Source organism: Beta vulgaris, chromosome 8 (genome assembly GCF_026745355.1).
Source record: "Beta vulgaris subsp. vulgaris cultivar EL10 chromosome 8, EL10.2, whole genome shotgun sequence".
NCBI classification, from domain to species: domain Eukaryota; kingdom Viridiplantae; phylum Streptophyta; class Magnoliopsida; order Caryophyllales; family Amaranthaceae; genus Beta; species Beta vulgaris.
Genome location: NC_079209.1, coordinates 9806676 through 9950854, shown reverse-complemented (window position 1 = coordinate 9950854; position 144179 = coordinate 9806676). Strand labels below are relative to the sequence as shown.

The 144179-nt window shown below is 35.8% G+C and overlaps 7 protein-coding genes across 8 annotated transcripts; 4 read left to right on the top strand and 3 right to left on the bottom strand.

Annotated features, from left to right (window-relative positions):
- Positions 1–32602: 32602 nt before the first annotated feature.
- LOC109135732 (uncharacterized) lies at positions 32603–32977 on the top strand. The gene has a single exon (XM_019251275.1). It carries the CDS (start codon positions 32603–32605, stop codon positions 32975–32977), a length of 375 nt encoding a protein of 124 aa, XP_019106820.1.
- Positions 32978–52230: 19253 nt separating this feature from the next.
- LOC104900981 (arogenate dehydratase/prephenate dehydratase 1, chloroplastic) lies at positions 52231–60530 on the top strand. The gene is made up of 11 exons (XM_010688522.4): positions 52231–53042; positions 54796–54863; positions 54942–55034; positions 55120–55320; positions 55475–55555; positions 55637–55732; positions 56391–56468; positions 56772–56861; positions 56947–57014; positions 58693–58774; positions 60062–60530. Exons 1-11 carry the CDS (start codon positions 52769–52771, stop codon positions 60113–60115), a joined length of 1185 nt encoding a protein of 394 aa, XP_010686824.1. The 5' UTR covers positions 52231–52768; the 3' UTR covers positions 60116–60530.
- A 989-nt stretch (positions 60531–61519) lies between these two features.
- Positions 61520–66937, bottom strand: LOC104900980 (putative lactoylglutathione lyase). Its single transcript, XM_010688521.4, has 9 exons — positions 66779–66937; positions 64744–64880; positions 64524–64648; positions 64219–64283; positions 63933–64145; positions 63456–63503; positions 63238–63345; positions 63005–63157; positions 61520–61766 (listed from the first exon to the last, which is right to left on the bottom strand). Exons 2-9 carry the CDS (start codon positions 64857–64859, stop codon positions 61725–61727), a joined length of 870 nt encoding a protein of 289 aa, XP_010686823.1. The 5' UTR covers positions 64860–64880; positions 66779–66937; the 3' UTR covers positions 61520–61724.
- A 12129-nt stretch (positions 66938–79066) lies between these two features.
- On the bottom strand, positions 79067–80827 carry LOC104901039 (uncharacterized). Its single transcript, XM_010688582.2, has one exon. The coding sequence runs from the start codon at positions 80825–80827 to the stop codon at positions 79067–79069; it is 1761 nt and encodes a 586-aa protein (XP_010686884.2).
- A 2781-nt stretch (positions 80828–83608) lies between these two features.
- LOC104900979 (vesicle transport protein GOT1) lies at positions 83609–90049 on the bottom strand. Of its 2 annotated transcripts, XM_010688519.4 has the most exons (9): positions 89876–90048; positions 89718–89744; positions 89551–89584; positions 89370–89464; positions 87928–88019; positions 87745–87825; positions 87554–87651; positions 87399–87480; positions 83609–84065 (listed from the first exon to the last, which is right to left on the bottom strand). In XM_010688519.4, exons 4-9 carry the CDS (start codon positions 89398–89400, stop codon positions 84027–84029), a joined length of 423 nt encoding a protein of 140 aa, XP_010686821.1. In that variant the 5' UTR covers positions 89401–89464; positions 89551–89584; positions 89718–89744; positions 89876–90048; the 3' UTR covers positions 83609–84026. The 2 variants fall into 2 exon arrangements, with proteins under 2 accessions (XP_010686821.1, XP_010686822.1); XM_010688520.4 differs by lacking the exon at positions 89718–89744 and having other exon boundaries at positions 89876–90049.
- Positions 90050–113866: 23817 nt separating this feature from the next.
- Positions 113867–117453, top strand: LOC104900978 (5'-adenylylsulfate reductase 1, chloroplastic). The gene is made up of 5 exons (XM_010688518.4): positions 113867–114038; positions 114197–114382; positions 114473–114620; positions 115933–116725; positions 116970–117453. Exons 1-5 carry the CDS (start codon positions 113993–113995, stop codon positions 117198–117200), a joined length of 1404 nt encoding a protein of 467 aa, XP_010686820.1. The 5' UTR covers positions 113867–113992; the 3' UTR covers positions 117201–117453.
- A 2402-nt stretch (positions 117454–119855) lies between these two features.
- On the top strand, positions 119856–122124 carry LOC104901037 (F-box/LRR-repeat protein At4g14103-like). The gene is made up of 2 exons (XM_010688580.1): positions 119856–119915; positions 121597–122124. Exons 1-2 carry the CDS (start codon positions 119856–119858, stop codon positions 122122–122124), a joined length of 588 nt encoding a protein of 195 aa, XP_010686882.1.
- Positions 122125–144179: the final 22055 nt, after the last annotated feature.

Here is a 144179-nt window from a genome sequence, read left to right as displayed (position 1 = left end):
CTATATGACCTGGCCTCTTACAGTGATCACAATAAGGTCTCTTGTGAAAACCACCACCAACAACAACTAGTTTCTTGCCAGAATTTTGGAATACAAACTTATGAAATTATTTGTATTTGTAATTAGTGTACTCTCTGTTAGTATTTGATGAGTTAGCATAGACTTGACCAACATTGGATAAAGAGACCTCTCTCTACTTTTCATCTTGAATGAGTAGTCTATAAGCCACATAAATTTTAGGAAGTGGCTGCATCATTAAGATGTTAGTCCTAGCATTTCAAAATTTTTGATCTAGTTTCATCAACAATTGAACTAGTCTGTCTTCATCCTGTTGTGCTAAGAACTTTTGTGTAAGATTACATGTACATTTATTACATGAACATGCGGGAACATACCTAATTGCACTTAACTCATCCCAAATAGCCTTGATTTGTGTAATGAAATATGTAATTGAAGCTGATCATTGTTAGATTTTAGATAAATTTTGTTGTAAAGTGTAAAATTGCGGACCTAAGGTTTGTGAAAACTTTTCCTCTATCTCACTTCAAATTTCAGCAGCCGTATTCAAGTAAATCAGACTTTTAGCAATTCTAGGCTCTAGAGATCTAAGAATGTAAGAGATAACAATGTCATTGCATCTCTCCCAAGCTTTGTGATCTGGATCAATATTACTAGGCCTAGGCAGACTTCCATCAATAAAACTCAACTTATTTTTAGCAGAAAAGGCAATTTTCATACTTTTCTTCCATTCTCCATAACATTCTCAATTGAATTTTTCAGCTATCAATGAAAGAGAGGTATTCTTACTAGGATGAATATATAAAGACTCAAAGGATCTGATGCATAAGTGGTTTGAGTATTTTGAGGCATGATGAATCAAGAAAATGACAATTTCAAATAAGATGATAGAAAATTTTGAGTTGAATTGTGAAGAAATTTCATAGAATTTTCAAAAATCTTGTATCAGCGAACTGAAACAAGATTATTTTCTAAAGAAATTTTGAGCAAAGAAGAATTAGATTGAGAAATTGAACGCAAAACCTGAACAAATTGTGCAATTCTTGAATCCTATATACCTTAGAAATGATTTGCAGTTGAAATCGCAGAAGATATTTTGCTTCAATTTGAAATTGCGGAAGATTGAGAAAGCAAGAAATTCACCAGGATCGATTGAAATTCTGCTCTGATACCATAAAGAAGTTTTAGAACCTCATAGAGAGATTATACAGAGAGAAAGTTTGAGAGAATAATAGAGAGAGAAGAATAAATATAATTACATCATTAATTCTCTAATTACAACAGCATAAGAATATGTATAGTACACAATGTAACAAAATAATGTTGATGTGTACAATTATCTAACAAGCTTAACAGCTTTGTAACTAACTATTAAGCTAAGAAATAAACTGAGCTCCTGATGCGGATGTGTGAGCTGATGTGTGAACTTCATTACGCCTCATTTTCTAACACCATCACCGTATTAGAATATATAATTAATTTTCATTTTTGAAATGAAAATAACGAGGAATTAGACCTGTTGGAATCCAACCAAATAATACAATTTGATCAAATATCAATCATGTTCAAAGGTAGATAAAACCTACAATTAATTCGAAAGCATCATGATGAACAACAAAGAAAAAAAACCAGGTTGAGAAAAGGTCCTCCAAACCAACCCAATGAGTAGGCCACTCAATCTACATTCCATCTTCTTCTTTTTCTGTAAAATAGAACATTTTAAATAGATAATTCCAACTTCTTTGTTAGACTTGGAAAGTTATTCTTCATGTTATTATGGTAGCGGGTTTTTAGGGGAAATTGTTGGGGTCATGGGACCCAAGTGTAAGAAGGAAATGGAGATGTTAGATGGGTGGATGTTAATGGAATTCCTTATTGAACATCAACTAATACTACCTCTCAATTTCTCTATCCTCTAAACTCAAATTTAATTTTTTCATTCCCCCCGAAATTGGAAATTATTATCATAGTACATGTTGCTTTAGGAAAGAGAAAGAGAATCGCCCTCTCTTTTATCCTGCCAACTACAAGAACCTACGAACTTACATGTGTGTTTTTTGGTGGTGGTGGTTTGTTTCGTGTTGCACTGGGTGGACTATAGTCTACGGGTGGTGGAGTTTTGGTGAAGGGTTCGTCTGGTCCAGGTTGGAACTTGGGGTGGAGCAGTGTGGTGTGGGTCAGTTGGGTGGTGGTAGTAGTAGAGTCAAGTGGAAGGGAGAGAAAAAGGTTGTTGACGAGGGTTGAGCGTAAGAGAACAGAGAAGAGAGGGGAAAGAGAAGAAATTTATTAAGAAAAAAGTGGTTTTAACTTGTTCAACAAGTTTTAGGTAAAAAAAAGCCCAATAAAAAAATAAGGTGCAAAGGTTGGATTATTTTGAGATTAATGGAAGGTGGGACTGTTTAAAGAAGACTTGTAAAAGGTGGAAACTATTTTCCTATACTAATATCATATTGTATTTTTAAAAAAGGGTTATAAGTGTTAAATGTGAATTATGTTTCAGTATTATTATCGCTATTTGATAGCTTTTTTATGCTACCCCTTACTAAGAATTCTGGCTCCACCCTTGCATGTACTCAAAGTTTTGCATTGACATGCATAAAAAGTGAAAGTATAACATGTAAAAAAAACGAATAAATTATATAAAAAATTGGTGAGAGGTTTCAGGACTAGTGATTGTTGTTCTGATCAACTATATGTTCTTTTACACTCTGAATCCAAACTCAATTAGCATCTTCCCACATTTATTCACCAATAAATAATCAATGCCAAATCAATTATGAAATTATACATATTTTCTAGAAAAAAAAGAAGACAAGAAAAAAATGAAGCATGATGAAAGTTTACCTCTTTTCTTCTCCGCATATCATATCATTTGAAAAAAAAAATTGATAATTGATGAGGCATCTATAAATGCCTCACCACAGGCTCAGGCGTCCATCGACGTCTATTATAGACGTCTCACCCAAAAAAATTGGCCTTTAATTTACTTATAGATCTTGAATTTCATCTTTTAATTTGTCAGTTTTTTGCCTTTGATTTGGCTTGGTGGTGTATCTTTGTCGATTTAGCTAAAGAGAAATCTCAATTTTTCGGACTATAATTTGATTAGAGATCTTGAATTTCATCTTTTTATTTTGTTTGATTTTAGCCTTCGATTTGGCTTGGTGGTGTATCCTTGTCCATTTTGCTTCTCAAACGAGGTATTTTCGATGATATGGTGTGGCACCAACGAATTGAGTTGGCCAAATCTGAGTAGATACGACAGTATTGGATGTAAATTTGTCGATTTGACTTATAAAGAGAAATTCCAATTTTCTTGGCCTATAATTTAATTAGAGATCTTGAACTTCGTCTTTATTTTGTCTGATTTTAGCCTTCGATTTGGTTTGGTGGTATATCCTTGTCCATTTGGCTTCTCCAACGAGGTATTTTCGATGATATAGTGTGGCGCCAGTGAATTGAGTTGGCCAGATCTGAGTAGAGGCAACAATAGTGGATGGTGTCCTTCGGTGATGGGAAGATGAATATAAGAGGGAAAGAGAGTGGGAAAAGGAATAAGAGAGATAGAGTCGGTAAGAATAAAAGGGAAAAGGAATGGGAATGAAGGGGTTTACACTTTACACTCATAATGGTATGACTACTTATTACTACCTTCATTTCAGATTAATCTACACACTTCACTTTGGGGGAGAACCAAGAAAAAGTGCAAAAGTATAAGAGAAAATCTTAAAAGGTGGGGAGATAAATTGAAAAGTGAGAGAGAGAAACTAGAAAGTGGATTAAAATATTAAAAAGTGGATGACATGGGTGGAAAAAGATGAGAAAGTAGATGTGACATGTTACCAAAAATAGAATAAGCAACAGTGTGTAGATTAAAAAAAACAGACCAAAAAGGAAAATGTGTAGATTAAAAAGAAACAGAGGTAATACATATTAAGGCGATAGTAAGTAAAATACAGGGCAATATTTAGTCATTCAATAAATGATAACATAAATTATCTCCTCAAGTAAAGGAAAACAAAAATAGAGAGCTAACGAGTAAGAGGTGGTAAATCAATGTGGTACCACCTCAAATTTGAAGGCTTTTCCCAAGATTTGATCTTCATCCTAACAAAAAGTTTGGGGATTCTGCTCTTGTAGTGGACAGTGGCCTTTAGATATGTTCGCTTCTAGACTGTTATATTATGTACCCAGCCTCTGAGCTAATGTACTGGTCATTGAGCCAAATATCTCTTCCTATAAAAAAAAGCTAAATAAAATTGCAAAATAATTACAAAGTAAACCCCATATATCGTTGAAGTTAATTTTATAAATTATTGCTATTGTGTTTGTGATTTCAAAGGTTTATAACTAATAAGCTATAATTATAAAAGTTGGGGTATTGAAGGAGAGGTGGTAACTCGTGGAGTACCGCCCTGAGTGTTTTGCTTAGGGTTCGATTCCTTGTTTCAACAATATGTTAGGGAATTCTGTTGTGGTGGCAGTAGGCTTTTGGTATGTTATTATATAGGTTGTTTAACCTTGTATCATCCCTCTGAGTTGTTATCCCCTACAAGCTAGTAGCCTAGCAAGAATTGATATTCGTGTCAATTATCTTTCCTAATAAAAAAAGAGTTGGGGTACTTAACTCGATTCATAAAGATCGTGCACTAATTTCTCTGTGTAATGTTCATGGAGCAATTATAATAAATAAAGAAAATTTGAAATTTAAAAAACTAAAATATTGAGATGACTAATCTAACATCATACATAACTATTTGTTTGCACTTTTTTGCCTACATAATAGTGAAAAATTGTGATCAAAGTTTATTATGACCTTTATATACTAAGTATTACATGAATCACTATTACATAAGTAAAAGGGGAGACATGGTGTTCTCCTATAAAATGATTATTAATGTAAAGTTTATTCGATTGTTTGCGTTTGTTCTTAATAAATTTTATCTAAATATAATTTTAAAAATGTGATTTATAATTATTTTTGTACAAACTAATGTAAAGTGATTAGAAATTACTCCCTCCGTTTCCTGAAGATCTTCCCACTTACTGTTCCTACAGAGACCAAGGAAAATCAAGTTGTGTGGGGCATGGTGTGAGTAAAGTAGGAGAGAGAAAGGGGTTAAGATAAATAAACAAATAAAAGGGGTTAAGAGAGAAAGGGAGTAAAATTGAATTAATAATGTAATGATGGACCATATGATAGTGACATGAGAGGGTAGATAGAGAAATTTGTTTTGCCAAATAAGGAATAAAGCAAAAGAGGGAAGATCTTTTGGAAACACCCTTAAACGGAAAGAGGGAAGATCTTTAGGAAACGGAGGGAGTATAATGAACATTTAGATATAAGGTCTTATAGTCAATTTAAATTTGTAATTTTTTTTTACTTAAATAACCATTTTTCTAATTATGTCAAGTTACTTTGTTAATGCTTATTTAGTTTAATTTATCATTAGAATTTTGGCCCCATCTTTAAATTCGAAAAGGATATATTATAGAAAATTTAAATATCCAATTATATATTTAGCTAAGGGCAAAAATGACTTTTTAAAAGGGGACACCATAGCTCCCTCCTTGGCTAATAGAATAGAGATACTATCCTTAATTTTTATTTACATCAATTTTGTTTAAATTTTAAAGATAATAATGGATAATCAATTAATCAAAAGATTTGCCATTTTTAAAAGCTAGAATTAGAATAACTTGAATTTTAGGTTTTAAAAAAGGAAAGACTGAAAAAGTTTAAAAAAACAAAGATAACAAATTCATTTAAGAATATCAAAATCTTCCATTAAAAGAAAAAATTGTCAAAATAAAAAATCAGTAGTATATATTTCCACAACACTATAGTCATATAAAGAAATGATAATTTTAATGGGTTTATATAATTTTAATTTGTGTAAGTCAATTACATAGATGATAATAAGTTCAGATCAAGAAAACGTACTACATTTGAAGTTTTAAGTATACTATTGATGATAGATAATAAGAGGTAGAACTGAAAATCGTTCACAAGTAAATTAAAATTAAAAAGAAGACAAAAGAAAAGCACAAAGATTTGAAGGTAATCTTTGCAATTATGGTGAACATAAATTTGAATAAAATTTGGGATTAAAAAAAAATAGAAAAGAAAATTTATTTTTTATATTTGATTCCATGGATAAATAAAGATAAATATATTTGCAAATATGAACTAAGTTGCTAATCAAATTAGATAAACTTAGCTTGATAAAAGAGGTGATTATGCAATATTCTATAGATGTTTTTTTTAGTACTATGTTTTAATTAGAAGCACGTGCTTTTTTTAACTACTTTGGTTTCATTCTATTCAACTTATTTTTTCTTATCTGAATTTATTTTTGCTGAAAATAACTTTTAATAAGTTAAACAAAACATAGCCTTTATAAAAAAACAAAACTATCAATTTAAACTAATATAATGAATCGTTGTTGTATGTAAAACTACCTACTCGACATTGCGAAATATCATAATGAAAAAATTATCGTCGCATGCATCGCGTACTTAGAAACCTAGTTATGAAATAGAGGAAGTCTATAGTAGCAACTAGCAAATATTACAAGACTGGTAAGAAAGATCGATCATTGTAAACAAGAAATATGTGCACAAGAATTTCATGCTTATACGGTAAACAATCATCACTTACCATTTACATTCTATATACCCTTTCACATTCTCCATTCATGTAGTATGAACAGAGCATAAAGGAGTACCATGTTTGAAGTAAACCCGAATGTATATGGGGAGGATCTTTCATAATTTAGGTTTTGAGGTAATACCTTTGAGCTTGGGCTTTATGTGTATTTGGAATTGGGCTTAAATATGTGCTTTGTGGAGTGGATGATGATTGGGCTTTGAGGCGAGTGGAAGAGGGTAACCATAATTTGTTGTGGCCTATAGTCTATAGAGGTAGAAGTAGAACTGTAGAAGTGAGATGGTTTGGTCAGCGGAGTAACTCCCGAGTCATATATGTTTTGAGTTTGATCAAATAAAAATGAGATATCTTGAACAAACTTATCAACTGTGACGGGTTGACGACCCCAGAAAAAAGGAGTGGAAAGGTGTTGGTGGTAGACTGGTAGACTAGTAGTTGAGACTTGAGGAGAGAGCAGAGAAGCGAGAGTTAACTAGTTAAGTATTCCCTCCATTTTATTTTAATCTACCTACTTACACTTTTCACGTATGTCAATGTAAAATTTTGAGGACATATATCTTTAGTTTTGTATTTGTAAAAATTATAAAAAGTACATATTGATAAAATACATGTTATGATGAATCTAACAAGATCTCACATGAGTCGGACTTGGACCGGATTATGCATAATCCGACTCCGACCCTACAGAAAGTCGGATTTTAAATCCGAGTCCGACTCCGACTCCGAGATCCGACTTTGAAAATCCGAATCCGACCCGACCTAAAATCCGAACATCCGACTCCGAGATCCGACCCGACATAAAATCCGGACATCCGACTTAAAATCCGAACATCCGACTCCGAACCTGATCCGACTTATTTTTCTTCCAATTTTTTGATTATTTTTTGTGGGAAAAGCCTATATAATACAACTGGCTGAAAGTCGAAGTCAGATTATACATAAATAATACATTACATAAATAAGAAAAAATGATTGATTGACTCAAAGTCGGAGTCGGATTCGGATGTCGGATTATTTTATGAGATCCGACTCCGACCCTCCTCCGACTCGGAGTCGGATTTTTTAAAGGGAGTCGGAGTCGGATTACTTTTTTGTCGGAGTCAACTCGGATTTTTTCCTTTGGAGCGAACTAGGGTCGGATTCGGATTGGGTTGCCATCCCTACACATGACTATATTTTCAACTGCGTATAAATCACAAATGATGGTCAAAGTGAAATTTTTGAATAGTGCAAAATATCAAAGTGTAACAATTAAAATGAAACGAAGGGAGTAATTGTTATGATGTCGAGGGAGTAGCATTTATTTATATAAAAAAAGGACAATTACGAGTAAAAACATGCATAATTTAGCATCACACTAAAAAAAGTTTTACTAGATATAGTGAAACAGTGTATCGCTACAACTGTTTTTCCCGAGTCTTTGGCATCCTAAGTAGTGCGAAAGTTCAGTATACGGTTTGACTTAGGGTCTAATCTAATCCGATTCAAATAAAATTTAAATTTCAATTCCAATCCAAATCCAAAGCAATTAGAATTTGAATCCGATTCAATCTAATCCGAATTTTCATACTCTAGATTGTATCCGACCTAGAAATCTGATTTTCTAAACCTCTAGTTTTTCGATGAATTAAATTAAGCACAACAATAACCTAGTAGATATGGAAAATGAGAAATTAATTGTTGTTAGGGTTTTAGGGAAAGGGTTGAAGTGCTACGCCTACTGGGCTATGGGCTAGGCTTTTAAAAAAAAACAGTTAAGCACTTAACCCCAATCCAGATACATAATACAAGACATATTACTATTCAGTTATATTAAATTTTTGTATCCAATTACCCTCAACCAAATCCGATTCGAAAATCCAACCTTTAGCACAATCTCAATCCGAATACAGTTTGAATACGATCCGAATTACTAATTTGGATTGAATTTCGGATTTTATCCGAATTACTTGCACCCCTAATCATAACCCCTAACCTTGGTGTAAGTAAGCTACTAAACTTCTTATCTAGGTGGGGAAAAGAATTGCTACTCAAACTTCGAAGTTCCATTAACAACTTACAAGAGAGTGTAAAGATACAGGTTTAACCAATTATTGTCTGCGTTTTATGTTGTTAATTCTTATTACTCGTGATATTTGTGATGCACGTATATGAATGATAGAATATAATATATTTAGGATATATTTTGTTATTAGAGTTCTAATTTAGAGTGGATAGGTTTCCTAATTTGTATAAGGCTATTTTTAGGATGTAAAAATATAAATATTGATCAATGATTCATCACTCCAATCACGGAGTTTCTGTGTTTGTTGAGAAGTTGTTGTCAACTTATCACTTGTCAATTAGCCATTCTTTAAAAATTCTTGCTCTATTTTTTTATTTCTAAAGTTGGTGCTAATTATGAATAATTTGGCTTGATTTGCGTATACATAATATTACACTCCGTTTCTTATATGCAAATCTGAAGAAGGGGAAATCAAGTGGCTCATTTTTTGGCTAAAGATAGTTCTTCATATGATAATCTTCATGGTTGGATAGAAGACTATCCTGTTACTCTTGAACATCATGTAACTGACATTGCAAATTTGGAGCCTTAATAAATTAGCTGGCTTTTCCTATCAAAAAAAAATATAAAGAGATATTACATTATATCAGTTAATTATTAACTACACTCCCTCCATCTTATAATACAGTGCTTGTTTCTCTTTATTGAGGTCAAACTTTAAAAATTTTGTTCAAATATCCTCATTTGTATTTATATAAAAAAAACATATTCATGTGAGATCTTGTTACATTCGCCTAAATATATAGTTTCATAATATCAACTTTTTATATTTTTTTATCAATAAGAGATTGGAGATATTGAAAGTCAAATGTTTATCTTGGAGACCGTATAAAAAAGAAACAAGCACTATATTATGAAATTAAACATCTATTTTTCTGAGAAGGAGTGAGAAGAAAAAATCAAGGTGAAGTAACCCAACACCTGATTGGGCAAGGTGGTGGCCTAGGCAGGCAACTGGGTGCCCTGGGTGCCAGGACTCTGTAGAGCAGTTTGGAGGCAGTAAGTTCTAGGATTTCTCTTCCGAGCAGTTTGGCTGTGTAGGCAGTTTGATGCCCGCCCAGGTGGTCTGCTCCGTTTGTTCATGTTTGTGCAATATTTGTAATTCTCATCCGATTCTAATCTATTTTGTTTGAGTTTCTTCGTAAATTTTAAATTTTAGAGAATTATATATAAGGCTTCCTATAGTAATTTTATAACCCCTAAAACTTATTCTAGCTACAAAAAATTAGAAATCTCTCTTTCTCTCTCTCCTCTTTCATCTTCTGCATTACCATTTCTCCATAAGAGAAGATATAGAGAAAACTCCAAGGTTCAAGTTTGATGGATGTAGCTCAAGATTGACCAAACCATGTTAAAGCTTGTGTCATCTCATTTATTACTTTACTTCTCATTTAAAAATTTGAACTTTGTATTTATTGTTGGGTGAAATTAATTAACAAACTCTAGGTCTAGGTCCTCTTAAAGACATTAAATTGCTAACAAATCTGATTTAGAAGATTGCAAACTAATCATTGTAAGAGTAAGCTCATTGGATGATCTACAAGCTAGATCACGAGGAGAGAAAGGGGAAAATATAATAAAGAATTACTCCCTCCGTCCCATAATATAGTGCCTATTTCATTTTTGGTGGTCAAATTTTAAAATCTTTGACCGAATATTCTCATTTGTATATATAAAAAAACATATTCATGTAGGATCTTGTTAGATTCGTCTCAATTGTGGTTTCATAATATCAACTTTTTATATTTTTTATTAATAAAGAATTGAAGATATTAAAGGTCAAAGTTACGTTTTGGAGACCGTGAAAAAAGAAACAAGCACTATATTATGGGACGGAGGGAGTAAAAGAGAGAAAAAAAGAGCAGAGAGAAGGATGGTCAGATCATTAGAGCATGGCCAATGGATGATCTTAAATTTGGGATCATCAAATTACTTTATTAATTTCTCACTCTTCCACATCATTCATGATCTACAATTGATTTTTATGATCTCTTCACCCCCAATAGTTGATCTATAATTTTAGATCTTCACATTCTCTTTCCTACTTTTTTACTATACCTCACCATATATTCTCTCTCCTCAATCTCCTTCCCATCCCATCTTTTTTATTTATCATGAATGATTTAAGAATTAATTAACGATTATTGAATGTAAATAATTTTTATGTTAGTGATTAAAAATAATTAATCTTTATTAGGAGAGAATTTATTTTTGTGGGGTGGATAAATGATGAAAGGAAATAAATATGACTTTCAATAACAAAATGAGTTCAAAAATAAGTTGTGTAGAAATAACTCAATATTGGTCTCTATTTATAGATAATAAAAAAATACAGCCGTTGGTGTTTTTTTTTTTAAATATTTTTTTAACTGCCAATATGTCCAATGTAAAAATTTGCAACGTTAATAATTATGTGCAATCCTAGCCATTAGATTGGAGAAATAAGGAGGATTGGATGTTTGCCATGCATCAGAGGTGGGGCCCACTTCATTTTCATCTTCCTCTCACCTTGTGCCATGTGGTGATGAACTCACCTTTGCCAAGGGAGCTTGAGATCGTTATAACGATCTGAGCATCCACCTTCTCTCCTCTCTTTTTTCTCTCTCCTATTTCTTTAATGACTTTTTATTGCCTCTCTCCTCATGATCCATAAATTGGATCAACCATTGGCCACACTCTTACAATGATCTGATCACTGTTGTATCATAATCAAAGCTCGTGAAAGAGAATAAATAGTAGGCCCCATATGATGAGTTGGCATCAATCTAATGGCATTAAGAAAATAAATGCAATGGTTAAAAAACCCAAACTTGTAGATCATCCATTGTGGATGAAAAAAAACATAAAAATTAATGATAGATCATAAGTGAGGTGGAAGTGAGAGAAAATATTAAAATATATAATTAATGATTCAAATTTTTAAATCAACCATTGTCTATCCTCTAAAGGGATTAAGGGACTATTCCCTTTGTCGCTTAATATAGTGCTTGTATTCTCTCTTGGTGGACCAAAAAAATGTTCTCTTTTTAATTATTTCTAATTTTAAGGTTGTAATTCTATTAATTATTAGAAATATTTAATGTAATCTTATTGGTTAATTTTTGTTATTGTTTTGTTTCATTGAAACATTATTTATTCTCTTTTGATGTTCAATGTTAGTAACTATTTACTCCTTGTTAGTTTTAATGTAGTTTTGATTATTTTTAGCCATAAATTTTTTTAATTAAAATTAAAAAGATAGTTAGCTTTCAATACATGTACATCATTAAATCCTCTAAAAAAAAGTAGATCATTAAATACTGCAAATATTATATTTTTGATTTTTCAGTTTAATTTAATTCTCGTGAAAAATGAAATAAAAGCACTAGATTATGAGACTAAGGGGGTAGAATTTTAGGTATTTAGCAAACGCTCAAATTGCTAACTTTATAAGAAATAATATGATTGATTTCCTTTTTTTTGCAAAGTAGTACTAGTGATTCAGACTGCTAAATTTCGGTTGGTAATAACTTGTTGCCAGATTATACTCCCTTCGATTTTTATTAGTATACCCGCTTCTTTGAGCACATGATTTGAGGAAAAACTAGTTATTAGGCCCGGACTATGTCCCGGGTAAGAAAAAAATTCATTTATTAATATAATGCTTTATGATAATAACAATAAATACAACTTAGCCGAGTGGTTAAGACTTTAGTATATGTACTTGAGGTCTCAAGATCAAAACCTATACTATGCAAGTTCATAGAAGTAAAGATAAAATATTACGGTTATTTCACCAAATACCCCCGACAAATCAAGAAATACATAATATACCCTCAATGTTTCAGCAATTCACCATATACCCCTGACTTTTCATTTTTGTGCACCAAATACCCTTTTTTTAACCGTCGTTAACTCCCTGTTAACTTTATTTACTATTTTGCCACAATTAACTCCTAACCCTAAAATCTAAACCTAATCCCTAACTCTAATCTAATTACTAACCCTAACCCTTAATCCTAAGCCCAACCCAGCCCCCTCCCCCTCCACCATCCCTCCACCATCCCCTCACCCACCTTACTCTGCCGCAACCTCCACCCCTCCCCCCCGCAGCCCCCAACCCCTCCCCTCCCTCCGTCGCAACTCCCACCCCTCCCCCTCCTCCCGTCGCAATCCCACCCCTTCCCCCTCCCTCTGCCGCAACCACCCACCCTCTCCCTCTCCCGCAGCCCACGAAGTGTTTTCGAACACCAAACCGCCGGCCTCCCCTCCCTCTCCCACTCCCTCTGTCCTCTATTTTCGAACACCAAACGCGACGAATTTCCAACAAAGTTTTCTCTCTCCTCTGCTTGCCGAAGCTGGCATCGCAGTCGCGTTTTTCTCTCCCTCCTTCGTCGCATTTTTCTCTCTGTCTCTCCGGTGTTCGAAGGGGAGGGTGGGGTTTGGTGTTCGAAAGGGAGGGTGAGGGGTGGTCGATGTTCGAAGAGGAAGGGTGGGGTTTGGTGTTCGAAAGGGAAGGTGAGGGGTGGTCGGCAAACGGACGAGCAGGGGGTGGGGAGGCCGGCGGTGACGGAGGCGCAGGGAGTGGGGAAGGCCGGCGGTGGGGGGGGTTGAAGGGTAGGGGTTGGGGAAGGCCGGCGGTGGGGAGGCCGGCGGTGGGGGAGGGGGAAGGGTAGGGGGTGGGGCTGCCAAAGAGTTAGGGTTAGGGTAAGAGTATGGGTTTAGGCGAAGTATTAGAGTAAGGATTAGGGTTGGGTTAGGTTAGATTAGGGTTAGGGTTTAATGATGGCAAAATCGTAAATAAAGCTAACCGTGACTTAACGGACGTTAGGAAAAGGGTATCTAGTGCACGTTTTCGAAAACTAGTGATAAGGTAAAATTAATAATAAACAATTTGTGAACCTATTCCAAAAACGAGAAAAAAAAAGAATTGGGTAAACTAATAAGGAATAACCCAAAAGGAAAGTGTGTTATCTATTGTTATCTTTAAAAAGCATGAGAAAAATATATTATTTCCCGTCATGCTCCCTCCTCATTTATTTAAAGACTCTTCTACCCTTAAAGTATAAAAAATATTTGTAAGAGATCTCGATTTCTTGACTCCTCGTTTTGCATTTCATTATCCTTTTATTAGAGATATACTAAGATAATATTTGTTAGATATAAAGATCGAGATAATGAAGTATCTAAAGTGATAGGGACATATTTTGTATGAGTGTTTTCGAAGAGAAGGTATCACATTAGTGTTAATGTGAGACCAGTTGATGTCATGCTGACATCACGCATGTGCATCAAACCAACAATAGAATTAGTTAAGCGGTTGGACCTATTAGTTATGCTGACCTTAAATTGCTTCTGGATGACTTAGTTAAGCAGTGATGTATATTAGTTAGATATTAAGCGTTGAATTATATTATTTAAAACATTGAAGTATATTAGTTGTATCATAGAAACCAGATTATAATGCATTTTACTGATTACTAAAAACCATAACTATTAAGTATTAAGCTTACAAATATAAACATTAATCCAAAACCATAACTATAACTATTAATATGAAAACTATAACTAATAACGTGTAAACAATTATGAATAACTAAAAATCATAACTATTAACCTTGCAAATCTAACAATTTATCCAGAGCCATAACTATAACTAATTACATGGAAGGTATAACTAGTAACCTATAAATAATTACTAATAACTAAAAAACATAACTATTAACATTACAAATATAACTATTTACCCAGTTGCATAACTATGTACCTAGAAATGATGACTAATCACAAGAAAACCATAAATACTGACCTGAAAAAAATGTAACTTTCTACCTAAAAGCTGTAACTCATAATAAGAGATTCATTAGACTTTAGACCCATTGATAGAGGGAAACAAAGTGCTTTGAGAAATTCTAATCATCATGATTGAAGAAGTCGCGAAAAAGGACATAATATAGTTGAAAATTCCATATATTCAAAAAAGAAAAGAAAGAGACATGGGCTTCAGGTAGAAATGTAAGTTGGGTGGAGGAGAGGGAAATGGAAGTGCAGATGAAAGAGAAACACGAGTTGGTAAAAGAGAGAGACATAAGAGATAGAAATTAGAGTTGCCATAGGAGAGAGAAAATATAAATTAAGGGGGAAATTAGATGGTTTCACTAGCATAACTAATAGATCCAAACGCTTAACTAACATAATCCAATGCTTAAATAATATACTTCAGCGCTAACTAATTCATCCACAAGTAATTTAATGTTAGTATAACTAATAAATTCAAGCGTTTAACTAATTAATACCACTGCTGGTATGATGCACGTGTGTGATGTTAGCATGACATCAGTTGGTCTCACGTTAGCACTAATGTGATACCGTCTTTTATAAGAATTTATGATTTTGTATGGTGGAGTATTGAGAACTTGTCTTGGTTTAGAGTTCTTAGGTTAGGCAATTTCTTGTGATTCGCATGGAGTGATATAGACCATCTAATTTTAATGATCTAAGTTAGTTCTTAGTTTTCATTTTAGAGTGTGGTTCTTACCGGGAATTGAATATATATATATCTGTGTGTGTGTGTGTGTGTGTGTGTGTGTGTGTGTGTGTGTGTGTGTGTGTGTGTGTGTGTGTGTGTGTGTGTGTGTGTTGTGTGTGTGGTGTGTTGTGTGTGTGTTCTTCTGTTTTGTGTAAAGAAAAATCCCAAGGACCTTAAACATGAGAGTCCTTGTGAAGGATGACAACCATAAAGATAAAACTTTTATAGTATGTCTTGTGTAAGACCACCTTACTATAAAATTCGTGTAAGTTTAACTCACTTTGTTACTTAAAAGGTTCAGGTTCACTTTGTAAGTTAGAAGGGTCACTCTATGAATTAAATGAGTCACTTTTAGATAATGGGTCACCTCATGTCTTAAAAAGATCATGTACAATAAGTGATCCCTTTAGAAGAGTAAGTTATCCACGTCTTACCATAAATCATGGTAATTAAGAAGGTCTTATATGAAACATATGAAAAATTAGCTTCTATAAGAATTTATGATAGATAGTGTAACAGCCCGCACTTCCGAGCTGCTAACTAATCACAATTAAGATACACAAAACACAATCAACACTTAACAAACCTCGAATTTACATTTATTCACACCTGTAACAGCCCGCACTTCCGAGCTGCTAACTAATCACACTTAAGATACACAAAACACAATCAACACTTAACAAACCTCGAATTTGCATTTATTTACAGCGGAAACTAAACCTATAAAAACGATCCTGGATCTGTGGGTCAGGGGCCCACAATATAACAACTTGAAAATCAAATAACAGATTACGAATACTTTGAAACAAAACATCCAACTTTAACCTCAGCCCACCATTTCATAACATAAAACTCTTCTTCTTGATCAATAATCATATTCCACGACCTCGACATCAACCCTGCAAAATCACTAACAATGAACCCTGCCCCCACCAGGACAGGTTCGAAGAACAAAATCAGAAAAACTGAGTACACACACTGTCCAACCAGAAATTCATTTTAGTGGCTTAAAATATAGTTGTGCGGTTTATTACTCAACAAGTGGAACAATCCCAGACTTCAAAAATACTTAAAATCAAATAGTTATAAATGTTTCTATCACGATTTCTAAGAATTCATGAACTAATCTCAAGATAAAGTGCAATATACCTTAAACAAGGAAAATAAAAATAAAAAAAATACCATCATCTATAGAAATAATTTTTTGCTAAGCTTCATAGAGTACATAATTGTTTCTTGTTAAACTATGTATATATAACCAAAAGTGAAAGTAATTGAATAGTGTCACTTGTTTTACATATAACTATAAACGTGCAATGCACGAGACTAAAAGTTAGTTTAATCATATATTAGATCAAATTATATTTTATATATAATAATATTTTATTAATTATAATACTCTAAATTTTTTCCTTTAATATAATATTCATACGTTTCGTCTAGTGGTGCTTATTGAATCAGTCGGTCACAAGTTATGCTCGGCTCGACTTGTCCTATTAAGGTGTCGAGTCGAGTTATTCCTTATTAAACTTGAAATTATCTATATTGATTACACTCATTAAGGTTTGAGTCGAGTTTAATTTGCTTGCAAGAAGATATATGCCTGGGTTCCTAAATTATTTAGAATAAAGTTTCTTCTTTTTTGAATTAATATGTTACCTTTATGTATTTAATGTGCAATTCTTAATTTTAATAATCATTTAAAGTAACTTATACTTTATCAGTTTAGTATACATCTTATCCTAAAAATAATTGACATTTAATATGTTGTAATATAGATATAGATAAAAATTTATCGAGCAGCTCACGAGCTTATCAAGTCGAATTTAGGTTGCAGCTTAACTAGACTCCTTAACAGGGCCGGTGAATGGGCTGTGCAAACAGACCCATTGCACGGGGCCCCCAAGTCAATAGGGCCCCGAAATCAGTTTATAATTATGTTGTTGTGGTAGAATAGCAAAGGTTTATGTTGTAGCACATTGGTACCACCTTATAATGATTCCTTGTCTTTATATTTAGTCAAGGGTTCAAATCCTACAAGGTAGCTTTTGAGCCCCTTTTTTTCCTCTTTTATTTATATACAATCAAACTAATAAAAGCAAGTATGCTTTTCTCAAAAAAAAAATTCAAGTATCATTTTCGTGGAAAATTACCAACTCTAGAAATTTATCTTTTTTTTTTTACCAAATTAACTCTTAATATTTTTCATTTTTTACATTCAAGTTTTAAATAATGATAAAGATTTCTCGTTCTTAGGTAGTATTAGTTTATTCTCAACTATGAATTTTGTCGTTTGAAATAACAAATATGACATTATATGCCTCGTATGTATTTTTACATATGTCGTAGTTATATATTCAAAAAAAATTTTGGGGCCTAAATTTAAAATTAACACAGGGCCCCTGAATTGTTTAAGACGGCCCTACTCCTTAATGTCGTATAAGTTGGATTTGAGCTTGAGTCGGACCAACTCGAGTCAAACGTTGAACCAATTTTAACCGAGTTGCTCATGAATGGTTCAACTTAACTCCCCTAATTTTGCCATTATAATAATTAAGAAGGGGGGGAATACCTTATATAAAGATGTAAAAACTAACCAAGGATATCTTGGCCTAGTGGTTCAGATTGAGGTGCTGTGAACGATAGGTCACAGGTTCGAATCTCCCCCTCCCCTCTTTTATACTTTGTACCGCCTTCGTGGCTCAAATGAATCAAAAAAAAAAAAAAAAAAAGATGTAAAAACAAGCTTGAATCAACGATACCCCATTTGTCAATGTTTATCTTTAGATTTTAAACTTTTCGTCTTTAGAACTCTAATCTTCCATCTTTATTTTCTACAAATTTAGGGGTAAAATTTTCATGTTAGAACCGGGGTTCCAAAATCTTCAAGACGGCCCTAACGATAACTTACTACACGATGATTAATGATTATGAATTTATAATGCAGTTGTATCAACGCAGACGCATCCTCAATCATCTCATTGTCTACATTCCTTTCGCCTATCGTACTCGATCATCATTCATCAAGTACTAACAATACAATAATTCAAGCATGCAAATATTCATCGTGGAGATTCTATTGGACCGACAACAAGTATCATTTACTCAGTAGATTAACATTAACAGAAACTATCTCTTTACGTCATAAAAAATCTTTGGCACCAAAAATATATAAGAAAAATTGTTTTAAATAAGCTAACTTTTAAGCCTGTTCTCTTCGGCAAAAAACAGCTGAACTGAACTGAACTGAACTGAATTGAACTGAACTGATCTGAATTGAACTGAACTGAATTGAACTGAACTGAACTGATCTGAACTGAACTGATCTGAACTGAACTGAACTGAATTGAACTGAACTGAACTGAAATGAATAGTGATATGTGAGAGTAAAAGTATTGTCAAGAGCTGAACTGAACTGAACTGAACTGAACTGGTCTGAACTGAACTGAACTGATCTGAACTGAACTGAATTGAACTGAACTGAACTGAATTGAACTGAACTGAACTGAATTGAACTGAACTGAACTGAACTGAACTGAACTGAAAATAAGCTGGGGAGAACTAAGCCCTCTTTTCAAAATAAGTAATTTTTTTGATTATTTTAGAGCAAGTTAAACTTGTAGGGGTATTTTTTTCAAATTAAATGTTATACCTAATGAGTGATGACAACCTGTTTTATAGGTTAAATACGATATATGTAGTCATTTGATTGGTCTAACTAATTTAAAACAAAGTTGATTGAATTTTAGATTTTTAATTCACTAAATTTATCAAATTTACCACACGAAGGATTAATTGGACCACCCACCACCTATCTTTCACTCCCCTCTGTTCAAACTTGTTTGTTGTTTCCAATGTTCTCCTCCAGATAAATGTTGCACCGGAGCAACCATCCCCAACAATAAGAAACGACCATACTACCACCCGAAATCTACATTACCGGACCTCCGATCACCCGAAAAAGAAAGAAACAAAATGAACACGGACATTACAACATCAACCAAACCCGAATACACAATTGTCGATCGAAACCCACCTTTTACCAAAGTCGTCGATAACTTTAACTCTCTTGATTACCTCTATTCGTCACAATTATCAGTATTTTCGTCACCGTAAATGGCTATTTATTCACTAACTCGATTTCTCCTCATTTTATCAAATAGCCATTTCTCAATTTTCTCTCTTTTAAATTTAATTTTTTGTGGGTCTATTTTTAACGGATTAAGGCCCTGTTCTTTTTGAATTTTTCAGCTCATTTCAGTTCAGTTATTATTATTATTATTATATTATTATTATTATTATTATTATTATTATTATTATTATTATTATTATTATTATTATTATTATTATTATTATTATTATTATTATTATTATTATTATTATTATTATTATTATTATCATCATCATCCGTTAAGTTCAGTTAAGTTCAGTTAAGTTAATTTTAGTTTATGTCGGTTCAGTAAATTTCAATTCAGTTAATTTCAATTCAGCTCAATTAATTTCAGTTCAGTCAAAATAAGTTCAAAAGAACAGGCTTGCCGGCCTAATCTAGGAATTAAGCACCCATCAATGGTGACACAAATAAACCCAAAGTGAATTTCGATTCTTGGTAACATACCCCATGTACTTTATTCTCTTTTTCCACCCATGTCCTCCTTTTAACCCAAAGTGAAGTGAGTATATTAACCCACTTTTTAGTTTCTCTCTCCACCTTTCCAGTTTCTCTTTCATACTTTTGTAATTCCACCTTAGTTCTCTCCCCCAAAGTAAAGTGAGTAAATTAAAAATAAATGGATGGAGTAGTACATTATTCTTATAGTGTTATTTCCCTAGGAACACTATAGGAGGGGGGTGAATTGTATGTGTAGAAATAAACGTAACTTTTTGCGGAAATTTAAACTTAAACAAATAAACAAGCTAGAGGAACACAAGAGATTTTTACGAGGAAAAACTTCTTGGGCCCAACAAGAAGAAACAACCTCGATCACTAGGGATTTTAAACTCAACTATTTCACTAATTAGGCCAAACAACTTTGTTACAACCTAATTCTATTCTCAAGCCACACCTTGAGTTCCTAAACTCAAGTTCCTGAGCCACTGTTCCCTTAACAGCAGTTCCTCTATTACTCGAAGTTTTCTCACTCTTACTAGCTTTACTCAAAGCTTCTCTCTTCAGAACTTCACTCAATGCCCTTACCCCAAAAACCAAAATACAATTGATCGAAATAAGCTTAGTGGAATTAGAGTAAGTAAGCAAAGAACAAATGGCTATTATGAGAGAATGAAGGCACTGACACTTAATTAGTTAAACTCACTTAATTACTTAGTCAGACACACTTTGGAACTTATTTAGACTTCAATATTTATAGTGACAATAATGTAGAACATGGGAATTAAAATTGTGTTCATGTCGAAAACCATTATCCCATGATGTTCCTTCCCTTAAGGAACACGTTCCTTAACACATCCCATGATCCCATGATCACTGCTTTGGACGTGGACATGTTATTGTTACTGCTCCTAGATTATAGGAGTTACTTGAGCTTTATCCGAAAATCAGTTTAATTTAAAACAGATTTAATATTAAAACTGAAATTAAATCTTTTAAGAAAATATTATCTTTTAAATAAAATCTTTAAAAACCGAATAATACTCTTCTTTTCTTTTTCGAAAAACAAAATCTTTTTCTCAAAAAGATTTTCCATAAAAACTGATTTTCTCTTAGATAAAAAACGGTTACCTATTATTTAGGCATGACTTACTCAACTTCCATGATTGAACCGTTATACTGCTTCAAGCCTAAGTCTAGTTCCTTTTACTTGTTAAGTTCCTTTAACAGATTTGATTAGTGCCAATTCGTTTGTTCCTTACAGAGGAACAAACTCTCATTCTCAAATAAGACTGCTAATGTTCCTTACCAACATTACTTGTTCCTTTACAATGGAACTAGAAAATAAAACGTCTTGCTTTATTCTTCTTGATCCAATGCTGCTCCAGTATCAACTTGGGAAACATCTTCACTTTAGTCTTCGAAATCCTAACTTGACTTCTTCCTTGACTTAGTATTCTCTTTGTTCCTTTCGATGATACCTTAAAAATCATACACTTAAAATACCTTATTAGTTCACTACTTAGTTTGCATCTTTGTTCTTTTGTCATCATCAAAACTAGGGTTCAACATATAGCTTTTATTATATGTATCTAAAATACAGATTAAACAATATACTCAATCCTAGCATAATATAGCGCTTCTTTCTTTTTTATGCGATCTCCAAGATAAACATTTGGCCTTTGATATTTTCAATTCCATATTAATAAAAAATTTAAAAAGTTGATATTTTGAAACTACACATTGAATATATATTTTTTTGTATATAGAAATGAGAATAGTTGGTCAAATATTTTAATGTTTGACCTCAAGAGAGAGAAACAAGCACTATATTATGGGACATAGGGAGTATGTTACTATTCATTTAAATATATATTTTTTCATAAGTTGTAAAACTATATTGTAATGGATCTTATTATGAAACATATTTTGAGCACTCTCTGACGGTATATAAATTATAATATTGCAGACTAAATAAAACCTAACTTCGGTAGAATTAGGAAAACATGTCCTAGACTAAATATATACCGGGAAATATTATCTCTAAATAAACACTTAAGATATACCTAGATAAACACTTCTAGATAGATAGAATTAGAAAATACTCCTAAAAATATGATCCTTAACACCCTTCTGCAATCGTAAAAGCGGTAATACGTCGTTGTGATTGGAGATAAAAAAAAAAATCTAGTATCAATATTATTAGTTGCAGATCAATCGGATGAACTAGAACTTGCCTTCATTGAAGTCAATCCACAAACTAGCTAGTGATGTCGGCTTTGGAAACTTTTAGGGTTTTTCTATAACAAAAACTAGGCTCGATAACGGTTTTTCATAGAGCAAGACTAAGCTCACAGTAGGCAATAATTTTTCTTGAGCAAAACCACAATCATATCATATTAAACCCTTATCATAGTGTAAGGAGAACCTATACATTCAGATTTAGAGGGGTAGATGAGGATGTGCAAGGAGCCCAACAGCACAGGGCCCCCGAAATTATAAAGGCCCCAAAATATATTATTTTGAAAACTATACTTCATATTTGAAAAAATCACCCTTGTTTCCCACCTTTAATAAATTTGTCAATGATTTATCTTTAGATTTTCAACTTTCCATCTTTAGAACTCTAATCTTCTATCTTTATATCTATAAATTCAGGGGCCCAATTTGTATGTTAGAACCGGGGCCCCAAAATCTTCAAGATGGCCCTGTTCAGATTAGATTAGATTTTTCATTGCTTGTATTTTATCTATATAGTTTAATTACCTAACAAATAATAGGTTTCTTCACTATGTATAACAGAGCACGAGATAGAAAAATTGAAAAGCAAAACAAAGAAAATGAGCTAAATAAGTTGTGGGACATTTGAGATGGCAACGACATGTTTTGAGATCATTGCAATAGTTAAATTTGTGTGGAATATTTTTTTTTATAATAATCAGAATTACTCGTATCTTTTTTTTTAGAATACTCGTATCTATATATTTATACTAATATATATTATATCATAAGGAATTCTTATGAAAGTCTTTATGCCATATGGCACCTACTCTAAGGTAGTGACGGACTCAGAAATTTCAGTTTGGGGATACGGACGTGCAACAACAGACGAAAAAGTATGGGAAAAAATTTGCGACCCATAAACTTCTATTTGGATTTAGACAACGATTTAGTGGAGGGTCAAGGGTGATCTTAACACATATATTCAAAAATTAAACAAAGTCAGTTCTAAGGAAGGACTGGTGGCTTAAGCCCTTAATTGTGCACAACATCCTAACAAAGCATTACAAATTCCAAACTCCAAAGTTTTGATAATTTTTCAAATAAAATTTGTGATGAGCAGACACCAAAGATCAAAGCAATGACTAACTACTCAAAATAACTCAACTACTCAAGTTTGATGCCATACAAACTCGCCTTGTTTTTTTGCTGATGATAGCCTGCTTGAAAAAGGAACCCCTCTTTCCACCCTTTTGTTTTTTTCAGGCTTTGTTCTTGAATATATTTGAAAACTCTCTTTTTTGAACCACTAACAAAAGTAGGTAGTCCAAGATAATTCTCATGGTTTTCTACAGCCTTAAATGATAACTTCATCCGAAGCAACTGTTTCTTTTCTTGATCAAAGTTTTGGCTAAAAGGTACCTCTGATTTCTCTAAATTCAGTTTTTGTCCTAAAGCAGCTTCATAGGTTGATGGGATTTCCATCACTCTTTCAACTTCCCCATCATTGGCTCTGGTGAACAGCAGGCTATCATCAGCAAAAAAAACAAGTGAAAGATAGCATCCACTTTTTTGCCAATTTTTAGACCATGAATCTCCTTTTTCGCCTCTGCATCTCTTAATAGAGATGGCAAACCTTCCGCATAAATTATAAACAAAATATGGGAGAGGGGGTCTCCCTGGCGAAGTCCCCTTGATGGAATGAAATTCTGCGAAGGCTGACCATTCACTAGTATTGAGAAAGACGTGGTAGACACACACCCCATAATAAGACTCACATATCTCGTCGGGAAACCTGTCTTTAACATCATCTGCTCCAGAAACTGCCACTCAACTCTATCATAGGCCTTACTCATATCCAGCTTGAGACCCAGATACCCGTCCTTTCCCTTCTTCTTCTTTCTTAGGAAATGAAAGCATTCTTCAGGCTTTTGATGTGGTTCCTCTTCATCTTCGAACACATCACCAGTTTCATTCTTCAGGCTTTTGATGTGGTTCCTAGCAACCCGATGTTTTGCTTTTGCATGAAAAAACTTCGTGTTTTGGTCACCGTGCTTCAACCACTCTTGTCTACTTCTTCGTTTCCAGTAAATCTCTTCTCTTTTCTCCAACTCATCCATCTGCACATCTATTGCACGCATTCTATCAATGGTCTCCTTTGTTTGCTCTTCCTCCATTAATTTCCCCATTTGAATCTTGCAAGCACGTATCTCTTTGGCAAACTCTCCACACCTTTTGTGACTCCATTCCTTTAGACCACTAGAAATTAGAAATACATATATAAAAAATCACAAACTCAATTAATTAAAATTGGGATTAAAATATTTACCCTAAAAATAATTCAACATGAACTAACACTAGGGGAAAAAAAAGGAAGGGCTGCGCTTTTTCTATAAGCGCAACCCTACTAGTGAAGGGTTGCGCTTTTTTCCAAAAGCGCAGCCCTACATAACAGAAGGGGTGCGCTTTTGAAGAAAAGCACAGCCCTTCACTTAGTATGGTTGCGCTTTTGGAAAAAGCGCAACCCTTCTTACATTCAGAACGGCTGCACTTTTTCTAAAAGCGCAGCCCTTCTTAAAAAAAATTGAAATAATAAATTCGCGGGCTTCAAATATATTAACCCTCTCTCTCCTCTCTCCTCTCTCCCGTCCCTCCTCCCTTTCCTCCTTCTCTCTCCTGTCCCTCCTCCCTTTTCCTCCTTCTTTCTCCTGTCCCTCCTCCCTTTCCTCCTTCTCTCTCATCCTCTCTTCTCTCTCAAAAACTCCCAAAAATGAGACAAAAAGCCTGAAATGATTTGCACTAATCATGCCGACGGAGTTCGATTGCCTATTGTGATACCTTTTCGGAAGCGGAACGGGCCAACGAGTCAAACTCACCGCTATGCTATGATGTATAGGCTTTTTAAGCCATCCGAGTTCGTTTAAGGCTCCAAATAGGCATTTTAAGTATTTTCGAATTTCATTATTTCCTTAATTATGTATTAGGGTTTTGTTTTATGTATTTAAACATTATTAGGTCAATGTTTGGAGGCAGTTTTTGACTTTTCAGATCTATAATTTCTAAATCTTTGTTTTGATTAATGTTCTTGTATTTTCAGATCTATAATTTCTTCTCTTCTGTATATCAGTTTTTGTTCCTTTTTTTTCATTTTCGTTTCGTTCTTTTTTTTTTTTTTGGGGTTTAGTTGCATTGTAGATCTATAATTTCTTCTCTTCTGTATATTTGGGTTTAGTTGCATTGTAGATCTATAATTTCTTCTTTTCTGTAATTTCTTCTCTTCTGAATTTGGATGGTTTAATTTAAAGTTTAATGCAAATGTTAAAATTCATAAAATGTGAGATTCATATATGAGTAAAAAAAAATGTCAAAAAAAATTTATTTTTTTTGGTAGGAAGGGCTGCGCTTTTACCTAAAAAGTGCAGCCCTTCCTTGTGAAGGGTTGCGCTTGTGTAGCGCAGCCCTACTTAAAAAGTGAAGGGCTGCTATTGAAAAGGGCTGCTGTCAAAAAACGCAGCCCTACAGGCCTTTTTCAGCGCAGCCCTTCTTCATTTTTCCACTAGTGTATGTAAAATACCAGGACAAATGTGACAAAGTTGGAGAGCATTTACATGCATAAAGGAGATTTCATCAACAAATTTTGACACAAAACTCAAAATTAAGAAAAAACTGATCTTCCTTTCAAGAGGAGGAGAAAAATAAATGAAAAAAGTGTAATATCCTAAAATTTTTAAACATATTTAAGTGAATAATTAACATAATAATGTAGTTAGAATATATTTTATTTTATTCGTTCCACTAATTAAGCAACGTATAATAAAATGATTATAGAATTTTAACATAAAAATTTACCAACTTAAATTATGACGATAATTTATAATAGACGATTTCATGAGTTAAACAAGAAGGCTAATATAGTGGATAATTCACTTAAAGTACAAAATGTCAACATTTCACCCAAGATTTCATTAAGTCACGTTTAAGAGTGTTAGTATGGAGAATTTTCTGATTTTTGGTTGGCAAACAAAAAGGGAAAAAGAAAAAGAGGAAGCCATGGTCAATTCCCCCATTAATTTGCCTTCTTCCTCACCCTTTCATGGCCATTTGGCACTCATGCAATCACAACTCTCTTCTTCTTCCTCAGTCAAGATCTATCACCAACCCATCACCATTGCTTCTTCAAGTTAACAAAATCAGATTATTTACTCTACCATCTTCCTCCCAACCACTGATTTTAACTCCAAATTTCCCTATAAATAGTCATGGATTCAATACCAAGAACACACCAACAACAACCTTCATCATCTCTTCTCCCTCTAATTAGAAATTCAGTCAATAATCGCCGGAAAAATTGTAACTAAAAGAAACCCAATAAAAAAACCCCCAAATTTCTTCTCTCTCTCGTCTGTTTCGCCCCCACAACCGACCACCGTCGGCCACCGCGCGCGCCACCTGCGCCGCGCACAGTCCCGCCCCCACCTCGTCACTCGCCGGTCATCAGCCTGCCGCCGGAGATCCGCGCCAGCACCCTCACGTTCGCTCTCTCTCCTCCTCGCGCACTCTCTCTCCTCCTCGCGTTCTCTCTGGTCGCTCTCCTTCGTCGCGCCAGCAGCACGCGCACAGCGCCACCGCCTCGTCGTCGCACTGCCGCCGTTTGCCGGAGACGCTGCACGCCGGAGCTCGCAACTCCCTCGCCCCACTCGTGGTCTCCCTGCTCCTAGTAGCAGAGGTGATGCTCCTCTCCTTTTAATTTCTGATTTCTTAAACCAAGCCCAGCTCTAAATTCCTTTTGTTAGTTATATTAGTTTTGGGCCAAGAATAGTTCAATTAGAACCTAAACTAAGTAACTTAAAACTGAATCCTTGTTGTTGGGATTAGATGTAGTTTGAACTTGTTCATGGACTTACTAAGTTATATTTATGGACTGATTTATATTAGTTAAACCAACTCAATTCAAGTGTTGTATGTACATAAATTGGGCTCAAATCTGACTTGTTATAGTATTAGCTAAGCTACTTAGTATTAAATGGGCTAATTGAGTTAAACTAAAGCTGACTTAGTATTTTATTAAGTTATGTTAGTTTAATTATTAAGTTAAGTATAATGTTGGGCTTATAATCTGAATTTACTTAGTTAAATCATTTAAGTTAATCTTGTTATTACTTTAGTATATTGAGCTTTAGTGGACTGATTTAGTTAGTTTTACTAAACCACCTAACTTATTTACTAAAATCTATTATTGGGTTATAATTCATGATCAAAAATTATTAAAAAAGACGGTCTAATTTTAATATAAAAGTAAACCTAGTCACTAAATGAATTAAACTAGTCATCAAAAGAAATTAACCTAGTCATTATTGGGCTAATTATCTTTTTAATATTGGGCTTATCATTGCCTAATCTTAATTTAAAAGTAGGCGGACTTTTACAAAACAAACTCATTCATGATTTCTAAACTAGTTGAGTTGTTTAAAACTAATTAAAAATAATTCATTAAGCTTGTTGTTATAATTGAGTTTAAGTTATGAGTGCTTCACTAATCCTTAAGTTCACTTATAATAATTAGTTACTTGACTTGTTAGTTTTAAATGACTAAATAATATTAAAATAATGTTAATGGATCTATTATAACTTTAAACTTAATTAATTTATTAATGGACGACTAATTTGTTATTAACTATGAACTAGAATAATGAAATGTTTTTGAAAGGTTATATAATATGTAGTAATATAACTTTAATGTTTCGATAATTTCTAAAAATATAGCCAAATGAGTTATTTCATCAATTAGTTGTTAAAGAGTCGTCTTAATTAAAACGTTATTAACGATTAAGAAATAATGACCTTTAAAGAAACCTTTACGACGTTATAATAACCGCTATGACCTTAATAAACGCTAAACTAATATTTACACTTAAAATCTAAATAACGAAACATTCATTAATAAAACTATTCTTGATTAGATTAAAGGAGATAAAGGATATTACAAGTCTCCCCCGGCTATCAATGTTATTAAGCAGGAATTCAGGCAACGTCTACTGCTAACACCCGCATTCCCCTTCAAAGTATGTTTTATGATCATGATTAATATTATGTTTTATGTATGGATTGCGGGATCGAAATGGAATGTTTTATGATGGTTATGATGATATGATGCTATGAAATGATGATGATGATGTTATGATATGAAATGAAAGAATATAATTATTCACGATGATGATATGCTTAAAAGAAATGAAACATGATAAATTCAAGTGAAAGATGGTTCTTGGAAAGTATTCTGTTATCCCGGGTCGTACACGTACCTTCCGGCCGGTTAACCACCTTCCGTTTAGTGAGGGCTATTGTCCTTGGGTGGCACCGCGCATTCTGGGCAAATAACGCCACCTTCCGTTTAGTGAGGTCTTTTGTCCTCGGGTGGTTGCCTTCCGTTTATGATGTTATGTTCTGGGGAGACGTCCCTTCCGTTGTACTAGCCAAGTTACCAAAGTAAAATATATATGATGATGAACATGATAAAGAAGATAATGTAACATGATATGATATGTTTGTGAAATGTTTTACTTATTCTATTCTCCCTGCTTTTAACTAAAATGATGTGAAATGAATTTACGATGTTAGAGTAGCTAGTATGTTACTGAGCCTCGGCTCACGACGTTTTGTTTTATGTTTTAGATACCGATGGTGATAACGGGATGGTGTAGCAGTGAGGATTTAAATAATATCTAGATTATCTAGACTCTCATGGTTTTAATTTAAGTTTATGTCAAAACTCTGATTAGTAACTAAGTTTCTAGTAATCAAGACTAATGTTGGATCTATATTATGCTTTATGTTATAAAATGTTTAAGTTTATGATTTTATGTTGCCTTGTATTTTCCTTATGAAAGTACGGCGGTAACGCGCCGACTATCTAGGTTCCGCTGCTAATAATCGATTGATTAACTTAACAACGAGGATTAGAGGTCGGGGCGTTACAGGTTGGTATCAGAGCAACGGTTCTCGATGCCTCAAGTAAAATCTCAAGATTTTACTTAAATTAGTGAATAAATGGTAAAGTAATCTAGTAAAAGGGGAGTCATCACCATAAGTATAGGGTTTACAAATGAAAATGAGTGTGAGTGTTAGGATCGAGGAAGGGAATGTTTTTATATTATTTTTACGATGACGTCTATGCCTCGTTTAACATGTTATGTACATGGGATATGTAATGTTTTAGAACATGGCAACAAGTGAAGTGGACCTACTAATGGAGGAAGTGGAACCATGGGCCTGAAGTCACACTTGAAGAAATGAGGCAAAGGCTAGATACCTTGCGAAGTGACCCTGTTTTCGAAGAAACGACTGAAAATGCTAACGGAAATCAGGTGGATATAATGAAGCTGATGATGGAATTCTTGCAAGGAAACCGACCAAGGGCCAAGACGGAGAGGAAGAATGCTCCAATATGTTCAAAAGGTTTTCTCTCACAAGCCGCCTACTTATGATGGAAAACCTGACCCCACCGAGTTGAGGAATGGTTGAATGGCATGGAGAAACTCTTTGATGCCACCCAGTGTCCAGACAAGTGGAAAGTTAACTTTGCTGTATTCTACTTAAAAGGGCAAGCTGATCTGTGGTGGAAGACTGCTAGAGAGATGCAGAATCAACCTGGATTTGGATGGGAAGGTTTAAAGGAGGCTATGAGAAACCAGTTTTACCCTCAGTCTCTGCAACTCCAGATGGAATATGAGTTTATCCATCTGAGGCAAAGGGGTATGTCAGTTCTGGAATATGCTGTGAAGTTCAATGAGTTAGCTCGATTTGCTCCTGATCTGGTGTCTACGGATCGTCAAAGGATGAATCGATTTGAAGGAGGTTTGAACCTGGATCTTCAAGAAAGGCTTGCTGCAAATATGAGTAAGTCTTATCAAGAGCTATATGACCGGGTATCAATGTTGAAAGGAAAATGAAGCTGCGGAAGGAAGTGTATGAGGGTGGAAAAAGAAAAGCTAAATCTCATGATAGCCACTCCAACAACAACTTCAACAAAAAGCCGAACACGGGATATTCGGGAAACGATCAGAAGCAAATTCCTCGATGCAACAAATGCGGAAGACAAGGCCACATGACGAATGAATGTCGTAGGGGAAGTGATCAGTGTTATCGATGTGGTAAACCAGGTCATGATTAAAAAGTCCAATTCCAGATTGGCGAAGTGGAAATGTTCTTAATCGTGGTCAAAGAAACGGCCAAAACTCTGGCTATGGTGGAAATGCAGGTAACGCAAATAAGAACCCTCCACGTGGACCCACGCAGGCTGGAAGAGTCTTTATGATGCAGCGTGAGAAGCGAGGCAGATGATACTGTCATTACTGGTACTTTTCCTGTCAACTCTGTACCTGCTTATGTCCTTTTCGATTCTGGAGCTTCCCATTCGTTTATATCTACTGCATTTTCTAGAAGCTTGAATGCAAAACCATGCTCTGAATTCTCTGCCATGTCTGTCACCATCCCTAATGGTGAATCCATCTTATGTGATGTCATGTATAGAAATTGTCCTATTCTTATAGGAGGATGTGAATTTCAAGTAGACCTCATTCAATTTGAATTAACCGACTTTGATGTGATATTGGGAATGAATTGGTTGTCGAAGTACAAAGCGGACATAAATTGCCTTAACCATGAAATAACCCTCAGGAAGCCAGATGGGTGTAAGGTTTCTTATCGAAGAAGAAAAGTCCAACCAAACCTGAAATCATCTCATCCTTGAAAGCCTTCAAGTTACTTTCAAAGGGTCATTACGGATACCTATGTAGTGTGGTAGACCTAACCAAACCTGAACCCTCGTTATCCGATATTCCATAGTTTGTGAGTACCCTGATGTATTTCCGGAAGAGATACCTGGCATGCCACCAGAAAGAGAAATAGATTTCAGCATTGACCTCGTTCCTGGATCTGCTCCTATCTCCAAGGCACCTTATCGAATGGCACCTGCTGAGTTACAAGAACTGAAAAAGCAACTAGATGAATTACTCGAGAAGGGGTATATTCGACCTAGTGTGTCGCCATGGGGTGCACCAGTTCTATTTGTCAAGAAGAAAGATGGAAGCATGAGGTTTGCATTGATTATCGAGAGTTGAACAAGATCACCATCAAGAATAAATATCCATTGCCTCGTATTGATGATCTTTTTGACCAACTTCGAGGTGCAACTATCTTCTCCAAGATTGATTTAAGATCCGGATATCATCAACTCCGCATAAAGCCAGAAGATATTTCAAAAACTGCTTTCAGGACCCGATATGGTCATTATGAATTCACAGTAATGCCATTTGGGTTAACCAATGCCCCTGCTGTCTTCATGGATCTGATGAACCGAGTATTTAAATCATACCTCGATAAGTTTGTGGTTGTATTCATCGATGATATCTTGGTGTTTTCAAGAAACGTTATCGAGCATGAAGAACATTTGAGGAAGGTGTTAGAAGTGTTGAGAGAAAGGAAGTTGTATGCAAAGTTGAAGAAATGTGAGTTCTGGTTGAAAGAAGTTGCCTTTCTAGGGCACATCATTTCAGATACTGGAGTCTCGGTTGATCCACAAAAGATAAGAGCTATCATGGAATGGCCTAGACCCACTAATGTTCCTGAAGTTCGGAGTTTTATGGGTTTAGCTGGATATTATAGAAGATTTGTCCAAGATTTCTCCAAGATAGCCATGCCTATAACTCGATTGGTAAAGAAGACGGTTAAGTTTGTATGGAGTGATGAATGTGAAGCAGCTTTTCAAGAGTTGAAGAAGCGTCTCACCACTGCTCCTGTTCTTACTCTCCCTTCTGGAACTGATGGATTTGTTGTGTATAGCGATGCCTCTAAGCATGGATTAGGGTGTGTGTTGATGCAAAATGATAGCATATGCTTCCCGTCAACTCAAGCCTCATGAACAAAACTACCCAACCCATGACCTTGAACTAGCCGCAGTTGTGTTTGCTCTCAAAATATGGAGACACTATCTCTATGGTGTTCCGTGTAAGATCTTCACCGACCACAAAAGCCTTAAATACATTTTTACCCAAAAGGAATTGAACTTGAGGCAGCGTAGATGGCTTGAACTCCTAAAGGATTATGATGTCGAGATCCTATATCACCCAGGCAAAGCTAATGTCGTAGCTGATGCTCTAAGCCGCAAATCCTACCTAAACACAACCTTAACCTTGCCGAAAGAAATCAATGATGATTTGATGAAGATGAAAGTGGAGATCATGCAACCGAAAATAGAAGCACAGTTGTACGCATTGGAGTTGAGGCCGACTTTGTTGGAAGAAATAAAAGAGGCGCAAGATGGAGACTTGGAGTTGCAAAAGATAAAGAGTGATGTGAAGAAGGGAAAATCACCGGGGTTTGTGATCCAAGATGATGGCATGTTGAGATTTCAGGGTAGAACATGTGTTCCAGATAAGGAGGCATTGAAAAAGAGCACATGTGTTCGAAGTAGGTGATCATGTTTTCTTGAAAATTTCGCCTACTAAGGGTATTATGAGATTTGGTCAAACTGGTAAGCTAAGTCCGAGGTACATTGGTCCATATGAGATTTTGGATCGAGTCAACGAAGTAGCTTATCGCTTGGTGTTGCCGACAGATTTGGATAAAGTTCATAATGTATTCCACGTGTCGATGTTGCGAAAGTATATACCAGACCCTAGCCATGTGATCAGACACGAGCCGTTGCAGCTAAGGAAGGATTTGACTTATGAAGAGAAACCGATTGAAATTCTTGATCGTAGGGAAAAGCGACTTAGAAGCAAAGTAATTCCTATGATTAAGATTCTATGGGCTAATCACACGTCATCCGAAGCCACTTGGGAAGTAGAGGATCAGATGAAAACAAAATACCCTCACTTGTTTGAATAGATGACTTTGATGTGTTTAATTATATGCTTCTGAAATCTTATGTTTGAATGTTCAAGTTTATGAATGCATGATTTTATCCTTTTGACAATGCTATGTAAGTTTCGAGGACGAAACTTTTTCTAAGGGGGTAAGGATGTAATATCCTAAAAATTTTAAACATATTTAAGTGAATAATTAACATAATAATGTAGTTAGAATATATTTTATTTTATTCGTTCCACTAATTAAGCAACGTATAATAAAATGATTATAGAATTTTAACATAAAAATTTACCAACTTAAATTATGACGATAATTTATAATATACGATTTCATGAGTTAAACAAGAAGGCTAATATAGTGGATAATTCACTTAAAGTACAAAATGTCAACATTTCACCCAAGATTTCATTAAGTCACGTTTAAGAGTGTTAGTATGGAAAATTTTCTGATTTTTGGTTGGGAAACAAAAAGGGAAAAAGAAAAAGAGGAAGCCATGGTCAATTTCCCCATTAATTTGCCTTCTTCCTCACCCTTTCATGGCCATTTGGCACCCATGCAATCACAACTCTCTTCTTCTTCTTCAGTCAAGATCTATCACCAACCCATCACCATTGCTTCTTCAAGTTAACAAAATCAGATTATTTACTTCACCATCTTCCTCCCAACCACTGATTTTAACTCCAAATTTCCCTATAAATAGTCATGGATTCAATACCAAGAACACACCAACAACAACCTTCATCATCTCTTCTCCCTCTAATCAGAAATTCAGTCAATAATCGCCAGAAAAATTGTAACTAAAAGAAACCCAATAAAAAAAACCCCAAATTTCTTTTCTCTCTCTCTTCTGTTTCGCCCCCACAACCGACCACCGTCAGCCACCGCGCGCGCCACCTGCGTCGCGCACAGTCCCGCCCCCACCTCGTCACTCGCCGGTCATCAGTCCGCCGCCGGAGATCCGCGCCAGCACCCTCACGTTCGCTCTCTCTCCTCCTCGCGCACTCTCTCTCCTCCTCGCGTTCTCTCTCGTCGCTCTCCTTCGTCGCGCCAGCAGCACGCGCACAGCGCCACCGCCTCGTCGTCGCACTGCCGCCGTTTGCCGGAGCTCGCAACTCCCTCGCCCCACTCGTGGTCTCCCTGCTCCTAGTAGCAGAGGTGATGCTCCTCTCCTTTTAATTTCTGATTTCTTAAAACCAAGCCCAAGTCTAAATTCCTTTTGTTAGTTATATTAGTTTTGGGCCAAGAATAGTTCAATTAGAACCTAAACTAAGTAACTTAAAACTGAATCCTCGTTGTTGGGATTACATGTAGTTTGAACTTGTTCATGGACTTACTAAGTTATATTTATGGACTGATTTATCTCTATTATATAAGGGAAGGGGGGAGCAATGGTGTCCTCTTTTGAAATGCCTATTTTGCCCCCCCTTCCCATTCTAAATTATAATTTCACTTACAAATCAAAGGAGACTTCAAACAAAAATACAAAAAATATAATTATAACAATCACTCACAAGTCAACTAAAATCATAAAATTGCATAATTTACGTTATGCAAATCACTAAAATGAGAAAACTTTATAAAAACTTAAAAAGACACTTACAAACTACAACCTATGAAAAATTGACTTGAAATCAAAGTGTCCACTTTCTTTACAATTTATGAAGTATTGTACTTAATTCAAAAATCAACTAAAAAATTATAATATTAGAAATCATAAATAAATTCAATAAAATTTCTATTTTGTTCATAGAATTTAACTTTGAAAAGTAAAAAAAAAAAAAAAAAACAAAAAATGGTGAGAGACTTAAGTGACAGAAACTAAACCAATCAAATTTTGCAACTAATAAAAACAATTATACTTTGTATGTCTAATGTTCAAATTTTGACTCTTATGCCGAAGAAAATCGAGTTTTTGTTTCGAAAAAAATTCAAGCACGCATTGCGTGCAAAAAAATTCTAGTATTAGTTAAACCAACTCAATTCAAGTGTTGTATGTACATAAATTGGGCTCAAATCTGACTTGTTATAGTATTAGCTAAGCTACTTAGTATTAAATGGGCTAATTGAGTTAAACTAAAGCTGACTTAGTATTTTATTAAGTTATGTTAGTTTAATTATTAAGTTAAGTATAATGTTGGGCTTATAATATGAATTTACTTAGTTAAATCATTTAAGTTAATCTTGTTATTACTTTAGTATATTGAGCTTTAGTGGACTGATTTAGTTAGTTTTACTAAACCACCTAACTTATTTACTAAAATCTATTATTGGGTTATAATTCATGATCAAAAATTATTAAAAAAGACGGTCTAATTTTAATATAAAAGTAAACCTAGTCACTAAATGAATTAAACTAGTCATCAAAAGAAATTAACCTAGTCATTATTGGGCTAATTATCTTTTTAATATTGGGCTTATCATTGCCTAATCTTAATTTAAAAGTAGGCGGACTTTTACAAAACAAACTCATTCATGATTTCTAAACTAGTTGAGTTGTTTAAAACTAATTAAAAATAATTCATTAAGCTTGTTGTTATAATTGAGTTATTATAGTTATGAGTGCTTCACTAATCCTTAAGTTCACTTATAATAATTAGTTACTTGACTTGTTAGTTTTAAATGACTAAATAATATTAAAATAATGTTAATGGATCTATTATAACTTTAAACTTAATTAATTTATTAATGGACGACTAATTTGTTATTAACTATGAACTAGAATAATGAAATGTTTTTGAAAGGTTATATAATATGTAGTAATATAACTTTAATGTTTCGATAATTTCTAAAAATATAGCCAAATGAGTTATTTCATCAATTAGTTGTTAAAGAGTCGTCTTAATTAAAACGTTATTAACGATTAAGAAATAATGACCTTTAAAGAAACCTTTACGACGTTATAATAACCGCTATGACCTTAATAAACGCTAAACTAATATTTACACTTAAAATCTAAATAACGAAACATTCATTAATAAAACTATTCTTGATTAGATTAAAGGAGATAAAGGATATTACAAGTCTCCCCCGGCTATCAAGGTTATTAAGCAGGAATTCAGGTAACGTCTACTGCTAACACCCGCATTCCCCTTCAAAGTATGTTTTATGATCATGATTAATATTATGTTTTATGTATGGATTGCGGGATCGAAATGGAATATTTTATGATGGTTATGATGATATGATGCTATGAAATGATGATGATGATGTTATGATATGAAATGAAAGAATATAATTATTCACGATGATGATATGCTTAAAAGAAATGAAACATGATAAATTCAAGTGAAAGACGGTTCTTGGAAAGTATTCTGTTATCCCGGGTCGTACACGTACCTTCCGGCCGGTTAACCACCTTCCGTTTAGTGAGGGCTATTGTCCTCGGGTGGCACCGCGCATTCTGGGCAAATAACGCCACCTTCCGTCTAGTGAGGGTTTTTGTCCTCGAGTGGTTGCCTTCCGTTTATGATGTTATGTTCTGGGGAGACGTCCCTTCCGTTGTACTAGCCAAGTTACCAAAGTAAAATATATATGATGATGAACATGATAAAGAAGATAATGTAACATGATATGATATGTTTGTGAAATGTTTTACTTATTCTATTCTCCCTGTTTTTAACTAAAGTGATGTGAAATGAATTTACGATGTTAGAGTAGCTAGTATGATACTGAGCCTCGGCTCACGACGTTTTGTTTTATGTTTTAGGTACCGATGGTGATAACGGGATGGTGTAGCAGTGAGGATTTAAATAATATCTAGATTATCTAGACTCTCATGGTTTTAATTTAAGTTTATGTCAAAACTCTGATTAGTAACTAAGTTTCTAGTAATCAAGACTAATGTTGGATCTATATTATGCTTTATGTTATAAAATGTTTAAGTTTATGATTTTATGTTGCCTTGTATTTTCCTTATGTAAAGTACGGCGGTAACGCGCCGACTATCTAGGTTCCGCTGCTAATAATCGATTAATTAACTTAACAACGAGGATTAGAGGTCGGGGAGTTACAAAAAGACCCAGTGCTTTATCTATGTTGTGCATGCTTCACTCTCCTTTGATGTTGAGTTTCCTTTTTCTATTAAAGCTGTTTTTTTAATTGAAAAGGGGGATACAACTGTACCCTTTTTCCTAGATGCGTCCGCCACTGTTCTAAGGTGCTAATTCAAATGCTCTATTTCAATGTCAAACCTCTCAACTTAAAAAGTAACATTGTGTAGTTACAAGGACTCGAACTCATGACCTTTAATATGAAAAGTGAGAGTTTAACCATGAATCCAACATTACATCATTGTTTACTTATTTCAAAATAAAATATAATAATATCTTATGATTATATCTTATTAAAATACTTATACAAGTAGTTAAATTCCTAACACTTTAATGGGAATAACAAGAGACTATTATAGACATAAATTCTTAGTTCGGCCAATTTTTGTAGAAATTTAAGCTTTGGCTTTCATGTGCAAACTTTTAAGAGTTATTTTTCGACATACTATGCAATTATTTATCATGTTATAACGTCAATTTTTCCTCACTAGACAAAATAATACAAAAATTAATAACTCGAGGCATTACCCGAGATACTCACTAGTTAGTTACAAAAGCTTGACTTTTGCGAAGGTAAATCTCAGCCCCTCCCTCTCCCTCTCTAAAAAAACCTAAAAACTCTAACTTCTTTTCCAGTCACAAGCGATTTCCATCATCATCTATTTGATGGTGGTAAGCCCCGAATCTTTCTTTTATTCATTAGTTTTTAATAATCATCCTTCTTCTTTCTTTATGAGACTATTCTTTCCAATTTTTAGGTTTGTTCTCTTCTTTAGTGAGAGTTTGGAATATGACTTCCTTAACTTCCCTTATGGAACATTGGAATTTAATAATTGCGGTTTGCTTGAAAGATTAATCTCCTTGGTTGTTCGTTTGGCGAGGAATGAAGATCTTAGGTTTCATAATCATTGTAACTATCTAGAGGACTACATATGTATTTTCACCCAATCGATCGACTACACATCAGTGGATCTTAAGCCGAATTAGTGCTAATTCATATATTGTATTGCTTCATATGAAGTTTTTTATTAAGGCTATTGTTGATGAAATCTACGATGTAATTAGTTCTAATTGTTATGTATTTGGGTTGGAATTTTAGATTTCTTAAAAATTATTTTAAGTACCGTTTGGCTTTTTATTATCAATAAAACCCTATTTCTGTCGAAAAGAAAGCTTGACTTTTGCACTATTAACATAGATTAGTAAAGTATTCTCTATGTATTCTTTTATCTCTCTCACTTAAAATCTTGACACAATTCACAATAAGATATGATCTTTTAAATTTTTGTCAGTATATAAGGAAAAATATAGTCACATATGGTCTTGTTTGATTTGTCTCAACGACTACTGTATTAATATTTAATCATTATATGAAAGATATTTAAGGTCCAATAAGTGTATTGACAAACACACACAGTTAAAATGGAAAAGATAAAAAAAATACTAAGGGAGTACATATAAGATCTTGGATTCATCTTCTATACCTAAATCTAGAATTTTAACTCTTTTATAGCTTTTATTAATACATAATTAATACTTCATCCATTATAAAATAAGTGAAACACTTATTTCGTTTATGTGAAAACTTTTTGAAAGAAGTGTTTCACTTATTTTAGAATAGAGGAATCATATTAATAATAAAAAACTTAAATGGACTTTGTGCACAGTAACTTAGTGTGCACTGGGTTGATAATTGATATTAACTTCATATAGTGAGTTTTATAAAAATACATAGTGAACCTATATACAATATAGTGGATCATATTAACGGAAAACATATAATGAAATCATATGCAATATAACATAGCATTTGATATTATGCTTTAACATACAGGAAGATGTAGGTTGTGTAGTATATATCATGACACGTGCTTTAACATATATAGTATAAAGTTGTAGTTTCTGCATGATATTCTGAGTATCTGAATGATATAGCGAGTTTCTGCATGATATAGTGAGTATCTGAACTCTGAATGATATAGTGGATTGTTCACAAGTAATGTAGTTTCTACGTGATATAATATGTTTCTGAATGATATAGTGAGTTTCTTCATGCATGATATAGTGGGTTTTATATAGTTGATTGTTTAGAAATGATGTATTTTCTGCTTGATATAGTATGTTTCTAAATGATATAGTGTGTGAGTTATAGCGAATATCTGCATGATGAAATGAGTTTCTAAATAATATAGTTGATTGTTCTAAATAATACGTGTTTTTAACCTGATGCATACTAATGTTAAACGTAAATTGGGTCCACCGTCCACACAAGTCTGATTAGTGGATTAATAATCAAAATAGTAAGTTAACAAATGTAACTTCTCTTGTAGTCCTCGATCTTTTGGTAAGTTCATCTAGAAGGAAAGACAAAGTCGTCGTACTCTCCTACCAATTGTTTGTTATTAAAAAATTTCTTTATTGTTTTATGATTATGTTTCTTTCAAGTCTTTATGATGTCAAACCGACAAAACCTTTTGTAATACTTGTGTTGTTATTGTTGTTTAAACCAATCTCAATCCTCGCCGACGTACCCAAGGCGGGTAAAAGCGCCTTAAGCAAGGACTAAAGGAGTATTAATTTATGAAAAACTCTAGAAACCTATAGTCAAAGTAAACGCCATGTTTTATTATCCATCTCTACAAAATACTACTTTTTTAAATGCTAACAATTTGTTTGATACTTCTTCTGTTTCATTTTAAATGTAACAAAGGGATATTATTTGCAAGGGCGGTTCTAAGGGCGTGCGGGGTGGGTGACCGGTGACCGCACGGGGCCTCCAAATAAAAAGGCGTCAAATAGTTTTTTTTTATTATATTGTTGATTTATTATACAAAGTAGATTAAAATGGATTAGTGGTAATGAAAGGTCATCATAGCATTAAATCATAGGTTCTAATCTCATTAACCTATTTTTTAAGGGAGCAATTTATTATTTTCATTCTTTTGATTCACACAACAGCCGAGGTATTTTTCCTCCTTACTTCGATATGTACGAAGCTTCTTCCCCATTCAGTCATTCACGATGTTCATCCAGTTCCCAAAATTTTCTCATCCAAAAACCCAATTCAAATTACACAATTATCCAAAGCAGTTCAAAGTTTCATTAAATTCTCATCTCAACAATATTACACAATTTATTGCTAAATTACGATTTTTATTTTTACAAAATTAGATAGCCTCTTTTCAAGAGAAGTTGAAGGGATAAACTTCAATTCTCAATTCAATGGATTAATCTTCAATTATTTCACTGAATTGATGATTAAACCGTTAGAAATTGTCCAACTTGAAATTGTTGAGAAGAAGATGATATATAAGATATGTTTGAGGCTTGAATTTTTTAGTAAATGTACCAGCGGCAAGGTAAGCTTTATACTTTGCAATTTTGGGTTAATAAAATAATTGTTTTTTATATATCTAAGAAAAATTATGATCGACGGCCCAATTTTCAAATATTGCACGGGGTCTCATTAAGTCTAGCTTCGCCCCTAATTATTTGTGAGTTATAAAATATTCATTTGCTGCATTTAAAACGAAACAGAGGAAGTAGTATTATATTTTGGGCTTTTCCATTTAGTAACAAATTGTTTTCCGGATTGTATATGGTACCACTATAGGTTGGACTTATTCTTTAGCATAACATTATGTTAAATAAAACATTAGTTTTGGGTTAAATAGGTTAGTAGTTTGCCTCGTTTTACATGCCTTGTGCATCGAGAAATGTTCAGCTAAAATTTGGGAGTCATTTTGGCTCTTATGGGTAAAAATTAAAGTCGAAATTGGAGAAAAATGACTAGAACTTTGTTTTACTTGTCAAGAAATGCCTACTTTTTTTAACCAAATTGGACCTTAAGTTTGGTCATTAAAGATTAAAATGTCTCCCAAAACCTTAATTACGCGAAATTAGACAAACTCCTAACTTTGTTTAACCCCCGAACTAAACTTTTGTTTAACATAATGTTACGTTAAAGAATAAGTTCAAACTATTGTGGTACCATATAAAATCCAAAAAAAAAGGGGTACCAAATGAAAACGCTCAAATTACAGTAGTACCAAATAGAATATCCTTTTTTTAAAAAAAAATTACTCATCAAAAAAATAAGTATTATCTTTATAGTTCCTAAAAAAAATGTTACCTTTTATAAATATATATATAAAAAAAGATAAAAGTATTCTTCGGCTAGTTATTTCCTTTACATCATTATTACGATTCATCATCTATTATACGTAAAGGTAATACTCCTGGTTAGGGGTGCTTATCAAGCGAGCCGAGCCCAAACAACATTGGGCTCGGCTCGAGCTCGTTTAACTGTTCATAGGATCGTCTTGGCTCGAGCTCGTGATTAGAATTTGCGGCTCGAGCTCGGTTCGTGAGCTCGTTTAGAATTTGTTTTCTTTTTCTTTTTAATTGACTTTACCTTTTCTTTTTATCTTTTTTCTATTATATACCTTAGTTAATATCTTAAAATAAATACTTAATATAATTCTTAATATATATAAATAATTTTTTAATATATAAACAATTTTTTAATATAAAATATTTTTTAATATAATTTTATTATTAATATAAAATATTTTTTTAGTATAAAATAATAATCGAGTTGTTCACGAGCTTTACGAGCTGAACTTTGCCTAGCTCGGCTCGGCTCATTTAAGTCTCGAGCCGATCCCGAGGTCGAGTCGAGCTTCAACCAGTCGAGCTTTGACCGAGCCGAGCCCGAGCTGCTCGCGAGCTTGTCAGGCCCATTATCACCCCTACTCCTGGTAAATGAGTTTTTAGGCAGGGATTAAGCTCCGAGTAAGGAATTTACTTTGAAATAATAACATTAAATATTACTTGATTTAGTGGTTAAGACTTTACTCCCTCCGTTTCCTAAAGATCTTCCTTGTTACTATTCCTACAAATACCAAGGAAGATCCATTTGTGTGGGGGTGTGGGGTGGGTAAAGTAGGAAAGAGAAAGGGGTTAAAATAAATAAACAAATAAAAAAGGATTAAAATAGGTTAGAGAAAGGGAGTAAAATTGAATTAATAATGTAATGGTGGACCATATGATAGGGACATGAGAGGGTAAAAAGGGAAAAAAAATCCAAATAAGGAATAAAGTAAAAGATGGAAGATCTTTTGGAAACGCACTTAAATGAAAAGAGGGAATTTCATTAGGAAACGGAGGGAGTATTATATAAATTTGAAATTACGATAAAGATAATACTCATGTTTCTTATTCAATGCATTTCTTATATTTTTATTGTAGGTAAATTACATGGAGTAAAACATCCTAAGAGAGAGCACCGTGTAGCATCGTTCTTTGTTTAGATACGTCTTTTAATATCTCTATTATATAAGCAAATAGGGAGTTATAGTGTCCTCCTATAAAATTGCTTTTCTAACTTTCACTTATCCAAAAATGCTTATTTTTTAAAATATTCAATTCGTTCTTGATCTACAATTCTGTGCAGTAAGGAGAATTAATATTGTCTAACTTATAGTAAGACGTAATTTATTTATATATAAAACCTTTAAAAAAAATCCTTAGAATGAGAAATATTCGATTGAAAAATAAACTGATATAACTAAAGCAATTCCAAACAATTACAAAGTAATAACTTACAAATTTTCTTTATACCTAAACTTTCAATTTCAATTACAATCTCAAAGAACATACATTAACCATTCATAAACATACCAAGAAAAATAAGAGATAATCTCATCTTTTTATTTTTTGGCTTTTATAATTGTCGTATGTGTTGATTAGGATAATTTCTCATCTTATTTATTAAAAGGTTCGTATTAGTCGTTTTTGTCAGTTGGGATGATACATCTTACTCCCTCTGTTTTTTTATCTCTCACTTTCTTGGGCGCATCTCCGAATGCACATCTTTGAACTTAAATATCTTTCATTATATATTAGTAAAAATTATAACGATTGAATATCAATAATGTGCTAATTGAAACGAGTCAAACAAGACCACACATGACTATATCTTTTCTTATAAATTGAAAAAAATTGAGAAGATTATTTCTAAGTATGAATAGTGTCAAGATTCCAAGTGAGAACGATACAAAAACAGAGGGAGTATCATTTTATTTTTATGTAGAAATATGGAATGATTATTAGATATATTATTTAAAAATATATTCATAATTTAAATATATTAAAGACATAGGCTTATACCATCCAATTTCTCAATTTGTTGTTATGCAATAAAATTACACATATATAAAGAGATTAGTATATATTATCTAATAATATCACCTATAGTACGTACATTATGATATATGTTCGTTCATTAAATTGAAAAAAAGTTATGAATGATCAAATTAAACTACAATAAAATAATATTAATAAGTGTCTCTAACGATTTTAATGTCATTATTGATGTTAATATGTTGTCGTACGCATCGCGTGCATATGATGCTAGTATTCATATAAGTTAGCACCCAGTAAAAACATAACAAAGGAGTAATATTCTATTTTCATAAATTTACTTGTTCACTGTAGATCTAATAACCAAGAAATATAAAAAAAATGGATCATCCCATATGTCTTGTAGTTACTTTTAAGAAATTTAAAACCTTGCGAGAAAGATAAAAGAGGAAAGAAGTTTGGCAAATAAGAGATAAACCAAAAGTGAATAGATTTTAGAAAACGAATGTAAACTGAAAGTGAGAAAAATTTACAAAGCTTTCACAGTGCTTTGGGAAGCACATAGAACTAATAATATAAATGAGACAAGACAACTTAAAATAAGTAAATTAGTTGATATATCTAATTATTGGATTTGAATAATCTTACAATTTAAGGTTGTAATAAGTACAATTTCGGTCCTAATTTCATTAATGAGGGCCGAAATTATTTGTCTTATTTCAATTCCTAAGTCATATCTTATTTAGGGTGTGTTCTCTTACCTCAAAAAACCAAGTGGAAGATCCAATCAGTTCAGATCAGTTCAAATAAGTTTCAATAAGGTCTAATCAGGTCCAATAAGTTTTAATCAGACCCAATAAGTTTCAATCATGTCCAATAAGTTTCAAATAATCAATAACCAATAAATTAAAATTAAATTTTTACTTAAAGTGCCACTATGATTATTATAATCATATTATTGTGTATTATTTTATTATTAATATGTTGATTATGTTATTACTAAAAATATTATTATCGTGGTTAGGGGTGCGAATGAGCCAAGCCTGCTCGTGAACTATTCCGGTTCGCCTCGGTCAAAGCTCGGCTCGAATGGGCTCGACTCGAGTTCGAGTTCGGCTCGATATATAAACGAACCAAGCCCAAGTCGTCTATGGCTCGGCTCAAAAGCTCGTGAGTATGCTCGAAAACTTCTTACTTAGGTAATATTTATGCAAATTATTAAGTGTCCCACATCGATTTTAAAGACAAACAACACCCTTATTTTCCCTTACTTATTGTTTGTCATGTCTAACTTTTCTTGATGAAGGCTATTTATACTTTGACAACATTTGACAATTTATAGGTTGCACAAATTTTATAAGCTTCTAACAAAACACTATCTAATTATGATGCAATATAAAACTATTACGATCCACTAAGGTAGTTGGAAAGTTTGTTTTGGAATGGGTGGTGGGGATATTTTCAAACTGAAGTAGTTTACAAATCCTCCAGGCCAAGGCTTGTAGCTGGATGATTTTGCTTTTTTACTTTCAGATGTCCCACATCGAAGGAATAACAAGTGTTGGGAATTCAACATTATAAATATGGGTCTATCTATAAATATTTAGATAGTTTTAGATGTTGGGCCTAGCTTAGTTGTTGGGACTGACTCTTTAGCATCTAAATCTTTAATAAATAAACGATTTGAGCTGACAAGATTAAGTTGGGTCGTAAATTTTAAAGCCTGGTTTTCTAAGTTCAACCAAGTCAGTTTTGAGCCGAGCCTTAAACGAGCTCGAGCTGAGCCTCACATTCAAAGATACAAGCCCGAGTCGAGCTCTATTTTTGAGGCTCGACGAGCCTCGAGCTCGAAGCGAGCCTTATTTTCGAAACTCGGGCTCGAGCCGAGCCTAACACTATTCAGGATCGGCTCGGCTCATTCCCACCCCTAATAGTGGTTAAATAAGGTTAACAATAATATCATAAGAGTTTTATTATAAAATGTTATTCATAAGAGATCAATAATTACTATATTTTTAAAGGGTAAAGTTTGATAATTATATATGTTATCACTCATTATTTTTGTTGTGGAATAAGTTTTAGTCAAGTCCAATAAGGTCTAATAAGTTTTGATCGGGTCCAAACAGGTCTAATAAGCTCCATTCATGTTAACAAATTCGAATCATGTCCAATAAGTTCCAATCAGGGTGAATCAGTTCCAATAAATTTAGTTCAGTTCAGATAAGTTCAAGGTTTTTGATCCAAGGAGCTTGTTTCCTTCTTTATATCTTACTTCATTTCCTTACTTTATTAGGAGTAGTTTAAGAAGGTTTAAATTTTGATTTTGTTAGAATTTAATTTTCGGAAAGTTTTCTTATGCTTCATCTCTATTATATAAGGGAAGGGGGAAGCAATGGTGTCCTCTTTTGAAACGCCTATTTTGCCCCCCTTCTCTTTCTAAATTACAAAAGGAATGTCAAAATCAAAATATACCGAAAATAAATTTACAACACTCACTCACAAATCACTTAAAAGAAGAAACTTTACAAATCACCCATACAATTGAGAAAATCACATTATAAAAATCACGCAAATCACTCAAATAATCAGGAAACTTTATTAAAACTTAAAATTAATATACAAACTAAAACTAATAACCTAGAACGTCAATACATACAAAAATTTACTTACAAATCACTATTCTCAAGAACCATTCACAATTAATGGTGGGTCATGATAAAAAATAAAGGTGTATTTGTAGTGAAATCAGAATTTAGAAATTAGACAAGAAAAAAATTATGTACTTTTTTATAATGTTTCCTATATATAATGAAACGTTTACATATATTTGGACGTATTTTTTTCTATTATATAATAGCGATAATTATCAAGGTAAAAAGGTTTATATTAAATATCATCCAAGAATTAATAACATATCTCTATTATATAAAGGAAGGGGGGAGCTATGGTGTCCCCGAATGAAGAGACTATCTTACCCCCTTCTCATTCTAAATTACAAATTCACTTACAAATCAAAGGGGGCTTCAAACAAAAATATCAAAAATATAATTATAATAATCACTCACAAGTCAACTAAAATCATAAAATTGCATAATTTACGTTATGCAAATCACTAAAATGAGGAAACTTTACAAAAACTTAAAAACTCACTTACAAACTACAGCCTATGAGAAAATTGACTTGAAATCAAAGTGTCTACTTTCTTTACAATTTATGAAGTACTGTACTTAATTCAAAAATCAACTAAAAAATTATAATATCAGAAATCATAAATAAATTCAAAAAAATTTCTATTTTATTCATAGAATTTAACTTTGAAAAGTAAAAAAAAAAACAAAAAGAATGGCGAGAGACTTAAGTGACGGAAACTAAACCAATCAAATTTTGCAACTAAAAGCAATTATACTTCGTATGTCTAATGTTCAAATTTTGACTCTTATGCCGAAGAAAATTGAGTTTCTGTTCGAAAAAAATTCAAGCACGCATCGCGTGCAAAAAATTCTAGTAAGATTTAGTTGTAAAAGCGCTCTTAGTGGTGATTGAAAACAAAGATCAAGTGGATGATCTTAAAAAAAAATGTTCTTAATGGTGATTGAGAATAAGATCAAGAGATGAGTGGGAATGATTGAGTAAAAAAAAATGCATGGGGTGAGTGAAACGATGAATTAGATTGTAGGATGAGAGATGCCAAATGTCACATTTTGACTGGATTTTAAAATATAGTAATTGTTACAAAAATTTCAACGGTTTTATTTTAGAAAATACAAAGTGAAAAGAAATTTAAAAAAAATACCAAGAGCTCTATTTTAACGAGCTCTATAAATAGAGGCCTATTTTGCTATATTTTGGATAAAAAAATTTCCAGCTATTTACTGATTATCTCTAATTTTGCTTATTTTAGATGAAATATCTTTCATTTTTACATTTCAAAAAATAAAAATTAAAGAGTAAGAGAGAGAAAAATAGTTGGATGGGTCAAAAAGTAAGAGAGAAAGAGGAAAAATTAGTTGGGATGATTTTTTTGTTGTTCATGGTTAAGAGGATATGTGGGAAAAGATTGCGAGATGTTATTTTTTAGAGAGAGAAAGTTAGAAAGAGAGTGGAATAATCTTTGTTTAAGATCATGAATAATGGTGCTCTAAGGTGCGTGGAGAGCAAAATTCTTAACTTTTTATGTTTGTATTATTGCCTATATAAGAGGCATATGATTCATTAATAAAATAAGATGATATTGGATATTAATTTTCTTTGTGAAAATTTGTGGAACTTTTTGTGATTTACACACCTTATATCAATTATTATGTGTTTGAAATTTAAAATTGATTGCTTAATAACTTTGCGTTTAAAAGTGAATCATAACTCAATTTGTAACTTAATTTATATTTGGCCGGATTTTTCTATCTTTTACTATTAGTTTGTGACTTCTTTTCCACTTAAACAAAACCAAGATTTAATCTTTGAATCAAGAAACACTCAAATTTGGATTCTTGACATCATAAACTTAACTCACATCAACTTAGAGGTAGATAACAACCAACTCTAGTAGCTTATTTTACTCCAGTAGCATATATATATATATATATATATATATATATATATATATATATATATATATATATATATATATATATATATATATATATATATATATAGGGTTAAGATCACATGAGAATGCTCCTTACATGAGAAATGAGAATGAATCTCAACCACACGATTGGTATAGAGTTACAACACTTATTCATTAGAGTTATATCTCTCTAAAAAAAATTGAATTCAAAAAAAAATTATTTTTTTTGAATTTTTTTTTTTTCAAATATTTTGTTTTTGGAGTTACATCACTTTTTCATTAGAGTTACATCACTTATTCATAAGAGTTATAGGGTGTAAAATTCATTCTCATTTCTCATATAAGTAGGCATTCTCATATGAACTCACTTCATATATATATATATATATATATATATATATATATATATATATATATATATATATATATATATATATATATATATATATATATATGTATGTATATATATATATATATATGTATATATATATATATATATATATATATATATATATATGTATATGTATATATATATGTATATGTATATGTATATATATATGTATATGTATATATATATGTATATATATATGTATATGTATATGTATATATATATGTATATGTATATGTATATATATATATGTATGTATATGTATATGTATATATGTATGTATATGTATATATATATATATATGTATATGTATATATATATATGTATGTATATGTATATATATATATGTATGTATATGTATATATATATATGTATGTATATGTATATATATATAGTATGTATATGTATATATATATATGTATGTATATGTATATATATATATGTATGTATATGTATATATATATATATATGTATGTATATGTATATATATATATGTATGTATATGTATATATATATATGTATGTATATGTATATATATATATGTATATGTATATATATATATGTATATGTATGTATATGTATATATATATATATATGTATATGTATATGTATATGTGTATATATATGTGTATGTATATATATATGTGTATGTATATATATATGTATTTGTATATGTATATGTATTTGTATATGTATATATATATGTATATGTATATATATAGTATATATATATAATATATATATATATATATATATATATATATATATATATATATATATATATATATATATATATATATATATATATATATATATATATATATATATATATATATATATATATATATATATATATAATACTCCATCCGTTTCAAAATAATGTGATCACTTGGTTGGACATGTATCTTAAGGATGTAAGTTGCCATGTTATTGTTAAAATTATTAAAAAAAATAGATGGGATAGGAATTAGTTGAAAACTTTTAAATTTATGAGAGGGGAAATTGAGCATTTATATTGACGAATATATAGTTTTTTTCAAAAAGTATTTCCTTTGTATTACTTTTGAGATAAAGGGATGTTAGAAAGTTCATGTTTCCCCATTTTGTTTTGGGTAATGTTATATGTAGCCCTAAGGGCTACATATAAGTATTAAATACATTTCTTTAAATGGAAACAGTTTTAGAATTCAAAACACATTTTCACATCAATTGATGTAATAAATGCTTGATTGAATATTTTATTCCCATTTTAAACATCTTATACATAGCCCTAAGGGCTACGTATATCATTTTCCTTTTGTTTTAAATGAAACACAGAGCTTTGGCACGAGAATTTAGGAGAGGAGAGATATAAAGAGAAATAAAAATAAGAACCCATGTGATGAGTAGAGAGATAGAAAAGTGAATACTAAATAGAGTAATGTTTTATTTATTTTGAAACAACCTAATTAAAATGATAAGTGCTTATTTATGTTAGAACGGAGGATATATAATAAAAGTTGGGCCATGCCAAAAAAAATAATTCAAACTAATTTGGGAAATATAAAGAAGATAGTGATTAGACTGTTTTGGGAAAAAGGGATAGCTAGGAAGCTAGCTTTCTTAAAAAATCTTAAATGGACCCAGTGCACACTAAGTTAGTATGCATCGGGTTGGTAATAAATTAATATTAACTTTATATGTGAATTTTACCGAGATATAGTGAACTTGTATACAATATAGTGGATTTCATTAACGGAAAACATATAGTTAAATTATATGCAATGTAGTAAAGGAATTAATTTTAATGTTTTAACATGCAAGAAGATGTAGGGTGTGTAATATATATCATGACATGTGCTTTAAAATATAGAAAGATGTAGTTTCTACATGATATACTGATTGTCTTAATGATATCATGATTGTCTGAATGATATAGTAGATTGTTCAGAAATGATGTAGTTTTCGCATGATATAGTATGTTTGATATAGTGAGTATATTCATGATATAGTGAGTTTATTCATGATATAGTGGATTGTTTAAAAATGATGTAGTTTTTGCATGAGATATAGTATGTTTCTGAATGATATAGTGAGTTTGTACATTATATAGTGAGTTTCTGAATGATATAGTGGATTGTTCAGAAATGATATGTGCTTTTGGCATGGTGCATACTAATTTCAACGTGAACCAAGTCCACACACGTCATATTGCAACTTTCTTGCCAAAAATAGAAAACTTGGTTTTGATAGGGTTTTGTGGCATGTTCTCTATTTTTTATATATTAAACAACTAGCTCGCTCCAACATCTGATTCCACCAAACACATTTGTTAACAACCTATAGTCCAACAATTAATATAAACTACAATATATATAATTAACTGGCCAAATTAGCCAAGTAAAATGGTTTATAACTAAAGGTCGTCCGGTCTATGCAACTTATTTTGACTTATCTGAACTTATCTTATATTCTCCGAGCTTATTTTATCTTATATGAACTTATTAAACTTGATGATATTTGTATCACTAGACTTATCTAATCTTATCTTATTTGAACTTATATTTTATTATCTGAACTTATTTTATAGTATTTGAACTTATTTTTGTCTGAAATAACTTAAAAGAATTTGAATAGAATAGAGCTTAATAATTTGTAAAAATCTTATATGAGCCTATTCATACATGTGATTTTAATCGATAAGGAAAGTAGGATCGAATCGGTAGAATTGAATCGTTGGATTGTAAGATCCTACCAAATTGCAAAAAAGAGTAACAAAAATGCTCCCAACAAACAAATACACATCTTTCAAACAATATGGATACTAATTAAATACCTAATTCTTTCGCACATAATATTGATATTTCAAAATTAATATGACTTCGCAAGAGTCATAAACATTAGAGAAGAAAATATTTGCGTGTATGAAGTTAGGTTATCCTTTATTGGGCTCAAAGAAAAAGTTAGTTGCTTTAAGGATCATTTTAATAAGTACAGAAGTAGGATCTTCCGACCCTAACCGATCCTAGCTACTCCAGTCTTGATAGATCCTGCAACAATCTAAGTGACAGATAGGATCGTCTTATCCTACCAATCCTGCTACGATAAGATCTGGATCATTTTGCTAAAATCGGATCATAAGATCGTACGATCCGAATTGCGATTCTAACGAAAATGTAAAAGGTGATTATGTGAAAAAAGGTCACTATGTCACATTGATGGTTTTGGTCCACGCTAATATTAGTGTGGATCAGGTCCACGCAAGATTAATTTTAGTAGCTAATATAAAAATGCTAAACACAATTAATGTAAAAATGCTAAACACATAGTAATAATAAGTTATAGTAATTTTTTCTATTCTCTATCAATTCCAAAATTTTCTTATTGCATATCTTTATTTTGCTCGTTTACAAATGACACTTTTTTTATATATAAAAAGTATTCCTATTGAAAAGTGATATGGCTATATAATCTAATTCCCCTCAAAAAAAAAAATCTAATTTATTTAATGCTAGCAAAGAAATTAAATCACATCAGATCACATTCACATCTTTAGGAGGAAGAGGTAGTATTTAAGTGGAGTACCACCTTGAATTTCAAGGCATTGCATATGATTTCAAATCCTCATTCCAACAATATATTGGGACAATTTTTTTTGGATTATTTAAACTTGTACCAAGCCTTTAAGCTAATCTTCGAATTACTTATTTTTCCTAAGGCTCCGTTTGGTAGGGCGTAAAACATTTTTCAGTGTAAAATGATTTTCATGGAAAACAATTTACAATGGAAAACACACTTCCAAAATTAGTTTTCCGTTGTTTGGTTCGATGTAAGAAAAATGATGAAATGAAAAGAAAATGAAAAGGAAAGTAAGGAGGTAGTGAGAAGAGTGTACAAGAAATAGAAAGAAAATAGTTTTCCCTTCATTTTGAAAGGAAAATGGTTTTCCATCATTGCGAGAGTAATTTTACCCCAAGGGAAAATGGTTTTACACTCTTTTGCCAACCAAACAATGTAAAACTAAAAATAGAGGAAAACAGTTTTCCGAGAAAACGTTCTACGCCATACCAAACGGAGCCTAATTAAAAAAAAACATTCACATAAATCACATCCTTCCAAATCACACCATATCACTCAAAACCTGAAAGGTTCATAGAAATTGATAAACTAGCCTTAGTACTCAGTAGTCAGTAACTGGTCGCTTGTCCTGGTTTTCTCTATCTCTTCCGGTCTTCTTCCATTTATGTTCTTTCTCAGTCTTCTAAATTCAAAACCATTTTCCAAATTCTCCCCCTCTTTATTTGACAAACAAACTCTATAAAATGTAGTAGAAGTTTCAATCTTTCTTCTGTAAACTCATCTGTGAAAACGTCTTAATTCTGTTAACCAATTTTCTGCTCACCTAACCCATTCTCATCTACCCCTCCAACACTATACTTTTTTTCCCCTCTTCAAATTCGAACTTTCTTTTGATTCCCATTGCTAGTAAAATTTACCCCTCTTTTACCCAAAAAAGAGTAGATTGTCTAATCAAGTGGGTCCAATCCAATTTTTCTCTGTTTTCCCACATTTTTTTTTTCGACAATGTCGAAGTGGGTACCTCAAAACCCCACCAAAATCACTTCTAATCTTTCTGGGTATCCCAGTTTAATCCTGTAGATTGTAGTTTTTTAAGCAGAATTATGGCTCTAAAAGCTGATTCAATCATTTTTGGATGTGGGGTTTTCACATCTCCTGATTTGGGTACAAGGCCTTGTTTGGCTGGATTGAGTTTTAGGAAAGATCTTAAGAAATTAGGGAAATGGGAGTGTTGTTGTGGTGTTTTGGGACAAAGGGCAATCACACCTGTTGAAGATGAGAAGCCATTGAACCCTAGCACAACTGTTGAGCCTCAGTTTTCTGGGGTTCAGAGAACTGAGCACACTGGTTTTCATAGGGATCTAAATTCTCTTCCTAGTGAGTTTTTACTTATTCTTTGGATTACTTATTAATGTTGTTGATTATCAATGTATTTAGTTTCATCTCTATGATGGGTATTCATTGTTATTATGAATTCTGTGGTTGTGATTGAGAAGAACTGTTTCAGTTGAGATCTGGGTAGGATTCAAGATTGAAGCTTTTTTTGGTTCTTACACTATGATTGAATTGGATTTTGAAGCAATGTGTGCTATACTACTATATAGGAAGTTTTGTTTCAGAATTTTGGTGATAGTTTGCATGATGATCTTTTTCCTTGTATGTTTATCATATTGCATTTTATGTGATTGAAGGAATAATATCTTATTTTCTAGGATTTGTGTGCTTAATGTTAGAGATAAGGGGAGATATGGATTGATTTGGACTTGGGAACAAGGATCGAATTGTGTGTTCATCCAAGGGTTAGACCTTAGAAATGGCTTTTTAAGGAGTATCATTAGATTTTGGTATAATTAGTTGTCCATGTATGCTTTGTTTAGCAATGTGGGGCTGTGTGGCTGGTGTCTGTTTTAGGTTTTGAATTGGATACTTTTGCTTTGGGATGGATTTTGTTGCAAAAGCCACTTTATGTTTTAGTGCTAGTCTGCTAGAGGCTCCTTGCAATAGGCTATTGCCAATTTGCAAGCTTCCCTATTTCCTAGTACCTGTTGTTGTAAATTTCATATTTAAGGAAATCCTAACAAATTTGAGTGTTATATTACTTATGTCACTCGGGCTATTGCCAATTGCCATACGTCGTATATTGATCTTACTGGCTGATTTCTATTATTTTCAACTTGCCAAACTGGTAGTTTTTGAGTTGTAGAGGGTTTGTTAGGTACAGTCAAACAATTTAAACAGTTTCTCCACCCCTAGAAGATAACAAGTAGTAATGAAAAATGAATAAAAACTTATGTACTTGGTGGTGAAGTTCACCATTATGGACATTTTGAAATTCCATATAAAATCAAAATTTATCATTGTTCCTAAGCGAGCCACTAAATGATTTTGTTTAGTATTCCACATAGCTGGAAAGAATTAAATATTGTCCTATTAAAATAATTTTCCAGCTATATCACCAAAGATAATGATTTTCTTCCAATTTTGGTATGTTCTCTTCAACTTATTTTTCTAGAACTTTTTTGAACCTTTATTAATTTTTTTGAACTTTTTATTACTTTTCCGAACTTTTCAAAAATAGTTTCTGCTTTTTGTTAACTTCTACTTTTTCATTAATTTTTCTAAACATTTCTTATCATTTCAAAACTTTTCCGAAATAAGTTGAAAGAATAGAACCTAAGAAAGGTTAAAAGTTATGTTTCTTTAAAGTTGATATAGCATGATAGACCAGCTGAGGGAAACTTCACTGTTTGCATGTTGTGCCTTTTCTTGTGCTGAACTTCTGCCAAGACGTAAGTATGTTGGTTCTTACTTGAGCACCATAGTTGTAAATTTTTGGTCTACCTGAATATTTTTGATGACAATGATTTACTGGTTAAGTAGTCTACCATATCTCTACCATTATTCCTTTATTGACTGTTAAGCCTTGAGGTACATTCGGATGTATCAGACTGGCGATTTTGAAAGATGTAACTTATTCTTATCTAGAACATATCAATTATTATGCTACGAGATTGTCTCCCCTGCACATTAGTGGCTTAACTCATTTAGCTTATGCAATTATCAAAAACAAAAAACTCTTTTAGCTTATGTTGTAATATATTCTTACCGGGTAACATATCATCTGCTGCAGAACCATTGTCCGCCTCTGATCTCTCTTTGTCTCGCAATGGTGGCTCAAAAGTCCGGGTTGCTTATCAAGTAAATCCTTTTCTGTTATATTTGTATTACTAGGGTGAAATGTTCACTATCTGCTAATATATGTATTTTAATCCATAGGGTGTGCCAGGATCATATAGTGAGGATGCTGCTTTGAAAGCATATCCAAATTGTGAGACTGTTCCTTGTGACGGATTTGAAGCTGCTTTCAAGGTCCAACTCGTGTGTGTTGCACTTTTATGGTCTTCCAGATGCATTGTTAACGCTTGCCACATTCTTTTTCTTATTTTTTCTGCAGGCAGTTGAACTATGGTTAGTGGATAGAGCAGTTATACCTATTGAGAATTCTGTGGCTGGTAGTATCCACCGGAATTATGATTTACTCCTCCGGCATAGGCTGCATATAGTGGGCGAGGTTCAGTTAGATGTTAACCATTGTCTGATGGGTGTACCTGGGATCAGAAAAGAGGACCTTAAGCGTGTATTAAGTCATCCCCAGGTGCATAGTTTCTCTCTTTCTCCACAGCTAGCCTAGCATGGAACAAAAACGGCAGAAATGATGCTTTTGCTACTATTTTACAAGTCTGTGCTAAATTTTGCCCAGGGCATCATTAGTAATACATTCTTCAATCAGTTCATGTCCTTTCTTGCAGGCACTTGATCAGTGTGAAAAGAAACTTAGCAGTTTGGGTCTTACAAGAATCAATACCGATGACACAGCTGGTGCTGCACAGGTGGTACTCAAGCTTTAATGGACTTCGTACTGATATAAGGCTGAAGGTGTTCTAATGCTCATTTTGCATCTTCTGACCCAGATTGTAGCTTCGGAGTGTGATAGAGAAACAGGGGCAGTGGCTAGTGCTCGTGCTGCAGCTATATACGGCCTTAATATTATTGAAGAAAGAATTCAGGTGAATTCCCCCTCCCCCCACTAAGGTACATAGTGAACATGTTCAAAGCATCTGACAATGTTCAACCCATAGATGTCAGCTATTAGCAGTGTTGTTTACTGTAGATTCATAGGCGGTGGTCTTCTGTCAATGTGTGAGTTATTGGATCTTGTTACTGCACTTTGCACTTTGTGTTTATCTTTTTTTTGTTATTGGGACAGCATGATGTTGCACTTTACTCTAGAATTCTTGTAGAATGGACCAATTTTTTTTGGGTAACTGAACTAATATTATTACCAAAATAGAAAAGTTATTTCAGAGGAGTAACCACAGCCTTAATCTACCAACTCTTACAGTCCAAGTTTTGCTTTCTAATAATCGTTTGCTAGAACTTAAACACTAATGATGCTGAATAAAGGATGGTTTTAAGTGTAAGCTGAATGTTGGAGTGCATTTACAATCCCCAAGTTGCAACATCAATCATGAACGTCTTACTTGTCAATAAACCTGATTTATATAAGTTTAGTCTGTTGCTGCAAGTGGTGTATATTTACCTTGCATGTCAAATGATATGTATGCTGCTTCGTCTATATTTGATTCATTGTTATTGTAAACTTGGTATCTTGTGACCATATATGATAGATATCCATAGTTTTCGGTTTGATGGTTCACCTTGCAGGATGATGAAGATAATATTACCCGTTTTATGATACTGGCCAGAGAGCCCATTATTCCAGGGACAGATAGGCCTTATAAGGTACACATTCATTTCAATCTAACTCAGACTGAGAAATTTTATTTCTCTGTGTGTTATGTAGTAATTTAGACTGAAGAAAGAATATAGAAGTAACTCACAGTCTCACACTGTCTTTGCTGAATCTTCCTAGTTGGTTTGTTCCTCTTCTTTTTTAATTTGTGGTCTTTGAAGCCAAAACCATTAGTCATGAATATGAATCGTGATCCTAAAAAAGTATATGAATTGTGACCATAAAAAAATCAACTAGGAAGATTTACAAAAGTAATACTCTTTATTCTCTTGTGACGGTTATGTTTGCTTCAGACTAGCATCGTTTTCTCTTTGGAAGAAGGTCCTGGTGTACTTTTCAAGGCTTTGGCAGCATTTGCCCTTCGTGATATTAATTTAACAAAGGTAGGCCTAGATAAGATTTTGGCTGTGCTATCTAATCAATATAGTTCATTGTTTACTTAGCTTATCTATCTTCATGGGTGTTTAGATTGAGAGCAGACCACAAAGGAAGCGCCCACTTCGCATTGTAGATGACTCAAATAAAGGAAGTCCTAAGTAAGTGCAAAATCTAGATGCTATTGCAAGTCACACTTCTTTGCTTGATGGCCAATATTGTCATGTTACAGTATTTAGAACGTTAATAACTGTTATGATTTTAAACAGATCAATTGATTAGTTGGATGTTAAGAAATCTTAACCCAATAATTGACCTTCCGAGTTTATATCAATTCTACCCCCCTCATTACCTATGGTGAACAGAGAAATTGCTGTTCACTAGCAAATAACATGTGGAAATTGTCGTGGCTTCTCAATTTCTGTGTTTTTAGTGCAATGGAAATTTCCTACCAGAAGAAGTGTATAATAGTCAAGAGGGCAGTTATTGACTTCAGATTTTTTGGAGCTTGCTTTAATTTATTGTCATCAAACAGCTTATGCTATGAAGTGCTTTAGGTATATTGGTACTAGCTTTCTTTGCACCCGATGTGTGCGTGAATTATTTTGGCAATGATTCTTAAATTTCATTTAAATATAATATTGAAGGATGTAATTTGCAATCATTATTGGTTCTAATTAAATATCATGTGGTGCACATACAAAATATAAAAATTATTTGATGAAGAAGTTGTTTTCTCAGTATTTTTTATTGACTTGCTAATGGATGTTAATTGGAATTGTTATTGCATTTCAAAGTTTAGGTATAAATAAAATTTGATGTCTTTGGTTTTGTAATTGATTTGAAAATTGCTTTAGTTATATTTATTTATTATTCAATCATAAACTTTTTCTTTCACTACACATATTTTTATGACAGTTTATTTTAGTTACTTTGAATTTTCTTTGATATAGAAATTTTAAATTAGTAAGGGTTATGATTGAGGAAAATCTCAAAATGTTAATAGGTAATAATCTTTATTAAATTAAGGGTTAAAAAGTCTTTTTAAAGGGGACACCATAGCCCCCTTGGCTTATATAATAGAGATATAGAGTTAATGTTCGGATTCTGAATTGTTTCCATCCAAGCTTCTACAAAGCTTATTAAGTTCCTTGTAGGTGAGCATGCATTATATTTGTTCTTTCTATTGGTTTTGGTTTAGGGAGTTTTTCAGCCAAGAATTGGTTGAGGTCCTAAAGAATTCACACCTGTTAAAATCACTGTAGATGCAGAAGTTAGCATTCCCCTGCTAACCTTAGACATCTTGTTTTTGTGTGTGAGACGTTCACAGTTTAGCTTCTTCAATAATAATACTCCCTCCACCCCCTAATGAAGTTGATTTTTTACGAGAAGAAAAGTGGGTAAACTGACGTCACGAAAAATAATCTTAATGAAAAAGGAATATTAACTTTTTTGTAGGACATCCTTTTAGAGGATGATAATTTCATAAGGGGATGGACGACAACATAAGTAAAAGTACATTTATACATCAAAGTCTGACCTTAATATTCACTCTTATCAATTGTTGGGCATTAACCCTTGTTTAAGTGAGATACTAAAAGTAAAAGAGGAGTAACAAAGGCATTTTATCCAAACTAAAGATGTGTGCATCCCTGGCAGTCCTCGACGTACTATACTGGCCTGGCCATGAGCCTCTGGGAAACAGCAACAAAGTCCTTAAACACTACTTGCCTAATCTCCTTAGAGAATGTCCTTCAGGCATTCTTGAGCAGTCCTCTATATGAGCTCTTGAATGTTTTTTTATGAGTCATTCTTTTGACTGTCTGATTATTGTGGCAGATACTTTGATTACCTTTTCTACATTGACTTTCAAACATCGATGGCAGCTCCTGAAGCCCAATTTGCTTTGGGACATCTACAGGTAAGTTATTGTCACAAGTTGTGATTATATCTACACTGTTTGGCCATGTTATTCCTGCTTATGTTCCTTTGAAACCCAATTTATATGTATTAGTTATCCTCGAGTAAGATAATGACATTTAAGTAACTAAAGGAAGATATTATAATCTATTGACTCATGAGTCACGTCCTTATTTTATGTGCTAAACTTGAATAATAGATACCCTGAAACTTAGGGTATAGCTAATTAAGTAATGCATTGGAAAGTAGTAAAAATAATTTAGCAGCAAAGTATGTGACAAGGAAGGGGGGGGGGGGGGGGAAGGAAGTGGTAAACAAAAAAGAAGCGGCAGAAAAATGCATACACTGGATAGTACTCCAACAATATAGATTTAGTGGTTATATGATTAGGGGAAAATAAGGAAAAGAAAAAAAAAAAAAAAAGAGTGGTAAAGCATAACATACGGATGGTGGACAGAAGATATAGGAAACGAAAAGAGAGAAGCAAATTTCAAACACCGATCCAACCGAGTTGCAACTAATAGAACAGCCAACTGAGCTACCTACAATACTCTGCTAAGTCTTGAACATTTAATAATTTAAACCTGAATTAGGGGGGAAGGCCCGGATAGGCCACCCCCCTTGGGTCTGCCAGTCTGTCACTGATAGTAGTAACTAGGAGGGGTGACTTAGGGTGCGTTTTATTCACAAAAGCTTATCAAAAGTTAACTTATTACACCTGATTGGACCTGACGTGCCCTTATTTCACCTTATGTTTACACCTGATTGACCTTGACCAGTCATGAATTTTTTTAAATAGGGTATAAAAAGTGACTTGTAGTCATTAACTAGCCAGATTGTGGGGCGACTTTTGGTGAAAATTAGGGTGACATATCTTGTCTCATGGCATGAGAACGACTTCATTCTTTTGCTATTCATGATTTTGCAGCAAACACGGATGGACTGCTCTATGTATATACTTTAAATTTTATGGCTATCTCTGAGATGGGAGAAAGAATTTGTCGATCTCCGGGACTTTTCTACTAAAAACCCCCTTCTCAATCTGGAAAACCCCAAAATGTCCATGTATCAATCTATGTGAAGAATCTAAAATTTACCCTTTGAGAATGGATTTTTTTGTTTCTGGGCTCTGCTTTGAGATGGGTTTATCATTCCTCCCTCCAGACCTTCTCTTAAAGGCGAATGCTTGCAGTTGAATGTTATTAACTTTTGCAAACAATTTCTCATGTTGGTCGGAAAGTTGATGTCTGCCGTATATTCAAATCTGAGGCCTCCTTTCCTGTTGCAGGAGTTTGCTGGCTTTCTTCGAGTCCTTGGTAGTTATCCCATGGAAGGCCAATAAAGAACCTCATTGATCATTCATGCGAGCTAGATAAAGCTCGCAAATTCATTTTTCACCCGGTACATATGTTTCACCTCTTTCTTGAAGCCTAGCAGGAGAATCTTCTGAGCAAGTCTCAGACTCGGACCATTTCTTACAGCTGAAACAAGCTTTATTTATTTTTTCCTTGTATTCACTCCATTCTTTTTATTGCTACAGAAATACAATATAAATCTCTTGTTAAAAGGGTAATAATCTGTCTTTTATGTTTTTGGAGAAAAAAGGTTCGCTAGCTGCTGATAGTGAAGTTCAATGGGGGAGGCAAGATTATCACAACATGCGATAGTGTTGCAGTCTTTCTTTTGATAGTCATTGAGCTACAACTGTACATTATTAGTTGATGATCACAATTATAAAAGGATTTTTTTTTTCCTCATGCTGGGTATCATAATTATTGTGAATGAAATTAGAAATCTTTTCTTTTGCTATGAGAAACCAGATATATATTTTTTTTCTCATGATGGAAGCTTTTTTTTGTCAATAGCTGGAGAAATTGCCAGCTTTTGTAGTCCTTTGACCTTAATGTTTTGCTAAAGTAGATGTAATTTCAATATGTGGTGAACATGAGGTGTTTCAAAGAGCTAAGCTCAAGCCTAGGCTATCTTGATGCTTCGAGAGTGAGGGATAGCTTAATAGTTAGAGCTTCCCTTTCGGTTCTAGGAGGCATTGGGATTGATTTTCACCCTTGGCCAGTTAGAATCCCCTTTGTCCTCCGTAACTTGTCAAGGTTTCTCCTTATTATAAAAAATAAAAAAAATCTTGGCCTGGTTTCAAGTGACTCAAACTCGAGCCTTGCTTCAGAGGGCTATGCAACTTGTTATGTAATGCGAGCTCAAGCTCATCGAGCCAAACAACAGGGCGGGTAGAAAAACTACTTTGGTGCTGAGAACAGGGAGGGTAGAAAAATTATCTAATACGGGGAGAGTATTGCTTTTCCATGAATTATGAAGTTGAGAGTTTTGATTTTAATTAGGAAAATTGCTTGTAAGTACTTTTCTTATGTCGACTTTTTACAACTATTATCAAAAGCTATATCAAATTTCACTAATGAATTTCGGCTAAAGTTTTGCCAAGCATGGGACACTTTCATATTCTTACTCATATCCCATTAGTTCTTCCCTTTTCCCTCCCGATATGCATATGCTCTATAAAAATTGGAACAACGTGAAAAGTTCCTGATTTTAACAGTAGGGTTATACCCATAACCCAAGATCCAACAATATGAAGCACTTGCTCATGACAGTTAAAGATGACGCATGGCTAGGCCTGGACAAAGCACAGCACAACGTGATCCTACGTATGCCAGGTCGCGTTATTTGATAGGAATGCAAGACATGACACGAGGCATGAACTTCGACACAAAAAGGCACAAATAGAACATTATAATTTGGCAATAATTGTAGTTGCGAAAATATGATACTTAACCTCAAGTTATTTGCAAATGACAGGAAACAGCCAAGGTTGACTACTCAATCTCAGACTTGAAGATAAGAGATTAGCTCAAACGATGATACATTTATTTATACAAGCCAGTCATCCATAGACGTAACTACTTGGAACTTGATATCAGTCATTTCAACTCCTTGAGAAAATCTTCATTGTCCACCAGAACCTGCAAATTTGCAATTCAAGAGATGTCAGAGATAAAACTTCATAACCTAGTGACCTCGCAAATGGCTCGGTTCATGTTATCAAACATGATAGAGGCAGCTAAGAAGCAAAGCAGTTAGGCGATTAATTACACCGCATACTAATCCCTCCATCACAGTAATCAGTTAATAGTTACCCAGAAGGGGTGCTCCGAGTCTAAGATAACATTCTACTTTTGGAAAGTCTTTTTTTCTTTACTCTCTCAAAAAGTTGCACCCAGGATCCCACACCTATCCACCTACTTTTTCTCCCCCCTCAGTCTCATGCCCCGATGTTAGCCTACAATAGGGATGGATGGTGTGGAATTTAAGAATTGCCATTCACCCACCAAGAAGAACAAAATCAATTGCCCCAGGCAATTCATGATCAAAACTAAAACTAAAACCGTAAGAAATCATCCCAACTATTTGAACAAAAGAGTGGAATAGTACCATCAAGTTCGCTTCAACAAACATGTCATAAAGGGCAATGAAAATTCTCAATACACAACTTGATGCACATTTTTCTGGCGTATTTCACGCAGCAGATAATAAACTCTTCACACTCAATATAGAGCTAGAAGCCAAATATGAAAACTTTACGAAGTAGTTGACTATGTCCATAAAGCGCACAAGTCTAACCCAAGCATGGAAACAGGGAAGTTATAGAATAAGTGATATGAAACAAGTTACTTTGAGACTTGAGAGCTTGGACAGTTTTCCATAAAATTGACTAAATATGCAACACAAGCATACATTAGGCATCATTCTTTTTACTGGGAAAACCCTTATCAAACTTATATAAACTTTAGTTCTCAATTGAACTTAAGTGGCCCTTATCAACATTCATCATTCCTTAAAGCATTTTTTTAAGACGAAACAACAACTTAACCGCATCTTTTATCCATCTCATGAAATGGGAAGACGATGAAATTAAAAAGAGGCGAGGAGAGGTTACAATAATTGGGTGTTTGGGTTCACAATAAGAAGGAAACACTCGTAAGTGTGAGGCTGAGGAGGTTAACATAAAGTGTTACCATAAGTTGAGGATGATAATTGGGTGGAAAAAGTTAACCACAAGGAACCCAAGCCATTACCCCCACCCCTCATAATGCCAAACAACATGTAACGGAGATGGTGACTTGTTTACGTTTCCAGAACTTAAAATGACATACCGAAGATGCTGTAAGTTAGATTACAGAAACAGAACAAGCACACTCACAGTTTTCCAGCCATCAGGGTCCAGAAAAGAGACTATCTTCGTGTTGAGTCCAGGAATAGGACCAGGTTGTCGAGTAATCTTTCCTCCAAGCTCTTCATTAACCAATTTGACTACCTCAGCACTTTTGTAGACATCATCAGTACCAATGGCAACCTATTTAGATATTAGATTTAGAAAATCAGTAAAATGATAGGATCATGGAGAAGATAAAAGACGTGTAATTTTACAGTTACCTGCGCATAGGCATTTCCTTTTGTATACTCAGTGACACCATAATTGTAAGTCAACTCCAGCACAGTTGTCTCCTCTTCGGGGGCATAGCCCATCATAGCTATGGTATACTTCATTAGTAGGAAAAATTCAGTGTACATTAGTCAAAAGCTCAACTAGAGTTCACAATTAAAACGACTATAGCTGCTTTAGAGATTTCAGCAAGAAAAGCTTAGTATACCTTTTGTTCAGGTCTATCAGTTTTCTTTACTACCTTCATTCCCAAAGCCTGCAAAATTGAGAAAGAATAGTGTATATTGAATTGGTAGGTAAAGACATAGGTTTGCATTGTTTGAAAACCGAAGTACAAGAATTTCCTCTCTCAATTGAGCCAAGATAAAAGGTCACTGCTGACATATACATATCTAAATATGTATGTGACAACTTGTGTCTGCAACACTGCCAATGGCAACAGCATGATCACAAATTCCTTTTTTATGGTGCTGTAGCATGTAACGCTCCTAACTCAACTAAGAATCCTATCCACCCCACCCAACCTTCTCTTCCCTCGCATGGAGGTGAAGCAAAAATGGAATAGTTACATGTTGGACAGGAGGGAGGGGTTTAGACATCGATTATGATAGCCTTAAATCAAATCTTTACGATGTCAACAATTCATGAAAACACTGTCGAGCCGGGGGGAGGTGACTTCCAGTACCTTTTCATAGAACTTGATAGAGCGCTCCAAATCACCAACACGAAGCATAACTTGGCATAGTGGTTCAGGAGTTGAAGCTCTCTGGATTATCTCAAACAGGTAGCCAGTAGGATCCTTCACGAAAGCAATCACAGTTGATCCTCCTTTCACTGGGCCAGGTTCTCTAGTGACGATACCACCCTTGGCTCGGATGTCTTCAACCATTTTGTAAACCTGAAAGAAAAGAAGGTTAAAGATCAAGTTGTAGAACTCATTTGGATCCTTCACATACACAAATGTCGCTTACATCTGGTGTAGCAATCGCAAAATGTCCAAACCCTGTCCCAATATCATATTGGTCCACCCCATAGTCTGTAGGTCAATAGACAAAAAGAAAATGTCAGTACAAAGAAGAGGGATTTAAAGTGTATGAGCTTTCCTCTAGCATGCATGGTTGCCATCAAGCAAAGTTGACCAATCTGAAGAAGATAATGCCTGATGAGATTCAATATTAACTCACCTCCTCCCAACTAGCCCAGAAATAGAGACTATAAGATCACAATAATCGAAGCATGCAATATATAACAACCTACTGTTACGTAGTTTACTCACTGTATGTTAACTCTACAACAAACTGCGACTCCTCTGGGCCAAACCCAAGAAATGCGTTAGAATATTTCTCCTCGGGAACATCACGTTTCCTTAGCAGCTTCATTCCAAAACATTCTGTGTAGAACCTGACATGTATATAAAGCAAAGAGAAGATGAGATATAAACTACTTGGGATGCTTGGATTACAAACAAAAACCACTTGCAGACTGCAACAACTTACTGAATGGTACGATCAAGATCCCCAACACGGTACACAACATGCAAAAGTCTTCGCTTATCTTTCTTTGGGAATTCTAACAACTCAGAATTATATGCAGCAACTTCCCCCTCGGCCATCTTCAAATTGTTGCACCTTAACTGTTCCAAGGAAAAAAAAAATCAAACAAAACTAAGTGGCAGAGATGAATGCCTAAAAAGCTAAAATTACGTCAACCTAGATCAAGAGTCAAGACCAATGTTTCTCATCATTATTAACATTAATATACAACTCCAGAGAAAGGACGATTCCAAGACATATCTTTAGAACTCTGCTACAAATTAACATAGCTTGGACACCATTAATGGAAGAAATTAAGGAAGAGAGAGAAGATTTGATTCATAAAGTGAAATTACAGCAGTATAAAGGATAGTTACAAGCTTTCTAGAGGCTTGTTCTCTCCCATTGAACTCTTAAAAGCTCACCCAATATTCTTATCAATACTCAACATGCTAATCCCTTCCTAATGTTCTTTTATTTATAGTATTACTCCTATAACTAACTCACTTATCTTTCTCCTCAAGATATCACTAGTTGCACTACCTAATATTCCCCTCCTACTAATACTGATTCATAGCAAACTCATATCCGGAAAAGAAAAAGTCGTCCTTCCCCTTCCACAAGAATAACTATAGAGATTTACATTTTACCGTTTTTCTTCATTGGGGAAGGGTGATATTGACAAAACGAACAAAGAAACAGAAAAATGATGGTTGCAAGACAGATATTAGTTCCAAAGAAATCCAACTGGGTATATCATTGTATTCTTCCATTACCCTCAACAAATATATCATAGTATTTCAGGACAAACTTTTGCATGCTTAAGTTACATTTTTGCCAATATGCCAATGAAATGAATATGATCTATTTCTCATATGAACACTCAACAAATTAAAGAACAACAATGATTACAGTAAAACATATGAAAGACAACTGCATATCAACTAACAACAAAAGGAGAAAATTAAAAGAGAAAAAAGAAAACCATGTGGATTCACCCAAAAGTAAAGCTACATTAGCACCAATGACACAAAACTGTGTGAATAGACTAGACAACTATTTAGAGACTAATTGAACATTAGCAACCGATACACCCAAATGGCCAAATCACAATTATAAAGAATGGAACCATCCAGTACTTAAAGGCTTGAACAACAAGACTGACTCATACCTAGAAGAATCATCATCAATGACACAACAATCCGGCATTTATCTCAACATTCACCTAGATCTCAGGTGGTCAAGAAGTATGCAATGCTACCCCTAAATAGTGGAGATCAGTAGAAAAATATTTAGAGACCCACTTATTGAAACATCAAGCCAGAGCCAAAACAAATACTACAAGTCTACAATCCAACAAAACAAAAACCCACATATTTTGAACCAACATCATCTTTCCAAGCAAAAATCCCACAACTAAGCTTATATTATCGTTGACGGGTGACCGGAGGTCGAGAAGTATGCAACCTCACCCCCAATAAAGTGAGAGTAGTAGTGATCATCCCCAAGCCCCCCCCCCCCCCCCCTTATGTTTGTTACAAGAAAACGCAATCCTATATTCGTTACAGAAAGAATTTATGTTTTTACAAAAGAAAAACATAGGGTATCTAATGTCATATTGTCATTGGACATTTCTCTTCTTCCTTTCCCCTTGAATCTAAGGAAGCTTAATATCTATGTAATTTTGCAATGTTTAATATGAACATAAACACATACACATACTGACATACACATACACATACACATCCAAATGCAAGATTGAATATTTTTCTTTCTGTTTGTCTATATTTCATATTTGAACTTAGAACAGCTATCATTTTCATTCAACAGCTAAACCCAGAACCCTAAAAGAAAAAGCAAATTAAACCCAGAACACATTTGTAGAAATGGTGTTACAAATTACCAAAGATGGTTTTTTTTCACAAAAAGTATATACGCGGATTTGAAGAATTTGACACAAAATACAAGCTTTAAAATGTGAGAGGAGAGAGAAGAGTACCTTAGGGAGTCAGTGTGTGATGATCTGAAGTAAAAAAGAGGAATATTATGATCAGAATTCAGATGAATGCTGCTTTCAGAGATTTTATAGAGATTTCTACAACATACTTGGTGGCTAAAACCCTTTCAACGTCACTGCCTGTGAGACTCTCTTTATGACAGACAAGTGTTTGGTGACTTGGTGTACATTTTTATGATAGATCAATGGTCTAAGATTTATCCGTCACCAAAGTGTGATATTATTGTAATTCAATTTTCAGAAAAGAACGGGTGTGTGTTTGTTTTTGCACAAATTCTTATACTTCATGCGTTCAGTTTTAAATGAAATATTGCGTGAAATGACATTATTCATTGATCAATTTTAATTTCAATTTATTATCATTATATAAAGAAAAATATAATCAAGTGGGATCTTATTAGATATTCTCAATGCATACTATCAAATTATTATTTTAAAATTTTTTTTACGTGTGCACAGCTAAAAACAGAACGGAAGAAGTACTACCTCCTTTTCATATTATTTGCAACGATTTGACATAAAATGTGAGTAGAAATGTCTAATCGTTGCAAATAATATTAAACGGAGGTAGTATAAGAGTTGTTCTCAAATTAATACTCGTTTAGTCTCATAATATAGTGTCTTTTGCTTTTTGCACAGTCTTTAAGATATACCTTTGACTTTCCATATCTTCAATTTCATAATAATAAAAGATATAAAAAGTTGATACACATTAAGGCGAACGGAACAAGATCCTATATGGATTTTTTTTCGTATATATTAATGACAATATTTGATCAAAGATTTTAAAATTTGACCTTAAAACGAAAGAAACAAGTACCATATTATGGAACGGATTGAATAGTAAGATTAAACATTAATTTGATAAAAAAGAAAAGAAAAATCAGTTCATCAAAGATGAAAGATGTACTTAGCTCATAGTACAATAACTTTAACATTTGGAATTGTTCAAAAATAAGAAACTGAAGAGAGATATAGAATGGAAAAATGGTTCTACATGATAGGAAGAGATTAAGAGCCAATATATTCCAAATAAGGTAAATAAACAAATGTTACGGTTATTCTTGATTGTTGAATGTACATATTGGAATTTTTTTCTTGAATAATCTAAAAGTGGGTTTTAATTTCCAAAATATGCCCCAAAAAAAAAAAGAAAATCTCTGCGTACCGTCCACGTAGGACGGCACGCGAGAATTTTTTTTTTAAACTTAAGTAAAACCGCTACTTGAAGTAGCGGTTTTTTTTTTTTTGTGTGTTGTGTAAACCCCAACTCCAAAGTTTGATATGTGCTTGCAATATTTTGGCCAGGTAAATCGCTACTCAGAGTAGCGGTTTATATTGAAGTAGCGGTTTTCGTGGGCAAAAAAAAAAAAATCAGCTTCTCGCGTGCCGTCCTATATGGACGGTACGCAGGGAATTTTTTTTTTGGGTATATTTTGAGAATTAAAACCCACTTTTGCATTATTGAAGGAAAAATTCGTATATATTGTCCATATTTAGTGCATGTTAAACTTATTGCGAAACAAATGGAGCATATAATTTTAAATAAATTCTACATACAAATGATTAAAAGTTAAGCAAAGTACGTAAAAAATAATGGTCTAAAAAACAAAGTTTGATGAATCCATGCAACAAGCGAACAAGAGGCAGATTGTTTGTTTTGAGCAAGGACTAGTCTGTTTAGACCAATGTTTGTCTGTTTTTTCATATTTCTACAACTGAAGTCTCTTTCGCCGAATTGACATAAATGAATTGGAAATAAAATGATTTATTTATTTATTTTCAGTTTTTTTTTTTTGAAAGGATTTATGTTAAGCTCCTTTTAAATTAAATGGATAATGGACTAGCTTTTATTGTGATCGACTAACAAAACCAACAAAAATTATTAAAAGATCGCGGTCTAATTTTAATATAAAAGTAGACCTACTCACTAAATGAATTAAAGTACTCACCGAAAGAAATTATCCTAATCACTATTGAGCTAATTCTCTTTTTAATATCGGGTTAACCAATTGCTTAATTTTAGGCGGTTTCTTACCCGACAAACTCTAAAACCAAACAAGGAAAATGTTTTTGTTATTTTCTAATGCTTTCATTTCTTCTATATTGCTATTTGCTACTAATTATCAATATGAATCAACTTCAGGATACTATTCTATGTCCTAGCTTGCATCAATTTATGCTCCTCAGAGCTTACAAGTATGTTTTTGCCTTACCAATTAAGTAAGATTTGTAATTTGAACTCTTCAGATTGCAGTATTAAACTGCTGAGTTAAGCAAATAAATGGGACCTGAAATATTACTTTTTTCACCGTTTGAAATCTATATTTTTTTTCCTCACCAATTGGGACCTAGAATGAGTTTTGATAAGGAAAATGTTAATTGAGGTTAACTATGGGACATAGTAGTTGTTGATTTTGTGGTTCGGTAACCCAAAAACATAATTGATTGCTTCTCCCAAAAAGAAAAAAATGCCACTTCTCTGCTTTCATTCACGAAATCCATCATCTCAAAAAAAAAAGTTCACGAACTCCATTGAAGGTCCTTCAAGCTCATTTTTTTTTATCAAAAACACATCAATCACCAAAGTATATATTATAGTCATCTATCTTTGCTTATCATCATGAAATTATGTTGTTTTAGTTTGTGGGTTATAGTTTTTTTTTTTTTTTTATTAGGAAATTAAGTTAGCCCAAGAGCTAACCCCTACAAGGCTACTAGCCTGTAGAAAACACCAACACATTGGCTGGTAAGGCATGCATAACATGCTAAGGAAATACCCCAGCATAATGCTGGGAGTAAGGATCGAACCCCTAACCTCAAAGGCCAAGAGGGAGTTGTTTCTGCCTAGAAACTAGTCAAAAGAGTAATATGCTTAAGGTGAGAGTCAAATCCCGAGTTAGGTTAGAATCCCGAGTCTCGTAGTCTCCAATCCTGCAAAACAAGGAAAAACTGGCCCGGGGGTGTTTCCGGGAAAGCCCCTCCGACGCTCAAGTCAGTTGAGATTGAGGTAGAGAGAGAAAATAATCCAGTCTAGAGAGAGAGGCTCTGGTTTTGTTAGGTGAGAATTGAATACCTGTTCATTGATGGGATTGTCGGTATTTATAGTTGTTGGGGATTTCCCAGACAGGAAACCCTTTTTGGGAGCCTCCCAATACCTAGGGGAGCCACCACCTTTTTAAGGTAATTGACTTTTTGTTCCCTAAAGCTGGTGAATCCTCCTTGATATGAGAGGACTAGGCTTTGGGTGAAATGCCTTTTAATATTTTATTGGGCCAGACTAGGGGCCCAAACAATTAGCCCCGCGCCAAATAATCGTAAATGAACTCTTGCTTCAAAATGCGGTTGGTTGGCGAATTTTTCGGAACTTGCTCTCGGTCCGGGAACCCGACTCGAGTTCTCCCACTTGTAGGGGATTTTTTGAGGGGAATTACCAGACCCCGAGAGGAGCTTCTGCTGATGGCCCAACATTGACCCCGACCCGAGGACATCGTGACATCTCGCCACACCGCTTGCTGGAGTCCCGAGTGGGATTTTGGGTTATAGCGTGGAACAGGGGTGTCAACCCCGTCCCGAAAGCGCCCTAATGACCCCGAGTATAGATTGCGGGAGTCCCGAATGGGATTTTAGTTGTTTTGCGGAAAAAGGGCGTTGCCACCGACCCGAGAGCACCATCATAACCCGAGTGTGGTATGCTGAAATCCCGAGTGGGGGAGGCGTCCAGCCACAAGCGCGTCATCCCAACTCGGGCATGCCACGGCATCTCGAGGGAAGTCCTTAGGTGGGGGCCCCGAGTGGGGGAGGTGTTTACTTGCATAATTCCGACCCCGGGACAGGAGGGCACCCAAGGATCTCATGCTATCCCAAGTTGGTCTGGGATGGACTTAGGCCATTATTTGGCTAAGTGTGAGAGTCCCTTGGATTGACCAAGTAGGGGTTCCCAACTCGGGGGCTAATGAGCCTCCGTATGCGATCCCGAGTTGGTGATGATGGAACTTAGCTCATTATTTGGCTAAACATTGAGAGCCCCTTGGATTGACCAAGTAGGGGTACCCAACTCGGGGGCCAATAGGCCTTCCCATGTAATCCCGAGTTGGTTATGATGGAACTTAACTCATTATTTGGCTAAGTATTGGGAGCCCTTTGGATTGACCAAGTAGGGGTACCCAACTCGGGGGCCAATAGGCCTTCCCATGTAATCCCGAGTTGGTTGTGATGGAACTTAGCTCATTATTTGGCTAAGTATTGAGAGCCCCTTGGATTGACCAAGTAGGGGTACCCAACTCGGGGCCAATAGGCCTTCCCATGTAATCCCGAGTTGGTTATGATGGAACTTAGCTCATTATTTGGCTAAGTATTGAGAGCCCCTTGGATTGACCAAGTAGTGGTACCCAACTCGAGGGCCAATAGGCCTTCCCATGTAACCCCGAGTTGGTTGTGATGGAACTTAGCTCATTATTTGGCTAAGTATTGAGAGCCCCTTGGATTTACCAAGTAGGGGTACCCAACTCGGGGGCCAATAGGCCTTCCCATGTTATCCCGAGTTGGTTATGATGGAACTTAGCTCATTATTTGGCTAAGTATTGAGAGCCCCTTGGATTGACCAAGTTGGGGTACCCAACTCGGGGGCCAATAGGCCTTCCCATGTTATCCCGCGTTGGTTATGATGGAACTTAGCTCATTATTTCGCTAAGTATTGAGAGCCCCTTGGATTGACCAAGTAGGGGTACCCAACTCGGGGATGATTGGAGGGAGTCAAGGTTTTTGAGAGTAGGGTTGACCCTTGGAGGTTTGACCATTGACTTTCTGACTTTTGGCCATTTGGACTTTTGGGGGCCTGAATTTGAATTGGGCTTCTTCTTCAATTTTGGCCCAATCTTTTGAGGGCCCATTGAGGGTCCAGAGTTGTCGCGACGCGGAGGGGAGATTTGAGGTTATATATAGAGATGGAGAGAGAATTTGTCCGTATCCCAAATCATTTGCAATCACTTTCACTCTCTCTCTAGAATCTCTCTCTAGAATTTCTCTCTAGAATCTCTAGAATTTCGTCCGATCCCGAGTCCTCCTAGCGCGCGTCTCAGTTTCCGCTCCCGACTGTTTTTTGAGAAGGTACGCCCCCTCATGTCCCTTTCCTTTTCTTACTTCTTTGTTGTTAGGTGTTTAGGATGGATCCCGAATCGGATCCTAGTGAGTCTTCTTTTTCTCCCATTAGACTTTCTGAGGAAATACGGAGGGTAGATGGATTCTTGGTTAGTACTCGGGTTCCCTGTGAGGACCCTTCCACCATTCCCGAGGCCATTCCTCTTTCCACTCCATCGGATTCCCTAAGCGAGGAAGATGAAGGGGTTGTCCCGGGACCTTTTGATGTTTCCTTGGCCCATAAACCCTGTAGTTCGAGTTATTTGGATAGGTTATTGTCGGACAAGGTGGTGACGGTTTCCGAAGAACCCGAAGATGAAGCCCCGACTACATCCGGACAAGAGGTCCCTTCCTTAGACCCCGAGGGCGGTCCTCATACTTTCTTTCCCGAGGCCGGCTTTATGACTTATATGGAGAGAAATGCGAAGTATATTGGGACTAAGTTTTGGATCCAAGACCCTTACTTTGTTGTGAGGGCCAAGAGTGCAGAGTCGGTATTGACTCCTCCTGCTGGGTATGTTTCAGTGTACCACCATAGCATGCAGATGGGCCTTAAGTTTCCCTTGCACCCATTTATCAAGGACCTACTAAATGGTTACCAGCTTACTCTGACCAACTTACTTCCAAACAGCTGGTTAACTATAAATGGATTCATTGCTGTTTGTGATCTTCTCGGGGTGGCCCCGAGTTTGCGCCTGTGGCACAATGTTTTTACATTGATGCTTGGCCCGGCTGAGCGCCACGGTCCGGGGTGGTTCCGTTTTCAGTGTCGCCCAGGTTATAAAGTGGTTCGTGATCCCCCTTCTAACCAAAAAGGATTCAGAAGAACCTTCTACCACGTCTATACCAGCGGCAATTGGGGGATCCCCATACTACCCCCCGAGGAAGGTCCCGGATTTAGGTTGAATCAGACGGTCCCTGAGATGTCTCGGGAGGAGGCGGTTGCTGGGATATACCTTTCTACTACCCCGAGAATACATTCGGGGGATTTGGCTTATGTGCCTTTGAATTGGTTGCCCACTCGCCATGATATCCGGAACGAGATGTTCCTGGCGGCTGTAGGCTTGAGCCGTAGCTGTGATAAGGGTAAACTCCTTATCCAAATGTGCAATTTATCTTGTTTATGCTAAATTTTGACATTTTGTTTGTTTCAGTTCTAGCCCGACACCGACTCGATCCTGTAATGGCCGAACGATTCATCAGTAGCCACGACTTGGCAGCTAAGCTCTTGGCGGAACTGGACGCAGAGACTATGGCTGTACCCCCGGCTCCCAAGGTGAATCTTAATTTCAGTTTAAGCCCAGCACCGAGTTGATTCTTCTGTTTTGCTAACTCCTTCTCATTTTCAGGTTACCGAGTCCAAGAGGGCTAAGAAGCCTCACGTCCGCTCCCGCAAGGTGAAGTCAAATGTGGAGAAGGCTCAAGCTACTGAAAAAGCAAAGGCGGAGATGGCTGCTAAGGCGCCTTCGCTCGTGGTCTCGAAGGCTTCCGATAAGGCCTCATCCGGGGTCTCCTCGGGAAGCAAGCGGAAGGCCCCGAGCTTTCCCGAGGACGCTCTGACAGGCTCTGAGGAGCCTCTCCAGAAGCGTACCCGAGTTGAGAAGTTTGGGATTGATACTCCCTTTACTTCTATCACTCCGGCACAGAAGATGGCCAGAGTGAGGTCTGCTCTTCACACCCTCTATACGGATGCCGATGATAAGGCTCTCTTGGACTTGGGTATGGGGGAGATTAATGCTTTGTACAAGTCCTGGCTCGAGGTAAGTACCTATCCCGACTCCTCTATCTTTCCGTTTCGGGTGTTTCTTAATGTTCCGCTTTATTTTGCAGACCTCCATTCGTATGACCTCTGTGATCAATCGTCGTTCCCAATTTGAGGAGGGCGTCGTGGAGCTGAAAGGGGAGATTGACACCCTTAAGAAGCAAATTCAGGAGAAGGAGGTTGAAGTTACTCGGCTCACTGACGAGTTGAACTCTCAGAAGGATACCTTCGAGCAAGCCTCCACTGCTGTTAAGGAACATAAGGGGCTGAAGGATAACCTGAAGGTGCTGACTGATGACCTCAATGTCGTTACCCTTGAGAGGAACACCCTTCAGGCGGAGCTGGACGAGTTACGTGTCAAGCTATCGGTCGCAGATAAGAAAGCCAAGCGCTCCGCGCACAAGCTAAAGAAGGCCTCCAAAGAGGCGAAGGCTGGGCAATTTGAGTTCTTGGAGGGATGGAAGAGGTCTCCCGAGGGTTTGGATTCCTTGGGACCGATGGCTTCTCGTTCCTACCGGATGGCGGTCAGGGAAACGAAGGAGCGGCTAAAGGGCATCCTAGTCGGTCCCGACTCCTCTTTGGATTGGTCGAGGGTCGAGGCTAGGGGTGTTCAATGTCGGATATCAGATCGGATCCGATCCGAAAATTCGGATATCCGAAAATTTCGGATCGGGGAAATTGTGATCCGAATCCGATCCGAAATTTTCGGATATTCGAACTTTTCGGATCGGATCACCTGATTTTCGGATCGGATATCGGGTTTTCGGATCGGGTCCGTTGAAATTTTTGAAAAATCCCGATCTGTATCCGATCCGAAAACACGAAATTTTTTCCGGACACCCGATCCGAAATATCCGAAATCTTAAAATTGGATCGGATATCCGAAATTTCGGATCGGATCGGCGGATTTTCGGATCGGATATTTCGGATCGGAAATTTTTGCACACCCCTAGTCGAGGCTGAGTTTGATGCTCGCATAGCCGAGGAGCAGCGAGTGAATGCCGAAAAGGCTGCAAAGAAGGATCCTCCCCAATCCTCTGCTTCCAAGGCGCCTCAGTCTTCCGTTTCAAAGGTTTCTGAGGACCCGACTGCTCTTCCTTCCACACCTCCCGAGGCTCCAACTCCAAACCCCGAGGTAGATGTTGAACCGGAGGATCTTCTGTCGGAGAGTTCCAATGACGAGGATGGTACCGGCAGTACCGATAGCTCCCCTACCAAGACTGCTGCTGTTTAGATTTATGTTTTGTTGCTTTTTCATTTGAACTTTGTTTTCCCTGCCCCGAGAGTTTTTTTATCGGGTATTATTTTGCGGTTTCTGAGAGTCTGTTCTTGAAACCTTTAGGCTGTAACTTTATTTTCTTATGAATGGAAGTATTTTCTTGATTCATCTTTTGCCTTTTCCCGTGTTATGCTATAAATATGTATCATTCGTTGCAATTATAAGATAATGTGTCAACTTTTCATTACTGTTGCAATAATACCGAGCTCTAATAAGGTATTGCTAATGTCCCCGAGTTGTAACGAATGATAAAACCGACGGCTCAACTGTGGCCAAGGCGGCTTTAGTCATGTTAACTCAAAAGGGGACTGGCGAATACCCCGAGTTGGCTTGCATTGTGGTTACAGAAATGGCTCAAGTGTGCCCATGTTACAAGGTAACTTAGATAAAATACTTCTTCAAATTGTCTGCATTCCAAGGTCGGGCAAGGGGGGTGCCTTCTGGTGACTCAAGTCGGTATGTCCTAGGCTTGACCTCGGCGACAACCTTGTAAGGTCCATCCCACTTTGGCCCGAGCTTGCCTTTGAGGTGGGTGAGGCCAGTGGCTTCCACCTTTCTCACCACCCAATCCCCGACTAGGATAGGACGAGCCCTGACCCTTTGATTGAACTGTCTCGCTACTCGTAGCTTGTTGTGAATGGATTTCAGCAGAGCATTGCCTCTTGTCTCGGGAAGTAAGTCGAGATTGACTGGTTTTTCTTCTTCATTCTGCTCATAATCGTAGAATGTCATTCTTGGGGATGGTATCCCGACTTCCACGGGAAGGACAGCATCGCTTCCATAAACCAGATTGAAGGGTGAATGGCCAGTTGCTTCTTTCACTGTTGTCCTTGCTGACCATAACACTCCCGGAAGGTCGTCAATCCAGCTTCCCTTAGCTCCTTCTAGAGACTTTTTTATCCCATTCAGCACAACTTTGTTTGCAGCCTCTGCTTGACCATTTGTCTGGGGTCGGGACACTGCTGAGAACCTTGTTCTAATGCCGAACCTGGAGCAGTATTCCCGAGTTGGCCCACTGTTAAATTGCCTTCCATTATCTGAGATGAGAGTCTTGGGAACCCCGAACCGGGTGATGGATTTTCTCCATATGAAGTTCTGCACTTGTTTGTCTGTTATGGAGGCCAGTGGTTCCGCCTCGACCCATTTTGTGAAATAGTCGATGGCTACCAAGAGAAACCTCCTTTGCCCCGAGGCTGCGGGAAAGGGACCTATGAGGTCCATTCCCCACTTGTCAAATGGAAAAACAGCTTGGATAGTGGTTAGTTGATTGGTCGGGGCCCGAGGTATATCTCCATGAAGTTGGCAATTAGGGCACTTCCTGACCAGGACCTCTGCATCATGTTTTAGGGTGGGCCAATAATACCCCTCCTTTAGGGCTTTCCCAGCTATTGTCCTGGCCCCCTGATGACTGCTGCAAGCCCCTTCATGGATCTCCCTTAAAATGTAATTCCCTTCAAATGGAGTGACGCATTTTAGCAACGGGTGCGTGTAAGACTTTTTGTACAAGTTGCCCTCATGCCAGAGAAACCACCCCGCCTTCTTTTTAAGGGCCTCAGCCTCCTTCTCATCTATGGGCAAGACCCCGTCCCGGAGATATCCTATGATCTCTGCCATCCAGGTGTCGGTGCGGTTCAAAGTATGCACTTCCAAAGAGTTGATGCTTGGTTGCTCAAGGACCTCCCAAATTATGCTGCGAGGGGCTAACCCATCAGCTGAGCTAGCCATACGGGCCAGGGCATCAGCCTGTTGGTTCTCGGACCGGGGAAAATGTTGGATTTTGAAGGAAGTCAGCTTCTGAATTAGTTGTCGGGTCTTGTTGAGGTACATCCTCATATTATCCTCCTTAGCTTCGTACTCCCCCGAGACTTGCCCTACTATTAGTTGGGAGTCGGATTTTGCCAAGATATTCTGAGCTCCCGCTGTGATACAAATCTGTAAGCCCAGGATCAGTGCTTCATACTCGACCTCGTTGTTGGAGGCGAGGAAGTTGAATTTCACAGCGTACTCCATCTTGTCCCCGACAGAGGGAATGATGACCAATCCAGCCCTGCTTCCTGACTTGGTTGCAGAACCATCTGCTTGTAATTCCCACGACTCCCTTACTTCGATATCCTCCGGTCGGGAGCAACATTCACTGATGAAATCCGCCAATGCATGTGCCTTGATCGCCCGGCGTGGCTCATACTCCAACCCGTAATCGGCCAGCTGGTCGGCCCACTCAGTCATTCTGGTTGAATGATTCCTGTTCTCAATTAACTTCCTGATAGATTGTCCGGTTAGGACGATGATCTGATGCGCTTGAAAATACGGCTTCAACTTCCTGCTTGCCATTACCAAGGCGAACACCATTTTCTCAGCCTCGCTGTACCTCGACTCTGCCCCTCGGTATGCATGGCTAATGAAATAGACGGGTTGTTGAGATGCTTCCCTTTCTGCAACTAACACTGCGCTGAGCGCATGCTCTGATACCGAGAGGTATATGTAAAGAGTCTCTCCCGGCAAGGGAGATATGAGTTTTGGCAGCGTTGCCAAGTGTTGCTTTAATTGTTGGAACGCTTCTTCAGCCTCCTTATCCCAATCAAATTCTTTTCTTTTTAGTGCCCTAAAAAAGAGTAAGCTTTTGTCGGCCGATCGGGATAGGAAGCGCCATAATGCTGCAAGGCATCCCGTCAGCCTCTGCACTTCCCAGACATTTCGGGGTGAGGACATGTTCAGCACCGCATTGATCTTGTCGGGGTTTGCTTCTATCCCCCTTTCATCTACCAGGAATCCCAAACGCTTACCGCCTGTTACCCCGAACACGCACTTCTTGGGGTTGAGCTTCATACCATGGCGCCTGAGTGTCGCCAATGTTTCCCTCAGATCATCTACGTGATCTTTCTTCTTCTTGCTCTTGACAATCATATCATCCACGTAAACCTCTATGTTCTTCCCGAGTTGCTCTGCAAAGACCTTGTTTATGGTTCTTTGATATGTGGCCCCTGCGTTTTTTAGCCCGAAGAAAATCATCCTGTAGCAGTACACGCCTTGGGCCGTGACAAAGGCAGTATGGACTCGGTCCTTTTCAGCCATGGGGATCTGATGGTATCCCGCGTTGGCGTCCATGAAGCTGAGCAACTCGTGACCCGCTGTGGAGTCGACTAACCTGTCGATCTTCGGGTGGGGATGTTTGTCTTTGGGGCACGCCTTGTTTAGATCTGTGAAGTCGACGCACATACGCCAAGCTCCACTGGCCTTTTTCACCAAGACCACATTGGCCAACCATTCAGTATATTGGCACTCTTCGATGATCCCCGCCTCTAGCAGCTTCTTCACTTCTTCTGCTGCTGCGGCATTCCTCTCGGGACCCTGATGCCTGAGCTTTTGCTTGATAGGACGGAACCCTTCCTTGATGTTTAGTTCATGGGAGGCAAAGTCGGGGCTCAGTCCTTGCATGTCCGCAGCTGAATAAGCAAATACGTCCTTGAACTCTTTCAAGGTCTGAATCAATTGATCTCTAATCTCGGGATTGAGGTTTGAACCAATCCTCAATGTATGTCCGAGTTCGGGCTCTATCACGACCTCTTCAGCCTCCTCCACAGGTCGGGGTCGTTCATAGTACTTGGGGTTCTCCGATATGTATGCCCCGAGTCCCGTGGGGGTTTCTGTCGGTTCCTCTCTTCTCCTCGGGTGCCCTGGCTCGGAAGCTGTTGATATAACACTCCCGGGCCGTTTGCTGATCACCAAAAGTCTTCCCGACTTGCCCATCATCGTTTTCATACTGGAGCAGCAACTGATATACCGAGATGGCGGCTTTTATTTTGTTCATGGTGGGCCTACCCATAATGACGTTGTAAGGCAGCGGGGTGTCAACAACTAGGAAGTCTACTGGTAGACTCCTACCTTTTCCCCTCTCCCCGAGCCTTACAGCCAGTTTAACATGACCAAGAGGATAGACCGACCCGCCTCCGAAACCGATTAACGGTTGGTTGGTGGGATCACATCCTTCTCGGTATACTTTAGTTTGAGTAGGCAATCAAGCGTGATGATGTCGGCTGAGGATCCACTGTCAACGAGGATCCTCTTCACCCGGGAGTTTGCTATTTTCATTTCAATGACCATGGGTCATCGTGGGGGTGTGTAAGTGCCGGTCAGGCTCCCCGAATGTCATTACCGGGACCGCCTTTACGGGCTCTACTTCCAACACCCGATGTGTCATTGCTTGAAGGTGGGCCTTGCGAGCGCGGCCAGATGATCCTCCCGAGGCATGGCCCCCCGTTATGACACCAACATACCCGTCGGTGTTATCGCTATCGTTTCTCGCTTCTTTCTCCTTCCCTTTCTCCTCTCGGGGATGTTTGATGTATCTATTCAACTTTCCTTGATCAGCCAAGTGATCCAAGGCCTTCTTTAACTCCCGACAGTCTTTCGTGGTGTGACCACACTCCCGATGGTATTCACACCATAATCTCTGATCCCGCCTATCTTTGGAAGTTCTGATAGGTGGGGGAATGGGCAATACCGATTTGTGCTTGAGATCCAAATAGATTTCCCGCCTATTTCTGTTGAAACGTGGATCATTCTCGTTATCTACTGCTCTCGGGAGCAACTGTTGGTGATTCCTCATGCTTTTGTTTGGTTCCCGGTAAGGGAGTTCTTCCTTCTTCTTCTTAGCCTTTTCTCCGACAGGCTTACATATGTCTGAGGCTTGGATGAATTTCTGAGCTCGACTCATGGCCTCGGTGAAAGTGGTAACTTCGTTTTCAGCAAGGGACCATCTGAACTTTCCCGGCCAGAGTCCCGACATTAGGGCGGTGAAAGCAACCCCGTCCTGAAGATCTGAAATCTTCAATGACTCCTCATTGAATCGCCTAATATAATCAGCAAGGCTCTCGTGTTCTTGTTGCTTGATGGACATTAAGTGGATGCTGGTTTTCTTGTGCCTACGTCCAGCAATGAAGTGTTGGTGAAACAATGCCTCCAGAACCGAAAAGTTAGTTATGATACCAGGTGACAAGCCCGAAAACCAACTGAGTGTCAACCCTTTGAGGGTCGTCGGGAAATAGCGGCACCAAGTAGCTTCACATCCCGTCTGCACACTCATCTGAGCCTTGTAGGCTGCCATATGATCCTCGGGATCGCTACTGCCCGAGTATTGCTCGATGGTGGGGACCTTAACCTTTCCCGGGTTGGGTACCTCCATGATCTTCCGACTGAAGGGGGTCATAAAGTTGAGGACTCCCCTATTGATGAAGGTGTTGGGCTTGTTCCGAGGGGGCCCTGAATCCGCTTCGTCCTCCTGTCTCGTCCTCTTGGACCCGACAGGAGACTTCTCCCGTTCCCTCCTCGGGGTCTGAGAGTGAGCCTGCTCCTCTCGGTGCGTCCTTTCCCTTTCTTCTCTCTTCTTATTTAAGAGGTTGCGAGCGTCCTGCTCCGCTCTGCGCCTCCGGTTCTCTTCTATGATGCGCCTGGCATCCGAGTTCTGTGTCCTCTGAGAGGGAGCCTGTCGGGATCTCTCTCCTACCACTCGCTGCTCGCTCCGGTTAGGAACGTGAGTTTGAGGATTATCCCTGCCACGAGGCTCTCCCCTGGTCATCTCTCGGGGCTCCCCTTGATTGAGCTGGGGGATCCCGGCTATGAGCTCCCGCAAACTCCTCTGCATGTTATCGTTCAGCTGTCGGGCAATCCGCTCAATGTCCACCATCGTGACTGGCATTGGGTCATCTCGGGGAGCAGAATGTTCGTCGTTACGGGGGGTCGACCCCTCGTTGTCTATGGCCAGGGATTCGACCAAGACATTGGGTTGGTGAGACTGGAGAGGTGTGGGTTGACGAGACAGTGAGCCTCGGGTGGTTTTCCTTCGGGGTGCCATGTTGCTCTCGGTACGTGACTTTGAGATGTAGTATCCCCACAGACGGCGCCAAACTGTTTCTGCCTAGAAACTAGTCAAAAGAGTAATATGCTTAAGGTGAGAGTCAAATCCCGATTTAGGTTAGAATCCGGAGTCTCGTAGTCTCCAATCCTGCAAAACAAGGAAAAAACTGGCCCGGGGGTGTTTCCGGGAAAGCCCCTCCGACGCTCAAGTCAGTTGAAATTGAGGTAGAGAGAGAAAGTAATCCAGTCTAGAGAGAGAGGCTCTGGTTTTGTTAGGTGAGAATTGAATACCTGTTCATTGATGGGATTGTTGGTATTTATAGTTGTTGGGGATTTCCCAGACAGGAAACCCTTTTTGGGAGCCTCCCAATACCTAGGGGAGCCACCACTTTTTTAAGGTAATTGACTTTTTGTTCCCTAAAAGTTGGTGAATCCTCCTTGATATGAGAGGACTAGGCTTTGGGTGAAATGCCTTTTAATATTTTATTGGGCCAGACCAGGGGTCCAAACAGGAGTGATCTACCCACTTGAGTTAACTCCTATCCTTAGTTTGTGGGTTATAGTTAGGGTTTGGAAAGGATATTTTCATGTTATAACAAGGGGAGGTTTATCATCATTAAATTGCGGCTATTGAATTGTATTTCTTTGGTGGGATGTGTTTAGATAATAGTCTACTTATGTTTAATGATGTGTTTGATATGTTTTTTTTATGAACAATTGTTGAATTTAAGTTGGGGTTTGGGAATGCTATATTCATGCTATATAACAAGGGAAGGTTTAGTTTGATTAAGAAATGGATTTTCATGCTATAATTGTTGAATTATTATGTTGGTTTCTTTTTGCCATATGTGTTTTTGTTTATAAGATGAAGTGGTGGAGTGTAGTTATGGTACTAGGTACTACTATATATGTTGAGTTGTTACAATTTCTTCCAAGATTTTGAAGAGGATGAGATTACTCAACATCTTTATTGTGTAAAATAATTTCATGCTAATTAAAATGCCATACCTCAACAGTTCATCAAATAAGCTTCCAACACTCATAAGTTCTTTGTTAATGATTGCAAACTGATTAGATGTGAACAATGAGGTTTAATACTCTTCTTTCATTTTGGATGATCAAATCAAGTATCGTCCTCCCTTATTATGTTTCATTTTTATTGTGCAGTTCGCAATGAGGCTTAAATACTTCTCCCCACATTATAGATGTTGTCTGAATAATTTTATAACTGCTGGATTTTTCGAGCTTTAGATTTGCAGGCTGCAACACAATAATGGGTGTTTTTTTATTTTATTTTTTTGGGTTTTATAGTTGAACAAATACACTGTGATCAACTGTTGATTGTTCCCAAAGCTTCCAATGATTACTTTTTTATTTTTAATATAATTTTCTTTTTTATAAGTGTAAATTCTCTCAAGTGGGTTAAAATTAGATTAACTAGCCGAAATCTCAACCACAGGTCCCAAACAGTTGAAAAAAGTTGCCGAAACCAAGTGGTGAAAAAAGTGAGAGTTTGAATCTCATTTGTATGCTTAACTCGTCAAATTACAATATTATTAGATGGGCATTGTCATATCCATCTCTCTCTTGATTGGCAAGTTCTCTTCGTTTCCTTAGGTAGACTACAACTAGCTCAAGAGGTGAAATTTTTAAAGGTAGTAATATACTCCCTCCGTCTTTTTTTATTTGCTACATTTTGCCATTTAGGGGTGTTTCAATTTATTTGCTGCATTTGCAAATATTTCCATATATAGTACATAGGTCCCACACTTTATTTACAAATTTGCCATCACTCCCTTCTTGATTTTGTAAATGTTTCCATATATAATACATAGGTCCCACAATTTACCTATTTGCTTTTTTGTTAATTCCATTTATGTCAATGGTCCCCACTCCCTCCTTGGTCTTTGTGTAAAAGTGCTTGTAGCAAATAAAAAAAACGGAGGGAGTAACAAAAGGATTCAATTCAATCTATATCTATACCCTTGTGGCCCCTTTAATTTATTTTAGGTGCTTTTGACTTTCCCACAATGATTCCCTATTTCTCTTACTGATTACAATTTCTTTTTTTAAGATATTGCATTTCACGTACTCATATGCTCAATGTCCAACACGATGATATTCGTTCTACTTTTTAATTGAACGTTTCCTTTGGAAGATGCGCAGCGTCTCGTTGATTTCATGGGGTCAGAACAAAACTTTATGTGCCCATTTTTGTAACGTAAATCACAGGTGGGGATCATTCCAATCTCCATCTCAGCTTGTAGTGGCATTTGATTCCAAAGCCAAAATGCTTTTAGTTGTCACAGCTGAAGAAACATATTGGCATGATTACTCTAATTTGTGCAGTGTTATGATTCATATCCCACCACCCTCACAGCCTCGATTGATTTCCAAATAGATCATTTGGTAAATAATTTATGTGATGTTTCCATTTGCTAATGGTGTATAACATTCCCTAATATTAGGTTCCTCAGAAGCATAAAGAATCCCTAGGCGGCACGCCAGCAAACATAATACTTGTCTATAGTTGCACTATTGATGCGACACATGCACGTCACAGACTAGCACGTACATTGCACGCACCACTTTACATGCGTAATGCTCGTGTATGTACTATAATCCAGCCGAAGCATGCGAACAGGACACAGGTGCGCGATTCTGTGTGCTTCCCACATACATTAAGGAATTTGTGGTCTCAGCAAAAAGTACCTCACAGGTGCTTTTTGTCAAGTGAATCATTTCAAAGCGAAGAGAGTCTCCCATTACACCTCTACTCTTCATCAAAAAATAGAAATTACAATACATAAGCCAAAAGGCATCATTTCAGATCTCAAACTGTTCATACAAATGCGCAATTCAATTTGTCATCTCAGGCAAAATTCACACAAGCATCTTAGCAAAACAGATTGTTTAAAATCCAATACGGTCTATACTATTTGCTCCTTTGTCAAGAACGATCTGAACCATCTGATACAACAAAGATCATTTGCTACAAAGAATATGACTACCACGAGTGAGGATATAGCAACTGACAATTCAAGGTCAAAAGCAAGAAAATTAGCATCCACAGACTAATTCACAAGAAGAAAGTTGTATCATCTAGCTCTGTACAATTTCATCACTTTAAAATCAAGAGATTACATGTTCCTCCAATAGTATTACACTTACATATGCAAACACTTCCTGGACTTGATTTAAACAGGCACACGTTTCCCACGGTACCGATCGATCAACTGCACACAAAGAGCGAGGAGTTCCTTAGTCAGCTTTCAGCAAGCAAATAATATGTCCAACCAAAAGCCAAAATTCAAGCAGTATCCTTGTAATTCCATAGTCCATACTTCAGGCTTAAATTCACAGATTTCGAGATACATCATCACGAATAACCAATCAGTTAGAAATGGGCTGGACTGATAAATTGAGAATAAAATCTGTGTTTGAAGTGGAGAATAAAGAGAGAAAAGATTTGTGTTTCAAGTCTAATCGGACCGAAACGCCAACCCCTAGTATTGATCTCCCATCAGAAGGTAAGCAGCCTTACCCCCTAATGAGTGCATCCATCTCCAGCAGGCATTGGGACAGAACAAAGTTGTCCATGGGAAATGGAAAGTACGCTGATAAGCTTTAAACAAAAACAGAAAACTACTAAAAATTGTTCTGTGAAGATACCAAAAAGCATCAGACATTCAAAATTACTAGGGTTAGAGCTCATGTAAGCAGTAGCATGGATGCTCCTAAAGCATGAACTAATTATCAATAACAGCTCATTACGGTGCTGATGCCAATCTTGGTCTTAAAACCCGTTGGAAGAGTTAGAATTGTTAATCCAACAAAGAAGCAGAGAACATGAGCTAACTCTGATTAGTAGCACAGTCAACCAAGCACTGGTTCCCAACAACCTTGCTCTTCCATAGTTCCATTATAGGTTGACTAGCAGGGACATGGCTTTGATGAGTTGAAATAAGCACATTATGCAAACATATAACTTTCATTGTCGCGATCCTTTGAAATAGTATTGCATATTAATTTAATATACAAATCCTCATTGACTCCATAATCCAACAACAAAATAGCAATAATACAAGTTTTGGTAGATGTCAAACATACCCTTCGTTGCATTCTTTGCCCCCAATAAGTCAAAGCTACCAAAGAAGTTATCCTCAAGTAAAGAAAATGTGTTAAAACGTAGTAAGAGGTACTACAAATAGTAAGAACAGAAGAGGAAATTCATAGTACTAAGGTATGTTCTATTCAACTAAATTTCCCTGAACTTATCTTATTTTTTCAAAACTTATCCTAATTTGACTGAACTTTACTTGATATTTATGAACTATTATTAATATATTTCCAAACAAAGTCGAGCTTAAAAGTAATATATATTTCCTCCAATCTAAAATACGTGCAATATAGAGGAGGCATGATATTTGATGTACCCATGTGATGAGGAGAGAGACAGAGAGTGAAAAACAGACCCATATCATGAAGAGAGAGGGAGAGAGCACTCAGTATCCAAATAAGGGAATGTTGCATTAATTTTGACACTTCCTACAACGGGAAGCGGTGCACTTATTTAATAAAGGAGGAATAATCCCAAATCATGGTTTATGCTACAGATAATTTTCAAAATGATAAGTGACCTGAAGCTACTATTAAACCAAGTCGTTTGAGCTGCATGGCACATTCTGATTGGATAATTTTTTCAAAAAAATTGAGCTCCTTGTCTCTCTCCTCCCATCTCCCATCCTCTCAGCTCCTTTAACCTTTCCTACAGCCAACCAGTTTGTCCCCTTGCCCACTTCCCTCTTTCCAACGGCCCAACTCTTGTCCCCTTTTCCGCCAACACACCCACTCTTTTCAATCTTCCATCCATGTTGTGGACAATGTTAGCAATGCAAGACAAAGATTTAGTATACCACATGTTGAACCACAGAACACGTTGCAGAAGGGTAACCATCTCAACGTGACCTTTTGAGATTTGCTAGGAGTATCAATTACATTAAGCTTTCTGCTTATTTCTTAAAAATTCTGCACGAGATTCTTTACAGTCGCTGTCAAGAGTAGAATTCAACAGATTGAGCCGTTATTTTGTGATTCTTACCTCTCCCATTAAACAGAGAAACTCAGACTTGTTTTAACTATCCATTTCGTATCTTGATCTAACTAATACAAGGGTCTTTTTAGTAATACCATACTTATAAGGGGTTGGGATAATGTAAGAATAATTTCAAGATGACAGAGTAATTTTAAGTTGAGATGTGGGGAACTTAGAAGAAAAAGAACTTCAATGAATGTGTGACTGTTTCGACCATTGAGAACAAGTTATGTAGAAATTCCAGGACCTGGTAACAATCTATTGGTGCATTACAGAAACGTTACGTGATTTTAAACAACTTAAAGTCTTTCACTCGCATTTAAAAGAGCTAAAAGTAGGAAAAATCGACTAAATAATCTGCACCAAAATGGTAGATTTATTACTTAAGTGATGAAGATCTCTCTATTATAAGTAAATACTCTCTTTCGAGAACATTACTTTTGCCAATGTAACCCGTCCATACACATTTCTATACCTACGGAACTATGTTAGTCTCTCTATGAAAGAATGATATATTGGATGCTAACAGACAACACAATAAAAGGGGGGAAATGGTGGGAGGTAATGGTGGGAAGTGGTAGGGAAGTAAGGGATGAGGTTGGTGACATTTTGGAATGGGTCTGCTTGTGTGGGCATTGAGCAGAACTGATGGCAGAGGGTCTGCTTGGGTGGATGGAGGTGGTGGCAGTAAGTTTGGATAATTAGGGAGATAGGAGGTTGGGAGCGACCTGGGTGGAGTAGGTGGTGGCTATGGATAATTACGTATATTTATATTTAGTAAAAAAGGTTTACCAGTTTATCAAGTTGTAGCTGGCTTGGAAGCTTAGAAAGACACTATGCATCGTTGGGATTACTAGTGGAATGCCAATAGTTGGAAGTATTGTGGTCGATTTTTTGCAAGTGTATCTATATTCCATCTAGACAACCACGCAAAAGACTCAACAATTATGGGTGTGTTCATGTCAACTAATTTTTTGCTTATTCCAGTTTAGTTGTACTCATTAAAAAGCAAGAATGCAAAATCCTCTTCTGCAAAAAATTTTACAACTCATTTCTTTTATGATGAAGGTTGCACAAACGAAACTTTTTAAAGACATACACTCCTTCCTCTTTAAAAAAACACGACATGCTTTTGGTAGCCATAAAAATCAGTTCTTACCCTGCCGACCCAAGGAAGGGAGCTATCTAGGCCCTAGATGAACAATATAGGGTTTTGAAATAAGGTGTAAAGGAGGTTAGGCCCAAGCTTAGACTACCCAAATACTTTATAGTGAGCTAAAACTAGAAAAATTAGGTTATCACGTCCATAACCAGACACTACAACAATCTTAGCAACTCAAAACAGGAACCATTCTGAAAGTTGTAAAGGAGATGAAAGAAAGACATTTCATGTGAGCATAATAGAAATGCTAATTCCAATTCTTAATAAACATAATAATGATAACTGTGACAAAAAAATTAAGTTGACACATACCGCTTTGATGTATGGCTGCTGGAAAATCCAACCAAGAACAGGAATCCTCTGTGCGAACACTGATAATGTAGGCCAAAAGCCACTGTACAGAACAAAGAAACCTCAATAACAGGGAACAACATACACAAGTTAGACATCTAAGAGTAACTACAGACCTGAAGAGTACAAGAAATCCATATGATTCCAATATCATTCCCACTATTGGCCATCCTATCACAACCAAGACGAAGCCAGCACCAAAAGAAATTGTTCCCTAAGCAACATTAAAAGAAAGTCTGGTAAGTAGTAAGCACCTAAAAATGCAAGAAGGAAACAGGGGTAGCGAGAAGATTGTGAAGAAGTATACCTTATAATTCTGAGGTTTCATGAAAAACTGCAGAGTAGACGTCAGTCCGATGGTCAGTGCCACCCCAGACAGGAAGAGGATCTGAGGAGACAAAGCATAAAGAGCAATAGAGTCGTGAATAAGAATCAGAGCTAAGTGATCGCAGGGAAAAGGATTGGGAATATGATAGGATAAGACACCTACATTTCCCATTGCAAGTAACCCCTTGTCGAACAACATAAAAACTCCGAGAGTTGTGAAAAAGATCCCAAATCCTGTCAAACCTAGCCCAATCTCTGTTTCCATTTAAGATAACAATAAGAATATCATGGTTAAAAACTATATGCATATCATTATAGCGAAAGCACAGTAGCATTTTCTTTGCCAAATCTCCTAATGATAATTACTGACTTCACCATTTGAGATACGGGCAAAATAACTAAAATACCAGTAACAGACAATAGTAACTTTACATACACACTTCTTAAGTGGCAAACCACAAAGTTAAATGCACGCATCAAATAAATGACACTAGCTTTCTTTTCTTCTACTTCACAAAAAAGTATTTAAAATTAATATTATGGCAATAGTAGCATTTTGGATTTTGACTTGGTCAAAAGACTTCAAACTAATTAGTGACGATTGTATTAAAGAAAAAGAAGGTATTAATTCATAGCCACAACCAGGTATATATTCCTTTAACTTCTTGCATTCCATTAAAATATAGATAGTATTAATCATAACTATCTTTCTAATTGATTATAATATTATATTTATCTGTTATCTAGAGGGCTGAGAAGAAGAGGTATATAATAATAATGAAAAGAAGAGGTTTCTTAAATGGAAAAAAACCTGAAATTCATTTTTGAAGAAAGGAATTGCATTTCAGAAAGTTGAAATCAAGTTATACCCCCCCCCCCCCCAAAAAAAAAAAAAAAACAGACAATAATAATAACAAACACATCTCACCACCATCTAGAGTCTTATTTTATCAATTTCACAGATTGCATGTTCAATTAGTTCTGTGAACAAAGAGCACTGAACATAGATAAGGTAAGCTACCATCCCCCCCGCCCCTCCCACAGGTGTTATGATCATTTACGGTTTTAGGACTAGGTTGTTCCAAAAGAAGCCACTCAATTTTTTTTGCATATCCTCTCTTTATGTAACTATGATGGCTATAGAAATTATAACCTTGTCTTACATGTAAAGAGACCTGAAAGTATTTCATTTCTTCAATGGCACTATCTTATAGGCCACTCATATTATTATTTTTTATATGGCTAACATTCTAGACGTCAGACAATTTGTCCAAAAACCTCTGTTTGGAAGAGGATAAAAGCAGTAAACAATTTTTCTCAATGATCAATTAACTAATACTCCAATAACTACACAAATGGAAAGGCAAACACAACAACTGTATCAAGTTTAATATAGAAAGAATCATGCTAGAATTGCAATGAACTATACAAAGTCGTACAAAGTACCATAGTAATTGTCAAACATCCAATAGAGATGTTTGGCAAACAGTAAATTCACGCCATATAAATCACATATACGCCTATTACAGATGTTTTTCACAACAATTAGTTAATAACAACAATTTTTAGTATCTAAAGATCAAGAAAAAGTAAAATATTGCTCACTTTTTCTGTCATTCATCTCGAACGAAACCATTTTGGCCAACTGAACTAGATGCAGCTCTCAATTGATTGCAAAATCAGAAAATCCACAGCGTACGCTGCATAAATTGAAGCGAAACTACAATTAGAATCAAATCAAGATCAACTAATCAACAATTCAACACAACTACATGATCAAAATCACCTGGAATTCGCTACCAAATCGTCCTCAATACCTCCTACAATCAAATTTTATTAACAAATTTCAATCAGATGAAAAACTTAATCGAACATCTCATTGCATTTCACATATTCAAATCACGACCCTAATCAACACAATTAGGTTAGTACTTCAGTTTTTTCCAACAATACCTGCAATAATTTCGTCCTCAGAACCTCCTGAATTACAATTGAACCAAAAAAAAATCAATCAGAGAACAAAACCTAATTCTAAATCACGACATTTTTCACGGCAAATCACATCGATTTCAACTGATCCATGGAAATGAGAAAAAGTAGGAGAGAGAAACCTCGCCGGCGAGTTTTCGTATGCGCCGGAAATGCGGAGGAGAGAGAAAATTGAAGAAAATAATCGCTCTTCTCGCAGTCGCCGGTGAACGGAGAGAATGTTGGAAGTTTTTCGATCTTGATGTGAATGAATTTGGTCAGAAACGTACAGGGGGGAAGCCCATCATATTTGTTATCCAGCCCAATTTTAAGGTGATGTTTAAAGGGAGAGGCGAAATTTTAAGGGCCCAAAGGATGAATACTCCATAGTTAATGGTCGTGGAAGAGCAAATCTACGCCCAAAATTATTTTTTTCCTCTATTGTCAAGTAAAAGTATGGGATGAGTCTCTTGTTTTAGTAGATAGTCCAGCCCATCACACCACCCTGCCTAAATCCCCCCCAATTCAAGTACGAAAATTATTGAGAATTATGGTAGTGCTACCAAGATTAAAGAAATAACAGGCTGCTAATTTTTATGTCTGTTGTATTGATCCTAGGAAGATTTTATGACTGTTATTTTGTCTGTAGTCCAGCTGTCTGTTATTTTGTCCAAATGTGTCCTAGGTTTTAATAGTATTCTGTTATAAAAGGCTAGCTGGATGGGAAGCCGTTTTCAAGCTTCTTGTAACACAAGACACAACAATTGAGAAATAGAAAAGAAAGGTGCTGAAAATTATCCAGTAACCTAGCAAAAAACTCTATCTTTGAAACTTTCATTATGGTATCAGAGCTCTAGGCTGAAAGATCCTATTAAACAGAAAGTTTCAAAGTGTTTTTTCAAAAACTCCATGGGTGAGAAAGGGACAGACGCAAACAAAGAGAATCCTTACAAAGATCCTCTCTTTGTTGCTGTGAGTGAAAATGCATCTACTCCTCTTGGAAGTATCATATTTGATGGAAACAACTTCCTAAACTGGAGTAGAAGCATCAAAATTGCCTTAGGAGCAAAAAACAAACTTCGTTTTCTTGAAGGAAAACACAACAAACCCAGCAGCAATGGAGACCAAATGCAAAAATGGACCAGGTGTGACTATATGGTGAGGTCTTGGATTCTTGCTACTATGAAGTCTGAAATAGCCAGCACTTTGGTAACTATGCAGTCTACCAAGAGGCTGTGGGAAGAAATAGTGGAGAGATATGGTCAGTCTAATGCTCCTCAGCTCTACCAGTTGAAGAAGGAACTTTGGGAATTACAGCAAAACAACTTAAGTGTTGCTGAATACTATTGCAAGCTCAAGGACTTATGGGACCAGATAAGTGAGCTGGAAGAGCTACCAGAATGTAAATGTGGTGCCCTACAAAAATGCAGCTGCAATGTGGAAAAATTGCTTGCAGAAAAGGAAGCTACAACCAAGCTCATGAAGTTTATCATGGGTCTGAATGGAGGGTATGATCAAGTAAAGACTAATTTCTTGAGCATGGACCCTTTACTTCCAGTAAACAAGGCATATAACTTGATCTCTCAAGTTGAAAAACAGAAGCAGATTGCAGGAGAGATTAGTCTTGGAACAGAAATGAGTGCCATGGCTGTAAATAGGCAAGAGAAGTATTTAGGACCTCTGGAACATTATAGACCTGAAAAGTATCCGGGGCCCTTAGAATACCTATCTAAAAGGGACTACAAGAAGAAGAAAGATGATAAGAATGCCAAGAAATGTGAACATTGTGGTATGAAGGGGCACCTCAAGGAAGAATGTTTCAGGTTGATAGGATATCCTGAGTGGTTCAAGCAACCAAGAGGGAAGAACAACATGAGGCAGGCTGCAAACATTGGGAGACAAGAGATATGCTTTGCTGCAAACAATCCTTTGGACATGGAAGCTTAATCTACTGGAATGCAGGTAAAAATGAAAGTGCTCTCATATCTTCTGTTGTCCAGGAAGTCATGAAAGCCTTTGCTGAGCAAAGTGGTGGAAGCAGTTCATCACAAAGCAATTTTGCAGGTAAAACAATTTCTTCCAATGTTAATAAGCATTCTTTTAAATGTGATTCTAATGTCTGGACCATAGATTCCGGGGCAAGTGACCACATGACAGGTAACAAATCTCTGCTAAAAAAGATCAGAAACTTAGATAGATACATTAGAGTAGTTTTACCAGAAGGAACTGTGAAGATTGTGAAGCAGTTAGGTGATGTTGACTTGAAAGAAAATATCTCCTTGAAGGATGTTATGTGTGTTGATGATTTTAAACACAATCTTCTTTATGTCAGCAAGTTTTTGAAAGAAAATGATTTGAACCTTGTTTTTGACAAAACTGGGTGTTCTCTACAGGACCCTACCACTAGAGGCAGTGTAAATTTTGGGAAAAATGAGCATGATCTCTACAACTTAAGTTATGAAGGAAGAAGAGTGAATTGTCTTGCTGCTGAGAAGAGGCAACAGAGTTCTAAATGTAATAAAGTAGAAAGTATAGATGTTCTTCATGCCAGATTAGGACATATTTCTGTGTCTAAGATGAAACATCTGAATTTTTGCAAGTGTAAAAACTTAAACACTTTCTTTTGTGATACTTGTTCCCTTGCAAAACATCATAATCTACCTTTTATGATGAGCAAGTCTATTGCTGGAAAGGTTTTTGATCTCATTCATGTTGATTTATGGGGTCCATATAGGACCAAGAATATTACAGGAGCAATCTACTTTTTCACTATTGTAGATGATTACAGCAGGGCCACTTGGACTCAATTGTTGTCCAACAAAGAGCAAGTTAAGGAAGTTCTAAGCAACTTCCTAGCTCATATTGAAAATTATCTTGACACAAAAGTGAAAGTGTTAAGAAGTGATAATGGGACTGAGATTTTTCAGAGTGAATGTAGGGAGATCCTTGCTAACAGAGGTATTACACACCAGAGAAGTGTAGCTGGAGTACCTCAGCAGAATGCCAGAGTGGAAAGAAAACATAGATTCTTGCTTGAAACAGCAAGAGCTATAAAGCTTCATGCAGGTTTGCCTTCTTACTTGTGGGGAGAATGCATTCTTGCTGCAACTTATTTAATTAGTCTCTTGCCTAGTGCAGTAGTAAATTGGGAAACACCCTATCAAAGGTTAATGAAAAAGGAGCCAAACTATGATCATTTGAGAGTAATAGGGTGCCTTTGCTATGCTAGTCCTCATAGAAAACCAACTGATAAATTTGCACCAAGGGCCATTAGATGCATCATGATTGGTTATCCTTACTGCCAAAAAGGATATAAACTTCTTGATTTAGAAACAAATAAAATTTTTGTGAGTAGAGATGTTGTCTTTAAAGAAAATATTTTTCCCTTCTTGTTGAAGAAAGGCAACAGTGAGTTTCTAACTGAGCTCAAACATGATGTAACTCAAAATAATGATGATTTTGATGATATTTTTTTGAGTAAGCTTGATCAGGTGGAAGATCAGGTGGAAGAGCAGGTGGATGAGCAGGTGGAACCCACAGAGGCAGAAGAACAGGTCCACCTTAACCAAGATGAAGGGTCATCTCTCTTGGAACCTGATTTCAGGGTCAGCTCTGAAGCTACTGAGTCCTCTCTACCAGCAAGAGCTGTAAGGGAAGGCAAATTGCCAGCTAAGTTCAGAGATTTTGTTGTTGATCTCCCAGGAAAGAAGGATGCTTCTCATAGAGCAAACTTGATCACTGCCCAGCTTGTAGATTCTGAGTACTACTCAGCAAATTCCCTAGCTTCTCTCAACAATGTCTTAAGAATGAGAGAGCCCTTACACTATAATGAAGCTTGTGAGGATGAAGGTTGGATACAAGCCATGCAAGATGAGCTAAAGGCTCTAGACATGAATGAAACTTGGGAACTCGCTACTCTTCCACAGGACAAGAAGGCAATTGATTGTAAGTGGGTTTATAAGATCAAGTTCACTCCTGAAGATAAAATAGACAAGCTCAAGGCCAGATTGGTAGCCAGGGGGGATAAGCAAGTTTATGGGAAGGATTACAAGCACACATTCTCACCAGTGGCTAAGTTTACCACTGTGAGAACCTTAATTGCCTTAGCCTCATCTTTAGATTGGAAACTTCATCAACTAGATATCAATAATGCTTTCTTGCATGGATATCTAGATGAGGAAGTATATATGAAACCTCCCAAGGGCTATACTCAGGCTAAAACAGGTGAAGTGTGTAGGCTCAAGAAGAGTCTTTATGGCTTGAAACAAGCATCTACGCAGTGGAACTTGGAGCTCAGCAAGCACTTCCTTGCACAAGGATATGTTCAATCTAAGAGGGACTACTCTATGTTCTCTAAGTTGCATAATGGGAAGCAAAGCATTGTATTGGTTTATGTTGATGATCTCCTTGTTACAGGAGATGATGAGGAAGAAATCAAGAGGCTTAAAGAGAGCCTGGACTCTGCCTTCACTGTGAAAGATTTGGGAGAGCTCAGATACTTCCTTGGGATAGAAGTTGCTCGTAATCCTAAAGGAATCATGCTCAATCAAAGAAAATTTATTTTAGATATTCTCAAATCCACTGGCCTAGAAGGATGCAAGCCAACAAAGTTTCCTTTTCCCAAAGAGGTGAAGCTCTCCATTGAGCAAGGTGAAGTGCTCCAGGATGCTGAAGTTTACAGAAGTATTATTGGGAAGCTCTTATATCTCAACTTAACAAGGCCTGACATATCCTATAGTGTTCAACAATTGAGTCAATTCATGAACACTCCCAGGAAACCACACTTACAAGCAGCTTTTCATGTTATCAAATACCTTGCTCACACCTTAGACTGGGGACTTTTCTATCCTAGCCACACTGCTCTCAAACTCACAGCATTTTGTGATTCTGACTGGGGCAGTTGTGCCTTTAGTGCCAGATCTCTTACTGGCTATTGTGTCTTTTTGGGCAACTGTCTCATTTCATGGAAGACAAAAAAACAAAAGACAGTCTCTAAATCTTCTACAGAGGTTGAATATAGATGCATGTCTCACACCACTAGTGAGATAGTTTGGTTGGATGGCGTTCTAGAAGATTTAAGTTTTATTGTTCCCAAACCCATTGATTTGTTTTGTGACAACAAATCTGCAAATCATCTTGCTCACAATCCCATTTTTCATGAGAGAACGAAGCACCTCAAAGTTGATTGTCACTATGTGAGAGATCACATCCAAGATGGGATGCTGAATGTTCTTCATATTAAGTCCTTTCTTCAGTTGGCTGATATCATGACAAAGTCTCTCAGTGAACAACAGCACAACCATTTATCCTTCAAGTTGGGCCTCATTGCTTCTGCTCCACCTTGAGGGGAGGGTATTGAGAATTATGGTAGTGCTACCAAGATTAAAGAAATAACAGGCTGCTAATTTTTATGTTTGTTGTATTGATCCTAGGAAGATTTTATGACTGTTATTTTGTCTGTAGTCCAGCTGTCTGTTATTTTGTCCAAATGTGTCCTAGGTTTTAATAGTATTCTGTTATAAAAGGCTAGCTGGATGGGCAGCCGTTTTCAAGCTTCTTGTAACACAAGACACAACAATTGAGAAATAGAAAAGAAAGGTGCTGGAAATTATCCAGTAACCTAGCAAAAAACTCTATCTTTGAAACTTTCATTAAAAATATTTTGGCCAACTGAACTAGATGCAGTCCGGTCCATGATCACCTCTAATACATATACAAGAAACCACCTCCCACCCTTCTTATATTCTATTGCTACATTATGGGCATCTTTTTACATAGTTTTTCTCTACTTTCTAAACTTTTCATATGAACATAATAGTGATGACCAAAATTTTATATCTGCAATTAAGTCACTGACACTCGTGATTGTGTTGTGCTCGTCTTTGAGGAAGTTAATTGCCATTTGTGCATTGATGAGTAGTTGGATCGTTGATCCTTTCTTATATCACTGTTTTAGTCCTTCCAAAATGGCCATAATCTGTGTTTGTATGGGAGAATTTGCAAACACTTTATTACCTCATTATCCTATTACTGCATTTGTCCCATGCTTATTTGTGTCATTTCTTTTTTTTCTTCCATGTCTAGCTTAATTGAACTTGTACCATCTCTTGTTACGTAATCATAATTCATACCCATTTGTCATTCATTGTCATCATTTTTAATCAGAGTATTTTCGTTTTTGTTATTTCTTCTAATACATACCTTCAAACATCTCTTGCAATCTGTCCATTGATTGAAACTTTCATTCACTTGGTTAATAATATACTAAGGATTACATTACCTCTTTTTAAAAGTGACTTTATTACGATGTTTAGATATTTCCCAGAGGATGATTATGAATAGTACACATCCTAGTATATCCTTTGTGGAATTTTTTATATAGTAAATGTCGTTTGATATCCATTCTTGCAACAGGGGTATTTTGCTGCATTTCTACTCTCATGCTTAGGTTTGAGGATGTCCACACCCTTTTGGATATTTCACAATCTCTAAAATAAATGTTCCTTTGTCTCTTCTGCATAGTTTGAACATTTGCTGCTCCCTTATACCTTGTCTACTAAGTTCATACATGACCGAAATTATTTCCTTTAGTAGCCTTCATGTAAAGAATTTTCACTTAGGGGAAATATCAAGTCGCCATATTGTTGTCCATATTATGTTATCTTTCTCTTTGTTTCGTTCTAATAAGCTCCAATAGCCTGATTTTGTTGTAATATTCTCCATTCTTTGTGAGAGTCCATATGAGTTCATCATTCTCTTCCTTGAGGATTTGTATGTGGATAATATTGCAATTGCAGAATCTCTAATAAACGATTCATATATTCTTTTTTGTCCCACTCATTTCCTAGTTTTAAAAGTGTATTCATTGGTTGTAATAACAAATCTTCTTTATTTGGCTTCATTTCCGGTTGAGTTTATCCCTTCCAATTTTGTGTCCAGTACTTGTCCCCTAGTTTAAAGTTATCCCCACTTCCAATCTGATATGCCACTTAATTTGTCTCTTAGTATTCTAGAGGCCTCTACTATGGATCTCATTGTGTAGGATGCTTTTTTGGGTTTAATCTCTTTCTTTCCCAACATAATTGCATATTGTGCATATTTTGCAGATTGGGTATGTCCTTGATAAGATTTAAACTTCGAACCCCGTGTGACTCGAGAGGACCAGCAAAGTAGCTAATCAAGAATAGGGTTGACAACAAGTCGAACTTGCACTAGATTATGCAAAATTTGACTCCAACCTTACAAGAAATTGAATTTTAAGTTCGACCCTAACTCCGAAAATCCGACTTAAAATCCTAACATTTGACTCTGATCCAATCCAACTTTCTTTTTCACCCCTATTTTTTAAACATTGAAAAATCTTATATAATACAAATAATTTAATCATTACTATTTTTTCAACAATCATATAGAAATCTTATATAATACTAATAATCTAATCATTAGTATTTTTCAACAATCATTTTTAATAGATCAAAAGTCTTATACAATACAATTTCCTCAAAGTTGGAGTTAGACTATAGTCCCTCCGTTTCCTAAAGATCTTCCCTCTTTTCGTTTAAGGGTGTTTCCAAAAGATCTTCTCTCTTTTGCTTTATTCCTTATTTTGGCAAAACAAATTTCCCTATTTACCCTATCATGTCACTATCATATGGTCCACCATTACATTATTAATTCAATTTTACTCCCTTTCTCTCTCCTACTTTAACCCCTTTTTATTTGTTTATTTATCTTAACCCCTTTCTCTCTCCTACTTTACTCACACCATGCCCCACACAACTTGATTTTCCTTGGTATCTGTAGGAACAGTAAGTGGGAAGATTTTTAGGAAACGGAGGGAGTAATACATAGTACATTAATATAAAAAAAACTAAATATATCAAATTCATAGTCAGATCCAGATGTCAGATTTTTATGGGATCCGACTCCGAGTTATTTTTAAACGGTCAGATTCCAGTTATTTTTTCTTTGAAATTGGCTCGAATTTTTTCCTTCAATCACTATATATTTTATACTTTCTCTGTTTTTTAATTGAACCATTTCGTTTTTGGCACTATTAATCAACTAATTTTGTTAAGTTATCTCGCATCATCATATAATAAAGAAAACATAATCAAGTGGACTCTTGTTTGATTCATCTCATTGCAAAGATTAGGGTATCTAATGATTCTAATTTTGACATATATGCAATAATAGATATTGACGTTCAAACAAGCATCTCGACAAACGTGAAAAACGAAATTCTGTAATAAAAAAACAAAGGAAGTATATATCAAAAATATTATCATACACTCGGCAGAATGCTATTAATATGCTCATTACTCATTGAGATAATACAAATGAGCAAAATATACTAAAAATAATGAGAGTTCCAAATGAGCAAAGGAGCAAAAATTAGTCTTGAATGTACAATACACATAGTACGCACCTGGGTGTATGATGAATAAACTCAATTATTGCTATCAAAATGTTAACTAGCCAAACAACAATTAGGAGATATATTCATTTATAGAACTCCAAACCACCCATATAAGAGGAGATATGAAGAGCTTGTTGTTCCAATATGTAGTCCAACCATTTCTAGAAAAGAAAAATCTTCTCCAACTTCATATGGTGTTAGCACATATCGATTAGTTAGGTCAGTGAATATTCTATCGATGCTTACGAAGTTGTGATATATGTGTTAATAAATGTTTTTATAGTCAAGTGATTACTCATCATAATGCAATTAGTAGTAAAGAACATTTGTAAAATCCCGATCCATCTTGTAGGATCTTTTGATCCTACCCAACCTCAAAAAACCACATGATAAGATCTTAATACGATTTTACAATTCGATTCAGTTCGATTATCGTAAAAATATCATAAAGTAATTTCACATATTATATTTCTCCTATTAGATTTTGGTTGCATGTTACTTCAATCTTATAGAATTGAAGAACTATCATCATTTGTTAATGAAATAAGTCGTTATTAACTTCTGTAAATTATTTGTGATCATATTTTAGCATAATTATCTCTATTCTACGAAATTGTAGGATCCTACGATTCGATCCCATCGATTCGATCCTACCAATTCCTACGATCCAAAGTAGGATCCCGATCCAGATAACATTAAAGGCAAAACAATCGTAACCAAATGTCAATTGATATAATATACTCTATAATGTAAAGAAAACAAAGGAGCCTTTGTGTTTTTGGAAAATAGTATGTTAATTGGGTATGTAACATTTTTCAAATATTAGGTAATCATATATGGATGGAAGGTCTGGAAATCGCTTAAATGGAAAAGCTATAGCATTCAAACTTGATCGACGTCTATGTTATACACTTATAGTATCAAACAAATCACCAAGTATTTTATCTCTTTTAAAATTATATATTTAACATTTTATTGCTTTATTAAAATCACATCCAACTGACCCCAATATAATAAGAGGATGCTAGGTGATTTAGACCTCTTTCATAGAAATTGCTTAATAGTAACACAACATGATATTCTGATGAATAAACAATAGATTTAAGAGGAATTTTTTTTTTTAAGCACAAGTGGTGTTTGTTGAATACAATAAACTCTTCTGACTTTTGTCGTTATTTTCCCGAAGTATAAGTTGGTGGTCTAGTTTTGTTTCAATAATGCGCAGTGTCATGAAGTAGACATATTTCTGCATCTGACTGTAATTGCATTTGCATACACCATACAAATGTATTTTTAACCGCGGTCCCCTCCTTTCTAGCCGGCATTTGCTTATTCTACTTCTCTGTTGTTAATTTGGCGACGTAGTAATCACATTTTAAAAAATATAGACTAGATTCTTTCATAGTACATAAGTGGTTAACACTTTAACCCTTTATCAAATCCAAAGGTCGTGGCCTTAGATTTTTTAAAAGAATTTGAATTGATTCTCTCCAAAAGTGGATCTGTATCTTGAAAATTATTCTTGCCACTAGTTGAAACCCATAGAGTGCCCACTTGTGAGTGTCCCACATTGGAGAAAGATGACAGAATAAACCACTTTATAAGATTAGAAGTTACTCCTCTTATCACCAGTTGGTTTTAGGATGGAACCTCCTAGCTTGTAAGTGGGCTAAACTGTCCTCCTTATTAGATTACCCAGACCTATTTTTATATCATCTAAAGTTAACACCACTCATACTTTTGATATCCATCAACTCATATGTTGTTAATCTTGATTTTTTCCTCATATATATTGGAATGACGGTAAATTTTCCTATCTTTGGAGGGATGGCTAGAGATTTAAGGGCAGACGATTTTTTAGGGGTTGTTGGACAACAATTGCTGGTGCATGATAATAATTGATATATTTCGTTGGATAGTAATTTAGTGAGACTAGGTTGTGATCAGTGAGTGACAAAAGAGGCAATGATACAAATCATATATACAATGTGGTGAATGACGGATCAATGACAATTGTTTTTCTTAGGATTTGAATAACTTAGGAACCTAATTAGAATTTTCCTAGCCTCTAATATGAGCTTATGCGGGCGTATGGATAAAAAGGGTCATACCACATGGATCATATGATCCACATAAACGTACTAGACTCATATATTTCCTCCGTTTCGAATTAATCGCAACAGTCAACATTTTGCACCATTCACAGTATGTACTTTGACTAAGATTTGAACTTTATACATAATGAAAAACATAGTCAAGTGGGATCTTGTTAGATTCGTCTCGTTAAATACTTTCGTAATATCAACTTTTTATAATTTTTACATATATATTATAGTAGATATTAACCATTAAAGTTATGTATCGACAAGCGTAAAAAGTGAATTGTTGCGATTAAATCGAACCGGAAGAAGTATTAAGGTCTAATTAGGTGTCAAGGTAAGATATATGACTTATTGTATGTCATTCCTATACTTGACTCCAAACCAAACCAAACCAAGCTTGGGGAACAACCCACGGGCCACATGAAGGATCTTCCATTGGGATAGTTGGTGCCCTGGCCTCAACCCAAATATACATAACAGAAAGGTTGTGGCATATATTGAGTGCACTTGTATTAAAAGAAAGGTTAAAATTCAAATTTCTGCCTCTTTTATATTATTTTTTTTACTAAGATCTGCCACTATGTGTCTATGTCTATGCAAAGCTTCTTTCAATTTAGGGTCTGTTCTCCCCAACTTATTTTCAGTTCAGTTCAGTTTAATTCAGTTCAGTTCAGTTCAAATCAGTTAAGTTCAGACTAGTTCAGTTCAGCTCTTGACAATATTTTTACTCTCACATATCACTATTCACTTCAGTTCAATTCAATTCAGTTCCATTCAGTTCAGTTCAGTTCAGTGCAGGTCAGTTCAGTTCAGTTGTTTTATGCCGAAAAGAACAAGCCCTTGTTTCAAAAATTGCTATAGTTATTGTGGACATTCTTTAGCCATTTAATCATTGCGGTTTTCATAATAATGTATTAGTACTAGTACAAACAAGTGCCTGCTGCCACAAATATTATCACAATTAATTTCTTTAAACCCGGGCCGCTAAAGAATGAAACATTTCTCTCAGACCAGAGACTTATTATTATTTGTACTTGCAATTTGAGAGGGCCAAAAGCATCAATTTATTGCTTTGTTTTCCCTACTACAGCATACATGGTACATGTTGTCCTATACATCCAAGTTGCTAGTTAGCTATTTTCAACCACTAGCTTCCTCGAGTTTATGTTGAACACACGATCCTCTTGGCCTTGCAATTTCTTAACACTCCAAATTTTCATAGATGTACTAGCTTCATCGAGATTATGTTGAGCACACGACTCTCTTGGCCTTACAATATCTTATACTCCATAATTTTCATATATGTGATGTGCTACGTGGGTGTAGATTGTAAGGTTTTACTTATCTCATATGACTTATAAATATATAACACCACCTTTTGGAATATAAACTAGTTTTTAAATTGGTGGTACGGCTTAGGTACTTAAAATTTTCATTTATTAATATTTTACTTTATAATGATGACATCATATATCACTTGGTTTAGTGGTTAAAACTTTAGTACATAAACTTGAAGTCATGGGATCACATTTTAAACAATATATTTATTAATTTGTTTTATAGTATGTGGATTACATGGAGTAGAACACCATAAAGGAGAGCGGCACGCCGCACGTGGGACCATTTCTTGTTTGGGAACGCTTTTTAATATATTAGTGTAGATTTATTTTGAGTGTACCTCACTCTAGTAGATTCTTTCAATCCAAGGTAGATACTTTGGATAAGCTATGAAAAGTATTATAGCCGCAAGAAATTTGAGGGATTTCTAATATAGTATGTAATATTGCTATGGCGATGGTTGCATATCACATTAGTTCTTTTTTTTAATTTCGAGAAATCGACCGAATTTTAAAGATTATGTGTAGAATTTTGAGAGGGTAGCTTTTGGGAAAGTAATTTAGAGGGTATTCTAGGAAGTTTTTAGGAAAATTACTTTTTCCAATTAATCAAAATTTCATTTTGCGGTATGTTGTCGAGTATTTTCTGCACTATGCGTGCGCGTCATATTAACATTTTTTTTTCAATTAGTTATTCATCGGTGCTACAAAAATTTTAATTCGAACATACATTTATAATTTTTTGATATTTTCTAGTATATTTTTCTTAAATCAATATTTTGTTTATTTTTTTAGTTATTTTTTCATCATTATTCAAATATAGTATTGAGAGAAGGAAATGTAAAGCAAGAAGAAAGCTTATGCTCAAATAAAGTGGAATAATTTATATATTAGGTTTGATCGATGAATATTGATAAAGTGTAATATTTTGATTTATATAATAGAAATTACTGAATAATAATCAACATTTAGGTTTTAAATATTATCAATATAATAATGAATATGAATTCAAATTTTTATTTTTCTTTTCAGTGTGCCAACCATTTTATATTGTCAATTTAATTTTTGATCTGAGTTTCTTGATCACACATATGTAAGAAGAGAAAATCATTCTCCTTATTTTAGTATTCAATTGAAATTTGAATTCAGTTTCAATGTTAACTTGTTCAATATAATAAAATTGAAATTTATATCGTTCTAAAAGGTATGTATTAGATTAAGCCATAAAAGATTACCCCCTTAAAAAAGATGAGAGAGAGAGAGAGAGAGAGAGAGAGAGAGAGAGAGAGAGAGAGAGAGAGAGAGAGAGACTATCTCTGGAAAAGAAGGGAAGAAGATGAATGGATTACTGTCAGAAGGAGACAAGCAGCAACCAAACCAAACCCATCCACAGCCGCCAGGACCATCTATGTTGACTTCCTACCCCCTGACATACAAACCCAACACCTTTCTAACATTTTCAGCCGATATGGTAACATAGCTAACATAACCCTACCCACCAAACCCAGAACCAGATGTATTCACAAGTACGCCTTTATCAAATTCTTCTCTACTCAAGCTTTCACAAATGCTATCAGAGAAGAAAATGGTCGAAGATTAGGACCATTTACTCTACGAGTGAACCCAGCAAAATTTGATAAACCCACATCCAAACCCAGTGTACACACAGATAGATCCTATCCACCTTCCAAAACCATGTCGCAAAATCCAAATTTTATCCCTATACACCACCCATACTCACTAAGAGATCATCGTTCTTATAGAGATGCAGCAAACCAACTCCCCACTAAACCTCTCCATGAGCCAACCATCAAAAACAATCAACCAAAACAAACCCAAATCCTTACCCCTCCAGCCAGCCCCTCCCCATCAATCATACCCAATCAAATTCTTGAACCTGAACCTTCCATACTAGTCCGGGAAATGAGCAAACATAGAATTATGAGCTCAAGAGTTCTTGGGGATGACACTGAAAGAACTAGGGAATGCCTAAAAGTGGGAGAATTGGATGGTGATCAATACATATGGATTGAAGGGAAATTAAATCCAGATATGGATGATTTTATGGAGAGAAGTGTTATAGGAGTCACAAATGCTCCGACCTCATCATTGAGTATACTAGAACATATTCTTGCGGAGGGAGTCCTTAGTGTAAACATAAAATCACTAGGTAGGCTTTTGCATCTACTAACATTTTGTTCAGTGGAAGAAAAGAAGGCCATGATCGATAGCCAATGGCTTCAAAGATGGTTCCTAGAATTACGAGACATTAAGGAGTCCAGTGCAGCGATTTGGAGGGAAACTTGGCTTAATATTTACGGTGTTCCGATCACAGCTTGGAGCTATGAGAACTTTCTAAGCATAGGGAGTATATATGGGAAAGTTCTTTCCATTGATTACTCAAGGATGGATTATGCGAGGGTCCTTGTGATCACGGATTGCTTCTTCATGATAAACAATCCCATTCTGTTCAAGGTGGCAGAGAGGAATTTCAAAGTCCATGTGCTTGAGGTGACTAGCACAATCATCAATAATCAAGCAGTAAAAACAAATGAAAAAACACCATCCACGAGCCCTGACATGTTGGAAAAGATGATTAGTCCAGTAGGTGCAGAGGTTGAGGATGAACTGGAAGTCTGTCAGGAAGATGAATCAACCATGGGCCACTCACCAACTCAAAAGGCACGTGACTCATTAATTGATATTAATGTGAACCTAGGTTCTGAGGGAAATTATGATATCGTTCCATCTCCCAATAGAAAATCATTTGACTTCTCCCCACCAAAAATCCAAAAGCCGCCACAAATATCTCCCCAATCCAAAAGCCATCTTAAAACCTTCTCCCCATTGGGGTCACCTCACAACCCTAAGAGTCTTGAACAAATAAAAGTCTCTTGTCCTGGCCTTACAGATCTGACCTTATCTCATATGGACCAATCAACTGAGCCCACTGGTGGTAAAGCTAACTCAGCACGATCTATCTAATACCTTAATCCGACAGCCCAACCAAATCTTCCCAACAGCCCTATCAACTCAACAAACACCAAGAAAAACCCAGCCTCCCCAAGCCCTACCAAAAACAAATCTCACAATGCCCGCAAACCACCCTTATCACCTAGCCCAAGAAAGGAAAACAACATCATGTCCAGCTCCTTACTCCAGAACTGCAGCTTGCCATACAATAATCCCCAAGTACCCCTCTCTAACTCTTTCATACCTCTTAGAAAACCTTCTCACAACTCATCCTCCAACCATCCCTCCTCATCAACGTCTACCTCATCTCCTTCCATCCCTCCTGGATTTGAGAATTTCATTCCCCCACCTCTGAAAGCTCAACGTGAGCAAAAAAGACTCCGTAAGATCCAAAAGAAAAGAATGCGCAGGCAAGAAGCATTATCCCGAAACCCCCTTTCCTCCCAGGACACTGACCACAACAACACAATAGCTGATGAGATCATTGAATTAGGCCTCAAATTAGGAATGAATTTCAATGGACCACTGTCCGATCTACATGGTCAAATTCTGGCAATACTGTCACGTCAGCAATAGGGGAAGTTGCACTCTGTGAGGCCATCTCATACTAACATCATCTGAATTATGATATTGTTTTCTTGGAATATCAGAGGCCTGAGCGCCAAAATAAAGAAGCGAACCCTAAAAAAATCCATCATATCTCATGAACCCGATTTTGTTTTTATCCAGGAGTCGAAACTGGAGAATCTACCACCGAGATCAATTCTCAATATATGGAATTCGAATGACCTGGAATTCATAATCAGCCCCTCCATTGGCAACTCAAGAGGCTTATTGACTCTCTGGAAATCATCAAAATTCCAAATTGAATTTAGCCACTGCAACCGCAATTGGATTGCCATTGGGGGTTGCCTTCTATCCAAGCAATTCCCCTGCCTACTCATCAACATATATAACTCTTGCGAAGCTTCTGTTCGTGAGGAAACTTGGAAAGCCATAACTGAATTTTGTACAACCTCCCATCTCCCTTGCCTCATTGCGGGAGACTTTAACGAAGTGTTATCTGTTAAAGATAGAGGAAGTCAGCAGATTGACGAATCCACCTCTTCAAAATTCAGAAACTTTGTTAGCGACCTTCATCTCATTGAAATCATCTCACCCACTGGCTGGTTTACCTGGTTTAGAGGTAATTCTCGAAGCAGATTGGATAGAATCTTTGTGCAAGCTGAATGGATTGTGCAATTTCCCTCTTTAAAATCCACCATCCTTAAAAGAAATGTCTCAGATCACTGTCCATTGCTCCTTCAAGCCTCGAATACTGATTGGGGGCCAAGACCCTTTAAATTCCAAAATGCCTGGGTCACTCACAAAAGTTTTTCCGAAATCATCGAAACCTCCTGGAAGAAGCCCTCAGATGGGTCGATCATGGAAAAACTCAGGAATGTGAAATCTCAACTGAAAACCTGGAACTCAGAAGTATTTGGGAATATTGACACAAATATCTCCCTCAAAGAATCAGAAATCCAAAAATGGGATGACCTGGCAAACTCGCGAGACTTGAGCATAGAAGAAATAAAGAAAAGAGCCCAAACCCAACTGGATCTGTGGGACTGGCTTCACAAAAAGGAGGTATATTGGGCTCAAAATTCTCGAGCCAAATGGATCAAATTAGGGGATAAAAAAACCAAATTTTTTCACATTTGTGCATCCTTGAGAAGGAACCGAAACAACATATCATCCATGACCATCAATGGAAACAAAACCGATGACCCTGAAGCCATAAAAAAGGAAGCACTAAGATTCTTTAAGGATCTTTTTTCAGAAAAAGCCACAATCAGACCAACTTTCCCAAACCTAAACTTCAAAAAACTAACTCCCCACCAAGCCAATCTTCTCATCGAGCCTTTCACTAACCTGGAAATAGATGAGGCGGTCGCCTCCTGCAACCCATCGAAATCTCCGGGGCCGGATGGTTTCAATTTCAAATTCATAAAAACCTCCTGGGAAACTATTAAGCATGATTTTTACAAGTGCATTCATGATTTCTGGCTCTCAGGATCATTACCCAAAGGCAGTAACGTGGCTTTCATCGCCTTAATCGCGAAAACCGATCACCCATCTGATTTTAAGGATTTTCGACCAAACAGTATGGTCGGTTGTGTGTACAAAATAATTTCAAAAATCTTGGCAGGAAGATTGAAAAGGGTTATGAATGATCTCATAGGTCCACAACAATCCTCTTTCATTGAGGGGAGACAGATTCTGGACAACATTCTTATTGCCAGTGAATTGTTTGACTCGTGTAAAAGGCAAAAAAACCTTCTATAATGCTCAAACTAGACTTTCATAAAGCCTTTGAGTGTGTATCATGGTCGTTCCTTGATTGGATTCTTTGCCAAATGAACTTTCCATCGCAATGGCGTATGTGGATCTCTTCCTGCATTTCATCCGCGGCAGCTTGTATTCTTCTCAATGGCATCCCATCTTCTCCCTTCAAACCCCGTAGAGGGCTCCGGCAAGGGGACCCCTTGTCCCCTTTTCTTTTTGATCTGGTGGCTGAAGTACTAAATCTCATGATCGAAAAATCCACAAATATGAATCTCTGGTCACGTATGACAATTTGCAATAATGGTCCTACACTAACGCATTTACAATTTGCAGATGATACCATCCTTTTCACTCCTAAGAAGCTGGAATCTCTCATCAATATAAAGAAGGTCTTGATCCTCTTTCAGCTTGCGTCTGGGTTACAAATAAATTTTCACAAAAGTGAAATTCTTGGCGTCAATGTCGACTTGAATTGGCTTCAAACGGCTGTGGGTCATTTAGGGTGCAAAGTGGGTACCTTCCCAATATCCTACCTAGGCCTTCCAGTGGGTGGCTGCATGACTAAGCTTGCGACATGGGAGCCCCTATTGGATAAAATTCACAAGAAACTAGCCTCATGGAAAGGCAACCTATTATCCATAGGGGGAAGATTAACTCTAATAAAATCATCCCTGGAAAACTTACCCATCTATTACATGTCTCTCTTTCCCCTTCCACAAGGGATCATTAAGAAAATCACACAAATCCAAAGAAACTTTTTGTGGGGTGGGAGAGAGGACCGAAAGGCCTTAGCCTTGATCAGATGGGAGCAGGTTCAGCTTCCCAAAGTTATGGGAGGACTCAATGTAGGAGATCTATTATTAAGAAATCTGGGTCTACTAATGAAGTGGATTTGGAGATACTTTAAGGAGCCCGAAGCCCTTTGGAGGAGGACTATTGAAGCTAAGTACAAGTATCAGCCAACCTTTAGAATGGCAGATATATCACTTATTCAAAATGGGGGCCCATGGAAGTCATTATGCAACAAGCTCATTCACCATCCGGGTTCGAGAAATCTCCTTCTGACAGGTTCCAAGATGCAGCTAAGTAATGGAAGAAAAACTTTATTTTGGCATGATGTATGGCTTAATAGCTCCCCTCTCAAATCTCAATTTCCTCGACTATTTGCAATTGCAACCTTTCCCTTGGCAACAGTTTCGTCTATGGGCTCATATGTCAATTCAGAATGGAGCTGGCTCATCCCCTGGAATAGACCATTTAGACCTCGAGATCATGATGAATGGACATCTCTTCTTCCAATGCTCCACCAAATTAAACTTTCAGAGGTGGATGAAGATTCGTTGTTATGGATCCCAAATAATTCTGACTATTTCTCTGTTAAGTCAGTCTATATGGCTCTAGCAAAACCAGTTAGGCCAATACTGGAACACTCCTTAAGCAAATTATGGAAAGGCTTAGTCCCATATAGGATTGAAGTTTTCTTTTGGCTCGCCTTGCTGGAGAGAATCAATACAAGAAAGAAGCTAGTATCCTTAAACATTATCCCTAGAAATGACATCAGTTGTCCTTTGTGTCATGATGGGGATGAGGATGTGACTCATCTCTTCCTCAAATGCCCTCATGCTCAAGAAATCTGGAAATGGTGGTGGAATATATGGGGCATCTCGTGGGTTTGGCCCTCGTCTCTCAGTGAGGCCTTTGAACAATGGCGCTATCCCTCATCGAACAAATTCTTTAAAAAGATCTGGGATACAGCTTTCATAGTAATTGTGTGGTCCTTATGGAAGGAGCGCAATGCTCGGATTTTTGTAGGCACCTGTTCCTCTCAAGAAGAGCTCCAAAACCTGATTTTGGTTAGAATCTGCTGGTGGATGAAAGCATGGAAAGAACCATTTCCATACTCAGTGGAAGAAGTTCTTAGATATCCTCGCTGTCTCGACTGGAAGGAAAATAGACCTCAGAATTCCCGGCTTAGAACTTCACCTAATTCCGGATCTCATCCGCCTGGTTTACAATGGTATGTTGCTGCTTCATCTCTTGGAGAGGGAGGATGCATAGGAGGGTACCTTCTCAACAGGGTTAATGAAATAATCTACCTGTTCTCTTCCCCATGCCCCCCAATGCCCCACAATTCAGCAATAGTCTCAGCAATTCACCGCGCTGTCCAGATCTCAACCAACAATGAGATATTCAAAACCCAGCCCACGCGCATTTTCTCATCATCCTGTCAAGCAAAACAATGGTGCATCTCAAATGGAGGACCCAGCAATCTCAGCTTCATTCTGAACTTTATAAAATCATCTCACACCCGAGGCCTGGCGTTATCTTTCGCAACGTTTGAAAAATGTGAGGAACGAGTCAACAACACTCTGTGTTTGAAAGGAATTTCTAGATTTTCAGATGTTGTAGTATGGAATAGAATATGAACTTGTACTTGATATTGTTGTAACAACGGCCTTAATGAGATGATATAAAACGATCAAAAAAAAAAAAAACTTGTTCAATATATCTAACAAGTAGGAAGAAGAAAATATTATTTAATATATATGATAAATTTAAATTTATTAATAGTATATCACTTTTTGTAAAGACGAGACCATCTTTCTCCCCTTTCACTTATACTAACAGAGATATATAGGAGTAGGAGTGTAGGAATGTAGGAGTTCCTTCAACTTATGAATTACTGTGAAATTATACACCGGATAATGTCGAAGAAAGCAAATGCCCTGAAGATCGTCCGATAGGAATCCAAGCAAAGGCTTCCTTTTTCCTTACACTTTTTGTTGCTTTATGCAAACTTTCCCCGCCCTCCTTTTTGAATATTGAGTCAACTCACATATTGTTCTACAATTTTTTCTGGAAAGGATTTTATCAAATTAGAATCAAGAGCAACAATTTGATATTTGTGAAAGAATTGGTGCACTAGGTTGACTAACAACATTATCTCTCTGGATAACCATATCATGAACAATTTATTTTTAAATAAAAATAAGGAAAAAGAAAAATAGGAGACCCTTCGCATAAGGATACAACTAGTTTGTTCTTCCCATCCCCACCTATTACTATAATCCCCGCCCCGACGAGTATGAACATAAAACCATCCTTGCCCCACCACCCACGTGTATATCTATACCCGCATAATCCCATTTTCCCTGCCCCACCGTCCGCCAAATCCCCACCTTAAAAGAAAAAAAATGTACAATATTTTCGACATTTATAAATATAAAAGGCCCAAAAATACATAAATGATGAAACGGTCCAAAAATATATAAATGATGAAACGACCCAAAAATATAATGATGAAATAGCCCAAAATCCTTTACTCTTTTGCATAATGTAAAGGCCCGTAGGTATTTTGATATTTTTGACTTTTGACTCAAACTTATTTAAAAAAGATGGGGTAGGTGGGACGGGTATTGGAGGGGCGATGTGGGTATTGACGTGGATGGGGCGGATATAACTTAAAATCCATCCCCATCGATCCCCAAGGCAGTTATGATTTTCATCCTCATCCCCGCCCCACCACCCACCAAACCGGAAACCAACCCGCTCCATTTGGGGTGGGTCTCCTGGTACACCCGCCCCCCTACATCCCTACCTCCGCACGAGAGGAGCTCTAACCTTATTGTTTACAAGGATATAACGAAGAGGAGAATGAATACAATTTTCTACATTAAATTGAGAATCAACTAAGTGGCCAGCATTGGCTATCTAATATGGTGGTTGTTTGCTTCCCGATAAACATGACGAGTAGTCCACGAAGTGAAGGAACGAAGCAGAGTTTGGATGTCATGGATGATATGAGCAATTTGTGAAGGAGCATACCAAAGACCTTTAACTGCATTGATAACCATAAGTTTGTTGCTTTCTATGTAGAGGTAGTGAATATTATTTTGGATAGCAAGACGAATCCGTTGATGAAGAGAGAATATTAATTTTACTACCTTATGGATGACTTTAATAGACTTTGTCATTTGTATTTTTATTCCTGTATTTTTGGGGCAAACACTATTAGTTAATTAAGCTCCGTTTGATTTACTTATTTTGACTTATTTGAGATTACCTCATCTTATTTTATTTGAACTTATTTTATCTTATATGATTTTATCTTGTCTTATCTAAACTTATCTTATTTTATCCAAATTTGTCTTATCTTATCTGAACTTATATTCTAATTCATTATGCTGCCTAACATAGTTAGTACGTTCTATTCAGCTTAGTTTATCTTACCTAATTTATCTCATCTTATCTGATCTTATTTTTTCAAAAATAAATTAAGATAAGTTGAACATAACATAGCCTACTACATTTTGTAATGGATTGGTAAAATGAATTGCCTATCGAACTGAATCCTGACATAGGTCAACACGGTCGTCCAGTTTAGCAGACTATAGACACTATGAGAGTAGGGGGATAGTAAAGAAAATCTCTACCTTCATACCCTCAAAGTTCGCCTAATGGAATTGAACTCCAATTTCAAAGTTGAAAGGTACGCACAATCTCAATCAATAGACCAAACTTAGAATTGGTAACATATCATACTTATAAGAAAACTTTTTGATAAATACAGGCTACAATAATTTTGAGAAGATTAAACGTAATAATATTATTATACAACCTAAAAACGTAAAGGTTCTACCGTTGTGAAAACAATGGAAATACTCATGTTTCCATTTGTTGAAGTTGACTACTTTTCCACAATTTTTTCAATACAAGTTTTAACTATTAACTAGTTATTAGGCCCGGGCGATGCACCGGGTAAGAAAAATTTCATTTATTAATATTGTACTTTGATATGATATCACTAATTACAACTTGGTCTAGTGGTTAAAACTTTAGTACATGAACTTGAGGTCATGGGATCAAAACCTATACCATGCAATTTCTAATTTTTTTTATTGTACATGCATTACATGAACTAAAACTCCCTAGGGAGAGCGCCACGTGGCACCGTTCCTGATTTGCGCACGCCTTTTAATATATTAGTATAGATATTTCTAAAATTAATAAAAAAAAATACTCGTATTCCTAAAACAAATCTAACAAAAATTACATTTAACAACAAAATACAGAAAAAAAACTTGTATGAACCCGGTGCACACTAAGAGTTATATAGGTTGTAATGATTACAATTTCTACTCGTTTGTCTTTTTATTTGCTCAAATTTCTTTGTCTTTTCAATTTCTCTCTCATATTTGCTTCATTTTTTTACTTCAAGTTCTTACTCTGTTTTTCAGTATTCGTGATATAGTTGATTGTACAATTGAACCTTTATAGAAGATTAGGATTATATTGTCAGTTTCGATACAGTGTGTTTTTGTGCGTTATATTATGTTTATTTGTGATAGTATTTCTTCGTGCTATAATGCGTTTGTTTTTTATCTAGTATATTTATTTATGATATAGTGTGTTTCTGTGTATTATAGTTGATTGTACAATTGAATATGTGATAAGATTAGGATAATATGTTAGTTTTGATATAGTGTTTGTATGTGGAATAATGTGTTTCTCTGTGCTATAAAATTGTTTTTTTTTTTGTTTGCAAGAGCTATAGTATTTCTTTGTGCGATAGTGTATTCGTTTGTGATATATTGTATTTCTCTATTATATAATATACCTGTTTGTGATATAGTGTGTTTTTGTATTTTATATTAATGTGTGATTCACATGCGTGAGTTTGGTGTATATTAAGGGTCTGTTCTCCCCAACTTATTTTCAGTTCAGTTCAATCCAGTTCAATTTAGTTCAGTTCAGTTCAATTCAGTTCAATTCAGTTCAGTTCAATTCAATTCAATTCAGTTCAGCTCTATACAATACTTTTACTCTCACATATCACTATTCATTTTAGTTCAGTTCAGTTCGATTTAGTTCAGTTCAGCTCAACTCAATTCAATTCAGTCCAATTCAGTTCAATTCAATTTAGTTCAATTCAGCTATTTTATGCCGAAAAAAACACACCCTCATTCTAATGTGGAACAGGTCAACCTAAGTCAGAATTGCGAAATGCAAATGGTGAGATTTGATTTTTTTTTGAATAGTAAAATTAATTCATTAATAAAAAGTCATACGACATCTACATAAGCAATCGAATCAAACAAATACATAAGTTGAATCAAACAAAAAATTCCTTCATAAAAACTACGATCGTCAAATAAATCTTGCAATGTGGAACATCTCCCGCTTATATCGCTGGAAAATACAGCCTTGTTGGAGAGACAATCTAACGATCCCTTGTAGTCGTGAGGATGATTTCCGTCGGATTCATCTGACCGTATTCGAAAAATTGATAACCTTTGTGATCCCGCATAATTCTTCACCAACAAAATAATTTCACGGCAACCCATTAGATTTAGTATCCCGGATTGTAACCTGTAGAAATTCCCCCTCTAAAAGAGGAGAAAAAACCTGTCTTTCGAAGGAGGTCGAAAAACCTTGTCTTTCGAAGGAGATCGAAAAACCTTTTCTTACGAAGGAGATCGAAAACCCTTTCTTTCGAGGGAGAAATCGTTATTAGAAACCTAAAAACAAATAAAAAACAAAGGTGGGGGCTTTCCAACGGTAAAAACCGATGGAATCCCCTTTGAAAATCAACAATGGAGGCTAGGGTTTTTGAAAGTAGAGAGGAGAGAGGGGAGAGAGAAAAGTATAGATAGAGAGAGTTTATTTCCCAAAAAAGAAGTAAATGGTGAGATTTGATAATACCACATGACAGTAGTATTAATATAAAAAAAAAAAAAAAAAAAAAAAAGGTGTCAAAGAAGCAAAGAGGAAAGGATCTAGTGGAAAAAGCGAGAGGAAGCCACGCGCTACGAGACGCCACGTGACGACAGCGCTGAGACAATCTTAAACCAATAATCCCTTCCCACGTAAGCAAAACCCTCTAATATTCTCTCTCCTCCAAAATAACGTCCAGGTTCAATGTACCTACTTCATCCCCTCTTTTCTCGCCCCCCTTTTAACTCCTCGCTCTTCTCTCTCCTCAATATATCAGTTGATCATCCCTTAATATATTTTCCCCAGCAAAAACCCAACACACATTCTCTAATTTCCTCAAAAACCACCTCAATTTTCCCACAATTTTACACAACAACAACAACAACAATGGCGTCTTTGGCTGTTACATCTTCTCTCTCCTCTGAACTCAAAGGTCAGTTTAGTAATTTCCCTCTTTCCACCATTTCCATCTTTTTCTTTCACATTTCTTGATGTTAATTTAATCTAATAATAATATAATAATATTTCATTCCAAGATTTATACCATTTCTGAAAATATATTGTGTGGTGTGTTTGTTTTGGGTCCCACAGCTCCTAGCTACGGCGTATTTCAACCATCAGATCGTCCTCATCAAAATCTAACGGCCACGATTAATCTATCAACACGGCGAGCCGTTTCAGCTGTGAAGCCGCTACGAGTTGCAGCCGAGTCACGGCGGAGTGACTCGGTGGCTCCACTAGCTGCCACCACAACATCCTTCGCCGCTCCTAAAACTGGTATTCTTTCTTTTTCTTTTGATTTTCTCTCTCCTCTTTTATTTATGGGTTGGATGTGAAATGACGAAATTGACCTTTTTTATTTTACAGAGGAAGGGGTAAATGGGGAAGTGAAAAAAGTGGATGTAAAAGAAGAGAACTTTGAAGAGTTAGCGAAAGAGCTTCAGAATGCTTCTCCTCTTGAGATTATGGATAAAGCACTTGAGAAATTTGGAAATGATATTGCCATTGCTTTCAGGTAATTAATTAAATAATTTTGAAGTAATAATAATAATTACTACTTAATGTTTTTTTTAGAGTAATTAGAATTAAATTTCGTGAAATTAGGATTTGATTGACTTTTATTTTGTTAAATAGAATAATCAGGAAAAACAAAAATTAATGATTATAATTTTATAATAGTATTTCGGTGTGTAATTACTGTTATGCCCTTATGATGAATCTGGACATGAAGTGAGGTAGATTAGAATATTAATTAAAATTAATATTTTTAATAAAGAAAATTATTTTGATTTTGTGATTGTATCTAGTTGCAATTGTTTTATTAATAAATTAATAGAATATTTTCACCTTAAAAAAATGTTAATAGAATACTCTAATGGAAAATTTTGACTTTAGAAATCCCATCTATAGCTAATTTGCTTGAGAAGGTATTAAGGTTCTCTTCTCAAAGTAATTAGCTAAATCACTTAACTAAAACACATGATAGTGATACGATAACCCTTTATTTAAATTAACTAAAGCTAATGAAAGAGTTTAATGCATTGTAGTTAGGCTTCATTCTTTTGGTTCGAGAGAAACTGAAATTAACTTAAACAGAATTGAATTAAACTGAAAATAAGTCCAAAAGTACATGCCCAAAATCTATTTATAGTGTTAATTAAGGTGTAAGCCTGTTTTCGAAGAGAAGCCCAACATTGACCATTCAAAGTGAATGGACCTTAGTTTGGCCTAATTGTTTCAAAAAAATTCTATTCTAAGTCCACAAATTTTGTTGAAGATCTCCATGGATATTATATATATAGACCCAAATTAAATGTAAATGCAAATCTTACAAGATTTTCTAAAATTATTGGCGGATTAGTGTAGATGAGATTGAGAAATGGACTGTCGATTTCCTATATTAACAGTTAGGATTTTATGTAAAATGGAAAATAGGGCGGTTTTTCTGGTATATAATATATATTTCTAATCAGAGTCCATAGTTAGGAAATTTAAGATTCAAAGTGTTTGTGGATGATTTCCCGCAAGGTGTCTTAGCATGGTCTACGTTTCAATAAGATGGGAAATGTAAGAAAGGAAACGAAAAGGATCCTAATTTAGATTAGCGAGGAACTCCTAGTTGATCGTGGTTGAAGAACTGATAGTGGTTAGATGAAGAAATTGAAACTTTTTTTACATGTCCTTGAACTCTGACTAAGATGGGAAAGTCATTGGAATATTATGTATGAGTTGATCAACTCCTACAACGAGCTTATAGTTGTGGTATTCTTTTAGGAAAAATGTTTGAGTATTCTGTTTGCTAACGTAAACTGTGCTTTAATTTACAGTGGTGCAGAAGATGTTGCTTTGATTGAGTATGCCAAATTAACTGGCAGACCCTTTAGAGTCTTCAGCTTGGACACAGGAAGATTGAACCCTGAGACGTATCGCTTTTTCGATGAGGTTGAAAAACACTATGGCATTCACATTGAATACATGTTCCCTGATGCAGTAGAAGTTCAAGCTCTAGTTAGGAACAAGGGTTTGTTTTCTTTCTATGAGGATGGCCACCAAGAGTGCTGCCGTGTCAGAAAGGTGAGGCCTCTTAGGAGGGCCTTGAAGGGGTTGCGAGCCTGGATTACTGGGCAAAGGAAGGACCAGTCTCCTGGGACTCGCTCTGAAGTCCCTGTTGTCCAAGTGGACCCTGCTTTTGAGGGTCTGGATGGTGGTGTTGGTAGCCTTGTGAAGTGGAACCCTGTTGCAAACGTTGAGGGTAAGGATGTTTGGAACTTCCTTCGGACTATGAGTGTACCCATCAACTCGTTGCACGCCCAGGGATACGTCTCGATTGGATGTGAGCCGTGCACCAGGCCTGTTTTGCCCGGACAACACGAAAGAGAAGGAAGGTGGTGGTGGGAGGATGCCAAGGCCAAGGAGTGTGGCCTCCACAAGGGTAATCTTAAGCAAGAAAGTTCTGAAACTCAAAATAGTACTGCAACGAATGGGGAGGTTGCTGACATATTTGAGTCACAAAACCTGGTTTCATTGAGTAGAGCCGGTATTGAGAATTTGATGAAATTGGAGGATCGGAGAGACCCATGGATTGTTGTCCTCTATGCACCGTGGTGCCAGTTTTGCCAGGTTAGATACTCGTTTACTCTCGCTTCCATTGGTTTTGAAAATCACAAACAACTAATTGTTCATCGGAGAACAAAGTCTGTATTGACACTACTATCCTTACTTTTTGTACCTTGCTGAGTTGCTGGGCAGTAAAGTCAATAAACTCTTTGTTCCATATAGTAATTACGTGAATAACCCAACTCATTTGCATTGGTCTTTATTCATCATATTGTAATACTAACTGATATATTTCTTATCTGTGCAGGCAATGGAAAATTCTTACCTAGAGCTGGCTGACAAGTTGGCTGAAAGTGGTGTGAAGGTCGGAAAGTTCAGGGCAGATGGTGAACAGAAGGCATTTGCCAAGAGTGAATTGCAGCTGGGAAGCTTCCCAACTATCCTCCTCTTCCCGAAACACTCATCTCAACCCATCAAGTACCCATCAGAGAACAGGGATGTCGAGTCACTCCTGGCTTTCGTCAATGCTCTCAGATAATCGGCGCTCAATAGTCGTTCTACCTCATAGAATTCACAGAAGAGAGCTAATTTTCCTACTGAATGATGGCAAAATGGAAGATAACTCAGGAAGTTGGTTACCGAACCAATGTTCAGCTTTACTGAATATAATCCTCCCTTATGATTCTAAGAGAGGCTCTTTTGTAGTCAATAGTGAGCTGCATGATGACTTGCTTTGTTGCAAGTCGGAGATGTCATGTTAATATAGGTTTTTTCTTCTCTTCTCTTTTTCAGTTTTCTGGGCTTTGTGAAGAGGGTATAGCATTTTGGTGTTCAAATGGAGTGTGTACATTTTGAAGGGTGGTGTTTGAATCTCATCTGGTGTATCAGAAAAACCCATTAATAAATCTGAGTTTTTCTAATCTCTTCCTTAATTTCCAATATGATGGGGAAAGTGGAAACTAACTCATACATAGCATGGCATAGTTGGTCCGAATTTAAAAATCTGGCCCTAAATATCTAATCCGTGGTCTGATTTGTTCCAAAGATCAAAACAATCCGGGTTGTACCAAGTTGTTCCTGGTAACAGTACTAGCTAAATAGCAGTTTAATTAAGACTAATTATAATTAATTTAAGTCGCTAATTAGAGATGTTAGTGCATATATACGCACTTCCCTTCTTTCGTAGAGTTAGGAAATCTGAAAGTATTTAAGCATAAATATGAAAATTGAATCACTAAATCCAAATTATTTAATTATTACAATATAGTCTATGTAGTTAGATATCCAAGTTCAAAACATAAGTTAGAATACATAGTTTATATTATCCAAACAAGCACATTGCAGCGGAATACACATAACACGGATACTTCCGGCAAAGCTAACTTGACCTCCCTAAACAATTGAATTTGCCCCCACCAGGAAAGGTTCAATCGGTCAGCTTAAGTTGATACACAAGTCCCACCAATTCCAAAATAATAAGGGTGGCTGAAAATAAGATTTATCTCAGTGTAAACATCATAACTGATTTCTCGAATACTTTCACTTTATTTAATCACAAAGATACTTTTTTTTAATATCGCAAAATTAACAATAATATCATGACTATATCGAGTAATCTTCAATAAATTATCCATGAATATTCGTTATAATTCTCAACAATCATTTAAACACTTTCCCTACTCAAATTTAAAATATTTTTAACTCCGGGAAGGAACATGATAAGTGACATTCATGTCACTTCTAGAGAATAGTTTTTATATTATTTTAGTAGTTTATTTTAATTTATTTCTATGTATTTTAACATTTATTTGTTCCTTTTTACATTTAAGCATAATGGTTTAGTTAGTGTTATTTGCTAATCTTTGGCTTTTAATTTCAGAATTTATTTATTTCCTTTGTTTTTATTGATTTTAGATCGTTTTACTTTTCGTAATTAATTTTCTATTTTGTTCCCTTTTAGACACTTCTATTTTATTATTCCTTTTTATATTCTTTATCTTCTATGTCTTGATCCCAACTTGTGTGTTGGTTTACGTGTAGGTGAGCGTCTAACGCACAAGACACCAGTTTTAAAGTCTGAGCACGAACCACAAGCACCAAATCAATGTCATTGAAGGTTGCCTTAACCTTAACCTTCACCACACATTATTTTTAATCTAGACCAGACTAATCCTATCCTACACCACAATATACACCATCTTCCCTCCACCCATATACACTACAATATACTAATCCCCTGCAACCCTGCTCAGACTTACCGCAGCACCACCATTCCAATCTTAGGCACCAAATGCCATCTCCACCGCAGCCCAAGCATATGTCCCAAAACCAAGGGGGGGCTGGCGCTCCTCTATACAATGGAGCGGGCGTTACGTTCTCATTCACAACAAGCAGAAAAGTTCCAGAATGTACGAGTGTATGATGAGCGACCTCGGAGTGGGGGCTCAAAGAAAACGTACTAAAAGATTCATCAAATACTTCAATGGCTGTGATTTATTGGAGCAAATCAATGGGGAAAATTTAACAATAAAGAGATGAAATTGATATAAGAAATCCAAAGGCCACGATTGAAGCAACTCAAAGGATGATGATGATTCAGCAGAATCGACGACCATGATGGTGGTGGATTCAGATGAGTTGGCGTGGTGCGAATAAGAGGACCTTTACCCAAGGAAGAATAGCAACGAAGAAGTAAAGGGGAATAGCAGCGAAGAATAGGGGTGGAAGTTCTGTGTATGATTCGAATTTAAGCCAAATCCAATATGATCTAAACAAAATTTGGATATTAATTTTCCAATCCAAATCTAATCCAATAACAGTTTGTGTCCAAACCAATCCAATCCGAATTTTCAGACACTAGACTGGATCCGATCCGAATCATCAAATTTATTCAAACTGTGTTTTTTTCAATGAAATAAATTTGGCTCTAACATCAAAAATTAAGTGTTCGATAATAGAAGTTAACCATACAATCCCATAAAATTCATTAATAAACTAATAAAAACTAATAATTCATTACGAACTCATAATTCATTACAACAGAAGGTTCAACCATAACATAACAACATGTTCAACTACACGGTAGCTTCAACTTTACAACAACAAGTCAGGGGACAGGAACGACTGTCAAACCATTTGGGATTTTTTTATAATTAAGGTTTCGGAGATAACCACTAGGTCGGGATCATGATCAATGGTGAGTTGGCTGAGGTTTCAGCAGAAGGCGGGCCGAGAAATTCCTCCTGCACTCCAGGCAAGGATCTTCATATTTTGTTTAAATGAGGGTAATCTTCCTAGCTCTAGGTGGAGCTCTTCTTGATTCTGTTTCAGCTTACCCTTCCGTTCTTAGGATTTTACAAAGAAACATACATTTATGTCCGCTTTTATCTTTGTCACACAAAGTGGCCAGAGCTCTTCACTCTCTTCTATCATTTCCAAGTCACAAATAGTTGCTTTTCGATTTCTATTTTGGTTGCTAGTTTGAGAGTGTTGGCTGCGCTTCTTAAGACTATTTCCAGCCAACTTGGAGTAATATTGAGGAGTTGTCTTAGTCGCAGAATCACAAGGACGGGATCGATGAAGCTTTGGAGCTCCCATGGCATAGTCAGTATACTCTGAATTTTTTGTAACTATTCTATGTTCCATGTCATCTGGACATGCATGGAGTACCAGACACATGCCTTCCAAGTCGGACAACATTGGTATGTGGGCTGGAGCTAGCATCCCCGTCTTCGATGGCATCGACATCATCATACTCGAGATGGGTTTTAGACTTGATCTGGAAGGAGCAATGCCTCCCTGATCGTGTTTTTTGTTTTATTTGAAGGAAATTAAAATCACAACCGTTTGCAAAATTAATTTAGTGATCTTAATTAAATTGAACATAAACTCTTTTATGCCTAATTCAAAAAATTAAATTAAAATCTCCATTTTAATTAATTTTAGGGTTATTCACATAAATTAATCTCTTATTCATATGAAACGCTTTTCACATGAATTAATTTTCATACATAAATAATTTAAAACAGATTAATCAGATTAATAATATGATTTTAATATTCAAAATTTAGAGATCTAGAATCAAATTTTAAATTTCGAAAATTAGGGTTTGAAAGGTAAAAAAATTTGGCCACTTTTTATTGAAAAATCAAGTAAATAAATCTCCATTAAGCAATTTTAATTAATTATTCAATTCATAATTCAATTCCTTCCCTTAATCAAATTAAAATTAGTCATTCACATCAAAATAAATCTAAATATTATGACCAAAAACCTATATGCAAGAGACTAAAACTGATACCACTGTACGATTATAAGTACTATAAGCGAAATTTCATGAATCATATTCATAAGCACTTAAACAGGATCACATGCATATACATTCAAGGATCACATAATAATTTAGAATTAACCATTAAAGCGTGATTTTCACAAAGCTTTAAGATCCAGAGATAGAACCGCAATTGAGATCCATCTACTAGGTTCATCAATCCAGATCAACGTTCCACCAATGCTAGTTGGAAGGAAGAGGGGCTCCTCTATTTCGTGGAGCAATATTATGTAGCTTTTGAAGATAGAAAAAAGAGGAGAGAGAAAATAATAAGAAAAAACTGAGTGCTTTATTTTCTAATTCCCCCACCTAATTATAGGAATAAATAAGGTTAGAAATCCTCTTCTTTTCTTTCTCTTTGGTTGGCCACCCCTCGAGTCCTTCATGGGCTCTAGGTCTTTATTTTGTTGATCCAGATTGTGTAAGTGTGACCTCGTAGGATCCATCTAATTAGATAGGTTTCAGGTTTATTATAAACCTAAAGTTCTATAGCTTTTTCTAGCAAGACATATAGACGACCCAATTTAATGAATTTATTATCTCCATAATATGATCCCTGTGAGATTTAGTAATTGCATTAAAGTCGATGACATAATTCCTTCAGCTTGACCTCCGCATTCATGTGAGGGAGGCAGGGGGTATGCAGCTGCCCTCAGAAATTTTCACTAGTGAAACATTGGAGGTGTTGAAGCTTGATGTTAACCTTGGTCTTGATCAACTTTCAACCATTCCGTCTTTTTGTCTTCCAAACTTGAAATTACTTGTTATCCTTGCGACTGTCATACCAGATGACGTCGTTGTGACAAGGCTCGTTTCAAGCTGCCCTTTACTGGAAGACCTCACCGTGGAATTCAGGTGGAACTGTGCCAATTCAGTAAGTATCTCTTCACCTTCTCTTTGGAGATTGCATTTGAGCGTGTTTAATGAAATTGATGAGTCTCATAGCAATGACTTTGTGCTTATTCATACTTCGAACTTGGAATATCTTGAGTACTATGATGATCTAACTCAAAATTACTCTATCACAAACATGGATTGTCTTGTCAAAGACATTCGCATTGAGAATACCTTAATGGAGAAGGTTTTTGAGGCTTTTGATCATATAATGTTAACAAGTTTAGTTTTACAGTAAAGAAAGTAAACAACTCATATAGAAGAGAGAACGTAAAGAAATAGCAGCATATTTCACTTTGTTATTTATGAATGAATGTAAAATACAATCAGCTAAGTATTATTTATAGATGTAGTAATGGTAGGATAAAAGTAGAGGTGGCAAACGGGTCAAACGGGTCGGGTACGGGTCGGGTTACGGGTCGTGTCATAATCGGGTCAACTTTTTGTTTGGGTCGGGTTTGTTCGGGTACGGGTTAGTATCGGGTCCGTAAGATTTTGGGTCATATCGGGTCGGGTTAGATCGGGTTTTCAATCTCTCAAATAAATAAAACACATATAAAACTAATGAGAGTAGATTAAATAATTCATGGACGGTGGCTAAATTATATATAATATTTCAATACAATATTTTCCTTAAATTTGTTTAAAAAGTAACTAATATGACAACTTTTCGGGTTCGGGTTGTGGTCATCATTATCGGGTCATTTCCGGGTCCGGTAGATTCGGGTTTGGGTAGATTCGGGTTCGGGTCATATTCGGGTCTATTTTGATTTGGGTCGGATTTGGGTCGGGATGTTTCGGGTCATATTCGGGTCGTTATTTTCGGGTGACAAACGGGTTTCGCGGTCGGGTATTTCGAGTACGGGTCAATTTTGCCGGCTATAGATAAAACACACGTGCTGTAAGAGAAAGATTAGTTATTCTGTTATAACAGAATAACTAATTTACGACAGAATATATGTAAGCTTAAGACCTTATCTTATTTCATCATTATTACCATTACCCACCCTCAAGCTAGGCAGTGATTTGAGCATGCCAAGCTTGGACAATAAAGTCTGAAACTGAGAGGAAGGAAGTATCTTGGTGTAGACATTAGCTAACTGATCACCAGTAGGACAATAAACGAGCTGAATGAGACCCTCTAGCACCTTGTCTCTTGTGAAATGACAATCAATGTCAATATCATCTGTCCTTTCATGGAATACAAGATTTCTAGCTATGTGTAATGCACTTTGATTGTCACAATAAAGTGTGATAGGTTATAGATCAACAACACCAAGTTCCTCAAGAAGCCTAACCATCCATGTGACTTCTGATGCTACAGATGCAAGAGCCTTGTACTATGCCTCAGAGGATGATCTAGAGACATTCTCTACTTTTTACTCTTCCAACTAATGGGAGATTGTCCAAATAGAAGAATGTACCCTGAGATAGATTTTCTAGTGTTTGAGCAGGCACCCTAGTCACTGTCTGAAAAAACTTGTAGGCTAAGAGAGGCAGAAGCTTATAGAAGAATGCCTTGGCCAACAGTGCAACCAACATAGTTAAGAGTAGGGGTGTTCAATGTCGGATATCGGATCGGATCCAAAAATCCGGATATCCGAAAATTTCGGATCGGGGAAATTGCGATCCGAATCCGATCCAAAATTTTCGGATATCCAAACTTTTCGGATCGGATCACCGGATTTTCAGACCGGATACCGGGTTTTCGGATCGGATCACCGGTTTTTGGATCGGGTACATTGAAATTTTTGAAAAATCCCGATCCGTATCCGATTCGAAAACCCGAAATTTTTTCCAGATACCCGATTCGAAATATCCAAAATCTTAAAATCGGATCGGATATCCGAAATTTCGGATCGGATCGGCGAATTTTCGGATCGGATATTTTTGCACACCCCTTGTTAAGAGCATGCATTAAGGCTTTGTAATGGAGTATAGTAGGGGCATGCATAAATTGACTCAAAGTCTGAACTGTGTAACTAAGGTCAGGTCTAGTATTGGTAAGAAAATTTATTTTACCAACTAGGCACCTGTAGAGAGCAGCATCAGAGAAAGATTCACCTTCTGTAGAATTGAGTTTGAGATGTAGTGTAAGAGGTGTAGCTACTTGTTTAGAAAATGTAATACCAGCTGCAACTAGTAATTCCTTGGTGAATTTGTGTTGGATAAGAGTGATTCCATGAGAAGAATAACTTATTTCAATGCCAAGAAAATAACTTAGTTTGCCCAAATCTTTGATGCTAAACACCTTGTCAAGATGATGTTTGAGAGCATCAATAAATGAAGGACTTGTGCCAGTAAGTATAACATCATCCACATAAACAACAGCTACTGTGAGATGAGAGTTATGCTTCTTGAGAAATAATGAATAATCGTTCTTGGATTGAGTAAAGCCTTGTAACTGAAGTTCACTCACCGACTTAGCAAACCACTATCTACTAGCCTGTTTTAATCCATAAAGAGATTTTGTGAGGAGACAAACACGATTACTATGATTAGGAATACCTTCAGGCATTTTCATATAGACTTCTTCATGGAGGTCTCCATGTACGAACGCATTTTTAACTTCTAACTGCCATAGATTCCAATGTTTAGAAGCTGCTAATGCAATTAAAGCCCTGACTGTAGCCATCTTTACAACTGGGGAAAATAAAGGTCTCCTGAAAATCAGCTCCATACTGTTGTGTGTAGCCTTTGGCAACCAACCTGGCCTTATATCTTTCTAGAGTGCCATATGCTTTTAACTTAACTTTATCTACCCACTTGTAGCCAATTGACTTTTTGCCAATAGTTCAAGGTATAACATCCCAGGTTTTGTTGGCAACCAGAGCAGAAATTTCCTTGTCCATGGACTGAACCCAGTTAGGATCTTTGGCAGCCTCAATATAAGAACTTGGTTCAACTATAGATGAAAGTTGAGATATAAAAGCATGATGAGAGTTAGGAAGAGAAGAATATTGTACTAGATTACACCAATGAGATGATAAGTTGGCAGAAGAAGATGTCTGGGGCAGGGAAAAAATGTAATCTTGAAGATGAGATGGAAGTTTGGTAGGTCTAGTAGATCTTCTAGGAGAAGGAGGATGTATAGGGGATTGAGCAGTGGATGAAGAGGAATGTGGTGAAGAAATGACAATAGAAGGAACAAAAAGAGAGGCATCAGTGGATGGAGAAACAGAAAATGGTGAAATAGTGGATGAGATGTCATGTGTAAATGATGAGGGAGGACTCATGGAAGATAAGGATGGATCATTTTGTGGTGGTAGAGAAGCATGAAAAACATCTGGAATGTCATCATAAGCAAGAGGAGACGGAGATGTTTCTATAAGAAGGAAAATAGGAGTGAATGGAACATGAGAGGAAGAGTAGTGAAATGGAAAGTGCTTTTCATGAAACTTGACATCTCTAGAAATAATAATTTTCTTGGTGTGTAAATGAAGAAGTTTGTAATCCTTTTGATGTGGGGGGTATCCAAAAAAAAGACAAGGTTCAAATCTTGTATCATTGTTCTACCTTGTTTTATGGTAGAAACAAAGCAAAGACAGCCAAAGACCCTCAAATGGTCTAATAAAGGAGATTTGTGAAAAAGTTTTGCATATGGAGAGATATAGGAAAGAACTTTCAAGGGTTATCTATTAATAATGTGTACAGCACACAAAATACACTTTCCCCAATAACTAGGTGGAACATGAGACTGAAAGAATAGAGCCCTGACAACCTCCAAAAGATGCATGTGCTTTCTTTCCACAACTCCATTTTGTTGTGGAGTTTCAACACAACTCTTTTGATGAATGATTCCATGTTGAAGAAAGTATTGCATCATCTTGCCTTCACAAATTTCCTTTGCATTATCAGACCTCACACATTCAACCAAACAATTAAACCGAGTGTGAGCATAGGCAAAAAAATCTTGTAATATTTGAACAACATCTGATTTATGTTTAAGCATATAAACCCATGTATAACTGTTGAAATCATCTACAATGGTTACAAATATCTTACAACCATTGTGAGTGGATACTTTGTAAAGGCCCCATAAATCTACATGGATCTATTGAAATGATTTAGAAGTTTTTATTGAACTATTGGTAAATGGGAGTCTAGTTTGCCTTGCTACAGGGCAAACTTGACATATACAGGAAGATATATCTCCTCAATCAAGACTAGGACAAACATTTTTGATAGTATGAAATGGTAAATGACCTAATCTGAGATGCCATAATTTGGGCCATTTGGCTTGTTAAGTACATGTGTTAATAGAAGAAGAAATGAAAGCATAAGCTATATGAGCAGTTGAACTTGAAGCATTAAAAGAAGACTTAGATTGTTGAGGAAGGTTGGTACAATATAACCATGCTGTAAGTTACCAAGAACCAGAGGATGGGTGAAGGTAGGTCCTTGAAGAATACAAGAAGTAGATGTGAAACTCACAGTACAATTCATATCTTGACAGAGTTTAGGTATAGATATCAGGTTCAATTGAAAATGAGGTACATGTAAAACATCTTGTAAATTTATTTCCGGGGAAAGATTGATTGTGCCTTTGTTCATGATTTTTATCTTCCTCCCATCAGGAACAGTGATAGTATTATCATTTTTATCAATGTTTGCAATAACATGATAAGTATCAAACATATCCAAATTATGAAAGATATGATCAGTGGCACCACTGTCTAATACCCATGACCAACCAGTACTAGACATGAGACAAAATTTAACTGCCATAAAAGCATTTTCATGATCATGAGATGTAGGTGGAGGTGGATTAAAAGACTAAGATTGTTGTTTGCTCAACATGGACATCAGTTGATTATATTGTTCAACAAATATGGTTTTAGCTTATGTGTACTCAGGATCATTAGAATCAGGTTCAGTGTTTGTTTCAGCAAGATTGACAGCTTTCTTGTCTCATGTCCATTAAGATGTGGAGGTAATCCATGTAGTTCGTTACAACGATCAATGTCATAACCAAGTTTGTTGCATTACAGAACCAGGAAAATGATCTCTTATTACCAGACAAAGGTGGATGAGATTGTGGCTTGTAAATAGATTGATTTCTCTGAGCAGTCTTATCATATTGCCTTCTTCTATCGTAGGCAGCAAATGCCATAGTTTCATGTGTAGCCACCACATTGCTTAGTTCTTGATGCCTCTCCTCTTGTACCAGAAGCCTACAGGCTATACTTAGATTAGGCAAAGGCTGCATCATTAGTATTTTTGCCTTGGCTTGAATATAATCCTCATTCAGCTTTATCAAAAACACCATTAACCTCTGATCTTGTTGAGTCTTCAACATCTTCTTAGTCAGAGTACATGAAAAATTAGCACCACAAGTACACACAAGCAAAGGGTCCAGATCATCCAACTCATCCCACAATGCTTTCATATTAGAGAAAAGCAAAGAAATAGATGTTTTCCCTTGTTGCATTTCAGTTTTGTTGTTGTAATGAAAACAATTGAGTACCTAATGCCTGTTCAAATTTGTCTTCAAGATATTTCCATAGATCTTTTGCTTTCTTGCAGTACCAAACACTTTTGGCAATATGTTTTTCAAGTGAGAACAATAACCAACCAGTTACCAAGTCATTGCACCTATGCCACGCTTTATAACTTGCATGAGTCATAGCAGGTTCTTCTAAACTTCCATCAATAAAGCATAACTTGTTCCTAAATGACAACACTAGCATCATAGAACACTTCCAATCTCCATAATTGCTACCAGAAAACATATCATTTACTAGTTTTGTGTTTGAAGAATAAAAGGGATGAACATAGTAAACACTCCCTAGGACAGTAGTAGGCTCGGGTGTTTGTGTCTCACTTTCAGACATTTTAACCAACTCAAGAAAATCAACAAAATAGTCTCAAGGAATAATCACCAGTAACACAGCACAATAAGAATCAAATAACAATAATGATTCAATCAATCAAGAAAACTTCAACACCTTTGAAGTTTTCACAAATTCTAGAATTCTCAACAATTTCTTCAAATTTTAGCAATAAACGAAGAAATTCTCTTCACAATTTCTTCGAATTTCAATACAAATTGACATCATTTAATCACAATCTTCAAAAACAAAAAATCAATCAATTACCAATTTCAAGAATTAACCAAACTCACAATTTTGAAAAAGGAAAAATCAAGAACAACAACACCTGTATTTAGGCATGACAGATTAACAATTGTGTGAAATTAAGCTCTAAAGCTCTGATACCATATTAACACTTTCAGTTGGAAAGTAAATAAAGTAAACAACTCATAGAAGAGAGAACGTAAAGAAATAGCAGCATATTTCACTTTGTTATTTCTGAATGAATGTGAAATACAATCAGCTAAGTATTATTTATAGCTGTAGTAATGGTAGGATAAAACCCACGTGATGTAAGAGAACGATTAGTTATTATGTTATAACAGAATAACTAGTTTACAACAGAATATTTTTAAGCTACTTAAGACCTCATCTTATTTCATAATTATTACCATTATATAATGATTAACCTTTTAAGGCCCTTATCTAATGTTCAACATTTAGCTTTGTACGACGAATGCATGGAGGTTTGTTTCAATTTCAAATTTTGCTTCCGTTAGTAAATGTCAAACTAAAAAATATTAGTTTACCTTGAAATTATGACTTGTCATTATGATTGGTTTTTGTTTTGATCACCTTTCATTATAGGATCTGAACTATGATGAGATGAAGGATCAACTTCCTGCTTTTCCTAATCTGAAATGTTTAAAGCTGGGTTATGATGGATTTAGCAGTTGGGATATAGTGTTGTCAGTATTTCTCAATCGTTTCCCTATCTTAGAAACACTTGTCTTCCCAACGGTTAGTGTGTGCTTTCTCTTCGTTACTATTATTTCATATACATGGATTGAATTTAGGCAATGATGTAATATTTGTTCTTTGGTTGTTGTCTACTTTGCAGGGGTACGCGCTCATTATTGTGGTGAGCAGATGAGCAGATTCTGTTGGAACGACAGTTTTGTCAAACAGCTCTAACAATTGTTCCTTCATGTTGTAGATATCATCTAAAAAGAATTGAATTCAAAAATTATCGATGGAACAAAAGAGAAATAGATTTGGTCCAGTTTTTTATTAGATGTGCAATAGTTTTAGAGAAATGGTCTTATTTGGGCATGTTTTTAGAAGTGCAGCCCCTGGGGCACTTGAGGGCGCTTTGCAGAATTTACCAAGGGCCTCGGCCACCTGTTCGATTCAGTAGTGTAGAAGGAAACAAATCGACAATTATTTTCTAACCACAACATTAATCAGCAACATTATATATACTTCCCCCCTTTAGAAATAGTTGCACCATTTGCATTGTGTTTACTATTTACATTTTAAAATTTGATTATCTTTGGTGATTTATATTTTAGGAAAAACATAGTCATATGGATCTTGTTAGATTCGTCTCAATGTATATTTTTTTAATATTAATTTTTTATAATTTTTACTCATTGATAATTGAAGATATTATCGTTTGAAACCATGCATTGACAAGCGTGAAAACACAACTATTTCTAAACAGAGGAAGTATTTAGTTAACCTGATTTTTCTCTCGATGATAAACCTAATTTAACAGTTTTTTCACCAAATACCCCTGACAAAAAAATTTATTCACCAAATACCCCAGCCTTTTTCAAAATTCACCATATACCCCTAACTTTTAACAAAATTCACCAGATACCCCTGACATTTTGAAAAATAACCCAAAATACCCTTTTTGGTTAACATACGTTAATACTCCGTTAGTGATAAGTATATATTCACCATCTACCCCTAAGTAATATAGTTATGCACCAGATACCCTTATTTTTGAATGACTTGTAACGGCTATTTTTCCAGTTTAAAAAACTAGCCGTTAGTTTTATGTTGCCTATATAAATACATGGATCCAATATCCTTTTCCTCACCCTTTTGTTATTGCAATTGTAAGGAGATTTGCCATGAGTTACTCAAATAATTCATCCACACAATCTTCATACATAAGAGTACCTAACTCATACTGTACTTGTAGAAAAAAATTTGCAATATGAAGCTCTGAAACCACAATAAATCCTCAGTGACTGTATTACAAGTGTGATACATGCAACAATTTTAGATGGTGCAAAGGAAGTGTGGAGCACAATTTGAGCAACCAACATGAATCTCCACTATGCAGAGAAGAAGGAGACAGTTCAGAGAAGAAGAACATGAAGGAAGAGCTTAAGCATAGGGGTTGGTGTGGGTTCCCTTGGTTGATCAGTAGGTGGTGTGGGTTCTCTAGGTGTGGCAGTGGATGTAGGGGGTGGTGAGGCAGGGGATGTAGGGGGTGAATGGTCCCTCATAGGTGATGAAGGGGATGTAGGTGGTGGTGAAGGGTCCCTCACAAGTGAGGGAGGGGATGTAGGTGGTGGAGTAGTGTCCCTCAATGGTGAGGCAGGGGGTGTTTGTTGTTGGGTAGGGGGATGAGGTTGGAAAATCTCCAGGGATTACCTCTTCTTGTGATTGGTACACCCTCATGTACTCACAAATTGTAATGTCATCCACTGAAAGTACTGGTACCTCAACTGAAACTAGGTACCTCCTAGCCTCCTCAGCTTCCCTCTCCTCTTCTTCTTCTTTCCTCAGTCTCTCCTCTTCCTCTTTCTGTCTCCTTTCTTCTTCCCTCTCTTTCCTTAGTATCTCTTGTACCCTCTTAATGTTTTCAACCTTCTCGTTCTCAGCCTCATCCCTTAGATGTACATATGCCCTAAACACTTTTCCTGGATTGTCTGTTTCCTCAACCCATATCTCTATGGTGTCAGTTCCCCTCCCAAAACTCCACACCTTCCCTAAATCAGCATCAGTACTTATTTCCATCTTCCTATTAGTCCTAGGGTTGTGCACCAATATTTTAAAGGCTTTGGGGAGATACACATTCGATTTTTCAGATTCCACAAATAAGTCTTCATATAATCCCATTAAGTGGCACAAGTATGTGTCCTCCATCCTAACATCAAAATCATACCCATTCAAATGGACAAGCAACCAAATTGAGGCCATCCTAAAATAAACAACAAATAACGAAAAACAAAACCTAAGTAATTCAACTACCACATTGCACAAAAATAAGAAATTTCAATTTTTTCCCATGATAAATAATATGTAATTCGCAAAATCAACCCTAAACCCTACAAATAACTAACCCTAAAAGAACACAATTGCAGTTCAGAAAATTATTTTTTGACACAGAAACACTAAATGAAGTTACTTACCTTCAAAGGGAGTAGAGATGATTTGGAGTTCCAACCCTCTTTCTGAAATTTTTAAATCGTCTTTTTTTAGTCCTTTGAAGAACACCCAGTTCGCGAATTGTGCAGTCCTCTTTGTCTTCCAAAATCGCAGCTTTTTGTTAAGAAATCTTCAAATTTGCAGTTGATTTTTAGGGCTCCTTTGATGTTTGAAAATGCATGAACAATAGAGCAAGAGGGGGGAGCTGAAAGGGCGTGGTCTTTTTTCGAAGAACTTTTATGTCAAGTTATCAAACCAACATAACCATAATGGCGCCAGAAAATAATGGCAAACTTGTAAATAGAGGCTAACGGAGCACTAATGTTCGTTAATAGTAAGGGTATCTGGTGAATTAAAAGTCAGGGGTATATGGTGAATTTTGAAAAAAATTGGGGTATTTGGTGAATAAATTTTTTTGTCAGGGGTATTTGGTGAAAAAACCGCTAATTTAATTATCTTCTTCAGTAATCAAAGTTATTCATTCATATGTATGATATATCTATGTAGATTTATCTATACTTCTAAACAGGGACAACTTTTATCATGTCCAACATGTTCCACTGAACAGGGCCCCTTAATTGTAAAGGGCCCCAAAATAAAGAAAGTCCAAGTAGTAAAAAGAAAAGGTTTATCTACTTATTTGGACTACTCTTTTTCCATAATTTGATTATATGAAGTGAAGAATCGTGAATGAATGAGCTTTTGAGTTCGCACAGGACCTCTATATTGTTAAGACGGACATGCTTCTATACTAAGTTATTCAAAACAAAACTCAAGTTCCATATGTCTTTCCATCCTGCATCCTTCCAACTTTTTTTCTCCCTTCTCAGTTTCTTTTTTCAACAATTTCCTTCAAATTTTATATTTGTTTTGGGTCAAAAAATGGCAGTTGCTACAGCGTTCAAATTCTATTTGCATGTAAATCCTCAACTTCAATTTTTAGTTGCGTCGGAATTCTCAAATCTCACAAAGATGCATCAAAATATTTTGGTAAATCTCTTTATCTTAATTACTTTTATATCAATCCACATGTTCTGATTTCTATTGGTGTTTTGAATGCTTATTTGGTGTGTGTTTTTCAATCAAAATTTGACTATCTCCGTCCGGTTGAGTTTGAGGGTTTTTCTCGGTAATGATGGATGGGTTGTTTATGCATATAGTAATATTAAGTTTGGCTGGAATCATTAAAAGAAAAGCCAAGTTTTTAGTTAAAGATGAAGTATCCAAGTATTATTGTCGTGTCCGACACTATACTAGTCGACACACAATCTCTGAGGTGAATGGAAGAGTCCAAGTAACATAGATTCTATTGTATCCAAGTCACCAAATGTTATTGTTGTATGCTAATCTACATTACTTGGGGTAGTTTGCTTTGTGCTTCAACTGAAGCTCCTTGAATTACCTCCTAGAATATTATCAGGTGATTTCAATAACTTTTTAGTTTTGTTGATTGTTTATTTTTCTTTGATGTTTTTTAGCTTACCTTTTTTAATGTTCAAAGGGAGATAGATGAAAACGTGGTGTTTTATGTTATCACTATTGTGCTTAGCTGATGGAAATTTTTTGAGCATGTAAAAAGTCTACTTGTTAAGATTAGATGCTTGAAATGAGAATTTTTCTGTACATTCTCATGATAACCCTTAAAGAAATTGTTGCATGTGTTGTTTGAGAAGTATAATCCAATCATTTTTGTTGTGTTCGACATGGAACGACAATAAGAGGAGTGTATTTGGATGACCAAGAAAGCATATATTTTTCTCTCTCAAAGAGGTGTTGCAAGGAAATATGCTTGAAGTTTCAAATTGTATGTTTGGTCAATTTTGTGGCAATTTATTAATAGTTAGACAAAGATGTTCTAGTCCAAGATCACTACATATTGAGAGTGGAAATTATTGTCAATAACTGTTGCACAAGTGTATAGTTGCTAGTAGTGTTTTGGGAGACCATAGCTAGGTATTGGAGTTATGAGTTAATAAAAATCTTTATAACAAAGCTTGAACATGCTATCTTGTGGAAGTTGTAGCTGAGCATTTCTTACTTATTTGAGCTAATCATGTAATTACATGTTTTGAATTTCTAGAATGTGTTTGAGTATGAATTTAGGACATATTGGGTATATTTTTCCATACTTGGTAATTTATTTGTATACTACTCTTGAGTAATTAGAACGATGAATGATCCAATTTAAGGATTACCATTTCTTAGTGGTAAGGCCAGGGCCCATGATCATTTTAGCTGCTTGAAGTTTACCCATTATATGTGTGCTTGAAAATTTCTTGTATAATCATGCTTGTATGAGATCATATTATGTTTACTATGTTTGATTTGAAGTTTCTTGTATATTCATTCCCATATGAGATCAGTTATTCTTGAATGAAGCTTGGGAATTTGGTATTGGTGCTTTATCTACACTTTTTACAGTGATGATGCATACTTTGATTGGTAAAATGGTTGATAAATTGACACAATGTCATATCACAAAATATCTTGTTGGTTTGACTTTAGCATTAAGAGGTCTGAAGGATCATAAGAAAAGTTTCCATAGAACTTAAACTTCAGGATGACATTTAAAAAATCTGACTTTAAAGCCAAAGTATTGGCTTTTTTTGGCTTCAAAAGTTCTTAGAACTATCTTATGCGTGATCATGAGATTTTTGCTTCTGTTAGACTTTTGTTTTGGTTTGCTAAGAAGAGAAACATGTTCTAAATCAAACTCATTCATCTATCAATCTCGTGGAATATTTGTGGAAGAGAAGGAATTCTGGATTTTTAAGATGTGGACCAACTTATTAAAAAAATCCTTTGGTCTGCATCTGAATGGTCTTATACTGAACCACAATACTACTATAAACCTTAACAGCCCACTATCGCTTCTTGGATGTTTCATTTTCTATGGAAACTGGTGAAATAAAAATTGTAGGAGTGTGTAGATCATCAGAAGGCAAATGGATGAAAGGTTTTATTATAAAATTGTTTACAAATTGTGCAATTTACATGGTGCAGATATCAAATTCCAAAAAAGCTAAGTTGAGATCAAATGACGAGTGCAACTATCATACACCCAGGTGTACCATGCTCATGGTATACTAAAGGCTATTTTTTTTGCTCATTGTTCATTTGAAACCTCCAAATGAACATACTCACATAATATGTAAGTTTCAAATGAGAAAAGAATAGTCTTGAGTGTACCATGCACATGATACACCGAAGTCTATGATGAATGCACTTTCAAATGACAAGCAGCAACAATATTAAGTCAAACTTTCGCTACTGTGAAGACGGAGTGCGAGTTGTTCTATTTCGCCCAATAAATAGTATTGTTTCTAATTAGCTAAAAACTTCCTATCGTGTTGTATATAGCTTTGTTTTGTGGTTAGATACAAGGCTTGATTGTAAAATGTTGTTGATGTTTGGCCAACTTGGCTTGTCTTAATGCTTCTATGAATCTTGATTCTTGCACATCCTACTTTATCATTACTATTTATTATTAATACTTACAATCGGTTGCCTTGATCTTGATGTTTGATCAACTTTACCCACAAACAAGATAAACGACAATCCATAATGGATCTGTAATAGAGTTGTGTAAAAGAAATTTCTACCATTTAGATAATGAACGCATGGAATGCATTACACTTGCATACCTTTGCTACGTTCTTCCACTAAATAATTCCACTAAATATTCTCTATCAAGTACGGAGTGATACCTAATTTTGGAGGGAAAAGCATCACAATATTATGTAGAGATGCCTTTTTATTAATTATAGTTTTATGAATTCAACTTTCTTACCCTATGATTTCAGAACGGTTAATAAGAATTTAAGTTTTTTAGTCTTTCGTGATGGGTAATAAAAAGGCAATTTTGAAGTTGTCTTCTATGAGATGAATACCCTAGTACTATAGTAGACTCTATTTCTTTCTAGTGTTTGTTAAAAGATCAACTCAATACCCGATGCTAAATAATTTCACTTGGATAAAAAGGAATTTCATCATGTAATTTTCATGCCACGCTCGCTCCAATACCATGCTAAACAACCAAGTCAATTAAAAGTTAGAAGTTAAACGTATGATTAAGGTCTAAGTTTTATTATATACTCTATCAGTATTTGCCTTATTGTTTTGGGTTGGTAATTATATTTTATTGGTTAATAGTTATGAGTTTTAAATTATTAGTTAACATGTTTTCATCAAAAGTTGTTCTGTAAAACTAGTTGCACATTTTTTGCAATTTATGCCATTTTTTATAGTTTAGTTAAATTGCACTGTTAGACTATAATCAAAAGCGTATGCATCATCATGTCTCATGTTACTTTTAACGTAAGAGAGTATTTTCATAAACTTACTAGTTGTATAAATTGTTCAAATTTTGAATGTATTAGTTTTTGGGCATTCGTTTGACCATTATTTTGTTATAATTTGTGTAGTTTGTGTTGTGTCATGACTATGAAAACTTTCGATTTTGATTTTAAGATCGTGTTGTGAATTCATAGAAATCGTACGCTTGGTCTTCCCCTACTTCCAGAGAACCTTTGAATCTTATAAAATGATAATGAGCTAATGTACAAAATTTTTCAAGTGAATGATTATGGTCTATTTTTGAGCCTATAAAATTAAATACTTGAATTTGCCATTGTCTATTCACTCCCTATAAATATAATTTGACCACATAAAATTTAATATTAAGGCGATATTTTTTTAAAGGTAAGGAAAAAGAAGGTTAGGAGACCCTCCACACGAGGGGAGCTCCAACCTTATCGTTTACAAGGATTGAATAAAGAGTTGAATGAGTACAATTTTCAATACAAAAGTTAGAATCTATGAGGTGGCCAATATCGGCAATCCAATCCGCTGATTTGTTTGCTTCCCAGTAGACATGTCGAATAGCCAAGAAGAAAAGGAGCGGAGAGAAGTGTGGATATCCTAAAATGATATAGGCGATCTGCCAAGGGGGGACCAGATGCCTTTGATGGAGTTGATAACCATAAGGTTATCTCCGATGTGGAGATGAGTAATAACATTTTGAATAGCTAGTCGGACTCCATGCTGGAAGGTTGTAGCTTCTGCCATCGAGACTAAAGATATACCAAGGTTTAAGGTTGCGGCTTAGACTAGGTTGGCCTCGGAATCTCTGATGATAAAACCTGCTTCTGCTGAAGAATCACGAATAGAACCGTCGAAGTTGAGTTTTAAAATGGAGATGATGGAGGCTCCTTAGCCACCAAGATTGAAGGGGGGTACTTGAGAGTGGAGGGATGGAGAGAAGAGTGGAAAAACGGGGAGCCGGAGGAATTGCAGTAATCAACTGCATTCTTAAGACTCCATTCTGAGAAAAGAAATTTTGCTTTATGAAAAATCCTATGAATATTAAGCGAGTCGTTATGAAAGATGATATTGTTTCTTTCTTTCTAAATACTCCAAATTAGGAAGACAAATTTAGCAGCGTAACTTTTATTCTTTTTAATATTAGAACAAAATGTATCTAAGAAAGTGGCACTAGTTAAGGAATCGGGCAACCAATCATTAAATTCTTGAAGCTGCCAAAAGGGGAGGAGTTTGGAACAATGTCCAAAGATGTGATCTATGGATTCCTCCTAGGTGGCACAAAGGGTGTAATGACTAAAAGGGATGATATTTCTTTTTGCAAGGATAGCACGAACCCAAAGACTATTATGGCATATATGCCATAGAAAAATCCTTAGCTTTAGCAGGATATCAAGATTCCAAATTCAGTGGTGATGCCATTTTTCCTTGTTATGTGGGAGGTTATGAGTCAACCAAATAGCGGATTTAACTGTCAATAGTCCTGAAGGACTAGGGTTGCAAATAGGTTCATCAGAGAGGGAGGCAGACGGTAACGAAATGCCTTTAATGCATTTTGTTGACCCTTGAGTTTTGAAGATGACTTAACCACAAAAGACATATTGTATTTTATTATGTTATTGCTAGGTAATTCATTCTCGAGCAAAGAAAATACTTGATCGAAGATTAAAATGGAAAATTAATCAAAGATCGAAGTGAAGATGTTCGAATGATGAAGTAACAAGCTTGGAGTGAAGATTCGAATACATTAGGATGTATTTAATATCTTCTTGTTAAGGTTGAGTTAAAGCTCAATTTAGTTTGTGTTGAATTCTCAAACGGAACTTGGTTCCGTTCCTATGAAAGGAACAAACACTGGCACAGTTAGGAATAAGGTTAAGGAATAGACTAAGAAACGCCTCAAGGAACCCCTAATTATGGATGGCAACGGGTGGGATTTGGGGCGGGTGAGCCATCACCCGGTTGGATTGACTCTCATCCATCCATCCGTCACCCGCTTTACTCATCACCCGAAATCCATCCACCCATCACAACCGGGTGATTCGGGCGGGTTGGGTGATTAACGGGTGAAAAATCTAAATATCAAATTTAGATTATAACTATCAAAAAAATAATGTACCCAATTTCCACCTCCACTTTCCGAAATCATAAATAAATACGCCGATATTTTTAGCGTGAAGAAAAGGTGACGTCGCACCATACAAGTTTTACGAAGTCGTCTTCATAATAATAAAGTCTCGACAACAATACTTCAACAATACAAGTTTGAACAATAAAAAGTGTTTTGTAATTTGTTGGCAATAATTTGAACATGGCAGCAGTAGCACAACATGACAGCCAACACAACAACCAGCAGCATGGCAGCATCGGCAGCACCAGCAACACGGCAGTAGAAACACAACACCATAGCAGCAACACTACATCAGCAATACGAAGACAACAACAACAAGAAGTTGGCAACAAGAACTTTCTTGGTGGCAGCAAAGTCATATCAAATCCATCTCATCTTCGTCTCCCTGCCAAGCAAGTTTGAAAAAAAAATGAGGATCAAAGTATAATCATAAAATTTGTAATAACAAAGTTAAATAGCGAAAAATATTACCGAATCTAAATCAACAACTTCACCCCCAAAATTAATCCCCACATTAGTCTCGACATCCACCGTATCACGATCTTCTAAGATTGTAGCACAAGCTTCACTATTATCAATCGAAGCCCCTACAATCAAAGTAATAAAAAAACAAGTTATCAATCAATCATAATCAAATAAGTTTATAAACGGAATGAAAATATATAAACAATACTTGTACCCGAATAATCCCCTAAAATCCAATTTTGCATGCACATTAGCGCTTCCACTGTACTTGAAGCAAGCATATAACGGTGAGGACTCACAACTCTACCACCCATGCTAAAAGCACTTTCCGATGCAACATTCGAAACCGGAACAACTAGGATATCCTTGGCAATCCTTTGCAATGTCGGATACTTGAGCTCAATATTCCAATATTCTAAAATATCAAAATTACCATTCTCTGGCAAGGCATCCTCCATCAAATAATGGTCCAACTCGGACTTCACATTCACCTTCCTCCTTTTTGTTTTTTTTTTACTCTACTCCCCTTATCATCAGTCTCCTCACCATCATCACCTCCAAAACTATCAAAAGATGATGAAGGGCAATTTCCGAACACACTACCTTGAGTAGTGAAAGAATACCCCTCGTTTGATATACCTCTATCTTGATACTCATACAAGAGGTCATACAAAGTGTTTTTCACCCTCTCAATCCCAAAATCAGCCATACTACCAAAAATCTCATTGAAATAGAACTCAACACATTCCAATTTGTTCCTTGGATCTAAGATGGCGGCCATGGCCAATACTTCATTAATAATCGCCCAATACTTATCGTACTTTTCAATCATTCCTCTTGCCATATCTCTAATGATTTCGGTATCACTTTCTAACCAAGAAGTCAAAGCAATTTTAATTTCACAAACTTGGCGGAAAAATAAGTTGGAAGTTGGGTATCTTCTACCGGATAATAACTCGGTCAATTTGTGAAATTTTTCAATTTTTCACTAACTAATGAAGCCAACTCCCAATCTTTTTGGGTAGGAAGTGTAAATTTTAAACAAGGGGTTTGACACTTAATACTAGCAAAAATATCTTTATAAGGTAACACACTTTGAAGCATTAAAAAGGTAGAATTCCACTGTGTTTTACAATCAAGTGGTAACTTTCTAGCTTCTTCACATTTCACAAATTTGACTTTATTTTCAAATATCTCAATTCTTTTTGGAGTAGCTACCCAAAAAGAGACACAATCACGTACTCGCTCAATCCCACCAACAATCACATCCAACCCATCTTGCACAATCAAATTTAATATATGCGCACTATAGTCCACATGTCGGTAGTGATTGCAATTCTTGACTCATTATTTTCCAAAACGTTCTTTAGACCCGCTTTCTCACTTGAAAACATTTTCATAATATCATATCTTAAGGTGTTTCTAGAGATGATCTTAAAGCTAGGATTCAAGCTATTCACAAATCTTCTAAAACCAATATGGTCAACCATAGCTAATGGATACTCATGCACAATCACCATATTTGCTAGCTCCTTCCTCGATATCTCCTGACTATAATTGGTATTCTCCACACTTGTTGTCCCATCGGCTCTCTTACTAGCATTCAAAAACTTTTTGCGTATGTCAACCTTTTGATGCTTTCTAATACACCTTTTGATCATATGGTCTTTGAGATGAGAAGTCCCATTGGATCCATTGGCAGACATTAACTTATAACAATGTAAACAGTTTGCTTTCTTTTCACGGGTTAACATCAATCCTCTCAGAATGATCCCATACCGGTGATGTGAGTTTTCTTCCTTTTCTAGTACTAGTAGACAATATTTCACTTGGTTCTCCTTCAGTTTCAACAACTTGTTATTGGGTAGTTTGTTTCTTATATTTAGACTGAGCTGGATGAAGGGGTGGGCGATGGGAAGAAGATGGCAGATTAGTAAGAGGTGGGGTAGGAGAAAGAGATATAGTAGGTTGATAAGGAGTTGTCCAAGGAATTGAAGGCCCATATATATCCAAATTCATCATATGTGTCTATAATGAATTTTCTACAATATTGAAGCAAATAAGCAATAAAGACATACAGAGATGATTAGTAAAACATTGGCATAATAGAAAATCAGCACACATTCCAATTTTCAAAATGAAATACATACAACATTTGATAGCATTTGACATTAATTGTTTTAGTATATAAATTTCATAGATACTTTGTGTATAACACTAACAGCAAATTCTATTAACCATCACAACAGCAACGTCACAGCAACAATCCTCAATGATTCAACTCAGTTTGAAGTTTGAACACTAACAACAGTAGCAAACAAGTTCTAAGTGGCAAATATACATTTGTGTAGAACACTAACAGGTAGAACACTAACAATTAGAACACTAACATTTAGAACACTCAGTTTGAACACTAACAGTTAGAACACTTTGTGCATAACACTAACAGTAGCAAACAAGTGGCAAATATCTCAAGTTGGCAAATACTAACTACAATGAAAGAAATGAGGAATACTAACTACAATGACTCACTTTGAACCTCCAAATTTTCCAATGAATACTTACCATGACACAATGACTCACTTTAAACCTCCATAAAAACGAATCAAACACATCTTTAGGGTAGAATTTAGGTTAAAAAAATAATGAAATGAATACTAACCACGAATTAGCAATAAATACTAACCACGAATTAATTACATATATCTTGCAGTGAACTAAATGAGGAATACTAACCACAAAGAGCAATGAAAAGCCACGAACGGAATTCGGCGAGTGAATCTGACGAGTCTGGGAGTGTTTGGGTTGTTGGGAGGCTGGAAGCCTGGGAAAGAATCAGAGAAACAGAGGTTTAGGGTTTTTAGTTTTTATATTTAGTATTTTAATTTGACATTTATTATAATAAAAAAGTAAACAGATGGATAATGAGTCGGGTGGTGGGTGAGAAATTGTCACTCGCATCCGACCCGAATATGTCACCCGGTTCACCCGTCACCCGCTCTTCATCCGTTTATTTCGATTTTTCACCCTTTATATAAACAGGGTGGAGCGGCGGGTTACTGGATATCCATTGGATATTGCCATCTCTACCCTTAATATTTCCTAAGTGGTGAGCCTAACATTATGTGTGCGCCCAACCAGAGGGGTAGATGAGGGTGTGCAAGGAGCCCAACAACACAGGGCCCCAAAATTATAAAGGCCCCAAAATATATTATTTTGAAATTTTACTTCATATTTGAAGAAATCACACTTGTTTCCCACCCTTAATAAAGTTGTCAATGATTTATCTTTAGATCTTCAACTTTCCATCTTTAGAACTCTAACCTTCAATTTTTATTTTCTATAAATTTAGGAGCCCAATTTTCATGTTAGAACCAGAGCCCCAAAATCTTCAAGACGGCCTTGCGCCCAACTGGTTAGTTAGGAGTCCTAGGTTAGTTTTGACTAGATCCACTATTTTAGGGAGTTTGTTATTAGTTTGTTAGGAAAAGATTTAAAATGATTTTGTGATTTAATTAGGATAAATATCAAACCTTTTGAATCTTATCTTTTATATTTTAATTAAACTAAAAGATTTTGTTTTCAAAATCAAATATAATTTACGGTTATAAAAAGATTTTCTTTTTAAATTCAAAAATGATTTTCAGTTTTAATTAACTTATTTATAAAGATATTTTCCTAAAAACTATTTAAAGTAAATATTTTAATTACTCCCCAAGAAATCAGTTATCACGCCTAAACACTACTGCTACACGTTTGTAGTTAGTGGTTAGCGGGATTAATTAATTTCTTGCCTTGATTAAATTAATTTAATTAGATTAATTATTCCCTAAGCATTTACAAATCACGTAAAGTTTTACTGTTTGTTATGTTTAAGTTAAATAGTGGGATGAGTGGGTTAATTATTTCTCAAGAAATTAAATATTTTATGAAATCTAATTAATTAATTAAGTTATGGACATCATGGGATAATGGATTTAAGTAGTGGATAGTTTATGTCATGCCTAAATACTCTATAAATAGGCGCCTAAACCTTAGAATATTTTGTGTCTGACTTAGCTAAATATTCTTAGTTGTCTTAAGAGTAAGTGTCGTTCCTAAGAGAATTCATACTTACTTTATTCGAGTTGTTAGTCTTCCATTGTCTTACAAGTTGTATCTTTTGGAAAGGGTTTGAGTGAACTCTTGTAAGTGTGAGAAGCTTTGAGTGAAGCAAGAGAAAGAGAAAGAGAAATGAACTTCGAGTGAAGTTTGAGAGGAACGACAATTGTTGGGAACTTGAGTTTAGGAACTTAAGTTGTGGCTCTAGAGAAAAGTAATAGGGTTGTAAACAGAGTCGTTTGGCCTATTATAGTGGAAAGTTTGAGTTAAAATCCCTTGTGGTTGAGGTTGTTTCTTCCAATTGGGCCTAGGAAGTTTTTCCTCGCTAAAATCTCTGATCTCGTGTTCCATTTTAACTTTTAATTCCGCAAATAAAAGTATAGCTTATTCTCTCACTATATTTCACCCTTTTTTTATAGTGCTCATATTATACAACACATTTGATGATGTGGTCAGGGACAAGAGTTTTTAATTTGAGAAGATCCCAAGATTTATCTGGTAAATGAAATCTGTTAGCAGGTTAACATCAACCTAGTTTTTATTAACTTTAAGATGATCATTAAGTTTTCCTTTAGGCACCAATTATGAAGACAAAAAAGAATTTGAGAATCATGTCCAATTTTTCAATAAACGCCTTTATGAAATATGAAGTAATGGGTGTTGAAGTAAAAAAAATTTCAAATGAGTGAATCATTTGGTTTAGATTTTTAGGTTGGGTTAGAATTTTCTAACCAAATTTTACATATATTAGGGCAACTTGCTAGTCATACAAATTACTACTCCCTCCGTTTTATATTAATCTACACACTTTGACATTTTACACTATTCACAAGTTGCACTTTGACCCTCGTTTGTGATTTATACGTGAATAAAAACATAGTCATGTGGGATCTTGTTAGATTCGTCTTAGTATGTATTTTATTAATATATACTTTTTATAATTTTTAAAAATACAAAACTAAAAATATATGTCCTCAAAATTTTACATTGGCATACGTGAAAAGTATAAGTGTGTAGATTAAAATGAAACGGAGGGAGTACAAGACAAAAAAAAAAAAACATACTTGTTCTCGTGACTCTTTTCTCTTGAGCATGTTTTTTTGGCTATATGTACTTTTGTAAGTTAATTTTTCCCCAACTTTCACTACAAAAGAAACCAATTTGCAGTACACTTTTCTTTTCCTGCCTAAAAACAACGTCAACACTTGCTCCCTTTGGCTTTTTGTATTTCACAAATCACATAAAATAACACTAGAGGGTAATATTGGCCTATTGGGAAATCTAAGTGGCATTAAGATTTTGAATATTCCCTGATAACCCGCCAGCCTGTAGTCCAAGAACCAATATCTGAGCAATCTGCTGTTTAATTTCAGTGATGGCAGTGGTGTGCCAGCTGCCTATTTTTAGTGCTCTAGGGCATCCCTATGAAGTATATATCATCATCATTGATCGCCCTAATAAGATTTTCATGAAATTGCACATTTGGAAGTTGGAACTTCTTCCATTATTTTATTTTGTATGGGAAAACTGAAACCAACTATTCTAACTACGACCCATTTTTTTGGATTGGAAAGAATTAAATTGAATTGAAATTAATTGATTGAATAGTGTTGAACTGAATTGAAAATAAATCTAAAAAAATAGGGCCTAATTATATGACGGATGCAGGATTCAAAGTTAGGGGGAAGCTCCTAACCAAATCAACTAAGTACACAATAAACACATTGAACAACAATTTCATAAGATAAAACTTAGAAAAGACAAATCCAAACTTTGTATTGTTAATGTTATATTTCAAAAATATATTTATTATATCATAATTTCATATTAGATTCACTATGATTTTTAATCAATATAATAGTTTAATTGTCACGAATTTCAATGCACAAATTTAACCATTGTCATCTTTAATTATTCACTATCAGAAAGTATTAGAAGTTGATATTTGTAGGACATAATACAAGCTCAATATCTTTTTATAGTAAACGTTATTTTTATGTATTTGTAAAGAACACC

Coding starts and splice junctions, on each gene's coding strand:
- LOC109135732 (XM_019251275.1), top strand. CDS start 32,603: ATGAGATTTGGTCAAACTGGTAAGCTAAGTCCGAGGTACATTGGTCCA.
- LOC104900981 (XM_010688522.4), top strand. CDS start 52,769: ATGGCTCTAAAAGCTGATTCAATCATTTTTGGATGTGGGGTTTTCACA. Junction 56,862..56,946: donor GTGATATTAATTTAACAAAG/GTAGGCCTAGAT, acceptor ATGGGTGTTTAG/ATTGAGAGCAGACCACAAAG. Junction 57,015..58,692: donor TCAAATAAAGGAAGTCCTAA/GTAAGTGCAAAA, acceptor TTATTGTGGCAG/ATACTTTGATTACCTTTTCT.
- LOC104900980 (XM_010688521.4), bottom strand. CDS start 64,859: ATGGCCGAGGGGGAAGTTGCTGCATATAATTCTGAGTTGTTAGAATTC. Junction 64,284..64,523: donor TGTTGTAGAGTTAACATACA/GTGAGTAAACTA, acceptor ATTGACCTACAG/ACTATGGGGTGGACCAATAT. Junction 64,146..64,218: donor TTGCGATTGCTACACCAGAT/GTAAGCGACATT, acceptor CTTTTCTTTCAG/GTTTACAAAATGGTTGAAGA.
- LOC104901039 (XM_010688582.2), bottom strand. CDS start 80,827: ATGGCACCCCGAAGGAAAACCACCCGAGGCTCACTGTCTCGTCAACCC.
- LOC104900979 (XM_010688520.4), bottom strand. CDS start 89,400: ATGGTTTCGTTCGAGATGAATGACAGAAAAA. Junction 87,826..87,927: donor GGTTACTTGCAATGGGAAAT/GTAGGTGTCTTA, acceptor TTGTCTCCTCAG/ATCCTCTTCCTGTCTGGGGT. Junction 87,481..87,553: donor GGATTTCTTGTACTCTTCAG/GTCTGTAGTTAC, acceptor TGTTCTGTACAG/TGGCTTTTGGCCTACATTAT.
- LOC104900978 (XM_010688518.4), top strand. CDS start 113,993: ATGGCGTCTTTGGCTGTTACATCTTCTCTCTCCTCTGAACTCAAAG. Junction 114,039..114,196: donor TCTCTCCTCTGAACTCAAAG/GTCAGTTTAGTA, acceptor TGGGTCCCACAG/CTCCTAGCTACGGCGTATTT. Junction 114,383..114,472: donor CTTCGCCGCTCCTAAAACTG/GTATTCTTTCTT, acceptor TTTATTTTACAG/AGGAAGGGGTAAATGGGGAA.
- LOC104901037 (XM_010688580.1), top strand. CDS start 119,856: ATGGTGAGTTGGCTGAGGTTTCAGCAGAAGGCGGGCCGAGAAATTCCT. Junction 119,916..121,596: donor AAATTCCTCCTGCACTCCAG/GCAAGGATCTTC, acceptor TAATTCCTTCAG/CTTGACCTCCGCATTCATGT.